The 122,216-nt window shown below is 38.5% G+C and overlaps 2 protein-coding genes across 2 annotated transcripts in view; both read right to left on the bottom strand.

Moving 5' to 3' along the window:
- LOC134586250 (CD109 antigen-like) overlaps positions 1–41,278 on the bottom strand; it is a 128,586-nt gene extending 87,308 nt beyond the window's left edge. The window contains exons 1-13 of the mRNA XM_063441743.1: positions 41,115–41,278; positions 37,508–37,668; positions 36,579–36,607; positions 29,663–29,893; positions 27,695–27,820; positions 25,064–25,106; positions 20,644–20,731; positions 18,310–18,406; positions 8,025–8,127; positions 5,513–5,625; positions 4,843–5,055; positions 4,132–4,227; positions 3,969–4,031 (exon numbers count right to left, since the gene is read on the bottom strand). Coding sequence (XP_063297813.1) covers positions 3,969–4,031; positions 4,132–4,227; positions 4,843–5,055; positions 5,513–5,625; positions 8,025–8,127; positions 18,310–18,406; positions 20,644–20,731; positions 25,064–25,106; positions 27,695–27,820; positions 29,663–29,893; positions 36,579–36,607; positions 37,508–37,668; positions 41,115–41,179 — 1,428 coding nt within the window. The 5' untranslated portion in view covers positions 41,180–41,278. The remainder of the gene's footprint in view (positions 1–3,968; positions 4,032–4,131; positions 4,228–4,842; positions 5,056–5,512; positions 5,626–8,024; positions 8,128–18,309; positions 18,407–20,643; positions 20,732–25,063; positions 25,107–27,694; positions 27,821–29,662; positions 29,894–36,578; positions 36,608–37,507; positions 37,669–41,114) is intronic.
- A 24,779-nt stretch (positions 41,279–66,057) lies between these two features.
- Positions 66,058–110,839, bottom strand: LOC134586249 (CD109 antigen-like). The gene is made up of 34 exons (XM_063441741.1): positions 110,766–110,839; positions 105,817–105,977; positions 105,509–105,537; positions 103,391–103,621; positions 100,805–100,844; positions 100,513–100,600; positions 97,169–97,265; positions 96,308–96,410; positions 91,797–91,906; positions 90,494–90,715; positions 88,703–88,807; positions 88,501–88,563; positions 87,577–87,756; positions 86,462–86,614; positions 86,049–86,078; positions 85,029–85,086; positions 84,075–84,105; positions 80,944–81,125; positions 79,445–79,550; positions 78,877–78,994; positions 77,965–78,078; positions 77,240–77,455; positions 76,234–76,384; positions 75,931–76,107; positions 74,744–74,825; positions 73,962–74,193; positions 73,398–73,569; positions 73,088–73,275; positions 72,438–72,593; positions 72,269–72,334; positions 71,931–72,082; positions 71,082–71,232; positions 69,503–69,605; positions 66,058–66,278 (listed from the first exon to the last, which is right to left on the bottom strand). Exons 1-34 carry the CDS (start codon positions 110,837–110,839, stop codon positions 66,058–66,060), a joined length of 4,362 nt encoding a protein of 1,453 aa, XP_063297811.1.
- Between the last annotated feature and the right edge of the window lie 11,377 nt (positions 110,840–122,216).

Genomic DNA, 122,216 nt, shown 5'->3' with positions numbered 1-122,216 from the left:
TGTGTGTCTGTGTATGTGTGAGTGTGTGTATGTGTCTGTGTGTATGTGTTTGTCTGTGAGTGTGTGTGTGTGTTTGTCTGTGAGTGTTTCTGAGTATGTGTATGTGTGTGTATGTGTCTGTGAGTGTGTGTGTATGTGTCTGTGAGTGTGTGTGTATGTGTCTGTCAGTGTGTGTGTATGTGTTTGTCAGTGTGTGTGTGTGTGTGTTTGTCTGTGAGTGTGTGTCTGTATGTGTGTGTGTCTGTGTATGTGTGTGTATGTGTTTGTCTGTGAGTGTGTGTCTGTGTATGTGTTTGTCTGTGAGTGTGTGTGTCTGTGTATGTGTGTGTCTGTGTATGTGTGTGTCTGTGTCTGTGTATGTGTGTGTCTGTGTGTATGTGTCTGTGTATATGTGTCTGTGAATGATTGTATGAATGTGTGTCTGTCAGTGTATGAGTGTGTGTTTGTGAGTGTCTGTCAAATCAGTGAGAGTATGTTTGTGATTGAGTGTGTGTCTGTCAATGAATGAGTGTGTGTCAGATCAGTGAGTCTGTGTGTTTGTCATTGAGTGTGTGTGGCTGTTAGTGTGTATACACCACTGAGTGTAGCGTGGCCGAGCGGAGCGCAGTACAGGAGCTTCTGTTTCCTGTACCTGGCCAGACTGAGAGGAGGTGCTCACTGAGAGAGCACTTCCTGTCAGTCCAGCCAGGTACAGAAAACTGAAGCTCCTGTAGAGGGTCTGCTCCGCAACGCTACAAGACAGGTAGGAGGCACACCAGGAAGGGGAGTGTGACCGCTAAGTGGGTGGGGGGTGCACAAAGGGACAGAGAGGGGAGGGGAGAGAAAAACCAAGGGACAGGGAAAGGAAGGGGGAGGGGAGAAGAACACTAAGGGACGTGGAAGAGGGAGGGGCTGGTTAGGAGGCACATAGGTGAAGATGTTAATTTTAGAGGGGGGGGGGTGGAAAATGCATCTTCGCCTATGTACCCAAAAATCCTTGCACCGGCCCTGATACCAGGAGATTTCCATCTTGGAAATGCTAAGATGGCGGCACCTTGAATAAAAACCATGTGGTAGGGGCATAACATGAATAGTAAAATGTAGTACTAGTTTTAAGGTCACTAATTGTTATTGGTGTTGTGGGGGGAGCCATAGAAATTCTGGGGGGAGGGGGAGACATCTAGTGTAAAATAACAAAATAAAAAAAAAATTGTTCAAATAAAAGTATACCGGTATTCATTTTTTTCAGTAAAGAAATCCAAGCCACTGACTCCACTGGGCCACCAATGAATATGGAAATCTGCCCCAACACCCAAGACAATCAAGGGAGAGGGTAAAAACTGCATTTGTAAAAAATATTTTTTGATTTATTGTAGATTGTTTTGATTCCAGTCTCCCCATACTTATTCACTCATCTACTCACACACAAATACAACATTATTCTCACTGTTGCACATAGTCACACACACCACTCACATCACACACATCCACACACATACATCATTTCTAGCAACTCACACACAGCAGCACATCATCCACAGGTACCCACAGACATTAGTCACAGTTACCCAAAAACAACCACACCTACCACTAATACACAACACACATCCCCCACCCCACACAAACACACATTGTATATGCTGTCACCCCACACACATGCAGTAGTACCCTGCAGTATTGGTTATGGTGCTAGGTGCACCGTACAATCCAGGGTCCAGGGAAATTACTTGATGACTTGTTTTACCTATGCAATGCTTAGTGAATATTCCCCTAGACATACAGCGCTATATAAATAAATATATATATATATATATACATATATATATATATATATACATATATATATTAACCTATGGATGTATTGCGTAATGAGACATGGATTTAATAACATGTATTATGCTGTATCTACAAATATCTGGACAGGTCTTTCTTGATGGTTCTGTGGTTGCGAGAAGGCAAGGGAATAGAGGTGAAGTTCTAATTAAAGTCCCACAGGTGTAATTAGTACATCTGGATATACCGTACCTTGCCTCACCCTTTCTCCTCCAGTGCCAGAAAGGGGGATTTGTCATAGATACATTAATAAATAAAGGGTTAAAAACCTTTGTCCTAGTTAAGTCTTCTTATGTCTGCAGGGGTAAAAAGCAAGAATTTTCTTTCAGTCTGCTATCTGTTGCAAGCAGTGACTCCCTTTTTATTCTCATAGATCAAACTCACACAGAGAAACTCAGACTGCATATTTCAGATAAGACATGCTATACATGCGCAGTAGACTAACAGCAATACGTAATGTTATATGAATAATAACATAATAATTCTGTTGTATACACCCCTAAGAAAAACTGTGTTTCATATAATACGATGCACACGCATAAAAAAAAAAAAAAAAAAAAAAAAAAAAAACTACTTTCTTGAACTTGATAATGACTGGTGTGCCTTAATTGTTCTCTGCAGTGAACGTACAAAGAGTTAAAGGAAAGCAGGATGTGTTAACTGCATAAGTCCATGGCAGCGTAAGGGTTTCAGACCCTGTAAAATTTTGCAGCCTAACAGAGTCCCAAGTGGGGTCCTAAAAAGCCCTGAGTTTAATTTTTGCATCAATTAATTGCTAGCCCTGAGTTCCCTGTAATCTTTAGAAAGAGAATAACACCTCTAATTAATTATACAGCACTACATCATAATTTGGAGTAATGTCACATCAGCATATCATTTAAACGTAACCAATACAAGTATAATAAACTATAATATTTAAAATTTGGTCTATAAAAGGTACTTCATATATTTAGTAATTTTACCATCAATAATGTAAACCTTCTTGGCATGATATATTCCTGTTTACTGCCCAAATACTTTACTTGTCTTGCTGCTAACGCACTTATTTATTTACATGGGTAATAGTTTTGAATGTATTCGATTGTTATTTGATTTGTTTGATTGATGCATTTTAACTTACCAATCACATCAACCCAGTTTCACAAATTAGTAACTAACCCATATGTGCAAGATTATGGTGGTTTCATTTGACAGGAGCAGGGGGAGAGGGATACCATGAAGTACAAGGAAGGACTTTATAAATGTATGTCTCCCCCAGGTGATATTGTGCAATGGACACATCAGCTAAGGCATGACAAAATTCAGCGAAACTGCAGGTGACTACATAAGTTTAAGAGGATACATTATAACGAAGAAGTAAATTAACCATCATATATTTCATATCTAGCACTTTGTAGTTCTAAAGAATATCATATCTAGAAATTAAATAGCTTACTTAGATTGTTAAGGGTAGTTTTATACTCCCCCTCCATCAAAATGATAATGACTGTATGTATGCCTGTAGATAAAGATATCCCTTTACATATATGTCTTGCTGAGTTACATGGTGGTGTGTCATGTGCCATTAAAGTGTGAAAGATGAAATCTGTTCTTCGTTTGTTGAAAAAGTCCTGAATTTCCAACTATATTAAGGCTGGCAAAAGTAGGATGGAAAGTGTAGTTCTATAACATCTAAAGATCTACTTTTGGCCATCCCTGTTCTAAGCCTTTTATGTCCAATGGGATAGGAGGTATGGACACAAATTAAATAGAATAAACATATAATAATATATATACATCCAGCTATCATAATGTATAAATAATGCGTTATTACCAAGAAACTGCCACTTTATCATTTACGCATGAGGGGTGTCATTTGAATACAAAGTTGCATCTTGTAAAATACTAAATATATTTTATTGGCACCTAACAAAGCACCATAGTTTATGGTATATGTGTTTAATTTGTAAAACTACTGCACAGATTCCTGTGCAAATCCTAAATGTGATAAGTTATATTAATTAAAAACCATAATAATTAAAAACCAAAGTAGACTATATATTTTTTTCTATTGTTTAATCTCAAACATATTTTGGTTGTATATTGTGTACATTTTAGATGTGTAACTAGAATTAGTTAAATACCATGTAAAATCCATAAATTAAAATGCAACATACCACATAGTAAATTTCTTGGACACTTAGACAAGTATCTACTTGTATCTTAAATTCTCGTCCAACCTTAAAAATAAAGAGAAAAGTTTCACAGTTTAATTGATTTTTGATAATCACTCTTGAAAAAAAAAAAGATACAAATTGATTGCATATTTTCACATATTACCTCTATGGGTGATCTAGGTAGTTGAATGTCTATAAATGGAGTCACTGGGTATGATAGGTCAAAGTACCGAATATCTGTAGTATTCTGATACTGAACCTAGAAACAAAAAAATAATAATTATTAACCCTATTTAATATAAAGAAATATTGACGTGTATTTTTAATGTAAAAATAATATTGGAATCAATCTTTATAGAACATTGCTCAGGGACAAAAAAATTTCAGTATGGCAAAACTTTAAAAAAAAATCAGTTTATGTATATACTAGTCACTAGTGAGTATAATCAGTCAACAGTAGACTTTGAGATTTGGTTTGATCTGAACTATAATTTGTCCAAAGTTGGGCCAAACGGGTGATTTCCCCTCTATTGGCTGCTTTTTCTCACTTGATCTGTGAATCAGTTGGCAGGAAATGTTCATATCAGTGAACTGCAAAATAGATGCATAATATTTAAAAAAAAAAAATATGTTTTGCATCAACACTGGTTGCCCTATTTACATGCCATCTTGTCTGATCCATTTTCTGAATTGCTTTTTGTTACTGGCCGAACCAAACTGCCACATGGCAAACAACCGGCTGACCCGTTATTTTTATTTTTGGAAAAAATAATTTGCCTAATATTTTTTTTTCTTTTCCATGCACGCATCTAAAAACATATAAGTAAAAGCTTTTTTCATTTTTTCATATATATTATTTTCATTTTTTACTTACTTCAATCTTCATGGTTTGTAGTAATGTTTTCACAGGAAATTTGATGACGACAATGCCAGATTCAGGAAGAGTGTCCTTTTCAACAATATGCTTATCTAAAGAGTTTTCTCCAAACCACCATTGTTTTTCGACCGATTCAGTAATTATTATGGTTATATTTTTTTCCATTTCATCCTTTGATAATAAAGCATTGTCAAGCCGTAATAACTGCACCTATAATATTTCAGAATTACCATTATTGTAAAGTTAAAAAATATGTGCCCCAATTACCCTCTGATAGTGCAGAGGGTAATTTTTATTTTATTCTACTAGGTAGAACTGTGCTATTTTAAATATAATTTAAAATCAAACTTGTTTTTAATGATTCATAAGAGAGTACATACTTCCAAGCCAATTAGTTGATGCCACCTTTTTCTTAACTGTATGGGAGCATGCCCAGATCAATAGTAGTGGTGTTGCTGAACAGGGAGGGGAGGGGGGGAGGTGAGGTGGAGTAATGGATAGGGCTTTGAACACATTTAATGGTATATGTATAGGCTGTATTAGCAAAACTGATATTTGTCAACATGTCTTACATTTATATCCTTTGTTTCAAATAAATAAATAAAAGGTGAGCTTAATTTATTTTGCCAAATTCTCAGTAGTAAAGAGTTAATTTATATAATCTTACCTTTAATGTGCAAATGAGATCAGATGAAACAGACAATTGCTGGTCATTGTTTATTTTAATCCTGTACTCAAAATAGATGTGTTGAACATTTGATGATGTATTCATTACATAACCTATAAAGAGATGTTAGTAATTATCATTCACCTAGGACAAAAGTAATAAAATAAAAAAATTGCCAAGAAATCACAATGAAAATATTATTTGCTGTATCATAAGACCAAGAAAAGCACAACTGCCAAAAAAATAATAATCTCAGAATCAGCTCCTGATACGGCAAACAACAAAAAGATATCACTATATGCTCAAAATATGAGAAAACAGAGTATTTAACCTTTAAAGAAAGGGTTCCCTCTAAACACTCAAAACCAGTACTGAAAAAAAAAACACACAAACCAAAAAGGGAAATAAAATACGCAAAAATTAAACAAAAGTGAATACATACAAAAGCAAACAACCTGGTCCTTCACAGAGACAGAATGGGATAAAATGATGACCCTAATACAAATGATCCCGTTATCTGCCCAAATACAAGAAAACTTGTATAAACTATTTACAAGGTGGTATCTGCCCCTGACAGCTCTGCGTAGATGGGACCCCATGGTGCCAGATCAGTGTTGGTAAAGTGGAGAGGAGAGAGAGAGACATATACTGGTGGTCTTGTAGATTGCTTAGACCATTCTGGGATGTGGACAGCTATTTGATAGGCAGGCTGTTGGAAGACCCCCCCCCCCCCCCCCCCATGGAACCAGCGACTACTTGCTGCACCACACAGTGTTCATAACGCAGAGTTATAACAGTTCCTTGGTGAGTGAGAGGGGGTGACAGCGTGTGGGAAGGAGATAGTGGATGACAGTGTGTGAGATATGGGTTACAGTGTGTGTGGATGACAGAGTGTGTGGGGGTGTAACAGTGTGAGGGAGGGTGACAGTGTGTGTTTGGAGGCTGATAGGGTGTAGTCTGTGAGGAGGGCGACTGTGAGGGAGGGTGACAGTGTATGTAGGGAGGGCTGACAGTTCGAGGGTGAGTTAGAGGGGATGATAGTGTTTGGGTGACAGTCTTTATGTATGGGGGTGACAGTGTGTGTGGATGAGTGTGTTAGGAGGGCTGACAGTGTGTGGGGCGTGACAGTGTATGAGAGGTGGGTTACAGTGTGTGTGGGAGGGTGACAGTGTGTGTGACAGTATGTTGGGTGGGCAGACATTGTGTCTGTGTGACAGTGTGTGAGGGGGACTGACAGTGTGTTTGGAAGGTGACATTATGTGGAGGGTGACACTATGTGTGTGGGGTGTAACCAGCCTCCCCAATACCACAATACCTCCAGTGGGTGATAGTGTGTGAGAGTGGGGGGACAGTGTGAGTGGATGGCAATGTGTGAGAGTTGAGTGACAGTGTGAGAGAGGTGGGTTACAGTGTGTGTGGAAGGGTGACAGTGTGAGAGATGGGTGACAGTGTAGTTGGGGGTCTGACAGTGTGTCTGAGTGACAGTGTGTGTGGAAGGTGACATTATGTGGGGGGGTGACAGTATGTGTGTGGGTTAAAAGTGTAACCAGCATCCCCACACAATACCTTTTTTTTAATGCAGTAATCAAGTCCCTGGTGGTCCAGTGGTCTGCCTCACTGGTAGTCCAATGGGCTAATTCTCCGGTCTGCAGCTCCGCCATGTGCAGAGTGGCAGACCATGTTGTACGTTCTTGTGAGTTCCGCCACTGAAAGTGTCAGAGTGTAGCTGTGGGTTGCTCTGATTGGCCAGAGCTCGCTGACAGCTAATTCAGTCTGCAGCTCTGCACCTGGCTTTACAGGGCTCACCCTCCCCATGCTGACTGTCTTGGGCTATCACTCTCCTGCCAATTCTCCTGGGCTCTCCCTCCCCGTGCTGACTCTTCTCACCACAGCCATGCCAAGGCACAACTAGCACAGTGCCGTGGCACACCGGTTGCAGAGCACTGCTGTACAGTGTAAATATTTATTTTTTCAGATTTTATAGTTTTGTAGAATCTTTCTGTAACCAAACCCAGAATAAAAAAAAAATGAATGCACAAGTGGTCACATCAGGAAATCAAAAAAATATAACTTCAATATAATCTTCGGACCCTGAATTGGTTAAAAAGGCTAGGGCATGTCCAGATCTTCATTAATTTTCTCTTGTCAGCTATACATATGTGTAAAAATAAAAACCATAATAACCTGATACAAATAAATTGGACGTCAAATTAATATTGTTGGATAAGGTTTCCAGATGAATCAATATTTTTACATCAATTTGGAAAGTATTACATCATTTGGAAAGCTTATTTAACAATATTAGGTTAAGGCTAAGACACCAACCAGTCTTAGTGGCCTTAATTATTGGTCTAATTGGTCTATTAGTCTAATTATTTTAAAAAGTGGCTTATATAAAGGCCATTCCTGCTATGAATGTCTGCATGGAGTTCTAAAGCTATGGGTGGAGGGGAGAGAGGGAGGTGGAGGGTGAAGATGAGGTTATAATTTTTGTGGGGACTATTTTACTTACCTGTGAGATCTTCAGTCACATAGGCTCTTACAAGTATATCTCCCCAATTTATGACAGATTTTACCTCTTCATAAGTGAAGCTGAAGTTCACGGATCCTGAGATCTTCAAGTAAAAATGATAATAAACATTGCATAGGTGTTTTTTTTAAACAAAGTTGCCACAGTTCTACCACATAGTTATTTAAATTATTAATTATAATTACATTTAGAAAGTGGAAATAAAAAACAAAAACATATTCTATACATATTTCTGTGATATTTCAAATTCTCTCTACAAATTGCATGCACTTGTATATATATTAAAATATGTAACATTTTAAAGGTACTTATTTAATCTGCTAAAACAACTACATACGGAATACATACATGTTATTTAGCTTCTTTTTAAATGCATCTAGCTCTCAGTCAATAAATCATGGGATATGTGGTCCACAATCATCTGCAAAGGCAGCTTCAGCTGTTATTTGTACATAAGATTTTCCTATATGTTTTTTAATCACAGGTGTAACCTTCAATTTTTATAGTAATACTTTGGAAATATATAAAAAATAGACAATCTAGGCATCAATTTTAGATTTTAGGCATTTCATAGATTTTATCCTAAATAATTGATTTTTGCACGCCCAATTTTGTATAGTTTTAACATAGATTTTAAAAAATAAATACATGTTTTGTATTCAAACCCTCTTCCCTCTGTCCCAAATCTTCCATTCTCCCATTCTACAATATTCCTTTTTGTTGGTACTTTATTGTGCGTACAACTAATTTTCTATCCAGTGTGTCCAGTAACACAAATTTACACAGTGGAAGCTCATCGATAAGGGCACTTGGGACAGTTCCCCACCAGTTTCCATGTGGGAAAAAATGTATTTGCACTAATTTAGAAACTTTTTTACTGAAGAAGCCAAAAAAAAAAAAAGGGAATTCTTTTTTCTCAAAATTGTGGATAATACATTTGATTGCACTCAATTCCATTTGTGTGCATTAATCATCATGCTAGTTGGAAGGTATTTGTGTTGGTTTTTTTTATTATTCTTTATTTTTGTTGTGCACGAGGTAACAGAACATCTTACGATGCCACAATAGCATATATGTAAGTACAGTAATATCACAGTATTTCACATAAATGGCATTGTAGTAACGGCACATTTTTTAGGTATGGATATAAACAGGCTATGCAGACACGTCTAATAGTAGGTCATAAAAGTAAAAGAGAATCAAAACATGCAAGACGTGATGGAGAATATGCTCATTAGAGTAAAGTTAAAGTACCTGAGTGTTATGAGAGTAGGAAACAGGCTAGGAACATAAACTTATTTCACAAGATCCGCATAATAACAATGAGTTGGATCATAGATATCTATGCTTAGAAAGGTCGTAGTCAAGTTCTCAGTAATAGTAAGCATATTGCTGCAGTGTGCATACAAACAAAAGCTTTAGACACATCAGAACGTACAACTGATAGTATGATTGAACAAAGCAATATAGTATAACGATTAGGCACAGATATAGCATGCACGGCAATAGTGCCGCACATGTTATAGACAATACACATGTCTTGTGAGACATTAACCTAACGATTGGGGAAAAATAATATGCAAGATAACAGTAGAGTAGTGTCATATGCAGAGCTTTTAAGAGCAGTAAACACACTAGAACCATTGCTTATACCCTATCGCTGGATCTCTGTGTGGCTGCTATGGAATATAGGGAGATACCAGGCATTATAAGACTAAATAAGATATAAGATGTGTGTACTTTGATACGGGCTTTCAACCACTGGGTGGTAAGTCATGGTAGGAGTATTCTAGCCTCGTTGTTCAGGAATAGGAGGTGGGTGAGTAGCAGGGGATGATATGGTTAGTGCTCACCGTCTGGCAGGCAAAAGGTAGAATGCGTCTCGGCAGGGCCGTGGCCGTGGTTAACAGGATCGTATGTTTAGTAAGTTGCTTGTTGCAGGTACTCTGTGCTAATAGGATTTTGGGGTATTTGTGTTGTTTTACCATGAATGCTATGTAGGCACATAGTAGGGATGCAGCAAAATGAAAATTCAGAATTCTTCGGAAAAACGTCCGGGTTCGTGCTCAAACTTGACCCCAAACCCGAACCCCATTGAAGTCAATGGGGACCCGAACTTTTGGGCACTAAAATGGTTCTAAAAAAGTCCTGGAGAGGGCTAGAAGGCTGCAAAGGGAAGTAAAATGGGGGTAAGATTAGGACAAGTGCCTTTCAAAAAAATGTGGATAGGGAAATCATTTAAAATAACATAAAATACATAAGAATAAAAAAAAACCAGCTGAGCCATAAAATAGCACTAGATAGAATCTTTGATTTTAGCTTTGGAAGAACATAAATCAAAATCTAAAGCATGGCTGTCAGGAGGGTCACCAGAATTATCCATTTGAGAGAGGGTTGGAGTGCAGGGTATTCTCTTTCATTGTTCAAACTGAGCTCAACTCCTGATGCACGGAGAAAAGGCCTTCACAAGCCTCTGCTATTGTGTACATAGTTTATACTAAGTGACCCATAGGTTGAGGAGGTGGTGACCGTGGTGGTGTAGATGGAAGCGGCGGTGGAGGAGGAGGAGGTAGCCAACACTGTTTTTTATTTATTTATTTATTTTTTTAATTGGGGTAGCCCCCAAAATATTGTGACATATAAAAAAAGAAACGTTTGCAGCCTGCGGTGCATTTCTTGCAGTCCAATAATGGAATGACAGCATTTCAAAGGCCACGAATTTTGAAATGCTGGCATTCAGGGCCAGGGATCACAGGTGGCTAGGGGGGTACTTCCTCTTTCTTACCAGTGTTTGGGAGATGGACAGCTGAATGCTTCCATGGGACAGTGTGGAGATGCTGGACAATTGTGTACCTGGCCTATGCTGGTGCAGGAACCCACCCTCTGAGCCACTTGTGAATGACTGGCCTGATAACCGTGGAAATGACCCCTCTTCCTCCTCCTCTTCCTCCTGTGCCACATCCTCTTCCATCATCGGCCGAAGCGTTTTATTCATGGAGACATAGAAGCGGGATAGTAAGGCTGAGAATGGCGTCATCGGCACTGGCCATGTTGTTGGAGTACTCGAAACAGTGCAACATGGCACACAGGTCACGCATGGAGGCCCACTCATTGGTGGTGAAGTGCTGTTCCGCAGAGCGACTGACCCGTGCATGCTGCATCTGAAACTCCACTATCGCCTGCTGCTGCTCACACAGTCTCTCCAGCATTTGCAAGGTGGAGTTCCACCTTGAGGGCATGTCGCATATGAGGCGGTGAGCAGGAAGGCCAAAGTTATGCTGCAGCGCAGACAGGCGAGCAGCAGCAGGGTGAGAACGCTGAAAGCGTGCACAGACGGCACGCACTTTCTGCAGCAGTTCTGATATATATGGGTAGTTTTTCAGGAATTGTCTGGTCCCGTTGTAGATCCGGAACGGGTTCGTCAGTGCTCCGTTTATCCAAAGTCGTGCCGTTGGGCAGGTGTAGAGTGTCTGTAATTAGGTCCCATTCCGAAGGCCTGGAGGGTCCCGAACATCATATCCCAGTCCACCCTGTCGAACGCCTTTTCCGCGTCGGTCGACAAAAGAAGGGCCCGCGTTTTGTGCGTTCTAACGTACGCGATGATGTTCAGTACTCTGATGGTATTGTCCCTCACCTCCCTGCCTGGGATAAACCCTGTCTGGCTCCGGGTGGATTGAGTCCGGCAGCAGCGGCGCTAGTCGCGCTGCTAGAATGCTCGCCAGAAGTTTGATATCCGTGTTGAGCACCGAAATCGGGCGGTAGTTAGGGCATAGTGTCGGGTCCTTGCCCTCCTTAGGGAGCAGTGTAATGTTCGCTGAGGTGAACTGGGCTGATGGTGCGGCTCCGTCCTGCATAGAGTTCAGGGCCTTAAGTAGTTTCGGTTGAACCCCTTGCGCAAAGACCTTGTAGTATTGGAGGGGCAGTCCGTCCGGCCCCGGTGCCTTGCCCGTTTTAGCTTTCTTGATGGCGCATGACAACTCTTCGGGTGTTATAGGAGCTTCCAGTGCTTCTCTGTCTGCTTCCATTATTTCCTGGTATGTTCGCCGATTCCAAGTACTTGCGTATGTCCGCTGTTTCACAAAGTTTCTGATCTTCCTGTGCTTCCTCGCGGAGTTTGTAGAGATCCTGGTAGTACCATTGGAATTCCGTTGCTATTTGGTCTGGGTGGTGACTGATTTGTTGCTGTGCATTTTTTATCTTCGGTATATATAGTTGTGTTCTACGTTGCTTCAGGAGGTTGGCTAGTAATCTTCCGCATTTATCTCCGTGCTCGTGGATCATGTGTCTGTAGTGTTGGTACGTGCGCTGGATTCTTCTGTTAAGGTGCGCGGTCAGCTGGTTACGTTTGTCTGTTAGCTCTCTATATATCGTCGTTTCTAGGGTTCGTTTATGTCTGGCTTCCAAGATCGCAATTTCTCCGCTGACCTTGGTTATTTCCCGTACTGCCGTTTTTTTCGGGTTGCGCATATTGCTATAATCTGGCCTCGCACCACCGTCTTGTGTGCCTCCCAGCAGGTCATCGGTGTCACATCCTCTGTTTCGTTATCTTGGAAGTAGTCCCGTATAATTTGGCCTATCTTATCAGTCACCTGTACATCCGATAGGATCGATTCGTTCAGCCTCCAGGACATCTGCCTAGGCTTAAACAGCGGTGATTTCATCCGTATGCGGATCGAGCTGTGGTCAGACCATGTCATCGGCAGGATTTCGACTGCTGAGAGCAGGGTTAAGTTGTGGTGTGCTATCAAGAAGTAGTCTAGCCTTGTATATGTTGAGTGGGGCTGAGAGTAGAAAGTATAGTCTCGCGTCGTAGGGTTTAGCGCCCACCAACAGTCTGCCAATTGGTGTTGGTGTAAGAGGCGGAGTGTGTTCGCATGTCTATTATACTTGCCAGGCGCAGATGTGGAATCTTGATCTGGGTGTAGAGCCAGGTTCAGATCACCCCCCACGATCAGGGTGCCGTCGGCGAACTTCATCAGGGTTGACAGTGCGTTCCGTAGGAAGTGGAACTGTTTCGTGTTTGGGGCGTGGATATTGGCGAACGTGTAGGATTGCTCGAGGATCGTGCCTTTGGTAAAAATATATCTGCCCTGTTTGCATCTGATGGTGGCTTGTTCCATGTAAGGGGTTCTGCTGGAGAATAGGATACCTACTCCCCGCGAGCGTCTGTCCGGGTTGTTGCTGAAGTATCCCAGTCTAAAATTGCGGTCCTGCAGCGCTGGTGCCCTTTCTTCTTGAAAGTGTGTTTCTTGGACAAACGCTATAGAAGTCCTGCAGTGTTTCAGGTCCCGCAGAAGTCTACAGCGCCTCTCCCTGACATTTAAACTGTGCACATTGTATGAGAGTATGGTTAAGTCTTCCCTGGCGAATCCGCCTGGTCCCGGGTCTAGCATCCTTTGGACGGCCACAGGGGTGGTTGGGTCTGTCGTGAGGTACGGTGGGTGGGTATGTGAGTGTGTGGTGTCCGGTCGTCTTGCGTACGGGTAGAGTTTGTATGTGTTCTGCGTCTATGTACGTCACTTGTATAGCCTCTGTAGTACCGTTGGGCAATGGACAGTTGTCCCGGGTGTGTGACCGCGTGGCCTAAACTGTAAGGGGGCTGGGTCTATCCCGGGAGTCGTGTGTCCCCTGATATGTGGGGGTCCCTATGTCCTAAGCATGTGGTGTCGGGCTTCCTGTTGGCGGCTATCCAGCCCACTTCTGGGCTTTTAGAGGGTCTCCTGGTATGTGTTGGTACTGTTCACAGTCCTCGGTCTGTCATCTCCTAAGTGGCTATTTACTCGGGGCGCCCGCTCTGTGCCTTATTTTGCGTTGAGTATGGGTGCATGTCGTAACGATTCGTGTCTGGGCTGCCTCTAATATCTGCTCGCGCGTGCACGTTGGGTAGGCCGTTTTCGGCATGGGCTGGGCCTAGCTGGCATATGTGTTGGGGATGTAGTGGCTTGGGGTGCCATGGGGGCAGTGTCTGGCTCGTGGGGTTCCTCCATTTGGTACGGTTAGAGCGATAATTTCCTAGCCTAAGGCTCGGCGACTGCCTTCGCTCGGTATGGGGCGGCCGTGGGGGTTTATGATGTCTGGGGGAGGGTACCTCAGTCACCTAATAGCCTACAGTATCTGTGTTGATGTCTGTTATTTGCCCTTTTATGGCTTTAGAACCTGGGTTGTCATCTGGTACTCTGCTCTGGGTCGGTCTGGAGGTCGGCAAGGTCTAGCGTGTATGGGTTCCTAGTGTGTATCAAACAGCACGCCCTTACCTGTAAGCATCGTATAATGAGTCAGGCCGGTTCCCTATAGTGGTGGTCCTGCTCACGGCTATGCGTTTTGTGTGGCAGCTAACCCTATGGCTTTCTTTCCAGGTTCCCGTCCCTCGCCCAAAGGGCTCTGCAAGTCTCCGGTGTACTTGTGTGGCCCTGCCCCCGCCTCTCTCTGTGTTGTGTCCCTCCGTCTGGAGTGCGTACGCTCCCCCCCTCCCTCCTCCCTCCTCCCCCTTCCCTCCTTGCCGTGTGTGTGTTCGTGCGTTTAGTATTGTAGTACATAGATATTGTTTGATATTATTGCGGTCTACGTGCATATCCAGTGCTCCCCCTTCCCTCCCTCCTTCCAGTATGGGTGTCCCCCCGGTGCTCCCTCCGCATTCTCCTCCTTTCCTTTGCCTCCCCTCTCCCCCACCCCACCCCATCCGTTCCGTTCCGTATGTTGCCAATCATCCTTTGCTTTTTAGGGGTCACTTAACCTTCTTTTCCCTGCCTCCCCTCTCCCCCAACTAAGTAACCGTTCCCGGGGGGCCTCAGTGATTGCGTCTTTAAGTTCGATGTAGCGTGGTTGCATTGTCCTTGCGTCCGCAGGGTCCCTGCATTCCCCATGCTGGCGTATTTGCCACTCCCCCCTCCCTCGTCCCCCTCCCCAATTGTCCTGGTACCCTCCCGGTGGTATGCGTTGCTAGGGTCAGGACTCAGGTCATGCCTAGCATGTTACCCTCGGCATACTGTGGTTGAGGTATATCGTCGCTAAGGCTCTTGGTCCCCCATCCTCCGCCCCAAATTCCGCGGGTTTGTGCGGTTCTCTTATAGTGTCCCCTGTGTTTGTACTCACGATTCAGCCAAGTCTCACCAATGGAATAGGAGTCCCCACGCCCATGCCTTGGTTACGCTGTGCTGTTGTGGTTTACTGCTCCCTCTGCGCTTGGCCCTGGTGCCATTCGCGTTGACGCTGGGGCTGGGGCTGGGGCCTTTGCTGGTCTGCGTTGGGCCTGCGTGGTTGTAGTTGTTGCGGGCCCGGTGGTTGTTGGAGGAATGAACGTGCCAGCCAGACCGGCACCTGTTGTGGCGGGAGACCTAGGGTGTGGAGAAATCTTGGGACATCATCTGGCTTCCGTATTGTCAGTTGGTCTTGTCTGTGTCTGGCTGTGAGGGAAAACGGGTAACCCCAGCGGTACGGTATGTTGGCTTGTTGCAGCGCTGATGTCACCGGCCGCAGGGCCCTCCTGGCCTGCAAGGTGTAGCGTGACAGGTCTTGGTATATAGAAACGGTCTGTCCTTCCATGCGGATCGTCCCCATGCGTCTGGCTACGCATAGTATTTCTTCCTTTAGGTGATAGTTTTCCAGGCAGCATATTATATCTCTTGGTTGTTCTTCGCGTGCAGGTACTGGTCTCAGCGCCCTGAGTGCGCGGATCAGGCCAATTCTGGGTACGTGTTGGCCCCCCAATACCTGGTCAAAGATCTGCCGCAATGTTTCTGGTATGTTTTCAGAATGGTCCCCTTCTCTCACTCCGCGGACGCGCAGATTCATCCTGCGGCCGCGGTTGTCTAAATCATCCACCCACGTGGTAAGGTAGGCTATGTCAGCGTCTTGTTTTGCGACCGTAGTGTTTGTGAGTTCCAAATCCGTCCTGATTGCCCTTGTTTCAGTTTCTGCTACTGCCATGTGGGCCTCCACATTAGCCACATCTGCGCGCAGCTGGGCCACCTCCTCACGGACCATGCGGCCCAATCTGTCAGAGAGGGCTTCAAAATCAGCTTTTGCTAGGAGATTGGGCAGGATATCTCTCCACTCACCCTCATGAGGTTGCTGTGGGTCCGGTGTGGGAGATGGGGCCCGGGAGAATACAGCCGGTGTGGACGGGAGGGACTCAAGCTGCAGGCTTGCGGCCTCCATTTCCCTCAGCGGGGATTGCGCTCGGTTCGCGGCGTGGAGGAAAGCTCGGATTGATTGATCCGCTCCATGTCCCGCGGGTCAGCCAGTCTTCTCGTGCGACCCATCTGCCGCGTGTGGGTGAGCTGGGCTTATGCTATGCGTCTTTGATTGCGGGCACCACGACGAGCTGCAGAGTTAGGCGGCCATCTCCATCGGCAGCCGGACACGCTCCCGACGGTTCTATTTGACTCTTAGATATGAAGTGCACAGCAGGACGCAAATGTACTATTTAGTATTAGCACCCAAAACTATTAGAATTTTTCAAAGTGCGCTGTAAGCACAGTATTTGACGGTTCTATTTGACTCTCAGATATGAAGTGCACCGCAGGACGCAAATGTACTATTTAGCACCCAAAACAATTTGAATTTTTCAAAGTGCGCTGTAAGCACAGTGTTTGAGGGTTCTATTTGACTCTCAGATATGAAATGCACCGCATTTACATGTAACAGTAGTATTTAAGGGTTTTATTAGACTGCAAGAAATGCAGTACACAAATGTACTATTTAGTACCCCGAAAATTGCAGTATTTAAAAATGCCTGGATGTTGCCCACTGAGCTACCAGAACAGCATTAAAGTCCTGTGCCTGACACACATGCAGTTGCAAGTGCACTGCACTCTCTGTGGCATAGGGCTCAGGGCAGGGTACAAAAATGTAGTATAGCACCCACTAAAATAATTGCTGTAGTTTGAATAATCGCTGTAGTTTGAATAATCGCTGTAGTTTGCAGATTCAACACCAGAATTATTTCCTAAGCTGTCCCTCACAGCTGCAGCATCCTGTCCCTACACTAATAAGAGCTCATGTGACGTGCGGCGCTACGTGACTCCAGCTTATATATAAAGGCTGGGTCACATGCTGCACTGGCCAATCACAGCCATGCCATTAGTAGGCACGGCTGTGATGGCTTCTAAGGGCAAACGAGTCAAACGCTTGTTGATTGGCTGCCCTGCAGCCTTTCAAAACGCTCCATTAAATCGCTGAACACCGAACTCCAACCCGAACATACGCTGAAATGTCCGTGTTCAGGTCCGGGGTCCAAAAACCGTAATGTTCGGTACGAACCCGAAATTTGCGGTTCAGGTTCGCTCAACTCTAGTAAGGAGTCTATCAGTATCCTCCTGCTTTAACCCTGTGTACAGTGTGCTGAGAGCTAATAGTGAGCATGGAGTAGTTGACATGGATGGAGTCAGTATATTGATGCTTTAACCATGTGCACACTGTGTGCTGAGAGCTAATAGAGTAGCTGACATGTTTCATAACAGCAGCAATATTTAATAGAAAGCTATAGTTATCATAGAAGGAGCAGTACTGAAGATAAGATCATGTAAGGGAGAGCTAAGGGAGGGCTGAAATAGAGAGAGAGAGAGAGAGATAGAACCTTTTACAGAGACATGTACTGTGTGGGGATCATTGTATTGCAGATCTATCTAATCCATCACAGTGACCCTGGCTGTGTGGCATGCTTATGAGTATCTCCTTATTGTGTCCAGATCTGTGTGCTATGTCTTTGTATTTTACTCAGCACTGCCTGTTCTATGGGTATCTCTGTAGTTTACCTAGCTTTGTGTATTATATAGGTATCCTTGTATTAGCTTTGTGTATTATATCTTTATTTTTTCTCAGCACTGTTTGTAGTATTGATATGTTTGTATTGTAGCTCCGTATATTTTTTTGATTTCTCTATGTTGTGCCCAGCTTGTTTTATTGTAGGAGTATCATCTTAAAACGTCACCAGCTGGATGTACATACCTTACGGAAACACATCAAAACCTTTTGAGGCTGTACACATATCTTTTTGATGTCTGCTAATCACCTTCCTATATTTTAACACCTGCAATTCTGAGATAAACAAATGCTTAAACTCCATAGACCAGAATGAGTGGCTCCCTGCTTGAACTTGGGGAAACCACTTGAAGCATTCATTTGTGTTGAGCTATTTCAATTGCTTTTGTTTGATTTGTTCATTGTAAACAGCTGAAAGTCTGTAACTTTTGACAATTAAGCAATTTTGATTGCAACTGTAACCTTATTTATCGATTTCATGGAAAAGTTAAATCAATACACTTACCTCATATGTTTTATTAAACACTTGAGTATTCCAATAATTATATAATGGTTCTATTGACACGGTGACATTCCCTTTCACTAGTTTTCCATTATTATATCTAAGATTAGAAAAAAGTATTAACAAACATCAAATAGATCTATTGTTTTATGTATAGCATGAAGCTGTAATAAAAGAGTTCATGGGTAAAGTAGGGCAATTATGTATTTAAAGGGACACTTTAAACACCAGAAACACTCCAGCTTAATGTAGTGGTTGTGGGGCAAAGATATTGTCCCTGCTTTCTCTACAGTGTTAACGCTGCCTTTACTGAGAAAAGGCAGTGTTGACATTGCACCACCTTTAGTGATTGTCACTTGAACAGGCTCTAGAGAGGTTCCTAGGTTGAGGTCCTGCAAAGACTAATGCTCCCCATGGAGTCAATATCTCACTATGAAGATTGATGCAGCATGACAACAGGGCCACAGTACTTCTCTCAGCCATAGTGGTCTGTTGATTTAAGCTAAGTAAAGTCTTTATTTTATAACTTCAGGGTCTGGTCCTAATCTAAATAGGTTATACATTACTCTAATGTTAAGAATACATGTTTGTGTTCCCAACGTTAGTGTTAAGTTTAGAACTGCCCTAGGCTCAGCCATGTTGATGTGCCCCCTTCAATCTGTGTATTACGCACACATAAAAAAATCTGCCACTCACATGCGCACACACATATATATATAAATATGCATGCACAAACAAATAGTCAAACATAAACACACAGGTACAGACAGACACAGACAGGTACACACAGGTATACACTGGCATGCACAGACATAGAAAGATACACAGGCATAGACAGGCATATTCGGGTACAGATTAGCACACACACAGACACAGACAGGTACACAGAAGTAAACACAGACAGGTGAGTAGTAATAAGTAGTCAAGTCATTTTGACTTCATACCTGGAGACCACTGGGACCTTTTCCCTGCCCCCTCTTTTGCCTGTCTGTGAGAAGGGCAGCAGCTTCCTATAGCTCTTTTGAGCTAAGCCCTGCATTTGCTGAATGTTCTAAACCAATGAACTAAACTCTGCACTGCCAGGCTCAGTTCAAGAAGAGAGCCTCCAGTTCTCAGAGAGGCGAGGATGAGAAAATGGTTTGACTACCTACATTAAATGTAATGTACCATACCCACTACAATGTGTTGTTGTAGCTCTGGTGCTTGGATTGTTCATTCAACATAAGAATGATTTCCATTTTTTTCTCAGTGCTTTTAAGAACTGAAATGAATAGAAACTCCTTATTTGTTTATCTATGTATTTATTCATTCATTTATAGTATTATAAGGAGTTGAGGTTTGGCAAAAAAAAAGGCAAAGGGGCAATTGCCCCTTAGACCACAAGCACATGGGGCTCTAGCCTTTAGCCTCAGAATGTAACTATCCTTTTGATTATTAGCAGTAGTTGTAATGTCTGTTGGAATGCATAGTACTGCAGCAGTGAAGCAATGGGTAGGAATTGTGCAGTGTCTTTGCTAGTGCAGCACTGTGGGTTTGTGCTTGACATGAGGCCCATAATTTTAATATTATCCAGGCCTAATGGAACATTTTATTTAATTTCCTCATCACATTGTCAGGTTGATTTACTTTTAGAAATTTAGAAATTGATGTCATGCCAAACTAATAAACCTACTACAATTTAATATTGTTGGATACATTTTAAATGAATGTTTTTGGATATAATTTTGAAATATTTGTTATTTAACATAATAACATTTAAGTAATATATCTTATGTATCAACTTATCAAAAATGTAAACTTTTTTTAATATTTAATCATTTTACAAGTTTATGCAAAAAATATTAAATGATTTGAAAACCTTATCCAACAACATGAAATCAAGGCCAACATTAGGTATTTAGTCGATGGTTTTGCAGAATAGTATACTTAGAGAATATAAAAAATGTTGTAACTATGGTCTTGGTTTAATATATAAACAAGCTTTACAGTTGATATTTTGGATAAACTTTTAAAAACATTTTTTTTCAAAATGTTGAAATGCAGAAAACATATAACATAATATATATTTAAAAATATCAATACACGTGAAAATATTACAACATTTTTCAAAATATTAACTTTAAATATTAGCCAAACATATTCTATCATTTAAAAAGTTTTTCCAAAAATATTTAATAGAGGCCTATATTTGACAAACAGGTCACTACTGGGAGGCGCAGTTGTTTTCATCTATACCTTTTTGTTCTTACCATACTTAAAGTGAAATCTTTTTATCACAATTTTTACTTGTTACTACTAAATAACAAGCATACTGTAATTCTACAGTGTGTCACTTACTTGGCTGTTACTGCACCAGCAAGATCTGACTGCTTCGTTTCAATGTAGAAATGTGGGACATTTATTTCAACCTCAAATTTTGGTAAAACTGAAAGTAGATACATTTGAAAAAAACTTATAAAAAAGGGAAAAACAAACAAGACTATTTGTAAAGTTGATTAAATGCCTATACTGGTTGATGCTAGCTAATGCTGCCAGCGGACAAACAGTTCAGTTTTATCTTTTTATAACTGTATTTTCAAATCGGAGCCTCCTGGATATGGAGCTTTGTGGCCAAGAATTGCAGGATTCAGTCTCGATTTCAGCAGTCTAGCAGTGCTCGGTCCAGTTGAAACCTGGACAAAATTCAGGGGGTTGAAGTGCTTGAACAATGTCTGGATTTTTTGCAGACCCGTTCAGCAGTGAATGGTTTTGCCCTATTTGGTAAAGGGCTTTAGTGAATAACCTTATTCATACCAAAGGGGCGTTAGTTTGCAATGCAGTTCAAAATGTAATATTCATTTATCCTAATAAAATGTAATCAGCACATTGGTTTAGTTAAGTGTGTGTGATATGAGTTGCATTAATGTTTTTTTTTTTTTTTGTAAAGTTTATTAAATAAAAACTGCTTCTTGATCAAGCCATGATAACAGAATGCTGCCATATTTTTCTAATGAAAATGGAAAATTATGTATGAAACATTTTTATCTTTATCTCAGAGTTTCTCAGTCTGTACTATGTGTCTTTGTGAGAGGTACTTGAATACCAGATTCCTTTTAGAAATTTGAGAGCTCGTTTATAATTGATAAACTAAATGTACCTTTAAATATAAAGACTAAAATGATGGGCACATAATGTGAAGAATCAGTTATGCTTAGAACATGGAAAATATCAAGAAGCCTTACTTTACCTTACTTACTTTATAGGGACACTATAGTCACCTGAACAACTTTAGCTTAATGAAGCAGTTTTGGTGTATAGAACATGCCCCTGCAGCCTCACTGCTCAACCCTCTGCCATTTAGGAGTTAAATCCCTTTGTTTATGAACCTTAGTCACACCTCCCTGCATGTGACTTGCACAGTCTTCCATAAACACTTCCTGTAAAGAGAGCCCTATTTAGGCTTTCTTTATTGCAAGTTCTGTTTAATTGAGATTTAATTATCCCCTGCTATGTTATTAGCTTGCTAGACCCTGCAAGAGCCTCCTGTACAGGGGCGGACTGACCGGTCGGGCACTTCGGACATGGTCCGAGGGCCCAGCCGGGAGGAGGGCCCACCATCAGGGGGCAGGGTGGCACACTCTGAGGGGGCCGGCCGCGTTCAGGGCCGGCCCTTTAAATGCTGCAGCCGCCTGAGCGCTCTGTTAAGAGCCTCAGGCGGCTTCAGCTTCTTCTTACCCCCTCCCCTGTAGCGTGGCCGAGCTGCTCTCCGGTCCGCGGTGCCCGGCCGGAGTGATAGGAAGGTGCACACTCAGTGTGCACTTCCTGTCAGTCCGGCCGGGTACAGGAAAAAGAAACTCCTACACTACAGTGGAGGGGGTAAGAAGAAGGGGAGTGGAGGGGGTAAGAAGAAGGGGGAAGGGGGTTAAGAAGAGGGGGTAAGAAGAGGGGGAGGGGGAGTAAGAAGAGAGGGAGGGGGGAGTAAGAAGGGGGTAAGAAGAGGGTGAGGGGGAGTAAGGAGGGGGAGGGGGAGTAAGAAGAGGGGGAGGGGGAGTAAGAAGAGGGGGAGTAAGAAGAGAGGGAGGGGGGAGTAAGAAGGGGGTACGAAGATGGGGGTTGTTAGAAGGGGAGGGGGGAGTAAAAAGAGGAAGGGGGAGTAAGTGGATGGGGGAGTAAAAAGAGGAAGGGGGAGTAAGAAGAGGGGGAGGGGGAAGTAAAAAGAGGAAGGGGGAGTAAGAAGAGGGGGAGGGGTTAAGAAGAGAGGGAGGGGGAGTAAGAAGAGGGGGGTAAGAAGAGGGGGAGGAAGGAGTAAGAAGAGGGGGGGAGTAAAAAGAGGAAGGGGGAGTAAGAAGAGGGGGGAGTAAGAAGAGGGGGAGGGGGGAGTAAAAAGAGGAAGGGGGAGTAAGAAGAGGGGGGAGTAAGAAGAGAGGGAGGGGGGAGTAAGAAGAGGGGGAGGGGGGAGTAAGAAGAAGGTGAGGGGGGAGTAAGAAGGGGGGTAAGAAGAGGGGGAGGGGGGGAGTAAGAAGAGGGGGAGGGGTAGTAAGGGGGGGGGAGAGGACCCGGGAGCTCAGCCTGCAGCTCCTCTGGGTCCTTCTTGCGCGAGCACAGAGCGTTGCTGCGGTTACCACGGCAACGTTAAGGCTCTTGCAAGAGTAAACTCTAGCCCTGGAGCTACGGGCTAGAGCTCACTCTCAACACTGTGACCACCAGGGATTACTGGTGGTCATTGTGGTGAGAGTGAACTCTAGCCCCATAAACACACTGCCCCCCCCCACACACACACACCATACACATTCACACACTGCCCCCACACACCATACACATTCACACACTGCCCCCCATACACACACACTGCCCCCACACACACCATACACATTTACACACATTGCCTCACACACACACATACACTGCCCACTCATACACACACACTGCCCCCACACACACCATACACATTTACACACATTGCCTCACACACACACACACACATACACTGCCGACCCATACACACACAGCACCCATACTAACATTGCCACACACATACACAGCCCCCTCATACACACATTGCCCCACACACCCTACACATTCACACACTACACCCCCTCACACACACACTGAACCTTTCACACACACTGCACCCCTTACACATTGCACCACTGCTCCTATACCCTACTACAGCCTCATATCCCAGCAGACCCCAGGTAAGTTGTCAAACTGTTCTTAAATGGTTTGACTACTTACTCTGGGAGGGGGGCCCGGCCCTCCTGGCACCATAACCACTACACAGAGCAGTAGTGGTTATTGTGCATGGATTATTTCTTTAAATAATCTACAAGTGCCCCAGTAGACAGCAAGCCAGCCAGCCCACAGGCCAGCCAGCCAGCCCACAGGCCGGCCAGCCAGCTCACAGGCCGGCCAGCCAGCCAGCCAGCCCACAGGCCAGCCAGCCAGCCCACAGGCTGGCCAGTAGCCAGCCAGCCAGCCCACAGGCCACCAGTTAGCCCACAGGCCAGTAGCCAGCCCACAGGCCTACAGCAAGCCACAGGCTTACAGCCAGAAAGCCCACAGCCTGCCAGCCGCAGCCAGCAAGCCACAGCCTGCCAGCCAGCAAGCCACAGCCTGCCAGCCAGCAAGCCACAGCCTGCCAGCCAGCAAGCCCACAGCCTGCCAGCCACAGCCAGCAAGCCCACAGCCTGCCGGCAGTAGGAAGCAAGCCCACAGCCTGCCAGCAAGCCGAGAGCCTGCCAGCCGCAGCCAGTAAGCCCACAGCCTTCCAGCAAGCCCACAGACTGCCAGCCAGCAACAGTAATTAAGGTAAGAGGAGCCAACTTGGCCTAGGTATCAGCGAGCAATGTTGTGTTGCTATATTGTGAATAAGAACCAGAGTGTTGGAGAGACCCCCCCTCCAGGCCCCATTAGACTCCATTGTAGTCTCTAATGGGACCTGGAGGAAATTCTTTCTAACACACTCTCTAAAGGACACTGAGATAGCCTCTGCTACAATGATCCCCCCTCCATGGCCCATTAGCCCTCAATTGTAGTTTCTACTGGGGCGTGGAGGCGACTGTTTCCAGCAGGGACGCTGAGATGGCCTCTGTTAGAAAGACCCCCTTCCAAGCCTATTAGACTCCATTGTAGTCTCTAATGGGGCCTGGAGGGGATTCTTTCTAACACTCTCTAAAGGACACTGAGACAGACTATGCTAGAAAGACCCCCCTCCATGGCCCATTAGCCCTCAATTGTAGTCTCTACTGGGGCCTCGAAGGGATTATTACACTTTTGTTCCTTGTGTCTAAAGATTGTGTAGGGTGTGGCTGGAGGCAGTGCATGGAGGCGAGACAAGGATGGTGCTTGCTGCGGAGTATGGTTGGGGCCTGTAAGGGGGCCCTTGATTTATTTTGCCCGGGGGCCCTGAGGGTTCTCAGTCCGCCCCTGCTCCTGCATGTGATTAAAGTTCAATTTAGAGATTGAGATACAATTATTTAAGGTAAATTAAATCTGTTTGAAAGTGAAACCAGTTTTTTTTTCATTCAGGCTCTGTCAATCATAGCCAGGGGAGGTTTGGCCATGGCTGCATAAAGAGAAACAAAGTGATTTAACTCCTAAATGACAGTGAATTGAGCAGTGAAATTGAAGGGGAATGATCTATACACTAAAACTGCTTTATTTAGCTAAAGTAATTTAGGTGACTATAGTGTTCCTTTAATCAGAATTTCTCTGCTATAGATAATGGACGTATTTTATTTAATATTTATTTTCTTACAAATGTAAAAATTAAACTTACCATATTCATCAACATGGAAACATGCTGTCTCTGCCTCAGAAGTCTAAAATAACAATGACATTGGTGCATCACATTTATGAAAAAAGTAAAGGTAGGAAATAAAGCATGTCTTCTTATTTCATGCTTTAATGCATTTTATCATTAAGCATTTTAAACATTTAAACATTTTATTCAGGCAGGTCTCTATTTAAAGTGAACTTGTTGAGAAACAAAACCACTTACCTGAAATCGCTCCCATATACATTAAATACACCATATATCACAAAGACGCATGGCATATTCTATGTAAAATAGAGAGATTTACTCACTTTTCCTCCATTCCAGGGCCACCATATTTGAGCTTCATTGGTGTTACTCTTCATGCAACACCCACCTCTTCGCTGTCCTTCATCAGTTGCCAGCGTGCCAGCATCGGAATGGAGTGATGTCACCTCACTATACCCAGGGGCGTATTAGCCACGAGGAAAACAAGGCATTTGCCTTGGGCGGCATTTTTCAGGGGGCGGCAAAAAAAGCCGCCCCAAATGCCCAAGGCAAATGTCTTGTTAGCCTTGCGGCTAACAGACATGCTGGGCTGCTGGGCGGTCGGGCGGGTGGCTGGCTTGGGAGCACTTCCTCTGAGCTGTCTGCTCAGCTCCCTCGCACGCCGCAGAGTGAGGCTGGGAGCCGGAATATGACGTCATATTCCGGCTCCGCCTCCCAGCCTCACTGTGCGACTGTGCAGCGCGCGAGGGAGCTGAGCAGACAGCTCAGAGGAAGTGCTCCCTCGCCAGCCGCCCGCCCGCCCGACCACCCAGCAGCCACTGGACCACCAGGGAGAAAGATGAACGCCCCCCCGCCCAGCATTCCCAAAGGTAAGGAGGCTGGGGGGGTTAAAGTAAAAAAAAAAGTGTTAATGTGAGTGAGTGTGAGTGTGTGTGTCTGTTAGTGAGTGTGAGTGTGTGTGTGTCTGTTAGTGAGTGTGAGTGTGTGTGTGTCTGTTAGTGTGAGTGTGTGTGTGTCTGTTAGTGAGTGTGTGTGTGTCTGTTAGTGAGTGTGAGTGTGTGTGTGTCTGTTAGTGTGAGTGTGTGTGTCTGTTAGTGAGTGTGTGTGTGTCTGTTAGTGAGTGTGTGTGTTTCTGTTAGTGAGTGTGTGTGTGTCTGTTAGTGAGTGTGTGTGTGTGTATGTGTGTGTGTGTGACTGCATGTGTCTGTTAGTGTGTGTGTTTGCCTGTGAGTGTGTGTGTATGTTAGTGAGTGTGTGTGTCTGCTAGTTTGTGTCTGCTAGTGAGTGAGTGTGTTTGTCTGTTACTGAGTGTGAGTGTGTCTGTTAGTGTGTGTGTGTTTCTGTTAGCGAGTGTGTGTTTCTGTTAGCTAATGTATGCGTATCTGTCAGTGAATGTGTGTGTGTGTATTTAGAATGCGGGGCGGGGTAAAGCCTAGGGCAGCACAAAACCAGGATACACCACTGACTATACCTATACTCCAAACTTTCTGTAGCATCCACAGCGTATGTGCTTTGGCTGCTGTGGGAGGTCTTTTCTGCTCTCCCTTGTCACTCAGTGCCAAGCCATTGACTGACAGCTGGGAGTAAAGTCTATTTTACATTAGTTTTTCTCTCCAAATCTATACATTTGCTAGCAAAACTGCTACCAACATGTATAGATAGAATCTTCCTCTCTTTCTAATGAACATCAGTTGTTAGGGGCATGACAGATGCCCTTTAAGATATGCAATGTGTTGAGAAAATCAGCCTCAAATGTATACAATAACTTATGTTTTCACTGAAGACTATGCAAGTAAAACTTGTGCATTTTGTTTCAAATTAAGTGTGATTTGTTTGTATATTTCCTGATAGGCAATTTGACTGAATTCTGCAATGCCAAAACTCTATACACACATATCACAGAATAAACAAAATGGACTATGGATGAGCTGTTTTGTTTGTTTTTTGATCCAGAATTCTGCCCACAGGGGTCAATATGACCTTCATATTAGAATAAGGATGGTTTAATATCTCCTTTGTGCCCCACATTCCATGTTATGGGTGGGGACATATCTACTTAAAAGTGAGCAGGCAGCAGACTAACAGGGTGGCTAACTGTAGAACCACATAGTGAATAGCCCTGTTAAATTTCCAAGCATATTTACTAAAGTGAGAATTGCAGAGAATTCAAAGTGAATTGAAAGTAAATAACTAATCTGGAAGCATAGCTGACTTAGAGAATTATTCCAAATCAGCTACTTTGTTTTAAATGTGAAATTCACTTTGGGTTCACTTCAAATAGTCAACAATCCTTACTTTAGTAAATAACCCCACTAATGGCAATCTATTGGCTAACTTATGTCTTATGTTAAACTGAAAATGAATTGCAAAATTAAGATCAAGTTATAAATATATTTAAGTTGGAGTGTTAGTTTGATTTGACTCATTTGGCCTACATTTTCTAATTTGATATCACATTTCACTATTTAATAAATGAATGCCATAGTAAGAGAATGCTGTGAAGATAACATTTATTTATAAAAGCTCACCCTACATTTTCTACATTCTAATCCAGTCCAATCTTCAAAATGCTAATATGTTTCTTTTACTGTGGCCTAAACAATTAGCACAGCGATGAATGATGGGAAATTTGCAATTTGTACTTACATCTGTTAGTGTCCTGATACACCAGGAGCCAAGCATTGCATTGCTGGAAAGTGTGAACTCCTTGGAAATGACTCCCAAATTACTCCTCAATTTCAGCCACTGATTTACAATGTTGTCCTGTGGATTCTGTCATTTTGAAATGCAATAGTGTTACAAACTCCAGTTATTAAAAGCAAATTACTAAAAGGATAGCTGTCACCTCAAAGCTATTTTTTTTATGTAATAATCCTTTCAAGTTTTGAAAGGAAATAGATTGTTTTAAAATGAAGTATATGCCCCCCAAAAAAGAGAAAACAAATAATCACTACCTTTACTATAAGACAGGATCCTGTATACATGCACCTTGGATCAGACAATGATTGAAATATAAACAAAAGGTAGATATGTATTTTCTCATTTTCTTTTTAAATATACATCATTTATAAAAAAAAAATCGCTTTCAAAGCTTGATGAAAGGATTATTATATTAAAACATAGTTTTGAGGTGACAATTATTTAAACTAAGACTTCCAACTAGTTAATATTATGCAAGGACATATTTATTTCAAAACAACCATGATGCTATAACATGCGCTGTGTTTGTGAACTGAAACCTATTTACAAAGCTTGCCATACTGAGGAGCCATGCTTTTATATATGCTTACAGGGTTACTACAGACACCCAGACTACTTCAGATCATTGGGCCACACGTGTGTTAGGTCTCCCCCGCTGGCTGGGGAGGAGTGGAGGCGGAGCCTGAACCAGTTCAGAGGGACACTGGAATCAGGTAAGTGAATCAGGTAAGTGGGGGGCAGGGTGGACACTATAAAGAGCTATAGAGTCAGGAAAAAAACTTAGTTTCCCTTTAGGATTTACATTAGGCACAGAACAGCAAAACAAGATGCTAATGGGTTTAGTAACATTATTGTAGTGCTAACTTTAAGATGTGCTTCTATACCATGCAGATTATTCTATACTGGAACATTAAAAGTACCAAACCAATTATATATTTATATGTATTGTTATTGTGTCTATTGTGTTCATTACCTTGCCTATAATTATGACATTTTGAAGCGTTTACAGAAAAATACATTACAATGACTAAACTGTTATCCTCTCTTTATGCACTCCTATTTAGAGTTGTCCTGTGGATTAAGTAATAACAAAGTATTTAACCAGGAAAGGTACATTCAGATTACTTTTGCTATTAAGTACATCTTGGGGATGTTACCTTAGCCACAAAATCCAGGGGTTGTTACTATTACTCAATTTAATGGTACTTATTTTATCTACCTCAGAAGGGCTGAATCAACCCTGTCAGGATTTGAACCTCCCACCCAAGGGTTGAAAATATTCTACTGATGATGCTTTAGCCCACTGAGCTACGTCACTTTCACATTTGCTTTTCTATGTTGTGTGAGAATCAGCCTGAGCCATAGTAGCGGACCTCAAAGGATAGATGCCTTAGAGAATATTTCCAGTTTGGCTATCTTGACTTCACTTCACTTTGAATTCTCACTTTAGTAAATAACCCTGTGTGAGTTTGCCACTGGTTAGAAAGCTGATATTGGGGGTCAAGAGGTCATTCTAATCAAAAAAATCATGGCAGCTTGTGTTAAAGGTTGTGTTGTCTAGAATTTCCTGGTGCAGTCCCCCTTTTGCATGTCAAACCATGTAACCAATTGTTTTATAAATATTGTGCTCACACCCAGCTTCAAGAGACTGCCCTCCAATTGCATTGCAAATGCATAATTAACACGTCCACTTAGTCAATGTCACTTTTGTTCAACCCGAATGGCTGACAATGCTCTGTGTGGCTTTGCACTCACGCAGAAGCTGAACTGGTTATATTGCTGTGAGTGTCCCTTTATGACTATATTGTGAACTAATTGGCTAAAACTACATATGCTATTTTATCTTAAATTGCTTTAACACATTAACAGCAAATGCTTTAACACATTAAACTTCTGTATTCTGATGACACAAACCTTAATTATAATGTCCACTTGTCCTTTGTATGGTCTGAGATCACGATCTACAGTGATAACACAGATTTTTACTGTCTCTCCAGGCTTATAAACAGGTTTTTCAGTTTGTATTAATACACAAGTCTTAGTTTTCCCCTTTACCAGTGCAACTCTGTTAGAGAACAATAGTTTATTTTTAACCGATCCATTAACAACCAACTCAAAGTAAGAAGGGGAAACTTGTACTGGAATCTGCAATGAAAAATAAAATAGAATATTAGTAAAGTACAGGGTATATAGTTAGAGGTACTGTATATACTTGGAGGTTATTGTTCTGCATTTCCCTTTTCCATGTCTCGGGCATCCACTCCAGACATTTGATTGAATTTTGTGAATGACTAAAACAACGTACAACATTTTCAGTACTTTAGGAACATTTTTATATGTATAAAGTTATCATCTAGCTAATGCTTTGATTATAGGGTTTTAAAAAAAATCATTTGGGACACCCAATCAAATGGTTTATTATCATGTAACAATTTTACCACTGACACCATTACTTTGGATGGAATAACACACATTTAGTGTTATATGGAGAGACTTTATTAACCCCTTAAGGACGGCCATTGCCATTCTTTTTGGAGTGGCTCTAAGCGCCAGAGGGCGGCATAGAATGTTCCTGTCCCTCCTCTGCCCGATCTGGCCCTCCCAGGCCATGTGATTGCGGGGACCTCGCGATCACATGGCCGGAATAGTCGGCTTGTGCAGAGGGACTGCCTGAGTTCTCAGGCTCTCCCCCTAGAGCCTGTAAAAAAGTTTTAAAAGTTAAAATAAAGTTTTAAAACACTTTATAAATGTAATAAAACTACTTAGATCATATATATATATATATATATATATATGATCTAAGTACTTTTATATGCACATACACATTAATAAACTGTTATTCTAAGTGTATTTTATTATTAATATATATATAGTTATATATAATAGAATCATCAATGTTTCAGTTCCGAATAGGAACTTTCATCAGGACACTGATGAAATTACACTTACTACTTTACATTGTGGCAGAGTGTCATTTCTTCAGTGTTGTCACATGAAAAAAAAAGAAAATATCTTGGGTTGTCTACTTTTGCAAATGGTATGCCATCATAGGGGTAATCTTCATTCCGGGGCTACCATACGGACTCAAAGGCAACATAACCAGTCTAGCAAATTTCAATGAGTATAAACTGAAAAATGTAATGTGTTGTATTTGGCCTTGTAACTTTCCAAAACACCATAAAACCTGTACATGGGGGGTTCTGTTTTACTCATGAGACATTGCTGAATACAAATATGTGTACATAAAGGACCACTATAGGCACCCAGACCACATCATCTCAATGAAGTTGTCTGGGTGCCAGATTCCTCTAGGTTTAACCCTGCAGCTGAAAACATAGCAGCCGATAGAGGCGCTGCCACGATTCTCACTGTGAAAATCACAGTGAGAAGACGCTGGATGTCCATAGAAAAGCATTGAGTAATGCTTTCCTATGGGCGGTTTGAACGCGCATGCAGAGTTCCCCAGCACAGATTGAGCCCAGCACTCGAGAAAGGTAAGTGGCTGAAGGGGTCTTAACAACCTTCAGCCCAGCGGAGATGGGGTCCTGAGGGTGGGGGGGACCTAATGACCCTATAGTGCCAGGAAAACTAGTTTGTTTTCCTGGCACTATAGTGGTCCTTTAATTGCAGTAACAGCTACCAGTATTATGACATTATCGGTTAAAATGCCACGCAAAACTAAAAATTATTTTTTAAATTCTCAATCGCAGGCTCGCTGCCTGGGTTTTCTTTTTGACTCCAGACTCTCCATCACCCCTCATGTCCAATCAATCGCCAAATCCTGGCGCTTCCATCTCAAAAACATAGCGCGCATCTATTTAACCCCGGATGCGGAAAAGGTGGTAGTCCATGCTCTTGTTCTCTCTCGCCTGGACTACTGCAATAGTGGTCTTTTCAGTGGTCTTACGTGTTCCCAGATTGCACCGTTGCAATCTTTAATGAATGCAGCGGCAAGCTCATTTTCCTGTCCGTTCACACCTCCCTGCACTCTCAATCCCTGCATTGGCTTCCAGTTAGATATAGGGCTCAATTTAAAATGCTGATGCTCGCTTACAAGTCCCTACATAATGCTGCTCCAACGTACCTATCCTCTCTAATACACAAGTACGTCCAGTCAAGGCCCCTACGCTCTGCCAAAGACCTACGTATATCCTCTGTCCGTACTCCCACCTCTAACGGCCACCTCCAAGACTTTTCCAGGGCTGCACCTCTTCTGTGGAACTCCCTTCTCCATAAGAATTTCACCCAGTTTACACTCATTCAAAAAAACATTGAAAACTCACTTCTTCAAGAAGCATATCAATTAAACTGTTAGCAGATTTTTATCCCCCACTCTCCATGACTCCTCTCCTTCAACTGTCAACAATTACCTACTAAGCCCTCAGTGAATACTTTTCTAACAACCTTCTTCGTACCCTTACTTTACCCTCTGTGTCACTCTACCCCACTCCCTCTAGAATGTAAGCTCATTGAGCAGAGCCCTTCACCTCTCTGTTCCTGTATGTCCAGTTGTCTGGTTTCAAATACATGTCTGTTAGTCCACCCATTGTACAGCACTACGGAATGTGATGGCACTATATAAATAATAAAATAATAATACTACTACTACTAATAATAATATGTTTTGTTTTGATCAGAACTTGTACAACTGCCTCAGTCCTTAAGGGGTTAAATGCTTTTTAACCACAATAAACCGCAACCGCAATAACAGTATTATTTTCTCATCTCTAACTAAATAACTAACCAACTAACTACCCTAATAGGATCTATATAACTTAAAGTGACACTCCGCAGTAGGCTGTTGTGGTTATGGTGCTAGTTTAGGTAGTTTTATTTATTTTTATACAAACCCCACAGTGTGATAGAGGGAGGGTCAGTAATTAGGATATTTATATTTTGGAGTTTGAGGGTTGTAGTTAGAGTGTATTGATGGCTAGATGATTGGCCACTAGTGATGTCACGAACATAAAAGTTTCCGTTCACGAATGGCGAATGCGAACTTCTGCAAATGTTCGCGAACGGGCGAACCTGGCGAACCGCCATAGACTTCAATAGGCAGGCAAATTTTAAAACCCACAGGCCACAATAGTGATGGAAAAGTTGTTTCAAGGGAACTAACACCTGGACTGTGGCATGCCAGAGGGGGACTCTCATGGAAAATTAAATAGTTGATGCAGAGTCTGGTTTTAATCCATAAAGGGCATAAATCACCTAAAATTCCTAAATTGTTTGGAATAACGTGCTTTAAAACATCAGGTATGATGTTTAGTGATGTCCCGAATGGTTCGCTGGCGAATAGTTCCTGGCGAACATAGCTTGTTTGCGTTCGCCACGGATGGCGAACATATGCAATGTTCGGTCCGCCCCCATATTCGTCATCATTGAGTAAACTTTTACCCTGTACCTCACAGTCAGCAGACACATTCCAGCCAATCAGCAGCAGACCTTCCCTCCAAGACCCTTCCACCTCCTAGACAGCATACAATTTAGATTAATTCTGAAGCTGCATTCTTTTTTTTTGTGTGTTTGTGTTTATTATACATTATCCTCCATAGCCAGTAACCTGTGTTTATTATACATTATCCCCCATAGCCAGTAACCTGTGTTTATTATACATTATCCTCCCATAGCCAGTAACCTGTGTTTATTATACATTATCCCCCATAGCCAGTAACCTGTGTTTATTATACATTATCCCTCCCATAGCCTGTAACCTGTGTTTATTATACATTAATCCCCCATAGCCAGTAACCTGTGTTTATTATACATAATCCCCCCATAGCCAGTAACTTGTGTTTATAATACATTATCCTCCCATAGCCAGTAACCTGTGTTTATTATACATTATCCCCCCATAGCCAGTAACATGTGCTTATTATACATTATCCCCCATAGCCAGTAACCTGTGTTTATTATACAGTAACCTCCCATAGCCAGTAACCTGTGTTTATTATACATTATCCTCCCCATAGCCAGTAACCTGTGTTTATAATACATTATCCTCCCATAGCCAGTAACCTGTGTTTATTATACATTATCCCCCCATAGCCAGATAATTTATAATAAGCACAGGTTACTGGCTATGGGGGGGATAATGTATAATAAACACAGGTTACTGGCTATGGGAGGATAATGTATAATAAACACAGGTTACTGACTATGGGAGGATAATGTATAATAAACACAGGTTACTGGCTATGGGAGGATAATGTATAATAAACACAGGTTACTGGCTATGGGGAGATAATGTATAATAAACACAGGTTACTGGCTATGGGAGGATAATTTATAATAAACACAGGTTACTGGCTATGGGAGGATAATGTATAATAAACACAGGCTATTGGCTATGGGGGGGATAATGTATAATAAACACAGGTTACTGGCTATGGGAGGGATAATGTATAATAAACACATGTTACTGGCTATGGGAGGATAATGTATAATAAACACAGGTTACTGGCTATGGGGGATAATGTATAATAAACACAGGTTACTGGCTATGGGAGGGGTAATGTATAATAAACACAGGTTACTGGCTATTGGAGGGGTAATGTATAATAAACACAGGTTACTGGCTATGGGGGATAATGTATAATAAACACAGTTACTGGCTATGGGGGGATAATGTATAATAAACACAGGTTACTGGCTATGGAAGATAATGTATAATAAACACAAAAAAAAATAATAATACAAAAAAAAATGAATGCAGCTTCAGAATTAATCTAAATTGTATGCTGTCTAGGAGGTGGGAGGATCTGGGAGGGAGGGTCTGCTGCTGATTGTCTGGAATGTGTCTGCTGACTGTGAGGTACAGGGTCAAAGTTTACTCAATGATGACGAATAGGGGGCGGACCGAACATCGTATATGTTCGCCGTCCGCAGCGAACGCGAACAAGCCAGCGAACCGTTCGGGATATCACTATTGGCCACCACTGTCCATTAAGTGGGAGATTTTAAAAGCTTTGGCAAGTTTTAGACTTATAGGCAATAAGAATGGCATACTATTTTGCAGTTATTATTAGGATGGGGGCTTAGCAATTATACCACCTGTCACCCCACCCTTCATGGGGTATTAGCAGGGGTAGGGAAAATTTATCAAGTCCCTACCCAATATATTTAGAATTCCTGTTTTTTCTGAAATAATGTTTTGCTGTGTTCACATGCATTTGTGTAATTGCTACCAGATGTCCAATATAGGCTTTTGCTCAATAGCATGGAACAAGTTGAACCTGCTGAAGGATATGTGTTACTTTTTACCAGAACATCTTATCAACTAATTTCAATGCCTCAGGCATGTCTGAACGCCCCTCAGGTTGGTTCAGTTCCTATTTAACAGACATAGATTAATAACACTCCCTTAAGTGACTGGCTGAGAGTTGTGGAAAAAGAAAGGAACTGAAAGAAGAATTCCTGAAAGTTGCTGCATAGAGCCCTCTCAGGTAGGGAGGATGGACTAACATTGTAGCATGTGCATTCATACCTTGGAGATCATCTATATACAATGCCCATGGTGAATGGTGTAATTCAGGGATAGTTAACCTTTTAATACCTCTAGCCCACTTTTGTATCTATGTTAATGATAACATTTCCTAATTGCCCACCAGTGCCGCAGTAACTAATTTTATAGTGCAATGTTTTTGTTTATTTAAATATGTACCTAAATGTATCTATTTTTTTTCCTTTTTGTCGATTTTCTATTCTACTTTTTTTTTTATATGTGTGCTTGTGAGGTGCTGTGTGTGTGAAGGGTGCTGTGTGTGAATGGTGTAGTGTGTGAGAGGTGCTGTGTGTGTGAAGGGTGTAGTGTGTGTGTGTGTGTGTGTGAAGGGTGCAGTGTGTGAGGGCTGCTTTATGTATGTGAAGGGTGCTGTGAGGGAGGCAGTGAGTGTGAGGGGTAGAGTGTGTGTGAGGGGTGTAGTGTGTGTTTGTTTGTGAAGGGTGCATAGAGTCTATGCTGTGTGTAGATGTGAAAATTATTCTTACCTTTTACCAAGGAGGGCGGACATAATGCTACAATCCATGGTGGTCCAGTGGTGCCATATTCACTTTAGTCTGCAGCTGCTCCAGCTGCAGGTTGACTCTCCTGTTCTCCTGCAAGCACAGCACTGTAGCACAGCATTGCCATGGTTACACGCGGCCACGCTTCGACCAGCCTATTCGCGGGAGGAACAAAGAGCCTCCCATGCCCTTCCCTCCCTCTGCTGGAGCTAAGTGCCAGCAGGCCAGTGAGGGAGATCTTTGATCTCCTCTCTAGCCCGAGAGGGCTTACAGCAAGGCTGGCTGTGCATGTACCGGCAGGGGAGATGAAAGGATCTCCGCTGCCGGCCTTGGTCTAAGTCCATCAAGGCCTACTGGGTGCTTTCTGCAGAACCCACCACCACCCACCTGAAATCCCAATACGCCCACTAGTGAGCGGTAGGGACCTGGTTTACTACTCCTGGTTTAATTAATACCAGATGAGCTATGCCAAAAATAAATACATTTTCTCACAGTTTTTGCCATGGTAGTGTTTTCTTGATTGCCAACATTCGGACTATTTCATTCATTGCTGTATGGTGGGTGATTGATATGTGGAAAAGGAACAATTCTACAGAATTTATTTTCACCTACAAGTTCATAAACTGTGGACAAATTAAGATTTGACTCAAAAAGAGAAAATCCAAATGATTTAAATTGTGCATTGTTTGTGAATAAATTAACTTATGCAGCAAATTGTGTTAAAACAATTCTACCCAAATCTAAAATAATGTTTTATTTTTTAATTATCTATATATTTTGAAAATGTTAAAATAATTAGCATCTCGTTAACATCTCTTTTACTTACCGCAGGAAGAGTGAGTATTCCAATGGTACCTGTAGGTTAGAAAAATGAAACAATTTTACGTAAGTACTAAGATAAAAAAAATGGTTAAAAATAGTTATAACAAACATAAAACACATGTATTTTTTCATAACTTTTTGTTGTTTATAAAAGAACAGTCAAAATACCGTGGTTCTAAATCAAAATTATATCAGGTCTTAATGCCTCTTAATAACTTTATTTAACATTACATGGAAACAAAAAATCATGGGGTGGATTGCACCAAGCTAGAGCAGGGACACATTCGCGTAAGGAATACAGATTTGTGAAAAAAATTGTGCTTTTTAATTATCCTTTACCCTAGGGAAACGTCTAATATGTTTTACTATCACAGTTTAGTTGGAATACCTCAATAAACACATGCACACATATAATTATTCATTTATTCATTGTGGTTATATCTAAAAGCAGTTTGCAAAAGCTGCAGATCTCTTGTCTCAAGCCTTTGAAGCAATCTTCTTCTAACCCAAACCAGATTTTCTGGCTGTAACATTACATACCAATCAGTGGCGTACCTACCACGGTCGCAGGGCCCGAACTCCAGGGGGCCCGGCTGCAGCCACGACCCCTGCGACCGTGGGCCGCCTGGATACCTCCCGGGTGTCTGACAGGAGGGGAGAGCTGTGTATAGCGTGGCCGAACAGTCTGTCAGGAAGTGCTCACCAAGCGAGCACTTCCTGTAAGAGCAGGATGCAGCCCCCCGTGTTCCTAATGGACCCCCCGGTGCGTGGCTGTGTTCTTCTCCCTCGCACGCCATTTGCTGATGCCGGGAGCCAGAGCATGATGCCATATTCCGACTCCCGGCATCAGTAGACAGCCCGCACAACGAGATGCCTTTTTATACATATATGTTTACAAGTTGGAGGTAACACTTTCATCATCTGTAAACTCACCATTTTCAAACACACTCCTTTGAATTACTAGACGTTTGTCTTCCTCCAAAATTTCACCAGTTACATTGATTTGAGTGTGGTTATCACCAAACCAATGGACAGCAATGGATGTGTTAATTCCGGGGTAAATATATTTGGGAGCTGTGATGTAATATGTTGGACTGAAAAGAAAAACTCTTGTTAAAGTTTTTAGGATTAGATAATTAACTAACAAAATTATATAGATTCTGTACATAAAATGCTACATACAATTTATCAAAACAGGCTTAAAGGGACACTATAGTCACAGAACCAGTACAGCTTAATGTAGTGGTTCTGGTATCCATAACATGTCCTTGCAGGCTAAGCACTGTAAACACTACCTTTTTAGTGTAAATGCAGTGTATACATTGCTGCTTAGGAACACCTCTAGTGGCAGTCACTCAGACGGCGACTAGAGATGCTTCCTAGTCCAGTGCTGCACATTATTCAGCACCTACACTCAGCATCTTCATGCTCTGCATGGAGGCACTGAACTTCACCATAGAAGTGCATCTCTCAATGCATCTCTTTTATGAGAGGCTAATTGGTGCAGTCTGGAGTTTTGCCTTACATGCACAATAGAAAAACATGGGAAACATTGGTTTGGCTGAGATCATAAACACTGATGATCTCAGTCATGTAGGCGGAGAAATCCAGGCCTTTTCCACTCACCTTTCCCTTGCAAGGGGAGTCTCTCCTCATCTGCCAATCACCTAAATAGTTAGTTAAATACTATAGTGTCAGGAATACATGTTTGTATCCCTGACACTAGAGTGTTCCTTTACTTACCAACAGAGTTATGCACTAAGGTCCAAAATCTATACTATTTAAATCCTAATGGGGAAATTGAGGCTAAAATCGAATCTGGAAAAATTATATTACTCAGTATTATATTATTACTATTATTATAATCATTATTATTCTATTAAAATTAATGTATTCAATGTTTGCTGGTAGGAACCCTAATTATATGAAGAGAGTTGAAAGTGAATTGTCACATTAACCCCTTAAGGACACATGACATGTGTGACATGTCATGATTCCCTTGTATTCCAGAAGTTTGGTCCTTAAGGGGTTAAATAATAACACCCTATATAATGAATGTTGTTTAGCATAGTGACAAATCATTTATTTAATAGCTTAAAGATTTGGCAATAAAATAATTACCACATCTTTAAGCACTGGCAATGTTACATTCACCCCCTGTTCCCAGTTATGTCTCACACCCTCCCGCTAGACTGGCCCTGCTTCCCCACATCTCCTCTGTGATGCCAAAACATGTATTGCTCTATAATAATAACAATAATAATAATTAATGCCTATGGGGGGGGTTAGTTCTCACCATATTTTCTAAATATAATCATAGGTGTTGGGAAGCAATATTGTTATATAGATTTTTTATTTTTATTTTTTTAGCTTACTACGTTTATTTAATAGTCACACGTATACATATATGTAAATTAACAGCAGAATAAATTCAAAGCAATTCTTATGTATATATCGAATAGAGGACAAGATACCAAATTGCATATGACATTCTATTAATAAGTTTTTACTTTAAGATAAGTTACAAGTCTAAGAAAACATTATTATTTACAAGAAAGAAAAGGAAAGAGAAATAAAAAACTAAAATGAAGTGGTCTGATTTAACATTTGCTTTTATATCAGAAACAACGGGAGTTGTAGAGTACTCTAAATTTGAGGTTTAATATGCTTATAAATTCTAGCAAAATCTAGTTTGTCTATCCTATATTAGTGAGGGGAATGTCCATAAAGAATATGAAAAAAAAAAAAAAAATCCAAATAATTGAAGGCTAATAACAGTCTTCAGAGCCATATACAATCACATACCCTCAATAACCTATGTTACCTGGTATCCTTTATATATGAGATCCTCATCCCTTTTATCTCTTAACCAATATGATGTCCATAGCTCCCATATCTTCAAATATTTGCATCTACGGTATGTCCTCTAGCTCATCAATGTAATTTCTCCATACATCTGACCTCTTCCAATCTATTGATCAATTGTTCCAATGTAGATACTGCTGTCTATTTTATATTTCTATTTGGCATTAGCTTCTCCCAAACAAAACCATAACAATGTTTGACCATTTCTGTCCTGGAATGAATTTGGCCATCCAAAGAGAGTTTGTGAAGGTGTCATTATGGGAATGTCGAGGAATATATCCCTGATTAAATCTATGATTTTATTCCAAAATGGCGAATCCTAGAACATTGCCACCATATATGAAAAATTTTACGTTCCTCTGTTTGGCATCACCAACATGCATTGCTTACTTCAGGATAACATACCTGTAAGAACGAGGGGGTTCTTTACCACAACTTACCCGTTTACTAAAAAGATTCATGCCTAATTAATTAATTGTATTTTATTCTTTAAATAGCCACAAATTTGAAAATACGATTGAGAAATGATTAAAAGTGTTGATCAGAGCCTTTAAGATTAGCAAAAGACTATATTGAATCTCCTTTAAGTAGATTTCCTATTGTAATGGATTCCTTTCCTGTAAGATGAAAGAATGTCTTCCCTCCCTGTTTATCTTGAAAATCTGAATAATTCGCTAATGGGTATAAGGGAGAAATACCCGGAAATAGTTGACATTTCTTTTTAAATTGTCTTCATTTTTGAAGGGTATTGGTAATCAACGGATGGGGAGCTTCAAATAATAAAGGGACCAGACATGTCTGCCAAGGCAGTGTTTGAAGGGTAACATTTACAAAGCTCTGCTCCAGAGCAAACCAAGACTTAAATAATGTAGGAATTGTCCACTCCTGCAACCTTGTAAAGAGACTAGCAGTATAATTTTACATTCTTGGTAGCATTTCTTTTACATTAATTCCCATGAATGTAATCATGTGGGTTTCAAATGCCAATAAACTGAATATTTTGTCATCATTTATATTAGCCATTTTTGTCACACCTATGCACATGAGAAAAATCGCAATTTTGCTAGTTTACTAAAATATTAAACTCCATTTGAAACATTATGAGATAAAGAGCACCATATAGTTTCTGAAACGATTTACCATTTCTGTAAAGAATAAACACGTACACAATTCTAATTACATTTTTATAGCATTCTTTTTTTAAATATCCCTGAACAGCAAACTTTGTAAATAAAATGTCTGTGTTATCTCATGCTTATCTACTAGCCAGCCATCTCATGTTTCAAATAAGTCTCACACTAATTCTTAGCAAACAAAAAAGTAGTGTTGGTGTCATTGGTAAAATCTATTTGGCTTACTAGAATTTTCAAAAACCTATAATTCAAAAAAACACTCACCAGTAAAAAGAGGACTTTATCAAGGTCTTTGTTTTGCACTGAAATCCCTGAACTAGAACATCAAGTCTAAACTACAGTATATAAATATACAATTTAATACGGTTCCCTTAAGGACATAAGCATTAGAATGTCTTAACATATTTTTCCTGTTTTTCTAAGTTTATAAATAATATGTGTTTAGTTTTTTTAATATTGAACAATATGAGCTTTCACTCACTTCCATCTCAACCCTGAAAAATAACCATTCCAAAAAGATTGCTCAATATTTGATAACTTACCTTGTATCCGACATATAGAAGAATGATGTCATTAGAACAAGGAGTGGAAGCCTTGAAACACGCATCCTTTTTTCATGTGCAAAATAGAAATAGAGAAATAATAGAGTTATTTTTTATGACTCCTGGAAAAACTAGTTACTGGAATAATGCAATGCTGCCTTGTAAGCTCTGTTGATGAGTCGGGCTCTTGCGAATTTGAAACTATTGTCAAGGCACCTTATATACAGTTCTCCACAAAGATATGGAGACAGCCCCTTTGTGTTCTTGATACTGTTGCGTTAACATTACTTGCAATTTGAGATGGGACCATTTATCATTTCATTACATCACAACTCATATTATATGAAGTCAGTAACACATTGAAGCAAATATACATTTTGCCTATATTTAATGACACAGGGAAAAGAAAGTAGAGATGTACATTTTGTAAACAGATATATTTGTTACAGAATGTATTACCTATCGTATAAAGTATATTGTACTATTTATAAGTTATGGAGCATTGCAACGAATTGACAAAGCTTTTACTGGAAATGCATAATCATGACAAACGTTCACACAAAAAAATATATACTTTTTCATTAGGGCATACAGACTATAAACAAGTTCAAACCCCACACTGAGCTTGTATGTTTACATCCAGCTTGTAGTTATTGTGTACGGGTCAAAAAGACAGTGAGAATATACATGATACCAGAAAATAGTTAAATTTTTTTTTTTTTTACATCATAGGGAACTTAGTGGAGTATATAATCTATTGTTTTGTTAAAACAAACAGTGTCTCATCATGGCACCTTCCCACAATAAATATTTTATTTCAGGAAAAAAAAAAAAATTAGGGTTATTTGTTGTTTAACTGATGTTCCCAAGACTATGGGAAGGAAAATAATTCTGGTTTAAGAGACTAAGGGTTTATTTAATAAAGATTACATTTTGTCCAAATATACAAACTCTGGTGAAAATGGCAGAATTCTGACCAAAATGGCAATTCTCATATTTACTAAAATCAATTCTGGTCAGAATATGGTCAATCTGATGTACGTAGTGTCTGGTTTAAAATCAGAACTTTTCATATATATATATACTACATAGACAGTACAGGATTCTTAATATTTACCAGCATAGATTTTAACCCCTTAAGGACCAGACTTTTTTTGCGATGTTGTACATTTGCGACCAGGCATCTTTTTGACACTTTTGTGGTGTTTGTGTTTAGCTGTAATTTTCCGCTCTCTCATTTACTGTTCCCATACAAATTATATATTATTTTTTTCAGGACAAAAGGGGCTTTCTTTACATACCATTATTTATATAATCTCATGTAATTTAATTTTTAAAAAAAATGAAAAAATATGATGAAACATTGAAAAAAAATACACGTTTTTTGAATTTTATGTGAAAAATCTTTTACTCATCTACAAAAGCGAATGAAAAAAACTGCTAAATAGATTCAAAATGTTGTCCTGAGTTCAAAAATACCCAGTGTTTACATGCTTTTTGCTATTTTTTGCATGTTATAGGGCTATAAGTACAAGTAGGATATTGCGGTTTCAAAACATACATTTTTAAAATGTATCAATAGTGACATTGTAACACTATTATCTGTCATAAATTGCTAAATAACACCCCACATGTACATATTTTTTTAAAAGTAGACAACCCAGGGTATTCAATATGGGGTATGTCCAGACTTTTTTAGTAGCCACTTAGTCGCAAACACTGGCCAAAGTTAGCGTTCATATTTGTTTGTGTGTGAAAAAAGTAAAAAACTAAATTGAACGCTAATTTTGGCCAGTGTTTGTGACTAAGTGGTTACTAAAAAAGACTGGACATACCCCATTTGCAATACCTTGGGTTGTCTTCTTTTGCAAATGGTATGCAATCATGGGGGTAATTCTCATTCCGGGGCTACAATACGCTCTCAAAGGCAACGTAACCAACCTGGCCATTTTCAATGTAAAAATATTTGACCCATATATTTGACCCTGTAACTTTCAAAAACGCTATAAAACCTGTACATGGGGGGTACTGTTATACTCAGGAGACTTTGCTGAACACAAATATTAGTGTTTCAAAACTGGAAAATGTATCACAACAATTATATCATCAGTAAACGTGCGGTTTGTGTGTGAAAAATGCAAAAAAAGTCACTTTCACTGACAATATCATCGCTGTGATATGTTTTACTGTTTTGAATCACTAATATTTATGTTCAGCGAAGTCTCCCGAGTAAAACAGTACCCCCCATGTACAGATTTTAGGGTGTCGTAGAACGTTACAGGGTAAAATACAGTGATAGCAAATTAAATTCTCTGGACTTTCGGCCTGGGTTGGCAGGCAGGTCCCTTAAATTGCAATCAATAAAATAACTTAATTATGTAAAAATATTACATAAATACGCACGTAGAATTTAAATATATATGCATATTTATATATTTGAAGTCTACGTGTATATTTATAGAATTATTTATGTAATTTTGTATATGGACATATGAATAGTTCGCATTCTTTTTATTTATTTATATATACATAGATATATATACAATTTCATTCTAAGTGTATTTTGATATAAATATATATATATATATTAATATCAAAATACAGTTAGAATAAAATTTCGTATAGATATATAATGTTTTTTTAATTTTTATTATTATTTTTAATTTTTTTTATTTAATTTAAATTACTTATTATTCGTATTTTATAATAATATATATATACAATATATATAGTTATTATATATATTATATATATACGTGTGTAAATTAATTATAAGTGTATTTTTATATTAATATATGTACATATTAATATAAAAATACACTTAGCATGACATTATATATATGATATATAGACATATATTATATAGGTATAATATATGTCTATATATCATATATATACACATATATAATAATATTTTTTTTTATTAACTTTCACTTTAAATTTTTTTATGATTTTACAGCAGCAGGGAGACTGCCTGTCAGCGCAGACAGTCCCCCTGCAGGCAGACACATGGACACCTATTGTGACCATGTGGTCGCCCTGTTGGGCGATCACATGGCCACAGGGGTCCTAAACCGCTATGGGGAGACTGTCTGGGCTGCAGGCAGTCTCCCCACACCGGGAGCACCGCCGATCGCCGCTGGGGGAACGACGGCGATCGGGTAAGTACATTGGACGGTTAGGACGGTTCAGGACCGTCACCGGCCGGCAACGCAAAAATGCCGATGACGGTCCTGAACCGTCCTCTGTCCTTAAGGGGTTAAACAAAATTTGGACCACATGCATCCAACAGGATGCACAATCCAAAATTATCATTCAAATGCATTTTACAAGTGAACAACAATTTTAAGCACTGGCAACTCAAGCAGCTGATGTGCAAAAAAAAAAAAATAGTGTGAAAATCCCACAAGACATAAATATATATATAGCTCCTGTTTGAGCCTATCTACAATACCATACAACAAGAAACTAAATTGCTTTAAGCACATACATTTTGAGCCAGCAGACAGACCCTTGTTCAACGATTCACCATTCAACAAGAACTATCTTTTATGAATTTAAAATAATTTATTATTCATTTATTAAGTATTAAAAATTGTATAATCTATAAGTATTATAAGTATATCGTTGTTTTGGCACAACCTACCTCTCTCCTCGTTTATCTGCTATATGCTGTTGGATTGTTAGGGTAACCTTCTAGCAGGTTTCCTGCAACCTTTTGAGTTAGCGCTGTATCTAAATCCTTTTTTTGCTTTCTAAATAGTAAAAAAACCTTTAGTGGAGCAAGGATTAACCTTGTGGTTGGTCAATATGATCCCTATATTACTAAAATGGAGCTTTAATGCCTCCATATAACACTACATGCTGTACTGCTATTGCAGCCCAGTCGCTAAGAAAGGGAGACTTGTCACTGGTCCATTCCATGCAGCCACCTGTGAGCCTTCAGTGGGATGCACAATTTAAAATGGAGGTGGACAGGTCACTGTTTACCCTCCTGTCACTAATGATTATTGGTGGAGGCCTTATAATAAAACTTTAGCAAGTTCCAATACCCTACCCATGAGCAGTGAGTGGGGACCATTAATGTAATAACTTGGGTGGAGACATCCTACTATTCCCACAGCTTCTACTCATGGGTGAAAGGTGAGAACTGCTGATAATTGCTATTGTACAACCCACCATCCCTATCCATGAGGTATAGCCGATACCCCTCTAGGCACCGAGAGGAAGTGGTCCACTTCTGGAATAAACTTAAAACTTAGGGGCAGCAAAAAAACAAGGTGCAAGAGAGTACGGAGAACAGACAACAGATCAAATATACTGCCCTTTGGTGGGTCTCTGCTCAGATCTCAAGCTGGTTTTAGCTCATCTTGTGCCATTGCAAAAGAACCAGTGCATTTGCATATTAGACTGATTCTACCGAAAAGGGCAGAACAAATCTCAGTACTCTCTTGCACCTTGTTTGTTTACTCTCCCTAACTCTTAAGGGTATTCCAGATGTGGATTCCTTGCTCATGGTGCCTAGAGGGGTACCTCACTGATGATGCCTAACAAGGTTGAAACGATTGCCTGAGTTTGCTGTATCCCTTGTGCAGAGAGAGCCGGCCTGCATTTTGGATCTGTTCTGAATAGTCAGGAGACAAGCCAAGTAAGGGGAACCAGAAGACAGAATAACGAGAAACAAGCTGAGGTCAAAGGGTAGGAGAAAGTCACAAAGTCGGATAAACAAGCCAGAGAGTACGTAACCAGAACACAAGTTCAGTAGCAATACTAGCGAGCAAAGACCACAACAGGGCAGAGGAACAGGAAAGGTAAGTATTTAAATCCATAGGTTAATTCTGATTGGATAATTTCCAATCAGAATTAACAATCACAGGTGGGAGATATCTAGACCTCCCACTGTGAGTGAGGCACTGTGCCTTTAACGCCGGGTCAGGTGGCTGACCCCGGCGTTTATTAAAATGGGCGGGCTCCCAGCGTGCAGCGTCATGTATGCTGCCGCTGGGGGACGTAGAGGGAGACGCGGGCGGCATCCATGGCTGGGAGGATGCCGCCCGCCGAGCGCACACCAGGAAGGGGACCGCGGACGGCTGGAGGGTGAGTGCCGCGAGCGGACTGCAGCCTCCCCTCGCAGCCGCCCACGGGATCCTGACACTTGGTAATTGCCTTTGGGGTCAAAGGCCGGTTACAGCCAATCAAATCTACAGGAGCGGTATTTAGGCCCAGTTCTCCTCTTGCTCAGTGCCCTGTCATGGTTTCATGTGTATGGTTATCTGAGAGTGCATTCCTGATATTGATTTTCTGGTATTTGACTTTGGCTTTGTTTTGACTTTCCTGATATCTGGTATCTTAGACTTTTGGCTTTCCCTGATCTTTGTGTCTGATTCTGTGTCTCTGACCTTGGCTAGTATTTTGACTATTCTTGGATACGTTAAGTCCGGCCATTCTAAGGTCCGGTTATACGTTATCCTTAGTCCTAGGTGTGACACAGTACTGCGTGCTGGATCAACTTGTAATCCTGACAAGACTTTAGAATAGTTGTTTATGTCTTTCAATAGTTCTGAGACTGAGATGTTTGATTCTTGTAATGTTAGTAGGATATCATCTGCGTAAATATTTAATTTGATTTGTCCTAGCAAATTCGTGAATCCTTTAATTTTTTTGTTATGTCTTATTAAAATTGCTAGGGGTTCTAATACCATTATATACAGTAAAGGGGAAAGTGGGCACCCTTGTCTAGTCCCATTTTTGATATTGAAGTTTTGTGATGTGAATCCTGAGCCTGTTACCTTAGATGATGGAGAGCTGTAGAGAGCAGACTTGGCTTGTGAAATTGATCCAGTGATTCCGAACTGGTTTAAAGTGGCAAACATGAAACTCCATCAAACCCTGTTTAACGCTTTCTCTGCGTCTATTGACAGAAACATTAGAGGGGTTCCATTGTTCTCTGTTTCTTCTAATATGTTTATTTTTTTTCTGAGATTGTTAATTGGGGACCTCCCTGGTATGAATCCAACTTGGTCATTATTGATTAATTGTGGTATTACTATTTTTAGTCTGTATATATGTTATATATAATTTAAAGAGAGGCGGTAATCCTTTTTTTATTTTCGATGGCTGCCATTTTTATCAAATGGCCTCTAACTACACTTTTATAAGCGCACCAGACCATAATGATCCAGTGTGCCTTTGTTTTTATTTTCTAAAACGAAGAGATTTGTTATTTTTTTTATTTTTTTTCCATCTTCATTTTTTTGTGTAATATAAAATCTTTTATGCATGAATCTTTACGAAAATGATTGAAATTATTTTTGTATTTCAACATGATAGGGCTATGGTCTGACCATGCTATATCCTGTATCTCTATATTTTTTGACAAGATATAACATGGTCCCATTTCCCAAGATGAGATCTATTCTGGAGTATGAGTTGAATGCTCTAGAATAATGTGTAATCTAAATCGGCAGAATGGAATTTTCTCCATATATCTCTTAGATTATGATTGTTCAGTAAGTTGTGCAGTCTGTTCTCACCTGTGCAAGAGTTTTTAACTCTTTTTTATTATTTTTTATACAAATATAACAGTTTTACACTATAAAGTTTTTTGTATCTTTTTAAGGTACACATACACATATGCACCAGCTGAATATTGGATACAAAGTTGCGGTACTAATATTATACTGTCTCCTTACTAAAGGCTGTTGCTAGCACAATTATATGCTTGCTTTTTATGTGTGTCAATATCTATTTTTATGTTTGGACACAGATCTTTTACATTAGTTATATGAATAGAATTTTATAGAAGCCTGACAATTCTTTTAAAAGGGATTTATCTGCTAAGCGCTTACCTTTTTTATGATTATATGAATGCCTGTGTCTCCATGTTTCTTTGTTTTCTATTTTTTAAAGAAAAGGGAAAATATGATCCTTTTCAAAAACTTTTGTGCAGGAAGTACATATTGCTGCCCAACCCTGGTTTTCAAAGTAACCAAGAGCATCACTTTTCACTCCCTGCACAGCAGTATTTAGAACAGTTTTTAAAGAAAAGGAACAATACAAACCTTTAGCAAACTGATGTGCAGGGTGTGTCATGCCAATGCAGTGGCTTTCAATGTCAGGAAAGGCAGCGCTTCATGCACAACAGCATAAAACATTTATTTAAAAAAAAATCTTTGAGCAAAGTTTTGCACAGTACATATAATGTATTACTACAGCGAGAGTGGTTTTTAGAGTCACTAAGGGCAGCACATATTACAATTTGCACAACTGCAAAATATGCAAACAAATATCTACCACACACTGCCTTCATTTGGTATCCTTGAATGGGAAATCTAACATAAGAAACCAAATTAGGCAGCTGTCTATTAAACAGTGCACTAATTTGGTATCCGAAGTTGTGGAACCACACTTTAGGGTACCAAATACGGGGACTATTTGCTAAACAGTGCCATAATCTGGTAAATTAAGGGAGTATATAACTATACAAAAAAAGTGGAGAACACCCAGAATACGTAGAATATTTTAAATTGAAACAACCTGAAATCAAGTCGAATATCCGTGGATATAATCTGTGTAAAAATCAGATAGCTACCATAGCGTAAAATAGTATGAAACAAATTATATGTATAAATATAAATGTAGATACACTCACAAACGAAGGTGAGATCGGGCTTGTCACCCTCTCAGGGTAGTATGATGAATATGAGCTGGCATATCTCCAGTAAAATATGTAAAAATAAAGGAAATCAAATATAGTGAAGTTTGTTAGTATAATAAACAGTTACATTTATTGGTTGCACTTACACATAGAAGGCATAAAATTGGCATGTCTCCATATATTTATGGAACTCCTGGGAAATGGTGTTGAATTCCTGGCAGTTAGGATCCAAGAGCAATAATATAGAGGCAGCCAAAGGACCAAAATACAATAAAATACAAATAAAATTATAAAATAAAATATATAGGAGATACATCCAACGCGTTTCGTCCGGTAGAGTGCTGGACTTCTTCAGGGATACCTCCATGTTCATCCTCACTGGTATAAATACCGTCGCTAATCTCCATAAATCCGGAACACTTGGCGTCTGGCGTGCGTGTATGTATATGTAATAATATATATCAGTTTCCTAAAACTGTGTATACTTAATTGGTAAAATATTATCATGGATCAGTCATATAGAATACGGAAATCAGGAAATGGACAATAATATCCTAGACATGAGTGTTGAATTGTTTCTAGAGAATGGAAGAAGTTTACGTTTCTTCTAGATGTTTTATGATATGGAATCCTTTGGAAAACAATTATTATTCTAAGGAACAAAGTATTTTCAAGTTCTAAATGAGAACAGTGTTGTTGAGAATGTGACACTGTTGAAACACACCTTGCTAACATTTGTTCCCCAAAAGAAAGAAAATATACATTTGTTAGTCATTATTATATAAACTCTTCCTATTGTTGAAGGTGTGACTTATCTCCATATCCAGTTACTTTTTGTTTCCAATTTTAGGTACAGGGAAGGATCAAATGGTTTCAGTGTAATTTGAACATTCTCTGGATAGTTGTTCTGTAGAGAATGAGAGGTGTTTCTCACAGTAGTTAATATGTAACGTGTATAAAGTTACGCATTTATTATCTGTTATATTTTAGTTTTATGAAGTAAGGAAGAATGGAATACTATTTCATAATTGGAAGTATGATATGGGAGTATGCAATACAATTCAGCATTGGAAGTTTTCAGGAAATATATCAATAAAAAGTATATGTCTGGCTTTGATCCTTATTTTCAATGTTATATGATTGACATGTTTTTGTATGACACACAAGGTTGTGTTTAAAGAATACCTAATGTAGCATTTATATCCTTTAAGAATTAAAATCACTACCCTACATCAACCAAAACTACAATACAAGACACTGCTTTTTAAAGGTGCTTTTGCATATGTGTTCTCTACCAGGGAGAGTAACTCTTTTTCGGGAGTTAAATCAAAATTATTTGGGTAAGGTTTATAGTGAAAGGATAATTAGTTTAACCCCTTAAGGACACATGACATATGTGACATGTCATGATTCCCTTTTATTCCAGAAGTTTGGTCCTTAAGGGGTTAAATAACAAAGTTGCTAGTAAAACACGCTCTGTTGCTAACAGCTTAATCCTAATTGGCTTCAACATAGCTTTTCTGTAGCAATTGCTTACCGTCTAGTGTATTGTATCCCCCGTTTAGTCTCTATTACACTCCCTTGTATGTCTCATATAACCCTCTTATTTCCCACAGCCCTTTTCTGTGTGTCTTTCCCCTCAGACCTTTTTGTCACCCCCACCCACCAGGACCCTTTGTGTGTCTTTTTCCTCCCAAGCTATACAGACATAGACATATAGCAACACACACAACCATATAAGCACACAGTCACATAAATATGCAGGTACACAATCAAACACAGTCATAAAAACACAGACATACAGACACACAAAGACACTGTCATATAGAAAAATACAGACACAGTTATACAGAGATTTACAGGGAGTGCAGAATTATTAGGCAAATGAGTATTTTGACCACATCATCCTCTTTATGCATGTTGTCTTACTCCAAGCTGTATAGGCTCGAAAGCCTACTACCAATTAAGCATATTACCAAAAACAACAATGAAAACCTTAAGTTTTCTATGAGTGTAGCGCTAGGTATAATTGGAAATATAAAAGTGAAGAGTGCTTAGATTGCACTTACCCTCTTTTTCACACTTGTATATATGAAAAGAAAAAAGAGAGAAAATATACAAATAATTGTGCAGTGTATTAAAGTGGGTTAAATTAAATAGTGAATTATCTGGATATAGAATCGAATCCACTCACATTTTTTAGAGCCTTTTGCAGATATAAGGCTCTAAACTTCCTAGTGTCTGTGTCTTTTTGGGTAGACCACGCGACCCTTCTCTCGCGATATGCGTATGTGTATTTTCCTCCGTGTTGGGTAAAAAAAGACACAGGTAATCCAATATGAGCGTAGTATTTCAGATACTATAAATGTCAATGTGAATAAAATATAGTATTGCTCACCTTCTTTAGAGCCCTTGGTAACCGGCTCTAAGTATATTGGCCTAGTGTCAATTTGTGGGGTGACACTACCCCTTTCTGGAATCACTTCAACAGGATGCAGCAAAGTTGGTTTGAGTATAAAATGTATGTTTATTATAAAAGAGAATTTTTAAAAATTTGTATACAGTATACTAGAAAATAAAAAATTAAAATGCCATATGGATTGTACAAATATAAATATAAGTTCTTGCCAAAACGCGTTTCACCGTTACACGGCTTCCTCAGTCGGCTCCTGCGTATATAATTGACACTAGGCCAATATACTTAGAGCCGGTTACCAAGGGCTCTAAAGAAGGTGAGCAATACTATATTTTATTCACATTGACATTTATAGTATCAGAAATACTACGCTCAGATTGGATTACCTGTGTCTTTTTTTACCCAACACGGAGGAAAATACACATACGCATATCGCGAGAGAAGGGTCGTGTGGTCTACCCAAAAAGACACAGACACTAGGAAGTTTAGAGCCTTATATCTGCAAAAGGCTCTAAAAAATGTGAGTGGATTCGATTCTATATCCGGATAATTCACTATTTAATTTAACCCACTTTAATATACTGCACAATTATTTGTATATTTTCTCTCTTTTTTCTTTTCATATATACAAGTGTGAAAAAGAGGGTAAGTGCAATCTAAGCACTCTTCACTTTTATATTTCCAATTATACCTAGCGCTACACTCATAGAAAACTTAAGGTTTTCATTGTTGTTTTTGGTGATCTTTTATGTGTGGTGGGTTCATAGGAGTGCCCACAGAGTGTTTTAGCGGGTTTTTTTCGATATAAATATACACGAATATATAAGCGCCATCTATTCCACACCTTTGTGTATTTTGAATTAACCCCTTCAGGACGGAGTCAATAGTACACGTTCTGATCAAAACAAAACGTAAACAAAAACTGGAATTTGCGCTATATGTCTGTTCACCCGTAGTTCCCCTCTTTCATATTAAATGCACCCACACTTATTATATATCATTTTGTTCAGGAGAAACAGGGCTTTCATTTCATATAAAATATTTGTATTTGAAACAATTTATTATGAATAAAATTAAAAAAAACTGTGAGAAATTTGATTTTTTTTTTTAAATTTGTAGTTCCGCCTCACATTTTAGCTGTAAATGTCATAATACTGTTAGGTTTTACGGCAACAAAATGCACATATTTGTAATCAGCGATGTCTCACGAGTACAACAGTACCCCCCATTAACAGGTTTTATGGTGTTTTGGAAAGTTACAGGGTCAAATATAGAACGTTCCATTTTCAAATTGAAATTTGCCAGATTAGTAATGTTACCTTTGAGACGGTGTGGTAGCCCAGGAATGAGAATTACCCCCATAATGGCATACCATTTGAAAAAGTAGACAACCCAAGGTATTGAACGTGGGGTATGTTTAGTTTTTTTTAGTAGCCACTTAGTCACAAACACTGGCCAAAGTTAGCGTTCATATTTGTTTTTGTGTGAAAAAAGCAAAAAACTAATATTTGGCCAGTGTTTGTGACTAAGTGGCTACTAAAAATGACTGGACATACCCCATTTGCAATACCTTGGGTTGTCTACTTTTGCAAATGGTATGCCATCATGGGGGTAATTCTTATTCCTGGGCTACCATACGGTCTCAAAGGCAACATAACTAATCTGGCAAATTTCAATGTCAAAAAAATGAAATGCAAGCCTTATATGTGACTCTCTAACTTTCCAAAACACCATAAAACCTGTACATGTGGGGTACTGTTATTCTCGGGAGATTTCACTAAACACAAATATTAGTGTTTTAAAACAGTAAAACATATTACAACAATAATATAGTCCATAAAAGTGCAGTTTGTTTGTAAAAAATGCAAAAAACGTCACTTTTACTTAAAATATCATCGTTGTAATACAATTTACCAGTTTTAAACACTAATATTTGAGTTCAGCGAAGTCTCCCGAGTAAAACAGTACCCCCTATGTACAGGTTTTATGGTGTCTTGGAGAGTTACAGGGTCTAATATAGTGCATGCAAATTAAATTCTCTGCACTTTCTCCCTGTGTTGTCAGGCATGTCAATCAAATTTTAATTAATCAAATGACATAATTATGTTAAAAAATTACTTAAATATACACGTAGAATTTTAATATATATGCATTTATAGGTATATAAATTCTACGTGTATACTAATGTAATCTTTTATGTAATTATATGTATTTATCTCTCTATATATATTTGCGGTTATTTGTATTTTATATATAGATAGATATATATAGAATGTCATTCTAAGTGTATTCTGTTTCCAGTATATATATATTAATAACAAAATACAGTTAGAATGAAATTACATATGAATATATAATTTATTTTATATTTTGTTTCAATATTTTATTTATTTATTTAATTATTTTATTTATTTATTATTGTAATTATGCGTATATATATAATATATATATGTAGATCTATTATATATATAATATATATACATATTATATATATGTAACGTCATTCTAAGTGTATTTTAATATTAATATATATACTAATATTAATATTAAAATACATTACGTATGACGTTACATATATATAATATGTATATATATTATATATATAATATATATACATATTATATATATATAAAAAGGCATTTAATTTATTTTATAACATTTTTATATTTATTTTTTTACACTACCTACCAGCAGGGGGACTGTCTAATATTTTAAACAGTCCCCCTGCTGGCAGATCCATAGCCAGCTATAGGGGGCCATGTGATCGCTCTTTGAGAGCGATCACATGGCCCCCGGGGGCCTCATTTGCCGGAGGGGGGCTGCCTGGGCTCTCAGACAGCCCCCCAGAAGAGGATCGCGGCGGAGGTGAGTACACCTCTGCTCCTGGGGCTGCAAGCCGTTACGGCGTTCTATGCCGCCGCAACGGCTTTAAAGCCCTTTAAAGCCGCGACGGCATAGAACGCCGTAACGGCGTTAAGGGGTTAAGCATATTAGGTGATGTGCATCTCTGTAAGGAGAAGGGGTGTGGTCTAATGACATCAACACCCTATACCAGGTGTGCATAATTATTAGGCAACTTCCTTTCCTTTTGCAAAATGGGTCAAAAGAAGGACTTGACAGGCTCAGAAAAGTCAAAAATAGTGAGATATCTTGCAGAGGGATGCAGCACTCTTAAAATTGCAAAGCTTCTGAAGCGTGATCATCGAACAATCAAGCGTTTCATTCAAAATAGTCAACAGGGTCGCAAGAAGCGTGTGGAAAAACCAAGGCGCAAAATAACTGCCCATGAACTGAGAAAAGTCAAGCGTGCAGCTGCCAAGATGCCACTTGACACCAGTTTGGCCATATTTCAGAGCTGCAACCTCACTGGAGTGCCCAAAAGCACAAGGTGTGCAATACTCAGAGACATGGCCAAGGTAAGAAAGGCTGAAAGACGACCACCACTGAACAAGACACACAAGCTGAAACGTCAAGACTGGGCCAAGAAATATCTCAAGACTGATTTTTCTAAGGTTTTATGGACTGATGAAATGAGAGTGAATCTTGATGGGCCAGATGGATGGGCCCGTGGCTGGATTGGTAAAGGGCAGAGAGCTCCAGTCTGACTCAGACGCCAGCAAGGTGGAGTACTGGTTTGGGCTGGTATCATCAAAGATGAGCTTGTGGGGCCTTTTCGGGTTGAGGATGGAGTCAAGCTCAACTCCCAGTTCTACTGCCAGTTTCTGGAAGACACCTTCTTCAAGCAGTGGTACAGGAAGAAGTCTGCATCCTTCAAGAAAAACATGATTTTCATGCAGGGCAATGCTCCATCACACGCATCCAAGTACTCCACAGCGTGGCTGGCAAGAAAGGGTATAAAAGAAGAAAATCTAATGACATGGCCTCCTTGTTCACCTGATCTGAACCCCATTGAGAACCTGTGGTCCATCATCAAATGTGAGATTTACAAGGAGGGAAAACAGTACACCTCTCTGAACAGTGTCTGGGAGGCTGTGGTTGCTTCTGCACGCAATGTTGATGGTGAACAGATCAAAACACAGACAGAATCCATGGATGGTAGGCTTTTGAGTGTCCTTGCAAAGAAAGGTGGCTATATTGGTCACTGATTTGTTTTTGTTATGTTTTTGAATGTCAGAAATGTATATTTGTGAATGTTGAGATGTTATATTGGTTTCACTGGTAAAAATAAATAATTAAAATGGGTATATATTTGTTTTTTGTTAAGTTGCCTATTAATTATGCACAGTAATAGTCACCTGCACACACAGATATCCCCCTAAAATAGCTAAAACTAAAAACAAACTAAAAACTACTTCCAAAAATATTCAGGGGCTGTAGTGGGAGAGGACAGGGGCTGTAGTGGGGAAGGGCAAGGGCTGTAGTGGGGGGGACAATGACTGTAGTTGAAGGTTAGGGGCTCTAATTGGGGAATAGTGGCTGAAGTAGGTTGATGGTAGTAAGGGGCTGTGTGTTGAGGAATAATTGCTGTAGTGGAAGGCATGTGTAGTAGGGGCTGTAAAGGGAGGGACAGGGCTTGTAGAAAGGGGAGAAGCAGACCTGGTGGGTCAGAATAAATTGGGCGCCCCCTAGTGGAGATCCATGCATATGTACAGAGGGTAAAACATAACCTTTAATGAATGCTGTATAAAAGGGTATAATACCTATAGTAGGATCGCAAATAAGCGATAAACAAAAAAGAAAAAACAAAACAAATATATGGGAGGTTATAAATGAGAGAACACGTTGGATGGGGTGAAGTGTCCTAAAATAAGTTCCCTGGAGGATACTTCAATCGTCCCCCCAATGTGTAAAAATAGCTCTCAGGTGCACTGGTTTCTCGATGCAGTTATACTATATGGAACCCTCCAGGCAATACCCTGAAAAATGAACCCAACAAACCGGGATCAGTAAGGGTAAACAGAGTAGCAGAAACCTGCATACTCAGGAGAGAACTGTGGCAACAAGGGCTAACAAACTAAGGTATGTACACTAATGTGATAACTCACTGTCCAGGATATTTTCAATGTAGCTGGGACAGTGATCTGGTTGTTGGAGCCTAGTCTCCAGTGGCCAGGGGAATAGGACTGTGGGAGAGAGAGAATCAGCTGTGCTGAACAAAGTTTACCTCCCCAACCCCATAAGTCCCTTAACTCTTCCTGCCTCTGAGGTGGCTATCTCTAAATCCAGATTGCTAGTATCCCTCGTGAATGAACCTTAGTTGTCCAATGAATGTTTGCCAAGAAAAATGCCACCGGATAACTGCCTGCCTACATAAACCCTCCAGTCAGTGCCCAAAAGAACGTATCCAACAAACCGGGATAAGTGAGGGTAGACAAAGTAGCAAGAACCTGCATACTCAGGAGAGAACTGTGGCAACTGAAAGTAACAAAACAAGGTACGTATAACCTGTGATGCTGTCCAGGATGTATACAATGTAGCTGAGACAGCGATCTGGTTGTTGGAGCCTAGCCTCCAGTGGTCAGGGGAACCAGACTGTGGGAGAGAGAGAATCGGCGCCTCTATCTGCGCCTTCTTCGGAGGCTTAGCCTTTTTTGGCTAAGCCTCCGAAGAAGGCGCAGATAGAGGCGCCGAAACACGTGTCAGGCAGGCAGGGAGGTTATTCGGTGTCATTACTCTCGACTAAGATTTAGTTTACAATCAAGGTTATTCAACGTGTGACATTAGGTTAATAGGATCTGGATTACGAGATAGTCATCTTACAGGCAGAAAGAGGGAAGGGACGTGTGGGGTTGGGGTGGGGAACTCTGTTCAGCACAGTTGATTCTCTCTCTCCCACAGTCTGGTTCCCCTGACCACTGGAGGCTAGGCTCCAACAACCAGATCGCTGTCTCAGCTACATTGTATACATCCTGGACAGCATCACAGGTTATACGTACCTTGTTTTGTTACTTTCAGTTGCCACAGTTCTCTCCTGAGTATGCAGGTTCTTGCTACTTTGTCTACCCTCACTTATCCCGGTTTGTTGGATACGTTCTTTTGGGCACTGACTGGAGGGTTTATGTAGGCAGGCAGTTATCCGGTGGCATTTTTCTTGGCAAACATTCATTGGACAACTAAGGTTCATTCACGAGGGATACTAGCAATCTGGATTTAGAGATAGCCACCTCAGAGGCAGGAAGAGTTAAGGGACTTATGGGGTTGGGGAGGTAAACTTTGTTCAGCACAGCTGATTCTCTCTCTCCCACAGTCCTATTCCCCTGGCCACTGGAGACTAGGCTCCAACAACCAGATCACTGTCCCAGCTACATTGAAAATATCCTGGACAGTGAGTTATCACATTAGTGTACATACCTTAGTTTGTTAGCCCTTGTTGCCACAGTTCTCTCCTGAGTATGCAGGTTTCTGCTACTCTGTTTACCCTTACTGATCCCGGTTTGTTGGGTTCATTTTTCAGGGTATTGCCTGGAGGGTTCCATATAGTATAACTGCATCGAGAAACCAGTGCACCTGAGAGCTATTTTTACACATTGGGGGGACGATTGAAGTATCCTCCAGGGAACTTATTTTAGGACACTTCACCCCATCCAACGTGTTCTCTCATTTATAACCTCCCATATATTTGTTTTGTTTTTTCTTTTTTGTTTATCGCTTATTTGCGATCCTACTATAGGTATTATACCCTTTTATACAGCATTCATTAAAGGTTATGTTTTACCCTCTGTACATATGCATGGATCTCCACTAGGGGGCGCCCAATTTATTCTGACCCACCAGGTCTGCTTCTCTATTTTCATACAATTGTGTAAGGGTTACCCCCTGGTCTGGTCGCCCCCGGACACACATGAGGTCTTTTCCCCTTGCTGGGAATCGCACTCATTCCTTCCTTACTTACTTGTAGAAAGGGGACAGAGGCTGTAGAGGGGACAGGGGCAGTATGGTGGGGGCAGGGGCTGTAGAGGGTGGGACCGTATAATGGAGGCAGGGGCTGTAGAGGGGAGGACAGGGGCAGTATAATGGAGGCAAGGGCTGTAGGGGGGCCAGGGCTGTTGAGGTTGGTGGGCAGGGGTTGTAGAGGGGGGAAATTGGCAGCATGGTGGGGACAAGATCTGTAGAGAAGAGGACAGAGGCAGTATAATGGAGGCAGGGTCTGTAGAGTGGGGGACAGAGACTGTAGAGGGGGGACAAGGGCTGTAGAAGGGCAGGGGGTGTAGAGGGGGGGACAGAGGCAGTATTTTGGAGACAGGGGCTTTAGAGAGGGGACAGGGGCTGTAGAGGGCGGGCAGGAGCAGTACTGTGGGACAAGGGCAGTATAATGGAGGCAGGTGCTGTAGAGGTGGGACAGGGGCAGTATAATGGTGTCACGATTGGCACCTTGCCATTCAGATGGCCAGGTGTGGCCGTTCTACAGGTGCCAAAAAGGGGATTTAAACTCTTGACTCTTGCTGCCTTAGTCCTGCTGTCTTGACTCTGAGACACAATTCAGTTCATGTTTCTGCCTGATGTCCTATCCTGCCTTGTCTGCAGCACTAGGGGGCTGGATTTTACCTGGGGCTGCTTCTATCAATCTTAGCCCACCTGATGCTGATGCCCAATTAGCCAGGTATAAGACACTGCCTCTCCCTTGATACATAATAAAGGAGGCAGGACCTTCTTAAAAAAAAACTGAAAAAAGGGAGAAAACCAAATAAAACGTTTTGATTATAAAAAAAACAACAATCTAAAAGGTGTCTCCCCCCTCCCTGATGCTTACCTTGGGCCAGGGAGGGGGGGGAGGGGGGTATCTTATCCCTGGTGGTCAGGTGGGAAGGGCCAGAAAGGAGCTAGAGGCAGGAGATCCACTGAAGACTGCTAAGGAGTTTGGTGGAATTTTATAGAAGCAGGGCCTGCAGAGGGGGTAAGGGGGATGGGGCTGCATAGGGGGGGCATGGGCAGCATGGTGGGGACAGGGGCTGTAGAGGTGGGGGTGACAGGGGAAGTGTAATAAGGGAAAGGACTGCTTTAAAAAAATGGAGATAAAACAAACAAAAACATTTTGATTATAAAAAAACTATCTAAAAGGTATATCCACCCTCCCTGAGGCTTACCTTGGGCCAGGGATGGGGGGGGGGGGGGGGGGGGGAGGGGGGTATCTTATCCCTGGTGGTCAGGTGGGAAGGGCCAGAAAGGAGCTAGAGGCAGGAGATCCACTGAAGACTGCTAAGGAGTTTGGTGGAATTTTATAGAAGCAGGGCCTGCAGAGGGGGTAAGGGGGATGGGGCTGCATAGGGGGGGCATGGGCAGCATGGTGGGGACAGGGGCTGTAGAGGTGGGGGTGACAGGGGAAGTGTAATAAGGGAAGGGACTGCTTTAAAAAAATGGAGATAAAACAAACAAAAACATTTTGATTATAAAAAAACTATCTAAAAGGTATATCCACCCTCCCTGAGGCTTACCTTGGGCCAGGGATGGGGGGGGTGGGGGGGGGGGGGAGGATATTACCCATGGTGGTAAGGTGGGACGAGCAAGACAGGAGCTGGAGGCAGGAGATCCATTGAAGACTGTTGGGGAGTCTGGGAGCAGTGGAAGTCATGCCCCCTCCTCTGACATCATCAGAGGAGACCGTCTAACTTCACTGCCCAGCTCCTGTTCTGCGCTGGCTGCAGAGAGGCAAGTAAGTTGAAAAATCCAAATCTCCTGCCATGAGTCACTTCCTCCCAGACAGAGTGAAGCCGCGCGGGATGGAGGAGAAGGCAGTCAGGAGGGAGCTGGAGTGCAAGAGCCTCACACTCCCAACTACCTCAGCATGCCACTGGACCCCAGGGAGCCATCCTCCTGAGCCCATAAGGTAGGGCTGGAGGGTGGCTTTATAAATGTAAACTTTGCACATGTGTCAGTATGTATGTGTGTTAGTATTTGTGTGAGTCAGTATGTCTGTGTGTGTCTTAGTATGTGCATGTGTGTGAGTATGTCTGTCAGGGTGTCTGTGTGTGTGTGTCACCATTTCTTTGTGTTTGTATGTCTGTGTGTGTGTCTGTGTGTGTCAGTTTGCCTGTGTGTGTTTCAGTATGCCTGTGTGTATGTCAGTATGTCTGTCAGTGTGGCAGCATGTCTCTGTGTGTGTCACTATTTCTCTCTGTCAGTATGTCTGTCAGGGCATATGTGTGTGTGTCACTATTTCTCTCTGTCAGTATGTCTGTCAGGGCATATGTGTGTGTGTCACTATGTCTGTCTGTGTGTGTCAGTATTTGTGTGTGTCAGTATGTCTGTCAGTGTGTAAAAATGTAAACTTTGCATGTGCATCAGTATTTGTGTGTGTCAGTATGTCTTTTGTGTGTGTCAGTATGTCTGTGTGTCATAGTATGTATGTGTATGTGTGTGAGTATGTCTGTTAGGGTGTCTGTGTGTGTGTGTCGCTATTTCTGTGTCAGTGTGTATCTCACAGTATCAGTATGTTGTCAGTATGTATATCTGTGTGTGTGTCAGTGTGTATATCTGTGTACCAGTATTTAGTATATCTATGTTTCTCTATGTGGTCTGTGTGTATCTGTATCTGCATGTTTGTCAGGTTGTGTATCTGTGTGTCTGTATGTGTTAGTGTGTGTATCTGTGTCAGTCTGTATCTGCATGTTTGTTAGTGTGAGAGTCAGTGTTTATATCTGTGTATCTGCATGTGTTTCAGTGGGTGTGTATGTGTATCACAGTGTGTGTGTGGCAGTGTTTGTATACATGTGCATACATCTTATCATTCAAATCATCAACACTACACACAAGTACACCCTTGCATTCAACCTTCCAACACTACATACACAGTTCTGCATTGAAACGTCAACAATACATACAAACACACCTTTGTGTTGAACACCAAATATATATATATAAACACAGCCCAGCATAAAAAAACTACACATAAATGCATGCTTGCTTTTAAACACCAACACCACATACAAACATACTCCACTCAAGAACATGCTTCCATTCAAACACACAAACACCGCTCAGTGCTAAATACAACTCTGCAAGCATGAGAAAATGGTTCCGCTACTGCGTTGGGAAGTGCAGAGCATGATTGCATGTCAGGGAGTGGGGGTCAGAGAGCCCCATCAAATGCTTGCCTAGGTCCCAATCAATATTAAAGATGGCCCTGCATACAGTGCCCCACACACATATATTGCTCCCTCTACACACATTTTCCCACAGACACATACAGTGCCCACACACTGCCCCACATGCACATACACTGACATACACACATGCAGTGCACCACCATACACACACTGCCTCACACACACATAAAGTGCCCCCCATACACACACTATCCCCCATACACACATTGCCCCACACATACATTCACTGCCCCTCATTCACACACTGCCAAACATATACATACAGTGCCCTAAAAACACATACAGTGTCCCATACACACACTGCCCCCATACAGACACTGCCCCTCCATACACACACTGCCCACACATACACTGGCCCCCCACACACACATTGTCCCACATTCACATACACTGTCCACATATACACACTGCCCCCACACACACACACTGCAAGCCTCATACACACTGCAACTCTCACACACTGCCCCACACATACACTGCCCCCTCACACACACTGCACCGCTCACACACACACTGCAGCTCTCTCACACACACACTGCACACCTGACATACACTGCCGCCCTCACACACCACAAACACACACACGCTGCTTTCCTCACACACACTGCACCCCTCACACATTGCACCACTCACACACAACACTGCTCATATGCCTTACTACAGCTCCATATCCCAAAAGACCCCAGGTAAGTTGTCAAACTGTTCTTAAATGGGTTGACTACTTACTCTGGGAGGGGGTCCTGGAACTACTGGCGCCGTAACCACTTCACTGATCTGTGGTGGTTATTGTGCCTGGATTATTTCTTTAAATAATCTACAAGTGCCCCTCCCGAGATAAGCCTCTGGATCCGCCCCTGCCTCGCTGTTCCCACAATTCCCAGTACAGCCACATCATACTGTGCTGGGAATTGTGGGAACCGCGAGGGAGCTTGATAGAGAGACCTGCTCCCTCCTTCAGTTCTCCTATGCTGACAGCTCAAATACTAAGACACACACAGACATACAGCATTAGTTAGTGTGCCGCCAGATCGGCTAGGCAACCACCTGGCCTGGTGGCACCAGCGTCGAACGCGGCCGGCCCCCTCTGACTTCTTTTGGTAAATGGGAGGGGGAAGAAAGAAACAGAGAGGGGGAATAGAGATACACAGGGGAAGAGGGAAGAAAGAGACAATGGGAGAATATAGAGAGACACAGCAAAAGGAGGGAGAAAGAGAAAGAGGGAGAAGAGAGAAACAGAAAGGGAATAGAGAGACACAAGGGGGGGGGGGAAGAGACAGAGAGGAGGAATAGGGAGACCCACAGGGGGAGGGGGAGAGAGACACACAGGGGAGGGGGAGAAAGAAACAGGGGGAAGATTGAGACACAGGGGAGGGGAAAAGAGACAGAGGAAAAAGAGAGAGACTGGGAAGGAGAGGGGAGACATGGACACAGAGGAACAGTGAGGGGAAAAGAAACATACAGAGGGACTGGGGGGACAAAGAGGCACACAGAGGGGCTGGAGATAGAAAGAGACACACATAGGGGCTATAAATATATATACATATATATTTATAATTATACCTATAATGTTTACACATATATCAATGTACATTTTATATATATATGCATAATACACAGAGAAATTTAATTTATATGTAAAATATGTAATGAGCAGATATTGGCCCAGTCTTGTTCCTAGGTGCATACTCCAGCACAATAACATAAGTGAAGAGTGCACCCACAGAACTTCAAAATAAACAAGATACATTTTTTACAGTTGTGCACTACATACATTCACTATTTCAGTCCCAGAGAATTCACAGTGGTACGCCAATATGAAGTCAACTCTAGTCTCAAGTATCCGACCTTGTCAAACACATCAACCACTACATTCTCACGTTAAAGATTTCTAAAACTAACCAGACTAACTATGCAACCAGAATCCAACTATTCTTGACAGACAACAGCTCAACAGATAGGAATTAGAAGAGATGAAGTGGGTACACAATTTAGAGACATAGAATTCAATTTATATATTTTTATATAAATGAATATTTATTGTATTTTATGTTATTGTGTTTTTAGTTTTTTTACTTCCATATTTTATTAAATGTTTATATTTTGCCTTTCTTTATATATATATATATATATATATATATATATATATATATATATATATATATATACTATGTATTTTGATGTAATTTCTTGCACACTTCATTGTTTCATGATTTCCGGCAGATACAAATTTTAGGTGATATGCCCGAAAATTGTGGATTTTGTATATTTGCATTAAAACATGCAGTCACTCGGACTTTAGGTTTATAATAAGAACCAATGATGAAGAGACTATTACAAATCACGCCTATTATGGCAGTTTTAAAAGAACAGGACGTCTGGACTGGGGCATGATCTGAGGAAGCCGCCCAGGCGAAACGCGTAATCATGTCTTTGTACGTATGATGTCATCCCGCCATCACGTTGTCGTACGGAAGAACTCCCTACAGTGCTGACACATTGGAAAGACCGTTAGTGCTAGCGGCGGCTTTGACAGATTGTACAACTGAGGAGTATGAACTTCTACAAGGGATAAAGAGCTGTATCACATACATGTGAACTTTTAACTCGTGGAAATAAAGCATACTTTCGTATTCAGCTGCCGTCCTGATTACCTGCCAATATCCAGTCCTGTATTTAGGACTAAAGCCAGAAAAGTTAGAGCAGACTTTTAACTTGTGAGTTTTATTTCATCCATTTATTTATTATTTTACACTATACAGTATTATACTCTATTTTGTTTTCCTTTTTCTCTTTTATGCATTATGTTCCTACATATCCCTGGAAGGAATATTGTGATACTCCAATTTTAGGAGATTATTAGTAAGTTTCTCTAGTAGACTTATCACTTAATGCACTTGTGAATTTGCACACTTATTTAATTTATTGATTTTGTACTGCTGGCACTATATTGTGCATTGCACTGACACTTTTTCATTGTGTTGCACTTTTTATAGTATTTTAAAGGTATAGCGCACCTTTTTTATCTTGTATTGCTTTAGGTTGATTGGGTGTTTTTGAGCTATTTCACTGCTTAAGTACAGCTCTACCTTTTTTACACATATAAATTGTATTATAAATTTTAGTGCCTTCTTGCTTGTTCTTTTTTTTTATATAAGACAACAGCTTGTGCCCTGTTAATATTAGACACATGCATACCGACATGCAACAGCTTCCACCTAACTCTCTGTTGCCGTTACTTCATAGGCATCCACTCATCCCAGTCCATATCATAAAATTGAATGAACAGAAATATCTGTCTACAATACTTATATTTCGCACCATGAATAAGAGCTCAGGGAATCATTCAAGTTTAGCTTTGTAAGCATGCTAAAAGTGTGTTTTTCACGGATACCTTTTGGCCCTCTTTTATACAGGCCTACCCGTACCTTGGTATCAGCACAACACAACCAACTTACCACTCCTTCTACTGTTACATATACCATTAAGTTCAGACCACAAATTTATATATATATATATATATATATATATATATATATATATATATATATCATACAACAGGGTCCTTGCACTCAGACCAATTGATATGGTTTAAAATATCAAATCTTTATTGAAGTCTATCCATAAAAAAATGTTTTTAGCCCTCCGTCCCGGGCTTTCCTCAGGATCAATAATATATCTACACTTTGTATATAGCTTGCATTCAATAGCCAAATGACAAAATGCTATATGCTGTTTTACCATTCTAAATATATAGTAGCAGGGACCATGTTGAATTTTTGTTAACCCCTTAAGGACACAGCTTTCCCTCATGTGTCCTTAAGGATACAACAGTTATAGAACTACATACAAAATACCAATACAATGGAATAATCCATCCCATAAAATTTTAATATATGAAACGCAATCTTTAAACAATGATAGGAACCATGTCAACTTTTAAATTCCTTTTGTGGAGTTTTTCAAGTCTTAAAAAAAAGTCTGCATGAGCGACTGAAAATTGTAATTATTTCTGCTAATATTTATTGAGCACACTAAAGCAACGAATTATAACTTGATCTATATCTCCTACTAAATATGATGTCTTCTAGTTTTCTGTCACCTGAGGTTTGACCTGGTGAATCTTTAGACTACACCCCAAGCTAAACAAATACTATGAATATCAGTTGGATAAAAAAACAAAACAAAACCACAAGCAAGCATTTATTAAACAGTAAAAAAAAATATAATTCATCTATCATTAAGTATATATAACTTGTAGGTTTAAAATAGATGCTATGTAATTTCAGTTTTGTGACACATTGCAATTTACAAATTACAAATACCTTTATAGATGAAAAGCAAATATAAGCAAACAGACAAAGCTATGGATATTTCTAAATATATACAAGATTATCAAAAACAATGTGAGTTGTAGGAATTCAAAGTGTATTAAGAGTGAAATTGAAATTTAAGACCATAATAGCATTTCCAGAACAGTAAATTATATGTGTTTGCATTATCTGTGAGAGATATAGTGAACAATGTTCATAGTCCATGTTCAGAATTAAAAAGATTGATCGCACCAATCAGCATGTTAAACCCAAAGCTTATGATGGTTTAACATACCGTGACTTTATATAGCTCTTCAATATTAAAATAATATAAGCATTTAAAGGTTTCTTTTTTTTTTTTATTCAAAATCTAGCATATAAATAATTATGTTTTATAATTGTTACACAAATAAACAAATAAAGAAGAGTTGAAAGGTGCTAGCAGTTGAAGTTCTTTAAAAAAAAAAATTATATATATATATATATTCTAAAATCGCTACCAAAATATATAATATATGGCAAGCATGAGGAACCCACACAGTGGAGATGTTGGAGATGTTGTTTGAACACTGCCAGTGTTTGGTGAATTCAACTGCAGGCTGAAAGGCGGTTTTAGCAAGACATTGGATATACACAGAGAACAGTTCAATCCACAGAAGTCACAGGAGGAGATCTTGCTCATGGTTGCAGAATTATATGTTCCTATTGCCATGTTTGCTGGAATAAACAAGAAAACATATGTTAACATTATAGGAAGAGTCAGGACTTGTTAATAATTGCATATAGGGGTTCTTTAACTGAAAAACCGCTGTGGTTTTTGGTAGAAGACAGGAACCTGCATGCTAGACATTAGACTTTCACTGTTTTTACTAAAACATAACAGCTAATATCTATTCTTTAGAACTTAAATAGAAACTGAAAACACGATTTTTACTTTGTGAGCAAAATTCAAAGGATATAGGCTTGTTCAACTATTTACTATAAAGAACACAACATGAGCATTTTATCACAATCATAACTTTTTAAATTCCTTCACTTGCTATTAGAAAACAATTAGCTTGTATGAAATGGGTGTGATTGGTAATACTGGTGACCCACATAAAGAAACACAACGGGGATCATTTGATGCATGTATACATTTGTTCATCCCATGTATAGTGTACAGTTTGGCAAACTTAAGTATTATTCAGTGCAGAGACTGAAATTATTGTGTCTGTTCCTAGTAGCGAATCAATGCTTCAGCATAGTAGGGATTATTGTAAAAGCAGCCTCTCCTGTATTGTTCCGAGGTCCTTGGAGGCTCCCAAACTATAGAACTACTAAATAGCATTCCGGGAGGAATACGGAGGGAATATCATACTGAGCATTTGTGCAACAGCATATAATGCTAGTTACAATGTTGGTACATAGTATTAGCGGGGTTAATTTATTCCGGGATTTACTCTATAGAACCATTATGGCAAATGTTTATATATATAATGCCATCAGTTTTTTCACAAATAATTAGAAGCAGTGTATCTGCCCCAATGATGAACAATTAAATAAAGAAAAAAGGAAATGGGCTACATTTTCTCCTTCACTGCCACTATTTTGTACTCAATTTTTAGAGTTATTCCTACAACCTCAATATCATGTGTACATGATTAACAGATTTACAAACACATTTTTTTATGTCCAGTTTGCTGCAGGACATCATTTTCACACAATGAGAGACGATCCCCAGTTAAACAATTGACAGAGTATTTGTATCTGTGTCTAGTACTCGGGCATTTGCTGGTCCTTTTTGCAGAACTACTTGTGTGAGTGAGAGAGTATGAATGGATAAGGTTGTGTGTTTGTACACAGGAGATAAGGGGCAATGAGGCAACAATATATAAGTGACCAATGGAGGCGTGGCAACAATATTACAGCTAAGGTGTGGCTCTTATGTGTAATGTAGCAGTTTTGGCCACAGGGTGGCAATGTGATCTCATTTGAGACAATAGTTATAGGGCACTGTGACTGCATAAGAAAAATCAAGATATATAATAGAATACAGCCAGTTGTCTGCAGCAAGCATGTCAAACTCAGAGGCTAACATGGGCCAAATAAACAAGGTTTCAGTTTTCATTGAAACGTAGGTTTATGTAGAAAAGTACAGTATAAAAAAGTGCTTAACTGACACTGGACGTCCTCACACTCATAGGGTTTCAAAGTAAACAACAGAGTGGATTTATTTTAACCCCTTAAGGACACATGACATGTGTGACATGTCATGATTCCCTTTTATTCCAGAAGTTTGGTCCTTAAGGGGTTAGACATGCATTTGCATTTAACCAATGTTTCAGTCAAACTACCTGACATATTAAGAAATGTTTGGTAATGGGACTCAAATGGTGAATGTATGCTGTTGCACAGCTGTATTAAACAAATGGCGTTACCTGGATGATTTTGAAGTCCTATAAGTGTGTTTTTCACTTTGGCTGAGATCATGAAACTTGATAATCTTAGCCAATCCAATGCTTTCTCATAGGAAAGCATTGGGAGGCTATTGTGCATGTGTGGCAAAAAGCTGCGCAGCCAATCAGCATATCCATGGGGAGTGTTCAGCTCCTCCATGCAGGCCCAATATAAAACACTACCAACTCCCCCCATTCTAATACACTGCCCACAAATCCAATACATTGCCCCCAAATCCAATACACTGCCCCCTCCCTCCACTCTAATATACTGCACCCACCACCCTATCTAATACACTGCCCCTTAATCTAATGCACTGCCCCCCCTCCCTCCACTCTAATAGAATACACTGCCTCTACTCCCACCACTCTAATTTAATACACTGCCCTCCCTTGCCCCAATTTAATACATTGCCCCCTCCCGTCTATAACTTAATACACTGCCCTCTCCCAATTTAACACACTGCCCCTCTCCCACCACTAATACACTGGCCCCTCCCCCAAATTAACACACTGCCCTCCTCCTTCCACTCTAATATACTGCACCCACCAACCTATCTAATACACTGCCCCCCCTCCCTCCACTCTAATAGAATACACTGCCTCTACTCCCACCACTCTAATTTAATACACTGCCCTCCCTTGCCCCAATTTAATACATTGCCCCCTCCCGTCTATAACTTAACACACTGCCCTCTCCCAATTTAACACATTGCCCCCCTCCCACCACTAATACACTGGACCCTCCTGCAAATTAACACACTGCCCTCCTCCTTCCACTCTAATATACTGCAGCCTCCACCATTTCTAATACACTGACCTTAATCTAATACACTGCCCCCCTCCCTCCACTCTAATAGAATACACTGCCCCTCCTCCCTCCACTCTAATTGAACTCTTAATCTAATACACTGCCCCTCAATGCCCCTACTCCCACAACTCTAATTTAATACACTGCCCTCCTCCCTCCAACACTTTTATACACTGCCCTCCCCCCAATTAAACACACTGCAACCACTCCCACAATTAAACACACTGTGCCCTCCTACCACTCTAATACACTACCGCCTCCTTTCCCTAAATCAATACACAGCACCCCACATCCCCCAAATTTAACACACTCCACAGGAAGGTCCCCCAAGTCCCTTTTCCCCTACCTTAAGATGAGTCACCCGTCCTCCTGTTCCAGACCTGATCTTCTCTGCAAGCAGAAAGGCTGACAGACAGACACTCTACCCTCTTGCGGTGGCTGACAGACAGCCACTCTACCCTCTTGCGGTGGCTGACAGACAGCCACTCTACCCTCTTGCAGCCGTGGAGGGTTTGGCAAGAAGTAGACAGGAAATATCTTTCCTGTCTTGCGGCTGTTTGCAAACACAGCACAAAGTGGTCCCACGGCAAATATATTCATTGTGGGCCGCAAGTTTTACATGTTTGGTCTACAGCATGCATGTTAGAAAAATATTTATAAAGCAAGAGTAAAGGACAGTTGTTATCACTTACATGGGTTATAGTAATCTAAGATTTTAACTACAGCATCTTGAGAACCGGCTACATTTGCCACTCGAACCAATGGGACAGACACACAAACATTTGTTTTTTTCACCTAGGAAAAATAGAACATAAAATTAATTTAAATTATGGCAGAGTAGTACATTTGAAAGAATGTAACATCCATTGTATCACAATACATCATTACATATTGCTTGTCCTTTTGTAAAAGGACCACTATAGTGACAGGAAAACAAACTTGTTTTCCTGGTACTATAGTGTTAATAGGTCCCCCCAACCTCATGACCCCCCTCCTGCTGGGCTAAAGGGGGAGGAAGGGGTTAAACACTTACCTTTCCGGGCTCCCTCGGCGCTGGAGACTTTCCTTCTCCTTCCAACCTCATCGACTGAATGTACATGCGCGGCAAGAGCCGCACGCATTCAGTCAGTCCATAGGAAAGCATTCTCAAAGCTTTCCTATGGATGCTGGAGTCTTCTCACTGTGAAAATCACAGTGAGAAGTGCGGAAGGGCCTCTAGCGGCTGTCAATGAGACAGCCACTAGAGGCTGAATTAACCCATATGTAAACATAGCAGTTTCTCTGAAACTGCTATGTTTACAGCAGGCAGGGTTAACCCTAGATGGACCTGGTACCCAGACCACTTCATTGAGCTGAAGTGGTCTGGGTGCCTATAGTGGTCCTTTAACCTCCATGTAAACCCTATATGTTATCCTTCACTTCATAATTTAACAGGCAATTTATAATAATTAATAACTTATATGTATTCATTATGTAATATAACTAATTGATAACTACTTATTTGGAAAAAAATAACTTATTTGTAGTGAATTGAAGTTTTAACTGTAAAAATCAGGTATATATAGCAAAACTGCAACTACATCTGAGGTGGAGATTTTTACCAAATCAGTTGTTTTTGGGTCAATTGTGCAAGTCTCTATAATACAATGTTTAGTGAATAAACCCCTGTGTTGTCATTTTGCCACAAGCAAGGCAGCCTGCGTTTCGGAGGAGTTAGATTGAGTCAGCAACTGGCTTAGAATACTCTTATTTCTGCTACTCATAGGACCTTGCCTGACAGTAATAAAGAAACATTAGTGTGCTCTCAACTCAGCTCACCTCTGCTGGAGCCCTCACTGAACTCCCTTCCCTAATGAATGAGAGTGGCCACTAAACTCTGGTAGACCCCGGTGCCATTGCACATGCTATAGTTCCACCCCTCATTCAGACAATTTAGGATGTAAATTGGCATATTCGGTCAACTTAATTGCTAGATGACTGAGTCAAACAAGTTTCTAATCGCATGATGTATGTGGTTCTACCATGCAATTGATCAATCGTTGATTTTGAATGCAGGAAGATCACATTTAAATATGACAATCACACATAATAACACAAATTAGACAGTTACCTACTAAACATGCAATTTGTTGTTATATAGATATTTTGCAATTCAGCTGCAATTTGAACATATTTCACATTTTGTTTGTTACTGCAACATATTTGCTATTCCTTACTTTTTTATTCTTAGTATTGATTGCTTTGAAAGAACTTTAACAATCTAGTACTCACCGAATCAAAGTATAGGTATACTTTCTCCTCCTTTGTTTCCACCATTTTAAGAGACCCATGTAAGGGAATGCCTTTTGGATCCAATGAGAATCCACTGAGAAATCCAACATCTAAAAGGGCCATTCCACTCTCATTACCTGTGCCTTGATAACTGGAAAAAAAAAAACCAAAAAAACAACAGGAATCAAAATATTAAGATATCATTTAAAGATGAATGGCATTTAGAAATTCTGTATGTGTGCATGCATAACAATAAAATGATATATAATACTTTACAACACACATAAATAGTGTGTCAGAGTGACTTGGCATCTGACATGGGAAGATATTTGTGCTATTAGTGTCAGAAGGAATATATATTCTTATGTTATGCGACTTGGAGTATTTAAATAGGGCGTGCTATAATAAACATCCTACTTAGCTGAATGTGGTTCCCGGAATGCTTTAATGTCCTCTATCTCACTAACATTCTCTTCATCTTGACAAGTCCAGTATTCCAGATTATTTGTACTTATTTTTATGACCTAATTTCACATGTAGCAGATGAAAAAGTAGCTTAAATTGCTACCTTGAGGCCTAGTAGGTATCAAGGGCACCCCCTCCTCATTTTGTACTCTATTTTCCCTATAGAGTACTCATGATGTCAACTGGCCAGTCCTTGGAATCACCCTTTTTAAAGCCAAAAAGTTTTACTCAACAACCTATCAGCATCAAAATCATAACATCACTTAAACCCTATACAGCAGAAATTAACCAACTGTTGCTAATTGTAATGAATTGTTAGGAGCAATTAAAACCAATAGACAATATATTAAGATGTTCCTAAACTTCTGAAATCTCGATTTTTACCTTGTGCATACATCGACAGAAAGCCGCTCGGAGTTATTTGGATCTTCATTTACAACCATATTTAAGGTGAATGATTCTGGTTCAAGGGAGTTCTTAGGCCATATACCTCTGCTATTCCTGGACGATGCTTTCTGGTTATAATTTATATTTAGCTGTAATACAAAATAATAAAAGTTAGCGTAAATACCATCACATAGCTTTTTTGAATAAAATATACAACATGAAATAACTTGGCGCTTTAATGACTTAGTGTTACAGGAAAATATATATAAATATCTGACAAGAAAGTAAACATAATGGTGTCAATTAATGTGAATAAAATCAGCATTCATGTGTACCTGGAAAATAGCTATTCCTCTTCCAACTGCAGAAACATTGATTGAAAATGGCTGAGATACTGAGATCTAGTATTCAAAGAAATCACTATTAGTATTATGTTAATTAGTGTGTTGCTCTTCCCCATCCATTTTAAACATGACAAATTATGTACTATATTTACATTTTTACCTGCTGAGTTTGTAAAACCAAAAGATTGTCATTGTTGATCTGAAATGTTGTTGGAACAAATGATCCAGAGCCAGTAACTGTTATATTCAAGGACGTATCACTACCTGGAATTATACTTAAAAACTGGGCCAAAGCTTGAAGACCCATTATGGTATCCTGGGAAAACCAAAAACAAAGCATGATTAGAAGGCAAGAAATCTGAAAAAAATAATTGACATTATATCCAGGTTTTACCTACAACAAGCAGGTGCTAGTGCTAGTAAAAGTATGAATAAAAATAAAAAAATGATATATTTATTTTTTAAATATAACTTGAAAATACAGCGTTTGACATATTTTTTAGAATTATAGTTACAAATACTAGAAGGCTTAGGGTGCTAACACTATATTGTCAAAAAATAATTCTTCTGTTCTGTATTGATTCAGAACAATGAATTACAAGTTGTAAGTCTACAGATGACTAGGCTGTCCCATAGAGCTGGATAAAATATGTGTTCAATGGTCCCAAAATTAAAAGAATGTCTGTTCTGAAGAGGTAACACGAGTCTGCTATATCACTCCATTCAATATATGCTAAAAAGTATATAATCTTTATTTTGTATTATTCAAATGAGTTGATAAATATATGGATTATTTATATAATGCTTTGCCTGTGTAGTTGAATATCCTCCAAGGCTGTTTCTTTGCTGACTGAGCCATTTCATGATAGGCACACCATCTAAAATGCGGTTTTGTTTGCAGTGTGAAAGTAATGCGTAGGCAGCTGTTTCAATGTCATTTGATCGTGGCAACCAATAGTTTTGTTTTTCAGGTGCTGAAGACCAATACATCACATTTCCTAAGAATGTAGAAATTAAGATAATTTAGTGGAATCCTTATTGTGGCTTTTATCTCTTTTACCGTAATTATTGTTACTTAAATATAATTACGTGTGATTAGTTTACCTCTTTGGGGACTTACCAATGTTGTTTGCTCTTGAGTTGAGTTGTGTAAGTGCTGCACCTGCTTTAGTACTGTTGGCCAGGGTTAGAGCATACACAACTACAGATAATGTGTAGTTACTGGAAATCCCTTCATCAAACTCGCTCTCAAGATATTGAACAGCTCTAAAAATGTTGACATCATAAAGTTTCTAAAACAAAAAAAAGTATAATGCTAGGTGAATGTGAATAATGATCTAAAACACATAGTGTAAGGCGTGTAGGAATATTGTACAACGCATCAATAATTTCCAAAATTGTATAACTATCTATAATAAAAACAAAAAAAAAGATAAATAAAGTAGAGTAAAGGAGATTACCATATGAAAATGTATCACAATGATAATAAATCTTAATACCACAGCGTAATTCTAAAATGCTAAATATTTAACTACATAAAAGTATCTTGAATTATTAAAGATATCTAGCCTTAAGGATGTCTAGTTATGATGCAAATCAAATGTGTGTGTGTATATATATATATATATATATATAGTTATTAATTGAAACTGACTTAGCTGTAAAAGAGGTTATCGTAACTTACCCTATAGCCTTCATCTTCTAGTAGTGAAATAAGGATATAGGCAGTGAGTGTGACAGGTCCATTTAACCCACTCTGGAGTTCAGGATGAATGACATTTCCTGGTTCAGAGAATATCCCAGTGTTTATATCCTGCTTCTGAACCAGCCATTGTACTGTTTGGTCTAGAACCTCTTGGCTAATGAAAATAAATGGTCGAGCCTGAAGAAAACATCTAAGTACAAATGCAGAAAGCCTAGAAATGAAGACAAATGATAATATTAAATTCCCACAAGAAACATCAAGTTACAATAATATGCAAATAATAAGCAAGTATAGAGAACGGAATTGGTATAATTTTGATTTTTCTTGGCTTTTCCACCTACTTCTACGGGGTTGGCTCATACTACAATATGTAGCACAGCATATTCTTAATTAACAGATATTACAGATATAATACAGTATTTGCAACCATTATCATATTTAAAAGGTTAAACATCATGATTTTAAATTGCCATTTTCAGTTAGTCCATTCTATCTTTCAACATAAACATAATTTATATGTCTACTACTGTTTGGGATCTTTGGGGGCGTGCATGAATGAAGCCAGATTAACTGAAAATAAACTTACTATTGTGATAACAATTAGAACTATAGGAAATTGATCCACAGAGCTACTTCAAGATAACCAAGGAAACTATCAAAGTAAACAAATAATTTAGTTTTACATGCTATCAGTGCAATCAGCAATGCTAGTGATAACACATTCTCTCGTTATAAAAGATCATTAAATTGGTAATACTCACCAAGTACTCCCGGAAACATCCCTATCGCCAAATGCACTAAATGAACCGTCATGTCTCATGTATGTTAATTCCTTCTGATAACCTATATAATGTAATAAGACAAAGTATTGGACTTCACTTGTTTAACTGTAGTAACATTAAGCATTATTCTTCTGATATCCTCTACATCACATAACTTTTTTGTGTAATATACTACTTCTTAACTGTGACGTTAAACCCATTTTGAAACAGTCTCTAAGAATTCCTTAGAATGTTAATGAAACTTCAACTTATCTTTACTGTATCTGGATCACATCTTTAATTTGTTTTGGTTCCCAAAGCAGATTAAAAACATTTACCATCTGTAACGTGCAACTCATTTGCAGACTTTGCAAATCTGTAAAGCTTGCTTCAGCTCATTGTTGTAAAATGGCCAGAAAGATTAGATAGTTTAGATAAAAAAGATAATTTGGACAGAACATAAGAACTCAAACTAAAATATAAATCATACAATAAATCATACCTAAAGCAGGTTATTGGGAATTGGTGAGGAACAATAGGCCATTTCCTAGTATTAATATGATTTATTTGAATATAATTAACTACATTTCCTAAATTCAGATGCTACCAGGCGATGTCGGGGACAACAATGTACCATGTGTTATGTTTATTTTTCCCCCTAATACCCCATATTCTTTTTCTTTATCATTACAAAATGCAATAAAAATTGTCAAATTGAAAAAAAAAATAGTGCTGGCTGCACTTATACATCAACTATATGAATACTAGTGGTGGAGTTTTTGTCAAAATTTAAGTATTGACCATCAAGCGTGTTTCTGGGGTCAGAGACCTATGGATCGTATATTTGTTGTTGCACCAGTAAAGCCACATATAGCGTAGATACAAAGTTCATGTTGTCATTGTGCAGTACTTATGTAGCCACTTCACAATTTGCTATTGAAGCAACTGGGATACATCAATTATTGATGAAAATGGAGTGTCCTTTTGCTGAGGCAGTCAGCTTTTAGGCAGTGGTCACAGTACACATACTTGCACATTCTATTACTAGTCCATAATGTGAGCTCTAGCAATGATTAAACCTACAAATTCTCCCTACAATTTAAATAGAGTGAAGGCATGCAATGAAAAAAATAAAGGCACTCTGTAAATGTATTCTATTACAAAAATTTACAATAAAGAATACTCACCTAATTCCATGAAACCGATGGCTTTTAATTTAATATCTTCAGTTAGCTTTTGAACTTCAGTCAAATAATGAAGAACATAGATATTTGGTGCAAAGTTAATCATGTTTTGCTCTCCACAACCATATGGCATATGGATCAGAGACTCAAGACCATCTATTGAAGATGCAAGAAGATCTCCTGTATAAAGGGCAAAAGCAGGTGAAAGAGTAAAAAATTGTAAATTATAACACTTGCACAGAGAGAAAGAGAGATATAAATAAATAGATAGATATTGCAAAGCTCACTAGAAATATCAAGTCTTACCATTAACCGTGATAAATGCTTCCTCGCTACCTTCAACCAAATCATCAAGAAAAGTGAATGGGAACATTTTGACTACAGTCTTAGCAGCACCTGCTGTGCCAACTACATCAAAAACCGCAGCCTGGGAATAAAATCTCTTTATTTCTTCAGCCTTTAAAAAGAGAAGTTTAAGAATCAACAAATGGTTTATTGACTAGATTAATATTGAATAATTTGATTGATGCATTTTGTACTTCAAACTCCTACATGAGATCCAACTGTAATTTTTTTCTGCTGCATGCAGGGCCACATGTATTTCAAATTCTATCTATGTATGAACCAATCATTTCATAGTGATTGCTTTACATTTGGAAAATTAAATTGCTTAGTTAATACTGCCTGAAATGTCAGAGTATGCTTAGAGTGCTTTGCTGGTGGTGTTTATGCTATGTGATTATTAAAAAAAAAAATTATAAAGCACCATCAGATTTAAGGGACTTTATGTAAGGAATAATTAACGACAGGCCGTTGAATTATTAGAAAAATAATGCACAACCGAGATGGTAATGCGGTCACGATGCAAAACGGAGTGGCCGTTACACCTCGGGTGTGCATTATTTTTTCTAATATTTATTACAATAAATATTTATATACAACTATTCTGCTTACACTACAGTTACCACACCTCGAAACATTGCTCAGATGATGTATTTCAAGACGTTTGTCAAGTTTTTGTCATTAAAACGCTCTTGTATGTATGCCCATATTTATGTACGCATGATATGAATTAAGCTCTCTAACATTGTAACAATATACATTGGTCTTTCACGAGTCTAACTTATTGCAATATGCATAGATCTTTCACAAGTTTTCTTTACTCAAGCTAATAGTATTATCAATTCTACTGCATATGGATAGCGTTTTAACTATGACGAAATAATTTTTAATTTTCACAAGAATAAATGTCTTTACAACTCTAACATTGCACAAAATAATATTTTCACATATCAAGTTGATTGTAACTTACCTTTACAAATATACTTTTGGTTGTATTATAAAATGTTCCAGATGAATTTGCCTTCACTGTTATTGAGATCTGGCCTAGATGTTTTGGTTTGATTGGGAACAAAACAGTTTTTGTTTCCTGACTGCGAATGGCCACATCCATAAGGCCAGGAACACTTGAATCAGTATTCGGAATGATTATCTCGAAGGAGTCACTAGCTTCAAGTTTAACTGTGGCCTAAAAAAATAAGAAGAACATTTAGAACTTAACAATATATACTTGTATACATTTTACCTGGTTTCCAGGAAGTTCCACATCATTTTCACAACAGCTCTACCAACATTATTTTAGTGCTTTAGAATTAAAGAGACATATGATATCTATTTACCTTGAGTACCTTGAAAATATATAATTTCTTGATTCCTGGAGTGCAGTATCATATTTTACCATATTGCCATTTGCAGTCTGATCCTTTCATGTCAATGTTTATATCTGACTTTAAAGGGATCATCTAAATAATAAAAAAGCTACACTCATTTGCATTAATAATGGTGCATGGAAGTCCCTTTACCTGCCTACCTGCACATAGTTGTAACTCATAATTGCTACATTTTTAAAGAAAATTGATTTCTTTTAAATTATATACAAATTTTTTCTTTTCAGGGTGTTTTGTGATTCATTTTAAGTGAGAAACAAAGACAAAACCATTACTTGGCTATATTTAGGCAATTCTACACATTACCTACCTCCATGTTTCTTGTTAACTGGTTAAATAAAGAAACCTCCAAAATAAACTGTTCACCTCTAGTGATGGAGTACGGGAGATTCAATGAAATAAATAAATTCTCAAACACATCAAGCTGTGAAAGACATAAAAAAAAATCTGCTTGTTAATACTTAATTAGATTATAATGTGCTTATTAGGCAGTTTTTATAGTTGTAAATACATTTTCCTATACTACACAATGAGTTAATAAATGTAATAAATACCCCTTGCCACATTTGTCTGACTCTAATAATGGCTCATAATCATGCCTCTACTGCGTTGTGTTGTTCCGCTAGTTTCAGGGGCCCCAAATTCACCCTGACATTTGTCAGTGCAGCACCAAAGGGAAAAAAAACTGGTTGATGATAGCCATAGCTGTTGGAAGCCAGAGTCTCTTTCCCAGGGTTATTTGAAAATAATAAGGTACCACTGCTAACAGTTGAAGACTAAATGATATGATCCCCAGAAAATGAAAGTACAGTCACCTTCCTAAAGCCAACAGGCACAATGTCGTACTTCCAATAAATGAGCCCCAATGTACGTTGCAAAATATCATACTTAAAATGCTAATTTCTCTCCTTCATTATTATAGACTGGCTGCATAGATAACCAGTCATAATTTATCATCATTCTCCCACAATGACACATTATATTTTATCACTGTTCCATTTGACTAAAGTTATATTTTCTAATGCCTAATTTTGGGCACACTTTTTTCGCAATCTTTCAGAATTAATGTGTCCTTCTTAAATTGGCACAGCATTCAGGGATTATGCCAAAAGTTTGGTGACTATTGCGTATTCAAACGAAGACATACATAACCAGTTTATTACTACAAAACCACAAACATCCATTTTTTTTTAGTAAAAAAAGTAAGTGCACCATACATTACCTCAACGGATTCCTCTGTAAATCCAAGTCCATGTTCCTCAGAAATTACGAAAGCATCTGCCACCCAAGAACTGTTTGTTTGAGGAGCAGTCAACTGAAGAATGTTTGTAACACCAGAACTGCAATTTTTAACAACATGTTAAATTGTTGGCAGAGGCTAAAGTGCTGTTATTTTAATTGTCCATGAACGTAATGGCAAATCTATCAGTTTTAGTTTCATAGCCACCTGCACTATCTACATCGGAATGTAGGGTCATGTGGAGAAATGTAGTTATTGAAAAGCTTTGCTACTTTTTAAATTGAAAGAGGAATGAACAAGACAGTGAATCCTGTGTCTGTGCCTGATTTCCCTATTTTTTAATGTTTATTTATATGTTAATAAATATGTACACTAAATTTTTTTTATTTTTTTTATTTTTTTAATATGAATATTAATTTTGGTGTAAATATCATCTATACATTCTTATAATATATTATGAACAGGCTTTAATTGTGCACATATTTTGTAATGAAAAGCAAACCTATTATACATGCCACTCGTTTCCAGCATTTTATAATAATTAACATACCTAACATTGGTTTCTTTCCAAACCCATGTTTCTGGAATAAAAGGTTCCATACGTGGCAGATTTAAAACAATTTCATCAGTTCTGGTTGATGTTGATGGAAATAATACTGAAAAATATAGTAAAATTAGAAAAATCATATAGAGACCATTATTTATCATGCTGCATATAAATTATAAAACACTGGTGTAAGCCCATTGTGACTTATTGAATCCTCGGGGTATTAATAGACCTTAATTATTATTCTAAATAAATATCCTGAGATAGAATGGAGATAATTGTTGTGCATATAATTAAAGGGACACTCCAGGCACCCAGACCACTTCTGCTCATTGGAGTGGTCTGGGTGCCAACTCCCACTACCCTTAACCCTGCAAGTGTAATTATTGCAGTTTTTTTTAAACTGCATTAATTACCTTGCAGGGTTAAGTCCTCCCCTAGTGGCTGTCTGTCAGACAGCCACTAGAGAGAACTTCCTGCTCTATAGCACTGAAAATGAGAGCCAACTGAGGTCCAACCTTAATCTCCCTCATAAATGAGGACACACTCCTCAGACGCATACAGCTCTAAGTCTAGATGTACTGTAGATCATACTACATTAACTCTGCACCTGGATGATACTACTGGGACCTACGTTTCCAATATGGTAGGAGATAACTTCTTGACCCAAGCCATAATATCACTTTTCAGGTCACTTAGACTTGATGAAGGCATCCCGTCCAGTATAACCATAAGGTGACGACTTTCGCGTGCTCTATTAAAAGCATTATACATGGTTTAATGGCAATGACGATTTCTTACCATATGCTTGATAAGATTATTATCTATGTTTCCATGAGACTTGCGTGTCTCTCACTTTCCTTACTAATCGCACTGATGTAACTGATTTGATGACACAAACATTGCAATCTTCATTCATACATCATCCAACATTCATTATGACGCATGTGGGGGAGTGCGGGGCACTGGGGCCGAATATTAAGTTCCTATTACTTTAACTCATGTTAGCATAGGGAGATATTTGCTGTTTATCCCAAATTTATTTTATACAAGTTCAGTTGGTTGTTCATTAAAAAAAGTAACCTTTCTCCATTAAGCATTGGTAATTTATCTGGTTTGTTATTTCATTCCAATGTAGGTACCTTTACTTATTCCAATTTCTCGCTATGCATATTTACTCAAGCTATTAGTATTATCAATTTTACTGCATATGGATAGCATTAATTTTAACTATGATGAAATCATTTTCCATTTTCCCAGTCTTTTAAGATTACTTTTTAGAGTGTCTAACCCTAAACATGATTACCAAATGTGGAAATGAGATCATTTTCCATTAGTGCATCTCCAACATTGGTCATTATACATTTTATTTAGTTTTGTTGGAACAAGCTGTATAAAACTTTATAATACAGCTCAGTCAAATTTACACAGTGCGTACTGTGTTTGACCCACTTTATACTCTGTTTCCAGGTTTGGATGTCAAATAATTTTTTTTTTTTTACCGTCTAGTTCCCAATTCGTTATTGGAGTCTCTTTAACAATGACTTCATTAATATTAAGAAATTTGAGTGAGCGGGATATCATGATGTCATTATGTTCTAAGATTTGTTTTGTAGATAAATATTTTTTTACTCTCAAGTACGTTAACACTTCGCTTAGAGCAAGAGAATAAATAGACCGCAAACTTTGAAAAGGAAATAGACCGTTAGAATAAATATTTGAAACCTGGTTGATTCCACATTTTTACCAACTGCTCAAATCCAAATCTCTTACATTAATTTCCAGATATTGCAATTCTATTTATTTGATTACATTTTTTCTTTGTGTTTTTAACTGTAGTCAGAATCGCCTTGATTATTGGGTTTCTTGTATTTTTTTATAATGGGCTTCTTTTGTCTATCCAAAAACAATCATAGAGTATATCTGATTTAAACTCGAGAATTTCAATTCCCTTCCATAAATTAGTGTTGTCCCTATTTTTGTCCCAGGCTAAATAATAAAATAGCAAAAAAGTTTTACGGAAAACATATACATCTGGGAATTCCAGACCTCCATTTCTCCCTGATTTCTTAAGGATTAGCTGAGAAATTCTAGGTTTCCTATTTGCCCATATAAACTCGGAGATAGTAGCTTGAAAACAACATTTAAAAAATTTGTAACTGGCCCTGGATCATTCTAAAGAAATACATTAACTTTGGGAGCAAATAGACATCTATTTTACCTAACCAGGATAGTTCAATCTTACTCCATTTCTTGAAGTATATTTTAAAATCTTCTAATAGGCTTAAATAATTTGAGTTAATCAAATTATCAAAGGATTGAGTGAACTTCATCCCCAGATAATCAATAAACATGCTGTCCCAGTTAAAGTTGTACATTTCCCTAAGTTGGACCAGCTCCGAGGTATATATTGTCAATATCTGTGTCTTGGTTATGTTTAATTTGAGGTTAGAAAATTCACCATACTTCTTCATCAATTTCAACACAACGGATTTAGGCGGGTTCGTCAGAGTCAGAAGAGCATTGTCCACGAATAAAATGATCTTCTGCTCCACTTGGCCAACCAAGATTCCCTTTGCCCGTTCTTTTTGTCTAATTTAAGCCGCTAGAGGTTCCATGGCCAGAATATAGAGCAAAGGAGCCAATGGGCATCCCTGCCTTGTAGCATTTTTAATATAAAAATATTTTGACTACATTGCTGGACCAATAACATTTGCTGTTGGGTTTGTATAAAGAAGCATTATACCTATCATTCCAAAATGTTGTTAGACCAAATCCATGAACTGCCAGTTCAACCTATTAAAAGCCTTTTCAGCGTCTAATGCTAAAAAGGCTGCATTGATTTTTTTTTAAATTGATTCTATGGATCAGGTTCAGAACTCTACGTATGTTTTCAGTAGCTCCTCTGTCTGACGAACCCTATCTGATCTCAATGGATTCAGGAAGGTATTATTTCCGATGTGATAAAACCTTTGAATAGATCTTGACATCTAAGTTTATCAATGAAATGGGTCTATAATTAGAGGTTGGCATTGGATCGTTGCCTTATTTTTGTATAGGGAGAATGAAAGCCTGAAGATATTCCTCAGTAACTGATCCTGTTTTGGGAAAATGGAAAATACTCTCAATAGTAATAGGGTCATTACTGACTTGAATTTACAATAAAAGATAGATGTGAAGTTATCAGGCCTCAAAGTATTGATTACCTCATCAATTTCACTTGAGGATATTGGCCTATTCAGATTGTCTAGCTCATCTTTAGTTATTTTTGTGAGTTTGGATTTTTGACAGGAAGGATTTAATTTGTTGATTACATTTTTCTATTTGAAACTAGATTATGTAAGTTAGAATAGTATTCTCGAAAGGCATTGGAAATATTTTGTGGCAACAAATGTATATGGTTCTCTATAACAATTTTTAAAAATGATTTCTGTCTTACATTTATGCTTTAGTTTATTAGTTAGAGATTTACCAATTCTATTATTGCTATAGTACCATTTCTGTTTTACACTTCGAATATTTTAACTAACTTTTTCCAATGTCTGATTATTTATTTGTTGTCTAATTAGCTTTAATTCAGATAATAAATTATCATTTAAATTATTCTTATGTTGCCGTTCAATATCGATCAGTCTTATAAACAGTTGTTGCAAGTGCTCAGCCTATTTTAATGTATTTATGCCCCGAGGGTCACATCTGAAACCTCACCATTATTGTTTGGTTGTATGACGCTCTGTGCTCGACACTCCTCAAATAGTAAATAAAAATTCTTATTCGACTTTAGGAGATTGTCGCTTAGCCTCCATTTAGCGCTTACTTTTTATTACGTATTATTTTTAATAATCATTATTAATGGCGCACGGTCTGTACTAATGCTTTCAATCAATGGTAATGAGTAATTGCTGGTTAAAAACAGATCATTGTGCGAGTATGATTGATGGCTGTTGGAGTAAAAGGTATAATCTCTAACTGATGGGTTTAACACTCACCAGCAGTTGTATAATGCATTTTGCCATAGTAAATTTTGAAATTTGATATTATCTATTCTAAACCTTATGGGAAAGGGACATTCTTAGCATGGCTTCTATCTATACTGGAGTTAGGAACACAATTAAAGTCGCCTCCTATTAAAGTACCCATCACGAGAGTATCAATTTTAGAGATTAGATTACTTATAAATTTAAAAGTTAAAGTATTCGAAGCATAAACATTGATTAAAGTATATAACGTATCGTTTATTTTAACTATAAGAATTTGATATTGCCCACTAGGATCCTTATACTGAAATATCAGTTCAACTTTCAATTTACTAGGAAATATTAGGGCAACCCCTCTTTTTTTTTTTTTTTACCTTCTTCAAAGTTTGAGAAAAACAACAAGAAAAATCTCGTAAACTTCCAAATTTTTGTAGGGTCTGCGGACCAGTATGATTCATGAATAAAACCCACGTCAACATTTTGGTCTCTCAGGTGATTATATAGACTTCCTCTCTTTTGTAGGGAATTAAGACCCTTGGTATTAATCGAAACAAATTTCAATGTCATTAATATATAATTTGTGCTCTATACTTCCTCTTTCCTTCCTTTTTCCTGCCCATCCCCACCCCATCTCTGCGTCTTAACAGATTACATACCTCCTTGACAGTCCAGGTAAATTAACCTGAGCTGTGGAGAATAAACAACATTCAAACAACTTCCATACCAGATCAACACATTGAATCTATACATCTTGTGTATATCTTCCTATGATGTCTGCCAAATAGCCTGTCCTGGGAAGAGACTATGTTGGACTATCTTTATCAATACACTTTTCACATAATACTTGAAAGAATAAAGACCATTGTCTTATCTCCTTCAGTTTATCACTGCTTGTAAGAATATTGTGGAAATTTAGAAAGAGGAGGAAAGCGAGAGAGGAAAAAAAGTATATAAAATAACAGTAAATTAACTTTTAATTTAAGTAAATGTCAAAATGTGCATGCAATGTGCATGCAATTACAATGTATCCACAAATCGAAAACTACATAAAAATCACAGGTTGGTTCTTAGTTTACTGGCTGTCTTTCTGTCCATCAATGTTCCAAATGAAAATACATATTTTTCTTGCAAAAAAAAAATAATTACACAAGATGTATACAAATTGGATGTCTAGTCCTGAATGTTTAATATAGGCTATGTTCCAAAAGCTAACTTTTATCGTGTATATTCTACAGGAGTCAATAAAGGTTCAAGGTAAACACCATGAGTCTCATTTGCACATCCCTAGATTGAAATATTGCATACTGAAAATATGTGTCTTAAAATATGTCTCCCTACTTGTATAGGACATGCACGTGTGCTCATCAAAGTTCTGTTATGTGCACTGTATTTACAGGGGAGGTTGCCTACCTTTCCACATAACACAAGTGTTATAGATTAAATTAAGTTTGTATCATTGTTAATTTAAAAATGCCATGTGGAACACAAAGCTCAATTGTATTTCTACAGAAGTATTATATATCATGTAACATTTTGGTTGTAACATAAAACTACAATGCATAAAAATAATAATACTGTAATAATAATAATACATCATTAAATAGACTTACTTTCATGTGGACTATTAATAACGTCAATCTGGATATCACTCAGACTATAACCCGTGCCCTAATTTGAAGAAAATGAATTATGTTTATTTTTGTTACCTTGAATAAGTGCTAAAATAAAGTACAACACACCGAGTTAATGTTTTCTTTATGTTAAAGTTTTTGTTCATAAAATATTCAGGCAAAATGTACCTTTCATATTTAGAATGAACACATTTATATTTTTAACAAAAACTGTAGGTGTTAGCATGCGACTAGTCTATAACCTGGTTAGAAGATAAGTTCACTTTCAGGTTGGTACAAATTCTATCTGTAAACTGTTCTTGAAAAATCTGTATTTTAGGTATATAGAACAATCATGAAAATAAAAGTCAGTCCTTTCATAATACAGAGGTGAGTATTGCACATTCTCTGTTATTAAAGGGACACTATAGTCACCCAGACCACTTCAGCTCAATGAAGTGGTCTGGGTGCCAGGTCCCTCAGGTTTTAACCCTGCAGATGCAAACATAGCAGTTTCCGAGAAACTGCTATGTTTACATTTGGAGTTAAGCCAGCCTCTAGTGGCTGTCTTCCGGACAGCCACTAGAGGTGCATCTGCGACGCTGGAGGCATTTTATGCCTCCATCAATAAGAGCATCCATAGGAAAGCATTTATAAAATGCTTTACTATTGACAACTTGAATGCATGCGCGGCACTTGCCGCACATGCGCATTCGGCTCCGCTGACTTCGGCAGAGGGAGCTGACGTCAGTGGGGGAGGAGAGGTCACCAGCGCAGAGGGAGCCCGGTGCTGGAATAAGGTAAGCTGCTGGAGGGGTTTTAATCCCTTCAGCGCCATGGGAGAAGGGCCCTGAGGGTGGGGGCACCCTCAGGGCACTGTAGTGTCAGGAAAACCACTTTGTTTTCCTGGCACTATAGTGATACTTTAATTTTTTTTACATTTGAATAATGGCTATTTTCACTTACAAAATATACCTATTCTCTTTCATTATATCAGTCTGCATAGTACATAAAATTTACCTCAGTGTATGTCACAAGTTCATTTTCCACCTAGAAATAAAAATGATTGTATTAGCACTAAGAACATTCACACATAGACCATTTACACAGTTTAGAAATATAACTGCTGTCTTCATATGATTTTAAACATTCATCAATTGTGGTCATATGAACATTTTTAAGACAACTGAACATTTTTATTTCTAATATAAAATAGTGGAATTTGCAGAACAATCTTTCAATTTACCAACATCCCCATACTGGCCATTTTGGTCTACACTCCTGAGTAATTGCAATATTCTATCTAAACATATACATTCATAGTTGTCTAGGTTGAAAAAGACTTAAGTCCATCAAGCTCAACCCTTTATAATTTAAGTGCCATAATTATTCATACATGTTAGTTTGCTAACATATTCCATGTATATACTCACTCTTTTTGCAGTAAAAGCGTTTCCATTTAACACAGTTGGAGATTTTTTTTCAGCCATTCTTAGACCCACCAAAGAGCCGAATTGTGACACATTCAAATTCAATGAAATATTTTCTGAAGGTCTTGTTACTATTTTATTCCATGACAAGGAAACCTAACATCAGGAAAGACGAAAAGGACTATGTCAATTCACAAGTGGCCATGTAATAGTCAATGCAACTAAAGTATTTTCAATCAATTATTAACATCAAGCTTTAAGTTTAATAATGCTCAAATTGTATTAGGACTAAATAATTGTTGCTCTCATTTTGTGGAATGGACATGATATTATTAAATGTTACTGACAAAGCATTATTTCAAACCCCAGTATTAGTAGATGCCACCATGTGGTCCAAAGGTTTATTACACTGAAGTAATTATACAATTTTGACAGTACTGGGTGAGATCTTGTAGGGAGCTTGAGATGTTTTCAAAGGGACTCTACATGTAAAAATAATGCTAAACTCCTGCAAATATGAAAAAATGGGTAGCCTGGATATCGGTAAACTGCTTGAGTTTAAATAGCAGATTCAAATTGTGAAGCAGCCTAATGTGACATTCTAACACAAGATTTGTATCCCAAAAATATAATTTTTCATTCAAAATATAATTTTTGAATGATGCAATGACACTAAATTGATTTACTTGTTGTTAAGTTACTGTTTGCTTGTTGCCTTGAATATTGTTGGTAAACATTAATCATTTTGAAGGCTTTCATTGTCTTAATTATATCAGCTTGTTTTCAGATGTCATTACACGTCTAAGCAGAATATAGAGCCAACCTGTCATACTTGTTATAGTAAGCTTGTTATTATTCTATTCCCACTCAAGACAAGCTGTTTAAGACAATTATAACAGAAGACAACTAGTAGATTAGTTGGGTATAATGTGACATAGGGTAGGTTGGTTAGAAAATGTGTAGAATTACCCTTTTATAAATAAGTTGTGATTATCTGCTACACATCAATGTAATTGCAAAGGGCCAGTGCCCTATAGTGTAGTTAATACTAATAGCTTGTGTCTTGAGTAACATTTTATAATTTGTTGGCTAAACATACGTTTTTCTTTCATGTTTACCTTGTTCTTAAAGAGTCCTTTGATGTACAATATTTCATTCGTTTTTAAAATAACCTGCTCATTTTTTCTAAAGAAATACACAATCAGAGTAACTTTTGGAGCCCAAGAGTATTCTGGAGTGAGGATGAATGATGCATTCTTAGACTGCCCAGCAGCAACTATGATCCCTTTGGCCATCACCTAGAGATAAAAAAGTGCAAGTTGATGATAAAATGTAAATTGATAAAACTATGTATTTATTTATTATACATTGTCATACTCATGTATACATACATCATGATGTAGATATTATTATTTTTATTATTAGATATAAATTAATATTCTGTTTAAATAAATACAAACTCAAGAAACCTAAATTTGGACAGATCATCAATGTCACTATTTTTGAGTAGATAGCTCCCTAATTTGGCATCCTTATTTGGAATTTAATTATGGTAATCAGACGTAAGGATTACAAATAAGGGACTTATCTAGTAAACAGCTAGAAGATCAGAACTAAGAAGAAGAAAAAAGCTTTTTTTAAGTTTGCTGTTTCAGTTACTTAATAGATGTGTTCTTAATTTGCTATCCTCGTGAAAATGAATTGATCTAAAAAATGTGTTTTTGTTTTATTTCGGTTAGTAAGAAATTGGGAAATTCAGATGCTTCCGAATTTCCAAATCGATTCTTAGATGAATTTGGCAAATGAATTGCACATGTCTACCAAACGCATAACAAAGAAGAAAGAGCAAAAGTTATCTGTGCTGAGTCACAGGGATTTTAACCCACGACCAATAATAACAAAGTATTTGGAAACCTTGGACTTTTTTTTTATTTTTATTATTATTAGCCCAGACCTATGCATTTGTCCCATACCTCCCTGTTATTGAATAGCAAAAGTAACTTTCCTTTTAAAATCAGTAGAAAAGTTTCAATATAACATACCACATAGTACATGTCCTGGGCCTGTGGATTGGTAGCAACATCAACTTGGAATGCTTCTCCAACCTGAAATATATATATATATACACTTCAGTCTTTTGATTTAGTTATGTTACATCATTGTAATATTCAGATTATTGTTATGATCCAATGTCACTGTATTTCTAATTACTTTGAAATGAAAATAGTACATTAAAAATGTTACCTGCTTTATCGAATTTGAAGTTTTTATTTCGGCATAATAAGGTAATGTAAGAGGAAATCTTACATCTCGAAGATTCCATCGCTCAGTGGTATTTTGATAGTGTGCCTGCAAACATAATTATTGGTTATATATACTTTTTAAAAAAGGTTTTGCATTAGAAGTTTTTTAAATAAATAATTATTCAGATGAACATAAAGAAAGCACCAGTCATAGTTAAAATCGGTGTATTTGGTATGTAATCAATATTATATTTTGCAAACCATATTATACAGAAGGACAAACAATATTATGTTTAGTATTAAAAGGAAAAAATATACTTTAAAAAAATATTTAAAGAAATATCATGAGTACATGGGAATTCTCACAATTATAGAAGGCATTTTAACCCATTGCAACAAAACTGGTAAAACTCATCTTTTGATTTTTTAATTATGTCAATATGTACTTTTTTAAATTTATGTTTACATTAAACTGACTATAACAAGACATACAAAACATAAAAAAAATTATTCAAATGCTCTTGTATTCCTAATTTGAAATAAAATAGTGTTCATGATTCCCTTTGTGACTGTGAGTTTTTCTATTGGAATTGCAGTTCAAGGATATTTTGTTTGGGACATTTTAAATTTCAAAGTGTTTGCGAAGATATATGAAAATAAATATAAGATAGCATTTCATTAACCCCTTAATGACACAACTTCTGAAATAAAAAGGAATCATGACGGAATATATCCGTCATCTGTCCTTAAGGGGTTAATAGGTAATCTGAATTTATCAATGATGCTATCTACCCAAATGAACACTTAAATTGTAATTACAGGGGCTACAAATTACAATAAATCAATAATAACCCACTTGTATTTGGTACTTTTCAAAAGATATCTGTGACATTTGCCTCAAACAGGGGAGCTCCATCTTGACTTTGGAATTGCACCCTAGGCCTTGAAATATATTATATTTCTTCCAAATTGCTTATCGAGCATACACTCAAATCTATGTATGGCTAAACTTGGTACTGCAGATAAACTACAGTTCTAAAGAAATTAAAGGGTTTCTCCAACCACCATGACCACTTCATGATGATAGGAGTCTGAATGGGCAACGCTTTTGCTTAAAGCACTGCACATTGACAGAAATTCGCACTATGCCGCGGGTTAATTGCACCCTTAGCACATGTGACCTAAGCAGCCTGTTCCGGGCTACCTCATGTCAATTCTGTGCATAATTTATGCCTGTTATCAGCTTGCACAGCATTCTGGCAACAGATGTAAGGAGAACTGCCTGCAAGGGGACACTATGCCCGTCCCTCCCACCCTCCCACTGTGCACTCCATCTTTTACAGCCAGTTTTTGTATTCATCAAAAGCCCTCCCACCCTCCCCACTATCTTCCACTGTGCCTCCCCACTCCCCCTTTCTCTATTCCCTCTTGGAGACAGAAGGCGCATGCACTATGAGCCAGCGAAAAAGTTAAATTACAGGCTTCTCTATCAGAAGCATGTAAATTGGACCGCACAAGGCCCCTGTGATGTTAAAGAGAGCAGGGAAGTCTGGATTCAATGTTAGTAATACTCTTCTTTTTAATAAATTAAGTGGGGGGATCTATCCAGAAATACCCAGTAGGGCAAAACAACCTCAGGTTTATAAAGAGTAACAGTAACTCTTTAAGACAGTTTATTGATACATGCATTGTCTAGGTTAGCCTTCACTTGAATGAGTTTGATAGGTTTTCGTTAATATTCTCTGATTAAACAAAACTTTTTTTTTTTAAAGATTTTTTTTCTGGCACCAACCTCAATCATTATTGTTGCAACATAAAACACTATTGAAAACTGAATGCTAATAATTCCAGATTCAGGAATCGTGTAATTGCACTCGATTGTATTGAAATAATTGGTATCTGTTTCATTGTGTCCTTGGATATCCTCAGTTGTCCTCTGAACAATCTTAACTGTAACAATTTTCTTTCTTTCTTCTTGTGTTAATGAAGAATTATCAAATCTCACGACCTGCAACTATAAATACAAAAGAAATACAATTTTGAAACAGCTTTTTTTTATAGTTAGACAAATAAAAGTACTTGTGTAATTTTTTTTACCAGTTTGTCGACTTTTACCAACTCTTTAAAACATATGTGTAATGCTGACTAATAGATGTAATTTTTTCATATTTTAGTATTTGACTATTCAATTTCCAACACTATCTACAGCACAAATATGGAAAATATGTAGAATTTAAGACATATAAGTGTTTATACTGATGTATTTTGAGACAAACATTTTAATATATTCTGCAGTCTTGTACAATTGGGGGAATAAACAGTACAATGTAATTAATACAAAGGGTAAAGAGGGCCATGCCCGTGAGCAAGATCTAGCCACAGAAACTCTTTTATACTGAGTACTGAGGCCTCAATTTAATGTTGTTTGGTAAGCTTTTAAAATGGTATCTTACTTTTGGATATAAATTTAAAATTATTTAATATACAGAAAAAATATTATAATTATAGCAGGGTAACTTTGGAGGTGCTGACCAGAGATACATTTTTATGATACATGCAACCACTGGCAGCATGTAAAGGAAATGAGGGGGTAATTGAGTATGACGTCAAACAGCTGGAGAAGCATGTTATAAGGTTATAAAGTCGAGTGGAATTGAAATGGCTTTCTTTCTCCTGGCGGGTTTGAGAAATTAGGCATAAGAAAGAGAGAGAAAAAGTTATTTGAAGGAATTTTCTGCTAGGACAAGCAAGGAATGGAGAGGGAGAGGGTAGAGAAAACATTTGTTGTGTGCAGCAATTGAATTTTTAATTAACCACAATGTATTTCATTTACAACATGTATGTGTCCAGCATAGCTCTTCTTATTGTATATTGCTTCTAACCAAAGTAATATTGCTTCTAACCAAAAATTGTATATCAACCATAGCAACTAGTTTTTAATTGAAATTCAATCTTTTACCATTAATATATTAACCATTTCACTTTTCTTTTTTTGTTTAGTTTGTTGAGGTAAGAGAATGTGTAAAGATTTTGCAACTTAATATGAATGTTTAAATTTCATTAGACTAACAAAAACCTGAGAAGCTTAAACATACCTTTGCTGTGAAATTCAAGCCTTGTGCAGTCTCTTGCGGTGCACTGGATAAAACAAGGCTGTACTCAGAGTCTATTATATGCAATAGTGATGAAGCTTGTGCCACAATACCTAAAAATATATAAATATATTACAATTGCAGTGGTATTAATAACTTCACAGTATTATTATTGTTGATATTTATATAGTGCCAACCTTTTCTGCAGCGATTTACAATATTATAAAAAGGGACAATTTAACAATAAATTATATAATTACAAAGTACTACAGGAACAATAAGTAGATGAGGACCCTGCTCAGATGAGCTTACAGTCTAGAGGAGTGGAGTATAAAGATACAATAGGAAGGGCATTAAGGAGGACAGCCCACAACTAGGTGGAATAGTAGAAGATCTGGAGGTAAGAGTGGTGTGTGGCTTTTTAGGAGAGAGCAAGAGACAGATATGTGAAGTAGAAGATACTCTGAGAGGCCATAAGTATTTCTGAAAAGATGGGTTCTGAGGGACTTGTTAAATGATTGAAGACTAGGTCTGAGTCTAATGGGGGTAGGGAGGCTGTTCCAAAGGAAAGGAGTCACCCGTGAAAAGTCCTGCAAGTGAGAGTTTGCAGTGAGGGTGCGAGGAACGGACATGAGAAGGTCACCGGCAAAGCGGAGAGACCGAGAAGGTGCATACCTACCAATCATTGAAGAACTGTAACAGGGGCTAGTGGTGTTGTGTAGAGCTGTATAGGTTAGGGTTAGTATTTGAATTGACACCTATAGGATACAGGAAGCCAGTGAAAGGATCAAGAGAGGCTGCACCTGGTCCTGCATGCCCTAAGTGCATGGGCTACCCAATGGCAATGATTCCTCAGGGGGCCTGGTCAGCACTGCGGTCCTTTAACAGTGCGACCAGGCCCCTTTGATAAAGTCTGTACTGGGAAGAAGTGACAAGAGAATCTCTAACTTCCAACAGCCTCAGGAAGCCCACTGAACCCCAGGGAAGCCACCTCCCTACACCCTAATTATGGTTATTAAATATTTCTTTTTTGTACATATGTATTATCTGTAAAAAGAGACATGCAGTTTATAGTAAAGACTTGATATGCACTTTATAAACTTTATATGCACTCTATACATTTTAAAGCACTTTATATATGTTTAATATCTCTTTCGGTATAAGCATATTACTCATTGTAAAATGTGGAATAGTTTATTAATTTCTGCAAGACCTGTTTCCACTAGGATCTCATTATGGCAGTTTATTATGCCAATAGACATTTTTATCTTTATTTGTATATGTGATGCAGAGATAAAAAGGAGTGGAACTCCTGTAGAACTCTGAGTGGAACACAGGCATAATTGACGTTCCTGGAACGCACTGGAATGCTTATGTCATGGATGCAACATATGAAGATTACCACTCAAGAGATACAGCCGAGATCGAAGGATTTGGAACAGTGTAGGAGAAAATCTAGACGACAAATCACCAAAAAGGTTGAGTGAACACCCACTATGCCACCAATGAAATTGGAGATAGTGTACCTATATAACATGGACTAAGGGGGGAAGTCAGGTGGTTTACCTTTGTTTTCACAGCATTCTTGATTGAATATTTTATTGCACAAGGTCCCTGAGGAAGTTCTATATTTAGAACAAAACGCGTAGGACTGGGTCCATCTTTTAATTATTTTATTGTATTTGAAATAAATGCTTTTTATACCTTACCTGATTCCCACTCAGTTTGGTTCCTGAAGTTCCATTAACAGAGGGAAGAAAAGGTATTTTTCAGCCCCAGCTTCATCGGTATGTGTTGAAGCTGAAGGCGATTATATACTCTACATTTTGTGAGATTGAAATATTACCGTGTCATTCATTGTACCACAAAAATGTATTACACTATGTGGTTTTGTATCTTCTTATTTTAGGTTATACAGCTGTATCCTATATTTTTCATATATTTATATACTATCTTGTGTGGAATCCATCTGGGAATGCTACCCTGGGAAGCTGTTTATTTACAAGTTAAGTTATATTTGTCTGCTTGATTTTGGCATTGTTTTGTAGTATATGTTTGTTTGTCTGTGTATCTGCATGTGTATCTGTGTGTCTGTGTATCTGCATGTGTGTCAGTATGTGCCATGCATATATGTTTGTGTCTCTGTACCTGTATGCGTGTCAGTCATTGTATCTGTATCGGTGTGTCATTCTGTGTATCTGAATGTGTATGCGTTAATATGTGTCTGTATATATGCATGTGTGTCAGTGTGTGCTCCTGTATGTCTGTGCATCTGTATGTGTGTCCGTGTTTGTATCTATTTGAGTGTTATTGTGTGTATCTGTGTGCCTGTATATCTGTATGTGTGTCAGTGTGTGTGTCTGTTTGTACATATGTGTGTTAGTGTGTATCTGCATTTATGAATTTGTGCGTCTGTGTTTTAGTGTGTATCTGTATCTGTATGTGTGTCAGTGTGTGCAAACGTGTGTCTGTATCTTTGTATGCCATTGTGTGTCTGCGTATCTGCATGTCTGTACCTGTGTGTATCTGTATGTGAGTCAGTGTTTGCATTTGTACATGTGTGTTTATGTGTATCGGTATGTGTGTGGCTATGTATATGTATATACATCTCAACATTCATATGTCAACACAACACACAAATTTACCCCTGCATTGAAATGTCAACACTACATATAGACACACCCCTACATTCAAAGGCAAACACTACACACAAGTAAACCACGTCTTCAAATGGCTACAGTACATAACAACACCTAACACTACACACAAGCTCCTACATTCACACAAAAGCATGCTTGCATTCAAACACATAAACACTGCTCAGTGCTAAATATCCCTTTGGATGGATGGGCAAATGGTGTATCCCCAGATGGCAAAGCATTGTGGGACTTTTACGATAGATAGCAATCTGCCGTTTGGCTATCCTTGTGATAAATTCCTGCACCAGGGCCCTCTTTACTCTAGTTCCGTCACTGGACAGAGGGGTATAAAAGGAGCGACAGAAGAGAAAGATCAGTCTGGCAACAGTATTAATTATAGATTGTAGCAGGGCAGTATGGCTTCTGGGGAGACCAATTAGGAGAGAATTACAGTAATCCATGTGAGAGATTACCATGAGAAATTACCAGAGCATGAACAAGCTCCTTGGCAGCATCTTTCATAAGAAAGGAGTGGATGCAGGCAATGTTTTTAAGTTGGAATTGACAAGTTTTAGCAGCAGACTGGATATGAGATGCAAAGGTGAGGCCAGGATCAATGATAACACCAAGACAGCAAGCATGCAAGGACGGGCTGATGCAAGTACCATCAACTTGCAGAGAGCGTGACAAAGGTAGATCAGTATTATGCCGAGGGAAAATAAGGACATCCAGTCAGAGATTGAAGAAAGGCAGGCAGTGACACCTTGTTAGACAGCAGGGTAGAGATCAGGGGAGGACAGATATATTTGGGTGTCATCGGCTTACAGGTGGCAGTGGAATGCAAAGGAACTAATGAGTTTGCCAAGAAAGGCAGTATAAAGAGAGAACAGAACGGGACCAAGAACAGGACAATGGGGGACTCCAAATGAAACAAGACGAGAAGAGGAGGTGTCATTGGAAGAGGAGACACTGAATGAACGTTGGGAGAAATAAAATGAGAACTATGAGAAGTTAGTGTCACAGAGACCGAGGCATTAAAGAGTTTGGAGAAGGAAGCCACGATCAACAGTGTCAAAGACAACAGATATGTCAGGAAGACTTAGCATGGAGTAGTGGCCTTTGAATTTAGCTGTGATTAGATTAGTAACTACATTGCTCACCATACAGATCTTCATTGTCTGCTCTGAAAATTATGCTCTAACATGTATGAATTTTTTTTCGTACGATCACTGATTATGTTATTATTGTAAAAAATGTTCTTGTCACAATAAATTATATTTTTAAGTAATATATTTATTGTATGTTGTATTATTATTGTTAGTAATATTCATATTAATAGTTATTAATCATTTTTCATAATAACAAATATAAATTATGATAAAATTATACATTTTTTATAATTTTCACAAAATATTATTTTTAACATTTTGCCCCACAATTATCCCTACAGTATTATGAGATAAATAATTTTATAGTAAGTAAACTACTGGTCTGTCATAATGATGCACCATGAAATTAAACGTTTTTGCTTTAGAAAATGCAAAGTGCTAATGTGTGCTACAACGTTCTTAAACAGTAACCCCAACAATATCCTTAACCATTTACCTATATAGTACACTATTACAAAACATTAACCCCTACATTATTATTATTATACATTAACCCTTACACTTCTTACAAGACAAAGCAAATCCTGTACTGCTTTACCACATACACATGCACTATATATATATATATATATATATATATATATATATATATATATATATCTATTAAGCACAGCTACTATAATTCCTTGATTTTCTTCTTTTGACCTCCCTCACCTAATTACTGATGCTGAACATATATTTACATATCTTAATTATAGTCAATTACCTGTAAGTTCTTCAGTCACAGAGGCTGTAATCATTATCAGGCTATTATTCAACAAGGATAACATTCCTTCAGCTGTGAAACTGAAATCGACAGAGCCCGAGATCTAAAATATCAGCAAAAGTAGGCAGTTTTAAGAAATGTTAGGTGTACATTGTGTATGTTTAGATTACATTTTGATACTATGGTTAACATGCCAATTGGAAATGATCATACTGAATAAGCAACACAATCACTACCTGCAAGGGTAGTGTAGCAGGTGTCAGGTTTCCATATTAGCAAATGGCAAGTAAGGAATTGGGCCATCGTTGCCCAAGAAACCCCAATTTTCAAGCACTTTGACTAAGAACAGGGGAATAGCGTTTAAGGTCTAATAGCAACTTGACCACTTTTAGGCATGTAGTGCTTATAGCGCTCAGATTGATATAATGGCAATAGAGCTCGGAAACTACACATATATATATATGCTTTTTAATCACCTAGAAACTTTGCCACTTAAGCAGTCTCCCTACTAACAGATTCTGAAAAGATACACAACAAAGGTGTAAGTCAAAACTATTCTGTACTGCTTCTTCAACCACAGCTTGCCTCCTTCCTTTCTATGCTTAACTCTGAGTTTTTTTTTCTCAAAATAATGAGTTATGTGGAGAAGTGATCCCATTTACAAACATTTTGACCCCTGTGTGATGTTTTTGGTGTAACTTTTTGGAAATATTTTCACCAAGAGGGTTTTAGAAATCCTCTCAATCGGCAGTTAATGCCTCATCATTGTGTTCCAACGACCAGTAAAATGTGAATTTTGAAGAGGAAACAAGCAAGGAATATATAGAAATATGCAACAATGATAGAACCTAGTAGACTTACCTTGTATGTTTTAGTTTCAGTAATTTCAGACATATTAAAGTACACTGTTATCAGAGATACTGTTACATTTCCTTTGATAGGCTTTCCAAAGATATGCCTAAGAAAAATACAAATAAATTCTTAACAATATATTGAATACATCTTGTTTTTTTGCTACTATTATATAACCACGGGGTAAGTGGGTCAATCTCATAAGGGCAGACATGTTGTTGCTAGAAGAGGACCTGCCCAGCATGGGGTGCATTGGCATTGTATCAGGCTTATGCAATGTATGATCATAGATATAAAAGTTGAAAGAGATCCCAGAAGGGATTCCTAACTGGTATTAGAGAATGAATACAGTCATTAAATAGCTAACTAATGTAACTTTAAATACTTGGTAGAGTACAAATACAGTATCACCAGAAAGGATATACTTACAATGTTTTTTTTTCGAAAGGATGTGTTAGACTTTATTCAATATACAGTGGGACCTCGGTTTACAAACGACTCGGTTAACATCATTTTTGGTTTACAAATGAAAATCCAATACAAAGCAAGTTTCCCCAGGATGCATTTCACCTGGGAGGTTTATAGCACCGCCCCCTGCATGCTGGAGCCTGTGAGTAGCACGTGGCATCGAGTGTGGAGGTGTTGGAGTGACTTTTGCATCGAGTTTTGGAATTTTTTGCAATAAGAAACATCCTGAAGAACGCATTAAATTCGTAAACCGAGGTCCCACTGTATACATAAAAGGGGTCTCATCTGATACAGAGTATTCCTTAGACTAGGAAATAAATAGCCTCTAAAGATAACGATAGATTTACCCAATCCTAGTAATATGCAGGAGTAAACCTCAAATCACCATAGGCCTGGTGGAACTAATACCCACCAGATAATCAGATTAATTAGGCTGTCCAAGTCTATAGAGGTAGAGGTATTGGGGGAAGGTACACTAAACAGTGAACCAGAGTTATACTCAAGAGAAATTAGAGGACTAATATCAAGAGAAATTTGAAGTAGAGGAGATGACTAACTATTACATCTGCCTAAATGGCAGTTCCCAAAATCAATGTAAAAATGGTGCAGAGGCAAACTACTATATAGGATATACTTAAATAGAATAGGTACTTAGAGGTATACTGGGAGCTAGGTTGTAAGGAAAGGACAAACCCAAATTAATTGCCTGTTACACCCAGTAAGGGTGGTGCCGATCTCCCTTAGTTCCAAAGGAAATAATAACACCAACTCAACTAAAACTACTAATCATAGAATTCTATAGCGCTGCTTAAAATCCTATAGCGCTGCTAAACAACACCTTCGTGGGTGTTCCAATCTAATGGCTAATGCCATCTAAAGAGGGCTCTCCTCTACTATGTACTACCAAGACTAGACAACAAAAATAAATAAATGAACAATGATTAGTGCATAGTGCTAAAGTAAGTGAGAATAGTAAAACCTGATGTGCGTTCTCCATTATTTTACCTAAGTCAGATGTTTTTCCTATATTTAAAAAAAAACCTATACGTTTAGAACATTTTGAACTCAGTGTTTAATGAGTGAGTGCGCTGGATCTTGTTTGTTGTATTTATTGGCACCATCAGCACCCTTAGAACGTATGCATGTTTAGATAAGTGCAGCCCTCTGGGTTAGAATTGTAAATATATTTGGGAGTTCAGGCCAACTGCCATTGCTCTGCACCCTCTATGTCACACGTGCCTCATTCCAGGGCCGTATTTAACCTTGCACTGCAGAAATTGCCAGGAGGATGGATTTTCCAAGTGAGTTAATCTAATAAGAGGAAGATGAGTTGGTGTTGTGGCAGACTTATACAATGTATGATCATATACCGTAACTAAATCAGTTGTTTAACCCCATTAAGGACCAAGGCTTTTTTCAGATGCAACATGTTTGTGACAATGCCTTTTGCAATGCATTCATTCTACCATAATTTCACCATTTCTGCTTAAGTGCATCTATGCATATTATTTATAATTTTCAAAGGAGAAAGTATGCCTTTCTTTTGATACAATATATGTGGATAGGAATAAAATATAATAAAATGGAAAAACAGCGAAAAAAACACAATTTTTTTCTCAGTTTTGCATTTAATAATTCAACTCACAAAGTGTAACTAAATAAAAATAACTCAATATATATTAACTAATTAAAATGCCCAACATGTCTAGGATTAATATTATTTTTTAGAAGTTATAAAACAAATACTGCAAGGAGTGAGTTACGGTTTTAAAAATAAAACATTGCAACATTTGGCATGCTGAGATTACAACTTCTTCACAGAATCCAAAACCACTACAGGAAGGTATATACTTCTATCTATGTAACTCAGAGCTTTTTGACAATTTTCATTTAACCATTTTATCACAAACCTATATCAAAATATTTAATCATTTTAGTTTTTTGCAAACTGGTTTTATTTTGGGGAAATTCAAAGACCTTGCAAACACCCCATATTTGCATTCTGATATTGTTCTCTATTACAGTGATATCATGCATGCTTACCTTTTCCTCTAAACCTACCTATAATCCAGCAATTAATCAAACCCTTAATCCTATCCTTAGTTCAACCCTTTATCCTATCCACAATCCTACCCATAATCCAACCCATAATCCTATCTATAAATCCTACCCATAATCCTGTCTACCTGACAGTGGACGACTGGACAATGGCATATTTAAAATGATCATGCAGCTGTGGTATTGAAATCTATCAATAAAGCACTCACTTACTGCACATAGCTCTTCTGTCAATCTGAGACACTAATTCTGTACCCAATTGACAGTGTGGACCCCCAGGTATTGAAAAATACCTGTGGGTGTTCTTTTCTTAAAGCAGCAGGCTCATAGGCTGATGCAGATATACCACGGCTCAGTAAGATCGCTTTGAACACTGCACATAGCTCATCTGTCAGTGTGGGGCCACTAACTGTGGCCCCAGCTGATAAAGGGGACTGTTAGGTATAACCCCTGCTGATATCTTATCTGCATGACAGTCTATGCCATCAAGGGGCTTTAAAGCTCAGCACTGGTGTCGTTAAGAGTTTAAAAAATAAATATTACAATTTGTGAGCTTTGAAGTTGGTGTGTAGTGAGTAAGTCATTGTGTTGGATCTTGTATGATAAGGATTTATGCAGTTGAGAAAATCACATACACAGAGTTCATGTGTATCAAATATAAGGTCAAAATTTCTGAAAATTCAACTATGCTTCCGCTTTGGTAATTTTCGTCTACACTCTAAAATTCTCACTCTAATGAATAACCATGCAATTTTGAGATTGGATTCTTTACTTCAGGAATGCTTTTATTTCAATGTGCACTATAAAGTATGTCTCACATTACTTACTTTGCATTGACTGTTCCTGTCAGGTTTAGTTTCTTTGTTTGAATATAGAAAGATGGAACTTTTAGAATAACCTCAAATTTTGGCAAAACTGAAAATATATAAAAAAGCAATGATTAAATACAAAAATTAAAGCTTATGGGAAAAAGATCAAATAGTTTATGTACTATAGTGTGCCCAGTAGCTGTAAACACAGGGTTGCGTTGAAAGGGTATTTGCCTTGTTTTCTAATTAAATATATTTCTCTGCCTTTCAGCTGTAGCAAACACACATTTTGATAATACAAGGAGCTTACCATCTTCAACAATGGTAAAATGTGAATTTGTCTCCAGGCCCTACAATGAAAAATGGAAGAGTTAGAGAATTTAAGGGGCAATATTTTAACAAATGTTCATGTGCAGTCTTGGAACCATAACCAATACAGTGCTCTGTAATGATTATGGTTTGTAGAGTCTTCCTTTAACAGACAACTGAAATATTCTGTTTCAAACATGGCAATTCTGAACAAAGTCTGAACAAACGAACAATTAGACTTCCGCATAGAGAGAAAATTTGGCTTGGCCAAATCTTTTTTCCCCACTAACAGACACTTTAACTTTGGCTGAATGTTGTTTCTGCTCAGTAGAATGTATCTTCTATAAACTACCAAATCAGTCGAACCAAAAGGGCATGAAAATGAGCAGAATTGTGTACAGCAAACTATAAATATAATGTCAATGATAGGAGCATTTTCCTGCCACTTGGTTCACAGATGAAGCTAAAAAGAAAGTAACCAATAGAGAGGTAAAATAAGTATAACATATATTTATTAATTATCGATTTTTTTAATTTTTAATATATGTTTTGTTTACTGCTCCTCTTTTCCCTTGACTTGGTCTGTGAATAAAATCAACATCACCAGTGGCTGCTCACTGTGATAATACACTGCCCAGTCACTTTCAACCTGATAATGGCCTCCCTGTCCCCCCACCCAGTGGGATTGGGGGGCTTCTATTTAAATAATGTGGGAGGGCAGATCACTGTCCACCCCCTGTACCCCAATGGTGGGGCTATTAATACAAAAAAATAAAGTGGATGAGAACTAAATTAATAATGCAGGGAACACATTATGTTAGTGTGTTATTACAATGAGAAGCCACTGGCTGCCCACTGTTTATTGGACATACCCCCTACTCGCAGCATGGCACAGATTTAAAACGTGTGGGGGAGGTTGTGAACCTCCCTTGTACTAATGTGTTGGTCATATTGACCCCCACAGGAGATGCTGCCAGTGGCCAAATAGAAAAAAAAACATTTATCAACATCCATTTGCTGCTGTTATTTTTAGGGCATTTATCGAGGGTTATGTCTGTGATTAATGGTATTGAATCACAGAGTATGCTTTTTTTTATTCAAAGTATATTTGCAAGTTTTGATATTTTAAAAAAAATCTTACATTTTTGGGGTGATATTTATCGGTCTTTAATGACAGGTTTTAAATTAATCCGTACTGATAAAAGACTTATCGGGAGATGATAAACTGATGATAACACATGTCGGCAGATATTAAATCAAGGTCATAAACTGAGAAATAGAATTGTATTGTATTTGTGATTGTATTTGAGATAAATTAAAGGCATGTGAAGTCCAGGACTGCTTCTTGTGATTCTTGTTTAAATGTCTGTTTCCCAAACTTGTTTTGTATTTATTCATTTGAGCATTTAGATTTATGCATATTGTTTGACAGCACAGGTCCTGCAGATGAACAGGTTGGCACAACTTATAAAGGAATCCTTAACATTTTAAAAAAAAAGCAGGGTTCATATCGAGAATTCTTTTTTACAAATGATAAATTGTGCATGAAATTCAAATAAAGTTGCTTTGATCTATTAGAACAACAATCATATCATTCAGAGCAATAGATGAAACAGGTTATATATACATTAACGCATTTAACTGCATCTACCAAATATCCTTTGTGATTCTATTTCAAATGAGGACATTTTAGCTAGAATTGGCCTATATTATAAACACATTGTAAGTAACCAGTTTACCTGTAAATACTTACATCTATCACAGCCTGTATGCTCCAGTAACCAAACATAGGATTGATAGACAGGCGTAACTCAGTAGATAACACCCCTCGATCAGTAGTCAGGTTCTGCCACTTCTGTACAACATTATTTGCAGGGTTCTCATAAAACAAAAGAAAACAAAGTTTGATGGTAGCTGAAAATCAGTTCACCTGCTCAATATCGGAAAGCAACTCTTTATTCTAGAGTTTATTTCCTGACCAGGACAGCAAGGCTTTATTTCAGACATATGTGCATTTATTTATTCTCGTAACTGTATTGTTGCTGAATGGCTGTACAATACTGAGATCATTCTTGAATTTCATATGTTTTGAATTTAGTTTGTTTTTTTTTGCTCATCAAGCTTATCCATTTTCAAACAAAATGTTGGGAGAAATCATTTTTTTTGTTAAGAAGTGGCTAAAACCCTGGAGATATGTATGACTTTTAGCCAAGCCACTTTAATCCTCTGGACATCTAGCTATGCAGATTAAGTTAGAAAGAGTTCACACATTGTTTATATATGGAGAACGTCCCTCTGAGACTTAGTTAGCATTTTAAGTGTAATAACTGATATTAAATTACTGACTTTTTTTAAATACCTAACATTTGATCTTTTAGGATCTTATTTGTATGTGGTCTCATTTTAAATGTAAATAGCAGTGCTCTCATTTTTCAAATATATGTGAAGATTTTTACAAAATTTACAAAATAAATATTTGATTATTTTACATAACATCTCACATACGATAAAAAAAAGAGTAGTTTTAGATTTGCTTTCACTCTCATTTCAATCACAAATTTCAATCATACATAAATTAAAATAGTACCTTTATAGTAACGTCCAGTTGTCCATTGTATGGTTTCAGATCATGCGTGATAGAAATCACTCGGATTTTGACTGTTTGTCCAGGTTTATAGACATCTTTGTCAGTTTGTACAAAAACAGATCTATTCCTTTTTTTTAATGGTAAAACAATAATTTTTAAGAATATCCATGTATCGTGAGATGAGCCAAACACAGCTAACTGATAGAAATCTGAAGAAGCGGTCATTGGAAGCTGCAAAAAAAATAGGGGAGCACAATCAACTATATTAATACCGCAACAAATAGAGAGCATACAAAAAATCAGAATAATACTCATTATGATTGTTTTTGATATTGTTCACTTAATCTGTATAGTTATATACATTTATAATATCTATAATACATGATAGTATGAAAACCAATGTTTATTTATATAAATAGTTGTATATTTTCTAGTTAAATGTCTAGTAGGATTACTAAACATTTAAGGAGTGTATCATAAAATTCTCTCTGGGTTATTCACTAAAGTCCGCATGACCCCAAAATGAATGGGGCAAAACCGTTCGCTGCTGTACAGCCATTCTGACTACAAAATCCAGACATTGTTGATGGAACAGACAGCTGGAATTCCGACCAAATGAATCAAATCAGGGCCCAGAGGATTTAACTCTGGACCCTGAATAAGAAGAATCCAAACTATTTGCCAGCTGACAACTCTAGCAGCCAGCCGTATTGCTATAATAGAGGTATATTACCTCCATATGCTTCCACCTGCCATTGGGTCGGTGGGGGCATGTCTACTGAACATTCAAAAATAGCAACTAGGCATCCATTGCATCAGGGATTGGGTGTGGGCTCTTTTAAATCTTAAGGGGGGACCTAACTTCCCGTCCCCTTGCCTATGGGTGGGAACCCTAATATTTAAAATAAAAGAGAGGAACCTACTTCTTGCCTGGCCCCCCACCTATTCCAGCAGGTGGGCTATAATATTTATACTAAAGGGACACCCTCATTGTCCTTTCCCCTGGCCTCCACCCATGCTGGTGGGTGGGGGCCCTAATAATTATATTAAAGGGCAGACCTACTGTTCTCCATCCCAGTCCTCACCAACAGGTGGTGAATGGGGGCCCAAATTAATTAAAAAATGGCATGTCCTGCCCCCCCCCCCCAAAAGAATTATTAACTCTCCTTGGGTTTCTATGGATCCCCAATCTCCTAGCCACCCAACCCCCCCAAAATAAGGTCTAATAATAGTGAAAAAATGGAATACCTGTTAAAATAATTAGATAAGTAATAAGTTATCTTTCTTCTAATTCTTCTGGACTTCAGTCCCAAAAAAGGGCCAAATAAAAATTGATGATTGCCCATGCCACTCATTTAGATAAAAAAAAATGCCCGATCAAAAAAGAAAATAGCCATAAAGAAAAAAAACATGCCACAACAAAAAGGAATAAATCATACATGTATTAAACAGTAAGACAAGTTTAATTGTCCTCAGAATTTATACATTTGGAGGCACATTTAGACATTTCCGCTAATTTGGTTTTGTAAGTGAAAGAATGGAAATCTATAAAATTGCCCCTACATATAAAATGCAATGCTAGGAAGGTACCCAGATCAACATTCTAGTAAATATTTCCAATTTTAGCAGAGATCCTGGGAATCCCCAACAGTATTGTTTCAAGTAATGTATTTATTGTTTAAATAAAAAGGCTCTTTAAAAATTTGAAAGTCTAGAATCAAGAGATATGAATGATCCCATTGTTCAGCACTACGGAATGTGGTGGCACTATATAAATAATAAAATAATAATAATAATAATAATAATAATCACCTTGCGAATTTGCAGAGAGCTAGTACAGTTAAAAAAAAAAAGAATATAAATAATAAACCAATACATAATTGACTTAAATCCAAAGTCAGTCTGTCCCCGACATTGAACATTTATAGAAGGAACTTTGTAAACAACCTCTCTTTAGTAAATGTGAGACTTAGAATTGTTTTCAGTCATTCATCTTTAAACAAGTCAAACTGTTGTAGATTGACTCCTAAAACTCTCAGATATATGGACTGTATACATCTTATAAAATTAGAACCTGAAAAAATGTGTAAATGCTCGGAAATAATATTTTGTACTTACTGGTGGAATAGTGAGCAATCCAATGGTATCTGTGGGGAGGAAAAGATATATTAAACACAAGAAATATCAATACCTTTTGATTTAGGTTCAGAGCTCCAATTAAAAAGGTGTCAGATGCCCCTAATTTGCTTAAAACAGTTAGCATTGTAACCAGTTGGCCATCATACCAAAATAAAGAGAACACAATCTACTAGCTTTTTTATCACCCAACAGGTTTTGTGTGGAGAATATTCTTATTTGATACACAATAGCATCATCTGTTACAGAGAACTTCAATTAGGAATCATAGAAATAATGATTGAACTCACCTCTGTAGAAGACCTTGCTAGCCTGTACGAATTCATTTTTAAGGCCTCGAATTTCTGCGGTCACATTCAACTCGGAATCAATTGTTCCAAACAAGTGAACAGAGATAGTAGTATTCACTCCAGGGAATATATAACCAGGTGTTGTGATACAGTGTGATTGGCTGGTAAAAAAATAGTAATATCGTTACAACCAATTTCATATTATTACGCAGGTTTTATTCAAGATACAAGCAATGTCTAGAAGAATATGACCTAGTTATTTACAAATGTGTTAAAAAGTGAAAAGATTAAACGGACACTATAGTCACCAGAACAACTACATCTTACTGTATTTGTTCTGGTGAATAGAATCATCCCCTGCAGGCTTTTTGCTGTAAATCCAGTCTACCACCTATTAGTAACTCCACTGGACACTCCTCAGAAGGCTGCCATAGGTGGTTCCTATGGCAGTGCTGCAAAGTTAGTAGCACTGCCATTCAGTGTCTCCACCCTCTGCATGCAGACACTGAACTTTCCTCATAGAGATTCATTGATTCAATTCATCTCTGTGAGGAGATGCTGATTGGCCAGGGCTGTGTTTGAATCATGCTGGCTCTGCCCCTGATCTGCTTCCATGACAGTCTCAGCCAATATTATGGGGATGCATTGTGATTGGCTATTATTATGGGGAAGCGTTGTGATTGTCTCAGACCACCACTTACCACTATAGTCACCAGAACAACTACAGCTTATTGTATTTGTTCTGGTGAGTAGAATTATCCCCTTCAGGTTAACTCCTTCACTACCAAGCAGTTTTTGTTTTAAAATATTAGTGTAAAAATTGTTTCAAGCATAGGCTTCATAGCTAACATGTAAATGTTAAATAGAAATACAATTATGCAGATTTACACCATTTTTCATATATTGATTTCCTTTATAGTGAAATAGTACGGGATATAAAGTTTAGTGATTAGGTGGTCAGAGATATTAAAATAGCATCAGAAATAATGATCACATATAGTGCTAATATTTTCCACAACAGTTTTCATGGAAAATATTTAGAGCAGGGGTTGACCAAGATTCTCCCATGTGGGTGACACATCCATATTGTCAGGGTTCGACAGGGCCCTTTTGAAGACCCCTGTTTTAGATCATACAAATGAGTGTGGGCTCAAAATGTCAATAAAAAATGCCATTAAAATAAGAAAACAGAGAAAGATTCCCCTTAGTCTTAGATCAACAACAAAGTTAGACCTAAGGTTGGGGGAATGGGTCAGAATAGGTGGTACCAGCTCCACCAGATATGGGCATGAACCCTTTATTTAAAGATAATGAAAAAAACACATAAGATGCTGAGGTTGTGCCCTTGTGAGAGGGCAACTACCCAGCCGGCTGGTAAGGTTGTTGGTACAGTATAGTTATTGTGCCTAGATGAATCTTAGGATCTGGAACCCAGTAGACAGAAAAAGAGGGGGGGGGGGGGGGGGGGTAAGGAAAACGTTCTCAGTAAATGAGCAAAGCCCTGTACTGCAGGACTTAATTTACACAAATAACTTCCAGCTCTCTAATGTCAAGCAGTGAAAGTCGGGAAAAGTGATCATCAAACAATCGGGGACACCAGGGCACTCTTGGTGCAATAACCACCAGTGAACTGTAGATGTGATGGTGCTTTAATGGAAATACTCATGCTCAATAGTATGTTATTTGCAGAAAACCCCAAGTAACTAGTTTATGTGGGAATGTCTATAGAGAACAGGAAATTATTGAGACCAATTACTAAATCCTTGACCTTTTTGTGGTTTCAATGAAATTGGTGTAGATATCTCGCTCACTGCTCCTTCTTTTTTTTTTTTCCAATTTCTTTTTTTTTTAGTAGCAGCAGAAATCCAATCAGAAATAACAATAATGCTCTTACAATGTTAAAAAAATGAATTTAAAAGCTTTTTTATAGCAATGCAGACATGGCTCTGTTTCCAAAGTGCACAGTGTCCATTAAGCTCGGTTTAATAAAGCGTACATCATTGGTTAAAGCGACACTCCAGGAACCAATATAACTTTAACGCATAGTTTTTGCATGGAAAATAAATGTTTTAAATAAATGCAACACCATATTTCTGCCTATATATCCATGCCCCTCGCTCCAGAAAAAGACTCCCTTACCAAATGTATGTACACAGCTCAGCCGCACAAAACAACCTGCATTATAAGAAGAGAACACCCAGGGAGGAATATAGTAAGGATATCTACATCTGTTTATAGTTTCTCTGACTGTCTGCAGCCAGGTTGGGAATTGAAATCTGCTCACTTACTTCTGTTGGGGCTGAGACAGTGTGCATAAGGCAGTCTTCCTGGCATGAGGCAGAATTCTGCAATTTTTTGTGTGTGCAAAAGCTGTACAGATCTGAGCATAGAAAAATACAGCATCTTATTTAGGTCAAAATTGATCAAATTAATAAAGTTGTATTGGTCCCTTTAAGCTAGCAGTCTACCACATGCTGAATTCCTGTATTCTTATTGCTTGAAAAAGAAGTGTACCTCCTATCCTTTGTGGACCTTAGAGATGTGTAGGCTGCAAGTCCTGCCAAAGTTATGGTTTACGTTTGTTGTAGGGCTACAGAAGTGTAGTGCCTAATCCTTGTGGACACAAAAAATGAGTGGACTGCAATTTACATCTCTCTCAGACAAACTTACTGAGAATGAAGGTGACTGAAATCACAGCATCTTAAAGCCAAGTACGCCCTAACTCCCAAGGCCTCCCAACCGTAAGTACACTTTAACCCTCTTCCCCCTAACTTTGTAGGCAACCCTTATGAACATTTAACTGTTTCTGAAATGAAATACAACATTTTAAATGCACTGTTATATCAGCAAAAATTAAATACATGCCAAATAACAGTATAGTCAACAATGGTTAAAGGAATAGTCTAAGGATAAAAATAAATATATTAGTAAACTTAGTTTGTTCATTGTTTCATTTACATTATTGGCCTACCTTTTAAAATTAAAAGATGAAAATATTGTCATTACACTAAATTCAGTACCAAGACAGACTTCCTCTCAGCATCTGCACTACCTCTTTTGAGATTATCAGTTTGTCTGATCCCATAAAAAAGTATTGGCGACTTCTGCACATCTACAGCACAGAAAAGCATTGAACCCCAAGGAGTGTGTGTATGGGTCAGTGAGAGTGCATATGTTTAAAAGGATGAAAACATCTAGTGTCAAGCAAAACTCCACAGGACAACATAGATTCAATACTTTGCTATGGGGAAGGCCTAATGCACCCTCGGTGCTCGCCACGCATGTGCATTAGGTTCCCCTTATCGGTTGACGCCAGAGGATGAGGAGAGCGACCGAGTGTCGATGGACACCAGTGCTGGAATTGGGTAAATGACTAAAAGTTTTTTTTTAAACCCTTTCATTGTCTGGGGAGGGGCTGCACAGGCAGAGGGACACTTTAGTGTTAAGAATACATATTTGTATTAGCATTTTCAAATTTTGACATTTTATCTCCAGTTCACCAGTTCACCACAGTTCATTGTTTTCAATATCCAGCATTTATGTATTACATACAAATGGTATCAACATGTTATAACAATGACAATTTGTTCTCTAAAAAATCTCAAAGCAACATGTTTGTAGTAACTTAGAATACAACAAGATGTCATTAGGCATACAGGACTAGGCATACAGGATTCTATAATAAGAGATATTCAAATCTCTGGTAAATAAAGGGACTCTCCAGTGCCAGGAAAACATATCTGTTTTCCTGGTGCTGCAAAATCCTGCAGTGCCCCTCTCCCTCCCACCCCCATCCATGATGTTGAAGGTATAAAAACCCTTTCAGTGACTTATCTGAATCTAGCGCCGATGTCCCTTGGTGCTGGGTCAGGCTCCGTCAGCCGGCGGGGTAGACCTAACGCGCATGCCCGGCATTGGCCGTGCGCGCATCAGACCTCGCCATAGGAAAGCATTATTCAATGCTTTCCTATGGGGATTCCGGCAACACTGGAGGTCCTCATGCATAGTGTAAGGATGTCCAGTGTCACTTAAAACACTTTTCGTGTTCTAAGAACATGGAAATCCCTCTAGTGGCTGTCTAATAGACAGCCACTGGAGGAGGACTTAACCCTGCAAGTTAATTATTGCAGTTTATAAAAACTGCAATAATTACACTTGCAGGGTTAAGGGTGGTGGGAGTTGGCACCCAGACAACTCCCATGGGCAGAAGTGGTCTGGGTGCCTGGAGTGTTCCTTTAAGTGCTTATTTTCCCCTAAATGTCAATGGGAAAATTGTATCTAGTTCAGAGATTTCAGTTTATCTCTTGTTGTAGAAGTCACCCATAGAGCAGTTACAGTTTCTGAATAAAAAATATACCAAAAAATCACCTCTTTTATAACATTTAAGCACATTTTCTCAAGTGACTGACAATTAGCATTTTCTTTTTAGTCTTTGATTTTGAACGAAAGGAAATTATGATTACATTAAAGGAACACTATAGCGTTATGAATACAAATATGAATGCATTGTGTCCTAGTCACCATTTAGGTTACTGAGCCAGCACTGCCAGGGTTAAAAAAAGGTAGTTAGTTCACATTTTCCATAGGAAAGCATTGAGGCTAGTGCTAATGCATGGTCAAATGCTGTTATCTGCCAATCAGATGGTCTCCCAACACCATCTGACTAATATAGCAACATTTTACTCTGCTATTTTATGGAAACACATCTGGTGTCTGTTATATTGAGAGCCACTTGGAGCAGGTTATGCTTTCAATGTAAACATTGTCATTCCTGCAGCACCTCAATGTGTTCAACTGCAGGGTTAAAAGGGGGGCACATGGCAACTATACCACAAAAATGAGATGGTTGGGTCTGGGTGTCTATAGTGTCCCTTTAAGAATGATTTAATCCTTTTTGTATTTGAAAACAGTATAATATGCGTTACAGATAAATAAATATTTTGTCTTACCTGGCATCGGCCATGTATACAAAGGAAACCATGAAGAAAACACGTATCACAGATGGAGGCCCAGGACGGTGCATTCTGACTTTATCCCAAAGAAAGTAAAATGCTGAGATCTGTAAAGCTGTGTGAGGTCCAGAACTCTAAGAACAAAGAAGCAGCTATAATTCAATGCTCCTTTCCAACCTTTTATAGGGATACCAACCCTGAGAATTTGAGACAGATGAAACACACTTTGTCATTTATTCCACCTACTGGTATCAATAATAGTTTCTATTGTGTAAATCCCACCTGTAGCCCCTGGCAAAATCAGTTGTATCATAATGTAAATGAAGTAAATATATATGTTTCCTGTTTCTTTGTATTGTTTTTTTGTTTGTTTGTTTGTTTGCTTGTTTTATTTTTACAGTGTTTGTTAGTTTATATTTTCACAAATGTTTATTTATCAATATTCGTGAATCACATTTAATGCATATTATATTGTTTTCACCAGAACAGGATTAATCATAAGGAAACCCTAGGGATAGGGCCCAGACGTTAGACAGGGACCCCAGAACTTTGCATGTCCCCTTAATAATAATCCCTATGTGAAGAAAGAAGAGGTCAGGCAAACTGATAACCTGCCTAGGGCCCCTTGAAACCTTAATTATTCTTCGGTTTTCACACTTTAGTAGACATTTAAACGTATTAATTAGTCTAAAGAAAAATATAAGGGATTGTCTATATTAAATAAGCTTATCTGTAACACATTATTTTTTGTTTGTAAGTCAAGGGGATTTTTGAGTAGCATTCTCCTGAACAACTTATATATGTAAAATATTTATATACTTACGAATTAATCAGTTGAGTGACTCTCCAAATAATATATAAACACACACACATATATACATAACAGGTAATAAATATAGTCAACCATGACAGGTGCATTCTGTTTTGAAGGTAAATAAAAATTGATAAAAATGAATAAACAGCTGCTTTATTTTACATATGCAGAATGTAAAAATTAAGCATTTTAGACCTACATCAGGACTTCTATGTAGACTTTGTTGGGGCACGTCTTCAATATTTTTATATTTTAGCCAGAGTAAGCACCGAGGCACAAACAAATAGATAAACTAGAATATGGGTTCAAGAATTATAAATATATAGATAAAGTTACTCACTGCTGGGAGTAAATGGTGGCATACTCACCAGGGCTGAATTTCTACCTGCCAGGGCTACATTTGCATGTGGTCAGAATATTTTGAGCCCTAAATATATATATATATATATATATATATATTTTTTTTTTTATATATATATATATATGTATATATATATATATATACACACACACACACACACATATGTATTGTCATGTTATTTGTTAAACTATTCTGCGGTGTGGCAAGGTGCATTATCCTGTTGAAACTTAACAATATTTTTTAAAAACACCTGACTTGGACAAAAATAATGGGGATTTCGTTACAGTATATGATCATACATTGCATAAGCCTGTCACAACATCAATGTACCCCATTCTTGACAGGTCTGATCCTAACATTGTCTGCTCTTATGAGATTAACTCACTTACTTTGGAAATCTTTCCTCCTGGGACTCTCTGCAGAATACGGTTAAATAGGGTCCTTGCAGGGGTGGATTAACATAGGGGCTGATGGAGCTGCTGGCACACATGAGGACACTTGTGGACACTAAGACATGGGGAAACAGACACACATGGGGACAATGAAACATGGGGACACTGAGAAACTTGGGGACACTGAGACACTAGGGACACAATGTCCCCAACTGTCTCAGTGTCCCCATGTCTCCCAGCCAGTGTCCCTGGTGTCTCAGTGTCCATATGTCTCCCAGTGTCTCAGTGTCCCTAGTGTCTCAGTGTTACCATGTGTCTCTAGTGTCTGTGTTCCCATGTCTCCCAGTGTCCCTAGTGTCTCAATGTCCCCATGTCTCCCAGTGTTCACATGTCTCCTAGTGTCTGTGTCCCCCATGTATCCCAGTGTCTCCATGTCTCCCAGTGTCTCAGTGTCCCCATGTCTCTCAGTGTCCCCTAGTGACATGGGGACACTGGTAGACATGGGGACACAGATCCTAGGGGACACTAGACAACATGGGGAGACATGTGACACTGAGACACTGTGATACATAGGGACACTGTGATACATAGTCTCAGTGTCCCCAAGTCTTCCAGTGTCCCCAAGTGTCTCAGTGTCCCCATGTATCATAGTGTCCACTAGTGAAATGGGGACACTGGGAGACATGGGGACACAGACACTAGGGGACACTGGGTGACATGGGGACACTGGGAGACATGGAGACACTGGGAGCAATCCATCTATACAGCAGAATCAAACTGTAAGTAGTTATTTGGTGATTTCACTGAATTTTCTCTTATGTCACTCCTTGTAATTTACATCATGTGATGTCACACATACATAATTAGTTATGTATTAGCTTCTTTTCCAAGAAAGGTGGCAACCCTAACTACTCTTCACATACTCTTGCTTAAGTATGGAAACTTAAGTGGGAGATATGAAAACAAAACTTGTGTGGACTAGCTGAAATGAAATTAGTTAAGGTAATGCTGACTATGGTCTCTCTAACACTGTGGCATGTTCCCATTCTTCTACACTCACTACATTCACATTTTCTTTGTCTCAGACTGTATACCAGGAGCTTCTGCCTGCTAGTAAGAAGGTAAGGAGACAAGTGGACATGTGAGTGCTAGGGGACAGTCCTTAGAAAGTGAGTGCATCATTAGACACATTTATGCCAAGCTCAGGATGCTGTTGGCCAGCATGCATTAATGGCAGGCATCCTGATATGCATTCATGCCAGGCTAGCCTTCCAATTCTTTCGGCAGAAATGCTTCAGTTTTGGGCATGCTCTTTTCGGGAGTTCTGGATACATGATCTGAGTCAGTGGCCCACCCTTTTACACCCCCCATTGACTTCCTGCTTCACTTGACACTGCTGATAGGGGGTATGGATTTATTTGAAAGATGTAAGCATGAATTAGAGAGAGATTAGCATATTTTAGGAGAATCTGAGTTTTCTTATAGCTGCATCCTATGAGTTTTCCTCCGGCAACATCTCCAACAGATACATAACGCTTGAGAGGTGTGACTGTTTTATTGTTTTTGGTCGATAAGATTCTGTACTTAGGCCCCTTATAATTGTCAGCACCAGGCCCACTGGGCTCTTAATCTGGCCCTGCGCCCTTGAATGAGGCATCTGTGACAGGGATGGGTGCAAAACCGAGGGGGTTGCTGTAACTAAAACAATAAAAATTAATATATATATATATATATATATACATATGAATCTAGGAAGGTTGCACTCACCTAAACAAGCCTACATTTTAACCCCTTAACGACGAGTGACGGACGAGGTCCGTCACTCAGGGGAATGCGTTAATGACGAGTGACGGACCTCGTCCGTCACCCGTTAAAATTAACCCCAGATCGCCGCAATCGCGGCGATCGCGGGGTTAATGGTGCTCCAGTCTGCCTCTGCATTAGAGGCAGACCGGGAGCACCGGATCGGGCTGTCAGAGTACATGTGCCCGCTCTGACAGCATGCCAGAGCGGGCACATGTGCTGTGTATACTCACCTCCGCCTCCCTGCACTTCCTGGTTCTGTGTGAAGTGCAGGGAGACGGATCTTCAGTGATCCTGCCCCCTGGTGGAAAGAAAATATAGTAAAATTAAAATCCCCCCCCCCCCTTTACCCCCCCTTTACCCATTTTAATAAAAAATGAACCCCTTCCCTGCCAATTGATCACTGACTACAGTGATCAATTGGCAGGGATTACATTTTACTAAGATCTGATTTTTTTTTAACCCCTGAGGGTTAATTCTTTTTTTTTTTAACCCTCAGGGGTTCAATTTATTTTATTAATTAATTTAAATATTTTAAAATTATAAATTTAGCTAGCTGGGAGGGTGGAAGTTAGTGGGGAATTGGGGGATTTAGTATTACGCTAACTAGGGGTTAACGTTAAAAAAAGTTTAAAAATACTCTTTAAAAAGTTAAAAAATTAAGTTAAAAAAAAAGTTTTAATAACATTTAAGTAAAAAATTTAAAAAAATAAACCCTTTACCCAGTCCAAATAAAAATTAACCCCTTCCCTGCCAGTCGATCACTGCCTACAGTGATCAAAATACAGATCACAGTATTATACTGTTCTAATTTTTTTTTAACCCCTGACGATTAACTTTTATTTATTTTTTAACCCTCAGGGGTTAAATTTATTTAATTAACTAATTTAAATATTGAATAATTAAATATTTTGCTAGCTGGGGTGGGTGGGAGTTATGGGAAAATGGGGAATTTACTGTTAGTGCTGCTTACTGCTAGTTAGGGGTTAACGTAAAAAAAAAAAGCTTAGAAAAATGTTAAATCTGTAAAAAAAAGTTTTACGAAAGTTTAGGAAACTTTAAAAAAATGAATAATCAAAACAAAAGTTTAAAAAATAGTTTTAAAAAGTAAAAAAAGTAAAAAAAAGTAAAAAAAATACATTTAATAACGCTCATTACCACTACACCTGGTACAAGCTAGCGGAAAAATGATCCCACGCTAAGGTTCAAAATATGCCTTTTGAAATACCCTGGGATGTCTTCTTTAAGAAATGGTATGGCTTTATGGGGTATTTGGTTTATATAGCCTGGTAAAATACTCTAAAATGGGACATGGGCACAGCGTAAAAATTTAAAGTTTGAAAAAAAATGGAATGGCTGTGTCCCAAATGTGCCCCTCCGATGTCCACATATACCTGGCAAAGGTACATACGGGGGTATTTTTGTACTCAGCAGACATAGCTGAGCAACATATGAAGTATTATACAGTGGTAGTACACATAAGGTTTGCAAAATATACTGTGCAAACTCACTTTGTGTGTCAAAAAGGCAGAAAAAACGCTTATTACCACTACACCTGGTACAAGCTAGCGGAAAAATGATCCCACGCTAAGGTTCAAAATATGCCTTTTGAAATACCCTGGGATGTCTTCTTTAAGAAATGGTATGGCTTTATGGGGTATTTGGATTATATAGCCTGGTAAAATACTCTAAAATGGGACATGGGCACAGCGTAAAAATTCAAAATTTGAAAAAAAATGGAATGGCTCTGTCCCAAATGTGCCCCTCCGATGTCCACATATACCTGGCAAAGGTACATACGGGGGTATTTTTGTACTCAGCAGACATAGCTGAGCAACATATGAAGTATTATACAGTGGTAGTACACATAAGGTTTGCAAAATATACTGTGCAAACTCACTTTGTGTGTCAAAAAGGCAGAAAAAACGCTTATTACCACTACACCTGGTACAAGCTAGCGGAAAAATGATCCCACGCTAAGGTTCAAAATATGCCTTTTGAAATACCCTGGGGTGTCTACTTTAAGAAATGGTAGGCCTTTGTGGGGTAGTTTGAATTTAAAACCTGCAAAGATGCTTGGAAATTGCACATAGGCCCGGCGTCAAAATTCAAAGTTCGGTCAAAACTGATATGGCTTGGTCTCCTATATGGCACTGTAGCTTCACAAAATAGTGCCATAGACATACAATGGGGGTGTCCTTTTACTCAGAAGACTTAGCTGAGCATAATTTGGGGGGTTTGAACTTAGTGGCACACATGAAATATACAAAATGCCCAGCAAAAATGCAATCCGTATGTAAAAAATGCACAAAATTATTTTTTACCACATACTTTGGCATGTAATGGTAAAAAAAATGGGGGCATGTTAAGGCACAATATGCACCTTATGAGATACCCTGGAGTGTCTTCTTTTACAAATGGTAGGCCTTTGTGGGGTGTTTTGAACAGTAAAACTGTTATAATACCCCAAATGGAAGCATAGGCTCATTAAATCCGTCTCTCAAAATTCTACTGTGAATACTGAAAAGGACAGGTCTCCTGTATGGCACTGTAGCTTCACGAAATAGTGCCATAGACATACAATGGGGGTGTCCTTTTACTCAGAAGACTTAGCTGAGCATAATTTGGGGGGTTTGAACTTAGTGGCACACATGAAATATACAAAATGCCCAGCAAAAATGCAATCCGTATGTAAAATATGCACAAAATTATTTTTTACCACATACTTTGGCATGTAATGGTAAAAAAATGGGGGCATGTTAAGGCACAATATGCACCTTACGAGATACCCTGGAGTGTCTACTTTTACAAATGGTAGGCCTTTGTGGGGGTTTTTGAACAGTCAAACTGTTATAATACCCCAAATGGAAGCATAGGCTCATTAAATCCGTCTCTCAAAATTCTACTGTGAATACTGAAAAGGACAGGTCTCCTATATGGCACTGTAGCTTCACGAAATAGTGCCAAAGACATACAATGGGGGTACCGTTGTACTCAGCAGAAGTAACTGAACACATAATAAAACTTTGTACAGGAATAGCACACACCAAATTTACAAAATACACATGAGAAGTTCTTTGTTATAAGTTTGTGTGCGAAAACCTCCCAAAAACACAATTTTACTCCAATATTTAGCAGAGGTTGGCGGTAAAATGGCTACGTAGAAAGTATCAAAACAACCTTAGGTAAATAGCCTGTGGTGTCTACTTTATATAAATATATACTTTTGTGTGGCAATTTTGTTTTCTTTTATGGCTATTAGGCTTACAAGACAAACATACCAAATTCTAAAATCGCTCCACATAAAAAGTTTATTTTACTCCTTGTGCTTTGTGACCTGTAACTACCAAAAAAAACTGAAAATCCCAGACACATTATATATTCTGTAATTCAGAACAACTAAATGAATTTATTTGTAATTACTTTCCTTAACCTGCACTAATTATGTACACATTATTATTGCAAAAACTGTAAAAAAAACACACAAAAATTCATTTTTTTGCATATTTCTGTATTTTTTTTATAATAAATAAGCATTTATATATACATGTGTTACATCAAATTAAAGCCCTTTCTGTCCTTTAAAAAACGGTATATAATATGTGTCGGTGCAATAAATTAGTAAAATGCAAATTGCAGTTGAACGCAAATAGCAAAAAATGCAAAAAATGCCGTTGTCATTAAGTGAAAGACAAGCTTCTGAAGCTCTGTCCTTAAGGGGTTAAGGGTGCTGCTGGGGCCAATTAACACAACATAAAGGATCCAGTGCACTCACTCAATAAACACAAGCTTCAAAGTTCACAAAGCTTAATTTATACATACATATGACAGCGGGTAGGCTATATATTGAATACTATACACAGCATTGCCCCTTATGCACGCGGTCAGAAGATCAATCCACCTATCTAAATATAAATAAATAGTATTTATTTATTTTTTTATTCTTTTTTTTTTGCTTATAGATAGTCTCAACTTATTTTTTTAACTACAGAAAAATTTAACAAATCTGTATTTCAATAGGTGGATTTGAGGTCTTTATTAACAATTCCTATTATGTACGAGTGCCAACACATTCTGCTATGCTGTACAACAGGTAAACTAAACAAACATTTAATTCTAACAAAACAGTTTTGACATACTGGAACGTAGGTGAAGTAGGTGAAGTGGGTGATTTGGTCAATTAACTAATTCAATAATTAACATTATTATTATCTTCTTTTTCTGTGATTGCCTGGATTCATATTGGCATGTCAACCTGGATTTTATTTATTAAATATATTTATGTATGCATTGATTGTGTAGAAATGTAAAGCTAACAATTAAACAGTTAACCAAGTACGCTTTGAATAATGCATCACATTTACTGGAAAGGTACACTGCAGTCATTATAAAAAGCCAATACAGAATTAACCTGATTTTCAAGAAATATAAAACAGTGCAGGATGTATAGAACACAAGAAAGAAAGTAAAAGACACATAAAATAAATAGTGACAGAAACCAATAAAATTAGAATAACAATGGGTAAACAATTTCCCAAAGTCTCTGATCTCTTAACATATGATAATTAGAGGAACCATAGAAGGTAAACACACAGAGAAACACACCGGCCACTAGGAGACAAAGAACAACTAACAATACCAGACCTTAGACCTAGATGAACATCAACCTATTATATATATACACTATATGGAGAAACACAACAGGTACAATAAGGTCAATAAATATTCTGGACATCAAATACTCGTAGTATCCATTTTTGCTGGAGACTGGAAGTGAACCTGGCTGCATTTAGATTTTATAGAGGACATAGCACCTTACGACCATATCCTGGGTTTTATTATGTGTTGGGTTCAGTTAGCTTCTAGGAATACAATATTTTGTTCTTGCCCCCTTTTTTTTTACTCTTTACGTCTAATTTCTGATAATTTTTTTCTATAAGCAAGATATATTGATTGATCTGCAAAAGAGAGAGAGAGCACAAAATCCCTTTTTATTTGTGCTGCATCTCAATTAATTATTATTATTATTATTATTATCATCATTATTATTATTATTTTAAATGGTGTTAATATTAGAGTTTAAATTTAATTATTATTATTACATAGTTACATAGTTACATAGTTACATAGCTGAAAAGAGACTTGCGTCCATCAAGTTCAGCCTTCCTCACAAATGTTTTTTGCTGTTGCTCCAAAAGAAGGCAAAAAAACCAGTTTGAAGCACTTCCAATTTTGCAACAAGCTAGGAATTTTTTTATTTTATTTTATTATTATTATTATTTGAAATAGTAACAACTTTCATTGGTTGTTACATGTAACTACACATTGGTATGGAAAGAATGTTTTATGTTGCATGATCTCTAAAATGACTCAAATAGAATGAAAACTCAAACTCATGAAAGGCAGTAATCAAAAAAGAGAAATATTAATGGGATGCGATAATATAAACAATGTATAAGTACTAGTATATTTTTCTTTATATTATAGTCTATCTTTATCTGGTCACTCTGGATGCTTGAGGTATATTCTCTAATCAGGAAAAAAGGCAGCAATTCCCCCCCCCCCCCCCCCCCAAAAAATAATAATAATAACATAAATAAATAAAAATAACAACTGGTAACTCGCTTTCCTGCATCTTTTACATTTAAGATTACTTTGGTAGTTAATCCAGTCATTTCCAATGAATTTGATGACATTCAAGAAGACATATCAGGTTACCTGTTATTATCAGGACTGTGCATAGGTCAAGAGGTTGTGAATAGCTTGATCAAAGAAAATCTAGGGCTTGAGAATACTGAGCTTTTTTGCTGTTTTGCTGAAGCAGAATTGTAATAGCAACTTTTTGAGCATCATTTTGCTGAAAATTGTACACCCAACATAAATAAAATGGGGAATTTGTTGAGCCTCTTGTGGAGCCTGGTATCAACCCACAGAGTGGATGTTGGACAGGTGTGGTGGGTTTGTTCTGGTCCTGGAGGCACTCAGTTCTGTAGTCTGATTTATTTATATAATATATCCTTGCCATTGTCATAGTATGTAGCATAAATTTATAGCACAAACCTAAGCACTAACATAGTTATTTGTATGTGTGAGGCACTAGGGAGGAGAGTGCATGTGTAACGTTTATTGCAACAGCTACAACTTTGTTTTAAAGTGAAGGGAACTGCATTGATTATGTTTTGAAAAGCACAATTCCCTTGCATCCAAAAGAAGAAGGTTGGAACAACTAACTGGGATCTCAACGACCAGCCTAATAAATGATCCGGGACATTTAAATGCATAATGAATTGAAGAGTATTCTTGTTTTGCTGTCTGTATCACTGTACTTTAATATACACAAAAAGTAATTTTTTTTAATATTTTATTATATTACATGCCATGAAAATGGTTCATACTATTTGATCTAGAAAGGAGTGTGAGATTGATAGGTTGATAATTTTGTATGGTGTGAAAAAAATCTGCTAAATTAAAGAGTACTCTATATTTATTAATAGTGTTGTCGCGAACCCGAAATTTTCGGTTCGCGAACGGCGAACGCGAACTTCCGCAAATGTTCGCGAACCGGCGAACCGCGCAAACCGCCATTGACTTCAATGGGCAGGCGAATTTTAAAACCAACAGGGACTCTTTCTGGCCACAAAAGTGATGGAAAAGTTGTTTCAAGGGGACTAACACCTGGACTGTGGCATGCCGGAGGGGGATCCATGGCAAAACTCCCATGGAAAATTGCACAGTTGATGCAGAGTCTGCTTTTAATCCATAAAGGGCAGAAATCACCTAACATTGACACCTGTCCTCAAAGCCCCTGATACACACTGACACAGAGCAGAATAGAGACTGTTCCCCGTCCTCAGAGACCATGATACACACTGACACAGAGCAGAATAGAGACTGTTCCCCGTCCTCAGAGACCATGATACACACTGACACAGAGCAGAATAGAGACTGTTACCCCTACATAGGGTCACTTGGCAGATATGGCGGGGTCGTGGGAGGGGGAGGATGACTTTCACCTCTTCCCCTGTTACATTCCCGTTGTGCTGTGACATTACCCTTATACGCTGTGTAAAGCATACTATTTAATTTGATCAGCATGGCCACTTGAGTTTTTATAGTTTTCACGCTGCTTGTAGTTTATATATGGTTCACAAAAATCAAACAAACGATAAAGTAAACATGTAAGGATTCAGAATATTCTTTCAAACCCTTACACATTGTGTGTACGTATTTTTTGTCTTAAGTTTGTGGCTTTAAAGAGGTTTACGTTGTTTCTATGATGTGCATAACATGTTCTTGTAAATGTTTGTTAAATTTTTCCTGGAATTGTAATTTTGGAATCTGAATAAAGATAGTCAAATCCCTGATACACACTGACACAGAGCAGAATAGGGACTGTTCCCCCTACATAGGGTCACTTGGCAGATATGGATTGACACCTATCCTAATGATCCCTGATACACACTGACACAGAGCAGAATAGAGACTGTTCCCCCTACATAGGGTCACTTGGCAGATATGGATTGACACCTGTCCTCAAAACCCCTGATACACACTGACACAAAGCAGAATAGGGACTGTTCCTCCTACATAGGGTCACTTGGCAGATATGGATTGACACCTGTCCTCAAAACCCCTGATACACACTGACACAGAGCAGAATAGGGACTGTTCCCCCTACATAGGGTCACTTGGCAGATATGGATTGACACCTGTCCTCAAAACCCCTGATACACACTGACACAGAGCAGAATAGAGACTGTTCCCTGTCCACAGAGACCATGATACACACTGACACAGAGCAGAATAGAGACTGTCCCCCCTACATAGGGTCACTTGGCAGGTATGGATTGACACCTGTCCTCAAAGCCCCTGATACACACTGACACAGAGCAGAATAGAGACTGTTTCCTGTGAACAGAGACCATGATAAACACTGACACAGAGCAGAATAGAGACTGTTCCCTGTCCACAGAGTCCATGATACACACTGACACAGAGCAGAATAGAGACTGTTCCCCGTCCACAGAGACCATGATACACACTGACACAGAGCAGAATAGAGACTTTTCCCCGTCCAC

The sequence above is a fragment of the Pelobates fuscus genome, chromosome 2, assembly GCF_036172605.1.
Source record: "Pelobates fuscus isolate aPelFus1 chromosome 2, aPelFus1.pri, whole genome shotgun sequence".
In the NCBI taxonomy this organism is placed as follows: domain Eukaryota; kingdom Metazoa; phylum Chordata; class Amphibia; order Anura; family Pelobatidae; genus Pelobates; species Pelobates fuscus.
Note: the sequence above shows the minus strand (reverse complement) of the source record. Positions and strands in the feature narration are given on the sequence as shown.

Coding starts and splice junctions, on each gene's coding strand:
- LOC134586249 (XM_063441741.1), bottom strand. CDS start 110,839: ATGCACCGTCCTGGGCCTCCATCTGTGATACGTGTTTTCTTCATGGTT. Junction 88,564..88,702: donor CTTCAAATTCGATAAAGCAG/GTAACATTTTTA, acceptor TATATATTTCAG/GTTGGAGAAGCATTCCAAGT. Junction 81,126..84,074: donor TTACCTGGACTGTCAAGGAG/GTATGTAATCTG, acceptor TCCTTTTCAAAG/TTTGCGGTCTATTTATTCTC.